General features: G+C 45.3%; 3 protein-coding genes across 10 annotated transcripts; 2 read left to right on the top strand and 1 right to left on the bottom strand.

Annotated features, from left to right (window-relative positions):
* Positions 1-12,891: 12,891 nt before the first annotated feature.
* Positions 12,892-26,464, bottom strand: PIGX (phosphatidylinositol glycan anchor biosynthesis class X). Its single transcript, XM_054040120.1, is given in 8 exon segments — positions 12,892-14,365; positions 19,782-19,882; positions 21,256-21,469; positions 22,744-22,885; positions 23,427-23,490; positions 24,910-25,012; positions 26,268-26,363; positions 26,366-26,464. Coding segments are annotated over 8 exon segments (939 nt in total). The 5' UTR covers positions 26,426-26,464; the 3' UTR covers positions 12,892-14,206.
* Positions 26,465-26,647: 183 nt separating this feature from the next.
* CEP19 (centrosomal protein 19) lies at positions 26,648-40,229 on the top strand. 8 transcript variants are annotated; one of them, XM_054040125.1, is made up of 4 exons: positions 26,734-26,749; positions 38,348-38,434; positions 38,621-38,821; positions 39,199-40,229. In XM_054040125.1, exons 3-4 carry the CDS (start codon positions 38,692-38,694, stop codon positions 39,558-39,560), a joined length of 492 nt encoding a protein of 163 aa, XP_053896100.1. In that variant the 5' UTR covers positions 26,734-26,749; positions 38,348-38,434; positions 38,621-38,691; the 3' UTR covers positions 39,561-40,229. The 8 variants fall into 8 exon arrangements, with proteins under 8 accessions (XP_053896104.1, XP_053896101.1, XP_053896100.1 ...); XM_054040122.1 differs by lacking the exon at positions 26,734-26,749 and adding an exon at positions 26,766-27,117; XM_054040127.1 differs by lacking the exon at positions 26,734-26,749 and adding an exon at positions 26,766-27,117 and having other exon boundaries at positions 38,348-38,439.
* Positions 40,230-58,759: 18,530 nt separating this feature from the next.
* On the top strand, positions 58,760-61,015 carry LOC128843686 (zinc finger and SCAN domain-containing protein 32-like). Its single transcript, XM_054040719.1, has 2 exons — positions 58,760-59,642; positions 60,504-61,015. The coding sequence occupies exons 1-2, from the start codon at positions 59,240-59,242 to the stop codon at positions 60,548-60,550; spliced, it is 450 nt and encodes a 149-aa protein (XP_053896694.1). The 5' UTR covers positions 58,760-59,239; the 3' UTR covers positions 60,551-61,015.
* The last annotated feature ends 40,341 nt before the right edge of the window (positions 61,016-101,356 follow it).

The following is a 101,356-nucleotide window of genomic DNA, read 5'->3' as shown; positions in this document are numbered from 1 at the left end:
CTCCTGGACTACGACGGGGGAAACTGGCTGGATCCCCTGACGCTCGCTCAGCGCATGGGGCTCTCCAGACCTTGTACTCCCCGGCGCGTACTTCAGGAGGTGAGGGCCGCTTTGCCGCCCGCTGCTCGGGACTATCTCGACCGGGTCCTGCGAGAGGGCACGCCCCACCCACCCTCCACTCCGAGCCCTCCAGACTTTTTCATCGGGCCCCTGCCCCGTGGACCCAACCGGCCCCCTCCCCGTCCATTCGCCATGAGCCGGCTGCACCATCTGCAGCCGGTTCTGTTCCAGACCGTGCCAAGGAAACATCTATACACTGTTCATGTTCTTCATGTCCTCACCCTCGCGTCCCGCCCCGATACGAAGTGGCGGGACCTTCTGCCACCTCTGGAGGGTGAGGAGCCCTGGTGGGCCAGCCTTTATTCTGCTCTGATCCCGAAGCCCACCGGGGACATCAGTTGGCGGCTCCTTCACGGAGCCATGAGCACGGGCATGTACTTGGCGCGGTTTACCCCTATCCCAGACACCTGCCCCTTTTGCAGCATGAGGGAGACCCTGGCGCATGTTTACCTGGAGTGCGCCAGGCTGCAGCCCCTATTCCGGCTCCTCACAGATATTTTGTTAAGATTTTGGTTGCACTTTTCTCCTCACCTTTTTATTTATGCACTCCCTATCCGTCGCTCCACAAAGTCACGGAACCTCCTGGTCAACCTCCTTCTGGCCCTAGCGAAACTGGCCATCTATAAAACCAGAGTGAGGAGGTTGGCCAATGGAGTTTCCTGTGACTGTGGGGCGTATTTCAGGTCCTCCGTTCTTTCACGTATCCAGGCAGAGTTCCTCTGGGCGGCGTTCACTGGCTCCCTTGACGCCTTAGAGGAGCAGTGGGCGCTGTCCGGGGTTCTCTGCTCGGTGTCCCCATCTGGTTCGCTTTGTTTGACTCTTTGACCTCACTCCTGTCCCTGTTTTCTTATTAGTTGTCCCCCATAATTTTTTGGTCTCCAGGTCCTGAGGACCCCCCTTAGGCTGGGGGGGATCCTTTAGCAGTGGGCGGGCTTCCTGGATCCCAATAGGTCTGGTCACTCAGGGAACAGAAAACTACTCATCCAGTGACCAGTATATTTGTCCTCTACCAGACTCCCGTATCCCACTGGTCTGGGTCTGTCCCAACTGAGACAAAATATTTGTTTAGGTGTTAGACCATCCCTGGATTATCTTTATACTCCACCCCATCCACAGTGATTAGAGATCCCATTTCTTCTTTCCTTTTTATTTATATGGCTAAAGCAGGCATGGGTAAACCTTTTGGTTTGAGGGCCACATCTGCGTGGGGAAATTGCATGCAGGGCCATGAATGTAGGGCTGGGGTTAGGGGGTTGGGGTGCAGGAGGGAGTGCGGGGTGTGGGAGGGGGTGCAGTGTGCAAGAAGGGGCTCAGGGCAAGGGGTTGGGGACTCCAGGCAGGAGGGGTATGGGGTGCGGCAGGGGGCTCACAGCAGGGGGTTGAAGTGCAGGCAGGGTACAAGGTGCAGCAGGGGGCTCAGGGCAGGGGGTGCAGCAGGGGGCTCAGGGCAAGAGGTTGGGGTGCAGGAGGAGTTCAGGGTGTAGGCTCTGGTTCGGCACCGCTTACCTGGAGTGGCTCTGGGGTGGCAGCGGCTCGCACCAGGGCTAGGGCAGACTCCCTGCCTGCCCTGGCCCTGTGGCGCTGCTGGAAGTGGCCAGCACCACATCCCTGTAGCCCCTGGGGAAGAGGACTCCGCGTGCTGCCCGCACTGGTGGGTACCTCCCCCGAAGCTCTCATTGGCCACAGTTCCCCATTCCCAGCCAATGGGAGCTGCAGGGGGCGGTGCCTTCAGGCAAGGGCAGCATGTGAAGCCCTCTGCCGCCCCCCCCCCCTTTTCCCCAGGGGCCGCAGGGATGTGTTGCAAGCCGCTTCCAGGAGCCGCGTTGGGCCGGGGGTGGCAATATTGCAGGCTGGATCCAAAGCACTGATGGGTCAGATCCGGCCCATGGGCCTTAGTTTGCCACTCCTGGGCTAAAGAATATTTTACTAGTGGGTTTAATTTTCTTTCATCTAGGCTGATCTTCTGTATACCACAGGCTCCCAACACCACTGACTGCACACTAAACTCAATAAACCAAATCAGACCAAAAGTATTGCAGCCCACAGGAGTCTAAACTATTATGTGCCACAAGCAGAGAATAGAAAGGATGAGGTGCACCAGTGGACTAGGGTAGGGAAATGAGAGAGAGAGATCCCAATGATCCTGGCAAATGACCTGCATCCATGCTGCAGAGGAAGGCACATTTAAAAAACAAAAAACACCAAGGCCACTGCCAATCTAACCCAAGGAAAAATTCCTTCACAACCCCACATACGATGATCAATTGGAACTTGAGCCTGTGAGCAAGAACCAGTCAGCCAAGCATCTGAGAAAGAGAATGCTCAGTACCAATTCAGAGTACTGGCCCATCCTGTCGAGTGGTCCATCGTGAGCAATGGCCTCTATAATGCTTCAGAAGAAGGAGATAAGAAAAACCCAGAATACTTTTTTTTGCGGGGAAGAGGGAAAGGGAAATCCCTCTGTGACACTGGCAACCAAGGTCAGATCAGGGCCACAGGCCAGTTCACTTGTAAGTTAGTAGAGATCAAAAGCAATTGTTATACGTAAGAGTGTATTCAGGCTAATTTACTTGCTATTAGGACAGATCAAAGTAATTGTTGAATGTATATGTGCGTATTCAGATGTATAAACTTCATGAAAACGATTGGGTCCTTACTTGTATTGTTCTCGCTTAACTATTCCTGTTGTAATGGAGCAGCAAACATTTACATTTGTTTATAACCCTGTAACTAAATTACCCATAAAAGAAATCTTATGAAATGTTAATCAAGTATTTAAGGACTTTAACAGAAAATGCTACTTTCAAAGTAAGTGATCATTGTGTGTGATATTCGAGGTTAAGGACTCTGAGTGCATTCCTCACTACGTGTAACACTTGTCTACAATTTTTGAGAAGTTGTCTGCTTCAGAGATAAAATGTGCTATTTATTATGTATTTTGATGTGCTGAAGTCAAATATGGCAATTAAAACAACTGGCTACTGTTTCTAAGATATTTAAGTTTTTACATTTTATGTCTATGTATATTGTGTAGATAGTAAAGTTTTAATCATAAATTGTAAACCTAGGTCTTTTCATGTGTTTATGGTTGCTTTACATGATAATATTTCACCTGTCCTGTTTATGTAACACTTTAAAAATCAGCAAAAGGGTTATATAAATAAAATTTATTATGAAACAAAAGGCAAAAAACTATTATGTACATAGTTTAGTCCTATTCAGTGTCTACTCGGCGCTTCTTGGCTTGTCTCTTGTATTCATTAAATGGAGCATCTCTAGTCACTGGCCAGCAATAGTCTGCAAGCATTGATGGGCTCCATTTGCCCTGACAGCGTTTCTCCATTGTTGCAATGTCCTGGTGAAATCGCTCACCCTGCTCGTCGCTCACTGCTCCGCAGTTCGGTGGAAAAAAATCTAGATGAGAGTGCAAAAAATGTATGTTTAGTGACATGTTGCAACCAAGGCTTTTGTATGCCTTGAGGAGGTTTTCCACAAACAACCTGTAGTTATCTGCCTTGTTGTTTCCGAGAAAATTTATTGCCACTAACTGGAAGGCTTTCCATGCCGTCTTTTCCTTGCCACGCAGTGCATGGTCAAATGCATCATCAAGCCAAAGTTCACGATTCTGAGGACCAACAAAGACACCTTCCTTTATCTTAGCTTCACTTAACCTTGGAAATTTTCCACGGAGGTACTTGAAAGCTGCTTGTGTTTTGGTCAATGGCCTTGACAAAGTTCTTCATCAGACCCAGCTTGATGTGTAAGGGTGGTAACAAAATCTTCCTTGATTCAACAAGTGGTGGATGCTGAACACTTTTCCTCCCAGGCACCAATGACTGTCGGAGTGACCAATCTTTCTTGATGTAGTGGGAATCTCTTGCACGACTATCCCATTCACAGAGAAAAGAGCAGTACTTTGTGTATCCAGTCTGCAGACCAAGCAAGAGAGCAACAACCTTCAAATCGCCACAAAGCTGCCACTGATGTTGGTCATAGTTTATGCACCTCAAAAGTTGTTTCATGTTGTCATAGGTTTCCTTCATATGGACTGCATGACCAACTGGAATTGATGGCAAAACATTGCCATTATGCAGTAAAACAGCTTTAAGACTCGTCTTCGATGAATCAATGAACGGTCTCCACTCATCTGGATCGTGAACGATGTTGAGGGCTGCCATCACACCATCCATATTGTTGCAGGCTACAAGATCACCTTCCACGAACAAGAATGGGACAAGATCCTTTTGATGGTCCCAGAACATGGAAACCCTAACATCACCTGCCAGGAGATTCCACTGCTGTAGTCTGGAGCCCAACAGCTCTGCCTTACTCTTGGGTAGTTCCAAATCCCTGACAAGGTCATTCAGTTCACCTTGTGTTATGAGGTGTGGTTCAGAGGAGGAGGAGGAGAGAAAAAAGATCCCATTGATGGTCCAGGACCAGAAGTTACATCCTCTTCCTCTTCCTCGTCTGACTCAAGTGAGAATGATTCTGATGCATCAGGAACCGGCAGTCCTTCTCCGTTGGGTACTGGGCGTATAGCTGATGGAATGTTTGGGTAATGCACAGTCCACTTTTTCTTCTTTGACACACCTTTCCCAACTGGAGGCACCATGCAGAAGTAACAATTGCTGGTATAAAAAGAACACGGCTGCTACTCTGAAACCTGAATTGCTGGTATGATCTGTTGGCTCTCTCCAAATCATTGGCACTGCAAAAGGCATAGATTTACTTTTCCTGTTCAACTACTGGCGAAGATTTGTTGCACAAGTGTTGCAGCACCTCTTGTCCTGATCTCCAATTTTGCAGCCAAAATAAAGGTGATAGGCTTTCTTAACCATAGTGCGCTTTTGTGATGCAAAAGTCACTTCACCACGAACATAGCAGAAGTTATCTGCACTGTGTTCCTTTGCAAAATCAAACACTGACAAATAAGAGAGCACGACACTGTATGATTTCTAGAGCTGATATAGGGCAATTTGTTCAGCAGAGTGATGTAAGCTTTGTTATAATTGCATCATCCATGACTTCTAAGAATAACATGATGCAATTCATATCATGTATGATGCAATACCAGCTTCAGATTGCATCATTCATTGTTTTGCCTAAAAAGCAAGTACTGTCCAAACCCAGTCATAGATTTATTCATGGATCCAGTCAAAGATGTATTTTAGTCATTTCTGGTTTAAATTGAGATTCCTTCCCTTTATAACTCACGTATCCTCCGCCATTCTCAAGTCAAGGGTTGTATATACTGAGACCCAATAGCATATCTTGAAAACTAGAGCCAATCAACAATTTTAAGCATAATTTTCATTCTCAGTGACACAAAATTAGTAAAGTTTGACTACATTTATTTCAGAAGCATTTTGGCTGTAGAACAGTGTAATCAAAAGAAAAGCTCACATGGTTAGAAAGAGTCAGCTTGTCTTTTGTGAGAAGACATAAATATGGATTCAAAGAAAGATCCTGTATTTCTGGACTGTTTGTATTCTAATAACTGAATGAGAAGACTGAGCACCCCAGAATTATTCTGGATAGCCCCAAAGGACTTTTGGGAAACCAGCAGTTCATTACATCACTACCACCATTTGGAGTTACAAACTGTGATTCACCTGTTATATTTTACATGATTTAACTTCTCAATAACTCTCATTGTTTTTTCTTAGCTAATATACCTATAGTTAATTTACTATAGAAGTGGCTGCCAGCATTGTCTTTGATGTAAGATCTGGAGTACCAATTGATTCGGGGTAAGTGACTGGTGTCTTGGGACTAGGAGAAACGAGGTGGTGCGATTTTAGGTTTAAGTAACCTTTTATCATAAAGTTCAGTTTGTCTGGGTGACAAGATAGACCAGGGCTTAGCCTACACTACAGGGTTAGGTCAAATTTAGCCACGTTAGGTCGATTTTATAATGAATGCATCTACACAAGCAACCCTGTTCCATCGACCTAAAGGGCTTTTAAAATCGACTTCTGTACTCCTCCCCGGCAAGGGGAGTAGCGCTAAAATCGACCTTGCTGGGTCGAATTTGGGGTAGTGTGGCACAAATCAACATTATTGGCCTCCGGGAGCTATTCCAGAGTGCTCCAATGTGACCGCTCTGGACAGTACTTTCAACTCTGATGCACTAGCCAGGTACACAGGAAAAGCTGCGGGAACTTTTGATTTTCATTTCCTGTTTGGTCACCGTGGCGAGCTCAGCAGCACAGGTGACCATGCAGTCCCCTCAGAATTGCAAACAAGCTCCAGCATGGAGCAAACAGGAGACACTGGATCTGATTGCTGTATGGGGAGAAGAAGCTGTGCAGGCAGAACTCCAATCAAAAAGAAGAAATGCTAATACACATGCCAAAATCGCCCAGGACATGATGGACAGAGGCTACAACAGGGACACACAGCAGTGCCGCGTGAAAGTCAAGGAGCTCAAGCAAGCCTACCAAAAGACAAAGGAGGCAAACAGTCACTCTGGGTCAGAGCTCCATACATGCTGCTTCTATGATCAGCTGCATGGCATTCTAGGGGGACCCTACTACCCACCTGGACACCTGCAAGGGGGGAAGTCTCATGCAACACAGAGGAGGATTTTGTGGATGAGGAAGAGTAGAATGCGCAGCAGGCAAGCGGTGAATCCGTTCTCCCCAGCAGCCAGGACCTTTTCATCACCCTGGAGCCAATACCCTCCCAAGGCGGGGTCCCCAACCCTGAAGGCTCCTCTGGTGAGTGCACATTTGTAACTACAGTACAGGGTTTACAGTCAATAGTGTTTACTGTTTGATTTGCCCTGAAGACTTGGGATACATTCACAGCCAGTACAGCTACTGGAAAAGTCTGTTAACGTGTCTGGGGATGGAGCAAGAATCCGCCAGGGACATCTCCATGAAGCTCTCTTGGAGGTACTCTGAAAACCTTTACAGAAGGTTTCTGGGGAGGGCTGCCTTATTTTGTCTTCCATGGTAGGACACTTTACCATGCCAAGCCAGTAGCAAGTAGTCTGGAATCATTGCAGCACAAAGCATGGCAGCGAATGGTCCTGGGTTTTGGTCACATTCAAGCAACATTCAGTCTATATCTTTCTGTGTTAGCCTCAGGAGAGTGATATCATTCATGGTCACCTGGTTGAAATAGGGGAATTTTTGTAAGGGAAGAGTAAAAGGACCCCATTCATACTGGGCTGTTTGCGGTTGGCTAAAAGGGATCATCCTTGAGAATAGCCATGCAGTGGGGGGAGGGGTGAAAGGCTCATCCCAAATAGCCACACAAAGGGGTGGGGGGAGGTGTGTGCTGTACATCCACCCGAAAACCGCAGCCCCTCCTTATAAATGGCAAACCCAACCAGCATTGCTTACTATGGGAAAGGAGGGCACTGCAGTTTGAAAACATTCCCACATGTTATGAAGGCATTAAAAGCCAAACCCATGTACCCTTTGGCTTACCATGGCTGCCTGGAAACCGAATTCTGTTGCCCAGCCATGTGTGATGTGTCATCATACCGGCAGACGCTCAATATAAAAGGCAAAATGCGACCTTGTACCTAAAGCACATGTGCTGTCTACTGTGAATTACTTGATTCACTGTGAAAGTGTCTTCCTTTTGTTCTCAGAAATATATCATCTTAAATTTTACTCTCCCTTTTTATCCCCCCGTAGGTGTAAATGTTTCTATCCTCCTCCATCATCTTCGTCCCTGAGGTTATTGCAGATTAGAAGGCGAAAAACTGCACTCGCAAGGACATGTTGTCCAAGCTCATGCAGTCCTCCCTCACTGATACAGCACAGCTTAATGCATGGAGGCAGTCAGTAGCAGAAGTCCAGGAAAGCATTAAGAGAGCATGATGAGAAGAGGCAGGATGCAATGCTGAGGCTAATGGGGGAGCAAACAGACATGCTCAGGCATCTGATGGAGCTGTAGGAAAGCCAACAAGAGCACAGACAGCCGCTGCATGCACTGTACAACCGCTTGCCCTCCTCCCCAAGTTCCGAAGGCTGTCATTCAAACAGTTTTGATTTGCTGTGTGGCAACAATAAGCAATGTGGCCTTATTCTTCCCTCCTCCCCCACCCGAGCTACCTTATCTCCCTTTTTTTAATTAATAAAGAAAGAATGCATGGTTTCAAAACAATAGTGACTTTATTTCCTTTGCCAGTTGTGATCAAAGGGGGGGGGGGGGAGGATGGTTGGCTTACAGGGAATTAAAATCAACAAAGGGGGTGGGGTTGTATCAAGGAGAAACACACACAACTGTCACACCATAGCCTGGCCAGTCACAAAACTGGTTTTCAAAGCTTCTCTGATGCGCAGCGCGCCCTACCTGTGCTCTTCTAATTGCCCTGGTGTCTGGCTGTTCAAAATTGGCAGCCAGGCGATTTGCTTCAGCCTCCCACCCAGCCATAAACATCTCCCCCTTACGCTCACAGACATTATGGAGCACAGAGCAAGCAGTAATAACAATGGGAATATTGGTTGCACTGAGGTCTAACCTAGTCAGCAAACAGCACCAGCAAGCTTTTAAACGTCCAAAGGCACATTCTACCACCATTCTGCACTTGCTCAGCCTACAGTTGAACTGCTTCTTACTACTGTCCAGGCTGCCTGTGTATGGCTTCATGAACCACTGGAGCAAGGGGTAGGCTGGGTCCCCAAGGATAACTATTGGCATTTCAACATCCAACAGTAATTTTCTGGTCTGGGAAGTAGTCCCTTCTTGCAGCTGCTCAAACAGCCCAGAGTTCCTAAATATGCGAGCGTCATGCACCTTTCCCAGCCATCCCACATTGATGTCGGTGAAATGTCCCTTGTGATCCACCAGTGCTTGCAGCACTATTGAGAAGTACCCCTTGTGGTTTATGTACTGTTTGATAACGTGGTCCGGTGCCAGGATAGGGATATGCTTTCCATCTATCACCCCACCACAGTTAGGGAAACCCATTGCAGCAAAGCCATCCACTATGACCTGCACATTTCCCAGAGTCACTACCCTTCATAGCAGAATGTCAGTGATTGCATTGGCTACTTGAATCACAGTAGATTTGCCCACTCCAAATTGATTCCTGACTGACCGGTAGCAGTCAGGAGTTGCAAGCTTCCACAGGGCTATCGCCACTTGATTCTCAACTGTCAGGGCAGCTCTCATCTTGGTATTTCTGCGCTTCAGGGCAGGGGAAAGCAACTCACAGAGTTCCAGGAAAATGGCCTTATGCATGCGAAAGTTTCGCAGCCACTGGGAATCATCCCATACCTGCAACACTATGCGGGCCCACCAGTCTGTGCTTGTTTGCTGGGCCCAGAATCAGCATTCCCCTGTATCAACATGCCCCTCTGCTGCCATGATGTCCCAATTGCCATATCCTGTGCTTTCAGGAACGTCTGTGTCCATGTCATCCTCACAATCATCCTCGTGCTGCCGTCTCTTAGCCAGGTTCTACACATACTGCAGTATAATGCGCAAGGTGTTTACAATGCTCGCAAGAGCAGCAGTGAGCTGAGCGGGCTCCATGCTTGCCGGCTGCACGGGTCACCCAGGAAAAAAGGTGTGAAACGATTGTCTGCAGTTGCTTTCATGGAGGGAGGGAGAAAGGGGAGACTGACGACATGTACCCAAAACCACCCGCAACAATGTTTTTGCCCCATCAGGCATTGGGAGCTTAACCCAGAATTCCAATGGGCAGCAGAGACTGTGGGAACTGTGGGATAGCTTCCCACAGTGCACTGCTCCGTGAGTCCATGCTAGCCATGGTAGTGAAGATGCACCCCGCCGACTTAATGCACTTAGTGGGGACATATACAATCAACTGTATAAAATCGATTTCTAAAAATCGACTTCTATAAAATCGACCTAATTTCGTAATGTACACATACCCTAAGAGGACGGTCTGTGACTCCACTGTAAGGCTGGTATAGTGATCCAGGAGTTCACAGGCGTGGTGAAATCTAATTATAGAACATACCACCAGTCTGGGGTATCTGCCCATAATTTCTGACAGTCTACCCTGAGGTATGCACTCACAGTTGGTGAGCCACTCCAGACAGTGCGATACCCTTCATGACCTCTTCAGTGAGCAGCCTTGAAACAGAGATTTTAGAAGACAAACCAGAAGAGACCCCCAGGGCTGCTGAGCCTTGCCCCTTACAATTACAACCAATTCCCCCATACAATCCCACTCAAATTTGTCAGGCTCTGTCTTAAAACTAGTTAAGTTGTTTGCCCTCACAACTCTTATTAGGAGGCTGTTCCAGACCCTCACCCCACCCCCCCGATGGTTAGAAATCTTCTAATTTCCAGCCTGAATTTGTTCATGACCAGTTTATACCCCTTTGATCATGTGCCAACATTGTCCTATAGTCTCAATAGCTTTTTACCCTTCCGGCTGTTTACCTCCCTGCTGTATTCAGAGAGAGCAATTGTACTCGTAGCCTTCTTTTTGCTAAGCTCTTCCAGTCTCCTCTCATTAAATAGGCCCTCCATTTCCCTGATCATCCTAGGAGCTCTTTTCTTCACCTTTTCCAGTTTGCATTAATCTTTCTTGAACATGGGTGACCACAATTGTACACAATATTCCAAATGAGGTCTTACCAGTGCTTTGTACAATGGCATAATACATTCTAGAATCACATATGCCTTTTTCACAGCTGCATCACACTGGTGACTCAGTCATCCTGTGACTGACCCACACACCCAGGTCCCTCTCCTCCTCTGTCACTGCCAGCTGATAAGCCCCAATTTAATAGCAGAAATTCTTATGTTTAGACCCTAATTGAATGACCTTGCACTTTGTACTATTGAATTTCATCCTATTTCTGTTACCCCAGTCTTCAAGATCATCCAGATCTTCCTCGATAATATTCCGATCCTCCTCTGTATTTAAAATGCCTCTCAGCTTTGCAGCAAATTTCATTAGCATGCTCCTACTTTTGTGCCAAAGTCATTAATAAAAATATTAATAACAGTTCCAAGACCAATCCACCAGTAACCTCCCTCCAGTCTGCCTTTCAACACAACCCACTGCCTTCTTCCCTTAGCCAGTTCCTTACCCACATTGTAATTATTATACTAATCCCCAACTTCTCTACTTTAACTAACAATTTTCCATGTGGTACCATGTCAAATGCTTTACCAAGGTCCAAGTGTGTTAAATCTACTACATTTACCTTATCTAAAAATTAGTTAGCTTCTCAAAAAAGGAAATCAGGTTAGTCTGGCACGATCTATCTCTGGTAAACCAATGTTGCATTACATCCCATTTTTCAATTACCTGCATTAATTTAATTATTCTTTCCTTCACAAGAATTCTCCTCCTCACTTTACACATCCTTATTTTTAATTCAGAAATCAATGAGAGCTCCCACATGTCTCCATACCTTCAGCCTAACCTGTTGGCCTCTCCCCCCCCCCCCCCCCACAACTATTTTTCCTTCTCTCCTTCCTTTCCCTCATCTTTCACCACGTTATCCTCTCAAATTCCTTCTTCTCTGACTACCAATATATCTTTGTGCTCCATCTACTGTAGATAACTTCCCTCAGCCACACCAAAAACTACCACACTGCCCCCTCTTCCCGTCTCCAAAATCCCCGGCAACTCTTTAACAGCAAGCAGCTGCCCCAGTGCCTCTCCATACTCACCACTGAGCCCAAGATATGACCAATACCTAGATATCACAGTGACTGGCACATTAGACCTTAATGAAGGCAGACATTGCATTCAGCAACAACAGGTAAGAACATGAGTGTGTCTACAAAGGGAAAAAAAGGGAACATTTAACTTGGAGTCCAACTGCCACCATTATTAGTTTTGTCCTGGCCATTAAACTCAGTTAAAGCTTCTAAAGATTAAGCCTACTAGTCCCAAATTGCTAATTCTGTAATCAAATTCCTATCTCTACCAGAAATTCAGGAATAGACTCCATTTCAATTTATCAGAACAGAAGATTTTTTTCTCTCAAATTAACTTGAAATAATTAACATTAATGAAGATAAATAAAATGCTAAGCAATTTATCCTACCCTGTTCCACATTTGCACTACAATGACCAGGCACAAATAAAACTAATCAGTGCACTGACGCTGTCCTCACTAGGAGGCACCTAATTTTTAAAGCAAACTATTTGATTAGGAACAACAGCATGCTTGGCTCTGTGCAATTCATAAAGATACAGACCATTTCTCCTACTCCAGTTTATCACTGTGGACTTTGTTTTCCATTTTTACAGTCACCTCTGCACATTTCTCAGCCACTCACTCATTAAGTTTCACCACTAGCAGTATTTTCCTAATTTGTCCCATGGAAATTCAGTTTTCTTGCTCTAGGCAATGATATCTGGTGGCCTAATCACTTTAAATAGTTCACACTGAATTTTATCTAATTGTCTTCGACATTAATATAATCTTGAACAAGGGGAGGAACTTCAAAAGAGAACTATCTGCCAGAGCTGGGGGCCACTTGTGATGGCACAGTTCCAGAAGTCAGCCTGCAGTATAAAGCACGTGTTGGGACATAAGATAGCAAAAAAACAAACTCAAATTTGGAAATTAAAACAAACAAAAAACCCATCCAAGGACAAGTAAAACAATAGATGCTCACAGCTGATCTCATCATGGCACAGCTGCTCAGACATGTTAAATAAGTAACAAATAAAATCTAACTGCAATTTTTTAATGTCTCCCTTCCCCCAAACAGATGCAGAGGAGTCAGAAACTGAAGTAGTGGATGAAGTACTGGTACAGCCATCATCATTCAGCACTTGTCAAGGGAAAACAAGAGACCAGGGTCAAATCACTTTCCAACCTGCGGCCGAAGTCACAAGACAAGCTCTTTATTGAGTTTCAGAAGGAGATGAACAATGCCTAGGAATTCCAGAAGCTACAGCTGTGGAGGAAGAGGAAAGGCCAATTCTGCTGACAGAGGAAGGACTAGGCTGCGCAACTACCGGCCACACAAGAAGGGTATAGGAATAGAATTTGAAAGACAGGACTTTTGCTTTTTATTGTATCTGTAATTTCATAAACAGAATCACTTATATTTAATATCCTCTAGGTATATGGGAAATGAAACAGTCTTCTGCACAAATCTGCCTTATGAGTTATCTTAAACTCATAATGCCCCCTACTGACAAACAACAGAAACACAAGATACATTTGGGGCAGCTCAGCTTTTCCATTAATGAAGCAATTTCCTCTCTGTTTCCTTGTAATTCTTAATAGCTCCGATGATTACCTCCAGTCTTCCAAGTATTCAATTCCAGTTTAGCATCATTTCATAGATTCATAGATTCCAAAACCAGAAGGGACCACTGTGGTCATGTAATCTGTCCTCCTGCATAACACAGACCATAGAACTTCCTCAAAATAATTCCTGTTTGAATGAGGTTCTACTAATCAGAAAAAAAGAGTTATTAGTCCAGCTTCTGATTTACTCAGTAAACACCTGGAAGTTTCTTCCAAATTCTTAAGACCTCTTTAAAAATCACATAAATCTGGCTGCCTCCTGCAGGTCAATGTTAATAAAACTGGGGTCATTGTGTCTTTCCAATGCCTGGAAATACTTTCCTGTTGCAGGTAAATATACAGCCTCACAAAACAAATTAAAATACAACAGAGCTGAATTATGTAACAGTTTAAAATTCAAACGTTTAATGACCAGGGAACTTGTTTCTCTGATAATAATCAATCTACCAAGTCAGTTTGTTTAAAATCTTTGGAAGAAGAATACGTAACAAGAGGCATTGTGGTCCAGCACATAGGGCACACTAGATCAGGAGACCCAGCTCTGCCACGGAACTGGTGCATGACCTTGGGAAATCACCTCATTTTTCTGTGTCTTTGTTCTCCCTCCCATGCTTTGTCTATTTAGAATGCAAGTTCTTCAGTGCAGGGATGGTCTCTTACTAGGGGTTTGTACAGTGCCTGGCACAAGAGGGTCATGATCTCAGATGGGTCCTCTAGGCATTATCGTAATACAGGTGATAGATAATAAACTGCATTCCATTTATGGAACCCTAAATGGAACAGACTAAGTTTGCATTCAGTTAAATTTAATGCATGGTACTCATTGTTTCGTACGGACGCCAGCTATAAAGTCTTGCTCAGTTTCATTCTGAGCAGTGCACCAAGGAGAAGTGTCCATATTTGCATACAGCTGCAAGAACCAGACTGGAGCACAGGACCGTGGTAAGAAGAGTCACTGCACATACCAAGGCACCATGTTGTTTGAGCCCCACTGGAACCTGCAGTATCACTTCCTTATTTACCTACGAAGAGAAAGTTGGATGTTAAACCAGAGTAAAAACATACTCTTGAGCTATTATTCCATTTTCAATAGCTTTGGTTTCTCCTTTAAATATAGTAATTAAGCAAGCTTCACAGCACAAACATCATTTAACGCTCTAGTTGCTCAGGAGCTCGCCATTCATTTACAAGATTTATCCTTTCATACAACATTGGAATTCTAAAGTCAAAGCTGGGGGAGAGACGTTTCCATTTAGTCTGTCTGCCCATCTTGAGAGCTAACTTCTTTAACTTCTGGGGCATTTATCTAGTACACAGTACCTGAGGCGCTGTACTGTGCATTTATTTTCTCTACAGCTTTGCTCTTATATTAGCCTTGACATTAGGGACATTATGCAACTCCTGCACACTGTAGGACTGGAGGAATAAGCTTATGGAATGAATACCCGGATAAATAACTCTCATGTAATAGTGACCTGCAAAGACAAAAAAAGGGGCTTGCGTCCTTTTATGCTCCTTATCGTTCATGAAGTCCTGAAAGATTTTTGTTAAGAACAGTAAACAAGAAGTCCTCCAGCAAAAGCAGGTGACCAGACATGATATTCCTGATATTTCCACGGGGAAAAAAGAAGCAAAAAAAAAGACATATATATAAAAAAAACTGACCAAAAGCTTCCATGCCTTCTTTATATATAAAGAAACAAAAAAGGACACAAAATCCACCTTCTTTAAATCTTTTGCAGGTCACCTTTAGTGTTCTGTAGCCTCCAAAGATTTCCTAGAGGCAGAGTTGCTCAAATTACAGTGCCAGATCACTCTTATTTCAGAATCTCTGCAATACTGCAGCACTGTTGAGTTTCAAAGCCAAGTGCTGACTGTATCAAGGACTTGCATCCAGAACCAGTGTAAATGAAATTTAAAAACTTCATCAGAGACATAATCCATAGGTTAGCATTCAGACTGGCATGAAAGTTCTTTCCCTATATTATTCTTTAAACTTTTCTCTGAAAATAATCACCCAACACAAAATGTATAAAACCAAGATATTCACCTTCCTCCTTTTGTTCTTCAAACCATAGGCTTGGAAGGATTAGATTTTTATTGTTAAATGTCAGTAAGTGGCTATTTCACTACACACACCGGATGAAAAAATATTTCCATCAATAATGATAAAAATTTACAGGTAAGCAAATTAAGTTCTCAAGCAGCATTTTTCTTATTAGAGTAAGGATATTTATTTTGTATATTCTGACATATGATGTTGACAATTTGTATTTCAGTGGTTATAACGCTTTTACTTTTTGAATCTCAACATCTACTATAATTAAATAATTATTGTCTGACCCTCAATTTCCCACAACTGTGAAAATTTAAATTGGTAAAAACTGAAAAAATGCTTAAAAACAAACATCTATATTATCTACTGAAATTATATTAAAAAAATATAATTCTGCCAACCCTAGTTATGAAGATCAATGCATAACATCAGTTATACCTCAGGGCTCCAGGTAAACCACTACAGGAGGGGGAAAGGTCCAGAGACAGCACCAGTCATCAAGGGAAAGGACAGCACAGAATGAGCCACCAGCATAAGGGTACAGAGAGAGCAAAAGTGGAAACTAGGTCAAATTATAAAGGATGACTATTAAAAAACAACACATTTAGGAACAAAATTAGAAAGGCCAAGACACAAAATGAGATAAAACTAGCTATTGACATAAAAGGTAACAAGAAAACATTTTACAAATACTTTAGAAGCAAGAGAAAGACCAAGGACAAGGTAAGCCCATTACTCAATGAGGAGGGAAAGACAATAACAGAAAATGCAGCAATGGCAGAAGTGTCACATGACTTTTTTGTTTCAGTTTTCATCAAAAAAAAGTTCTGTTATTAGACAACGAACATAATGAACATCAGTGCAAAATGGGGAAAGATCTGAGGCTCATATAGGAAAATAAGTTAAGACTAGACAAGTTAGATGTTTTCAAGTCGGCAGGGCTGATGAAATACATTCTAGAATACTCAAGGAACTGGTTGAAGACATCTCTGAGCCATTAGCGATTCTCTTTGAGAACTCATGGAACACAGGAGAGATCCCAGAGGATGGGAAATGGGCAAGTATAGTATCTGTGTATAAAAAGGGGAATAAGGACAACCCAGGGAATTATAGACCAGTCAGTTCTCGTAAGGGGGTATGCAAGAAAAATCCTTTAATGGAAGTAGAGCATGAGTTCAGTTCCACCATTTTTCCCACTCCCCACTGACCCTGTCACCAAATATGCTAGACAATGTTAGAAGTAGTTATGGGCAGATAAAATGAAACAATGTGTCTCAAGTAACTAAGTCTCATTTAAACTGGGGGCTCATCAGTTGAAAACACAGAGGAGAAAGACCTAGGTGCATTAGCTGACCACAGGGTGACTATTAGCCACCAATGTGGTGTGGCCATAAAAAAAAAAGGCAAATACAATCCTAGGATGCATCAGGCAAGATATTTCAAGTAGACATTGGGAAGCATTAATGCCATTGTACAAGGTACTGGTCAGACCTCACTGGGAATACTGTGTACTGTTCTGGTCATCCATGTTCAAGAAACATGGATTCAAACTTGAACGGGAGCAGAAATGATTGGGGAATGTAGAGCCTATCTTACAAGAGGAGACTAAAAAAGCTTGGCTTGTATAGCTTAGCAAAACAAAGGCTGAAAAGGAATGTGACTGCTCTCTATGAATACAACAGGTGGGTAAACACCAGGGAGGGAGAAGAACTATTTAAAGAAAAGAATAAAATTGGCAAAAGAACAAATGGGGACAAACTGGTCAGGAACAAGTTTAGGCTGGAAATTAGAAGGTTTCTAACCATCAGAGGCATGAGGTTTTGGAACAGCCTCCCAATAGGAGTGGTGGGGGCAAACAACCTAACTTGTTTTAAAAATGGAGCTTGACACCATAATAGAGGCTAAACTTAAATGTATATCCCAAATTAAAAAACATAGTAAGAGAACCAAAAAAGTGTGTCTGTGGCTAAACCACAAAGTAAAAGAAACAGTGAGAGGCAAAAAGGCATCCTTTAAAAAGTGGAAGTTAAATTCTAGTGAGGAAAACAGAAAGGAGCATAAACTCTGGCAAGTAAAGTGTAAAAATATAATTAGGAAGGCCAAAAAAGAATTTGAAGAACAGCTAGCCAAAGACTCAAAAAGTAATAGCAACAAAAAATTTTTTAAGTACATCAGAAGCAGGAAGCCTGCTAAATAACCAGTGGGGCTAATGGACGATCGAGATGCTAAAGGAGCGCTCAAGGACGATAAGGCTATTGCGGAGAAACTAAATGAATTCTTTGCATTGGTCTTCACAGCTGAGGATGTGAGGGAGATTCCCAAACCTGAGCCATTCGATTGAGGTGACATTAGAGGAGGTTTTAGAACAAACTGATAAATTAAACAGTAATAAGTCCCCAGGACCAGATGGTATTCACCCAAGAAACTCAAATGTAAAATTGCAGAACTATTAACTGTGGTGTTTAACCTATCATTTAAATCAGCTTCTGTACCAAATGACTGGAGGATAGCTAATGTGACACCAACTTTTAAAAAGGGCTCCAGAGGTGATCCCGGCAATTATAGACCAGTAAGCCTGACTTCAATACCGGGCAAACTGGTTGAAACTATAGTAAAGAACAGAATTGTCAGACACATAGATGAACATCATTTGTTGGGGAAGAGTCAACATGGTTTTTAGTATCAGAGGGGTAGCCGTGTTAGTCTGAATCTGTAAAAAGCAACAGAGGGTCCTGTGGCACCTTTAAGACTAACAGAAGTATTGGGAGCATAAGCTTTCGTGGGTAAGAACCTCACTTCTTCAGATGCAAGTAATGGAAATCTCCAGAGGCAGGTATAAATCAGTATGGCGATAACGAGGTTAGTTCAATCAGGGAGGGTGAGGTGCTCTGCTAGCAGTTGAGGTGTGAACACCAAGGGAGGAGAAACTGCTTCTGTAGTTGGATAGCCATTCACGAAGCCATTTCCCTTTACAAAAACATGGTTTTTGTAAAGGGAAATCATGCCTCACCAATCTACTAGAATTCTTTGAGGGGGTTGGCAAGCATGTGGACAAGGGGGATCCAGTGGATATAGTGTATTTAGATTTTCAGAAAGCCTTTGACAAGGTCCCTCACCAAAGGCTCTTGGGCAAGGTGGGCTGTCATGGGATGGGAGGGAAGGTCCTCTCATGGACTGGTAACTGGTTAAAAGATAGGAAACAAAAGGTAGGAATAATAGTCAGTTTTCAGAATGGAGGGAGGTAAACAGTGGTGTCCCCCAGGGGTCTGTACAGGGACCAGTCCTATTCAACATTTTCATAAATGATCTCGAAAAAGGGGTAAAAAAATTGCAGTGGCAAAATTTGCAGATGATGCAAAACTACTCAAGATAGTTGGGCCCAGGGTGGACTGTGAAGAGTTGCAGAGGGATCTCACAGAACTGGGTGACTGGGCAGATGAAATTCAATGTTGATAAATGCAGAGCAATACACATTGGAAAGCATGATCCAAACTATACATATAAAATGATGGGGTCTAAATCAGCTGTTAACACTCAAGAAAGATCTTGGAGTCATTGTGGATAGTTCTCTGAAAACATCACTCAATGTGCAAGGGCAGTCAAGGAAGCTAGCAGAATGTTGGGAATCATTGGGAGGGGTTAGACAGTGTCATATTGCCTATATATAGATCCATGGTATGCCAACGTCTTGAATACTGCTTGCAGATGTGGTCGCCCCATCTTAAAAATGATATATTGGAAAAGGTTCAGAAAAGGGCAACAAATATGATTAGGGGTATGGAACAGCTTCCATATGAGGAGAGATTAATATGACTGGGACTTTTCCGCTTGGAAAAGAGATGACTAAGGAGGGATATGATAGTGTCTATAAAATCATGACTGGTGTGAAGAAAGTAAATAACACTTCCTTATTTACTCCTTCTCATAATACAAGAACTAGGATTCACCCAATGAAATTAATAGGCCACAGGTTTAAAACAAAGAAAAAGAAGTATTTCTTCACACAACACAGTCAACCCGTGGAAATCCTTGCCAGAGAATGTTGTGAAGGCCAAGACTATAATAGGATTCAAAAAAGAACTAGATAAATTCATGGAGAATAGGTCCATCAATAGCTATTAGCCAGAATGGGCAGGGATGGTCGACAGGAGATGGATCACTCGATGAGTACCTGTTCTGTTCATTCCCTCTGGGGCACCTGGCATTGGCCACTGTCGGAAGACAGGATACTGGGCTAGTTGGACCTTCGGTCTAACCCAGTATGGCTGTTCTTATGTTCTTACAAGTTTATGAATGAGATTATATGACAGGGCTGTCTGCGATAGCAAGGGACTAGGTTAAATGATCTAAGAGGTCCCTTCCCATCTGAAATAGGAACTTACATGTTTGTACTTCACTTTGTTCCAATGACAGGTATGCCTGTTTCTCACTGAACATGGAGCTTCCACTTCAGAATACTTCCAACATTCAACTGACAGGAAACCTAGACAAAGCAGAAATATGTTACATCAAGAATCAGACCAGGATGAGGCAATATATGGAATGCAAAATCCTTTCAAAGGGGATATCTGTCTATCATGCAGCTTAGCAGTCTCTACTCACTAAAAGTTAAGGGGTGAAATAACATCAACACTGGCAGAACTTTGCTGGGAAACCTGCACATTCAAACTAGTGCCGCCAGTCCCTTTCATAAATCCTTAAACTCAACAAATTTTTGGATATACAAGAAAGTCTACACCAGTGGTGAAATCCTAGCCCCACTAAATAGCAAATGGGGGTGAAATACAATTCAAATGGCACCAGGATTTCACCATTGGTCTTTGGGCTGTTTCCAATTTCCAGCCCTGCTTCTATGGCTCCTGCCTCCACCATACCCCATAATAAACTATTTTAACATTTCTCCTTATGGACTCCTGTTGTATCTCTGCAATGCTATTTTTTAAATTTAGTCTATTACTAAGAAATGTGGATTCCCTACAATTAAAGTTTACTATAGGTGACAGGGAGACAAGGGAAGGCAAAAATCCCATTATCAAAGTATATAGAACCCCGCTATAGTCCCAAAGATGTAAGAGTGAAAATAATCCATCAAATAATGCCTGAGTAAAGACAAAGGTGAGAAATGTATTCACATATGTCGTTTGGCAGTGAGCTAGGGAGAGTCTGTCTCTTGAAAAGAAACACATTTGTAGTAGGAGTGGGGACTTGATTGTTTATAAGATTTTAAATTATTCATTATTATGAGATATTGGATTTTTTTTTAATAAAGAGTCTCAGGCTCCTATCATTCCATCCCTCGGAAAGTCAAGAGTCCCTACAAAGATTTTCCTACTTAAACATTGTGAGGGTTGGAAAGCACCAGAATACTTTTGATTGAAACAGTTCAGCTTTCTTTTGTATAGACTAAGCCATGAACTGCATCAATTGCAAGTTAGAATGCTGTGGAAACAGGTGGGCCATGCAAACCTTCATCAGTCCAGCTTCTAAGGAGCAGGCCAACTGTCAACACTCCCATCTTAAAGACCCATATTAGGAGATACAATCCCCCTTCCCCTGGGGTGGGATTACCTAGAGGATAAAATGGGCATATCTGGGATTTCCAAGAAGTTTATAACAACTAGACCTAAATTAGCTCTTTGTCAGGATAAAGTAGCATTGATCCAAATAGATGTAAAAAAGAATTACTTGCCCTTCTTTTGCAGTCACTATTTTCCTCATTTTTAAATGACTATCCACATACCTCTCTCCACCACGATTTTCCCCAAAGTCTGGATTTCACACTCTGTATGGTAATAGTTATTTCTCTAATCCCTCCCTCTTTCATACAACGAAGTAGGAGTTATGTGTATTTCTCACTTTTATGGCAATGAATCAATATTTCTGGACTCTTCAAAAGAGCAAATGCTTCCCCATCTTCCTCTGTTGGCCGGTGATACCGGCAGTGCACAGGCAACATGGCTTTAAAACAGCAAGCACACTGAGGGTCAGGTTTCATGTAAACAACAATGGCAAGGTCTGTGGCTAAGTATTCAGGAGATTCCACATCAACGGTATCTGGAATCATCAGAGCCTGTGGAAAACACAGACACAGTCAATATAGATGAATGAATGTCATGAAAAACACACCAATATTGTTATATAGGGAATACAGGATTAAAATGACTAAAACAGTCAACCTGTCAAAGTAACCTACTATAATGTCATGAGGGAGACAGCAGTTTAATTCCCAGACTAGAGATCTTTTTCCTCAGGATGATTAAAATAAATGAGCCATGTTCATTCTGTGTCTGTTCTAGTCAGATAGTGTCCATCACTGTTATGCTACTGACTTCAGTGGTGTTACGGTAGTTACATGAGGACTACACTTGGGACATACAATGTTTTAAATGTGTATTACAGTACTGCCTAAAGGCTCCAACAGAGTTTGGAGTCCCATTGTGTTTGGCACCATATCTACACATAGTAAGAGACAGGTCTTGCAACCTAAATAGACAAGATAGACAAAGGATGGGATAAAGAGATTATCATCTCCACTTTACAGAGGAAGAACTGAGGCACAGAGATTAAGGGATTTGTCTGCGGTCACACAGATTGATTGTGGCAGAGTCAAGAACCTGAAACAAGTCTCAGTATAGCACCTTAAACACAACACCATCCTTTGTCACAAAATGACTTTCATTCCCAAGGATACCAAAGTGCTCTAACAACTACTTCTCATGCATTTGCTGAAATTTCTTGTTTCCCAGCAGGTCTTGTATGAAGAACCTGGAGCATTTTGAAGAAATGCTTTAGTAGAGCCCCATAAACTTTTTCTAAACTAAATGGATTCCAGGGCCTCTTTCCTACAGTTCCCCAGGTCACTGGTGTCAGCATAAACCATAATACCACCATCCTCCCCTGCACTCTGTACAAGTCTATATTGCTCATGAGAGCCAATATATTCATACCCAATATTCTGAAAAACACACTACCTATATAACTAGTAAGAGAATCCCATAGAAGTACCCTACATGTCTTCCAACTGTACTATAACCACATCTTCTGGGGGAGTTCCTCAGAGCCTCATGATCGTCTCCCCTAACAACTCCTGGACAGTTACTTTAATCTAATGCAAGCTGTTTTCCCTTCATTCTAGTTTCTATCCATGACTATGCCCCTACATAGTAGAAAGCTCTGTCATGAGAGGGAAGGGTCACATCAGAATGGCAGATGAAAGTTCATCTTCACGCTAATGTTTCAAATTATAGACACTGGATATTTACTCAAAAATATTCAAATTATTATATGTTTTTTCTTGTTTGAACCACTTCCAAACAAATCAACATGACCACTTGGACATCGTACCTCAGTTAGGTTGTGCTGTTGCAATGATGCCAACTCATAGGGATCCACATATAGTCCTGTTGGTAGGTGTTCTTTAATTGCCACAGTGCAGCTTCCTATGGCTTCATCCCCTGCACCAAGTTCTACCTTTGTTAGCAAGTCTCTTAAAAAGGAAACAAAATGTTAGCACAAATTTCAAATAACTGCACAAAAATTTAAACAGTTCATCTCAAATATTAGATGCGGCTCTCTAATATTTGTAGTATGCTCTGAGAATATAGACAACAACATTTATCTATCTAGACTCTGACCTTTTCCTTTTAGGAAACACAATATTTTATTGTATTTCCATATCCGTGATAACCAACATGCCTCTTTTGTTAATTCCCCACTTATGCACCTGTATTACTGAAAGTATTCAGAAATACATTTTCATGTTGGCATCATGTTCTTGCCTTGATATAACTGATTGGTGGCCACTAAATATTTAAGCACTCATCCTGCCAACACCAACATATATGCTTACCTTTACTCATGAGTAATCCCATTGAATACAGTGAAGTGCATTTGTTCAATTATGCATGAGTTCAAAGGAGCTACTGATGTGCATACAGTTAAGTACATGCATGTTTGCAGAACAGGGGCCCTGAGTGGCACATTAGTAACTGATGCATTGCTCAAGTACATGGCTGTCATCAACTCACCTGTGAAATCCCTCTTTCAGAAGCTGTTGAGTCACAGTGATATCAGGACAAGTGGCCTGTGCGCCTGAAAACACCACAAAATAAATTTTTACAGTGTTTATAGCATTGCCTACATTGTTAGGACTAACAATGATGAGCTACTTTAACAAGCTACAGCAAATTCTGAATTTACTACCTGTCTGGAAGAAGTGACTGTAGAATCAGTGATGGTAAAGAAGAGACAGGCCTCAGTTGTGGTCAGTATAAAGGGGATTTTAAGTCACCGGCCACAGCCAGAACCCTGTCATTTTCTTTGGCTCTCCTGCTCTGACTTAAAACCCAGACCTACAAACAAATACGTGCTTAAAGTTAAGCATGTGTGTAAGTGTTTGCAGGACTGGGTCCTAACTAAACACAGATTTTATTCTTAATGTCACCACCACCAGATGTTTCCAGCCTAGACTAAGCAGTTGTTGCAAGGACAGCTGAATACACTGTAAGCAATCAAAAAATACAAAAACACTTGACCAATTACAATATTTCTGTGTACATAAATCTAGTTAATTCTAATCATCTAATGACATTTGATACCTGGTCCCACACGGAGTCAGTTTTTAACTGAGCAAAATACATTTGCTCTCTGCACAAGATAATATAACTTTTCTGGACCTCAGAAAAGTTCAATTGATTTAATCTTGTCTTGATTTCTGTAATCATTTGCAGTAGTGAGCACAGAAAAAGATTCAAGGAATCATGCATATGACACATTGCTTTTGGTTATACTAACATTTCAAAGATTCCTAACAACAATTTATTATGACTGATGTTGTTTCATAAAACCTACAAAACTTTTCAGTGAGAAGGGTGGGAAATATTCAGAACACCAGAAAAAAATGAATATTTACAAAACTGAAAATTATTGCTTCTTTTTCAGACATTTTAGCATTTTGGAGGCTTTATTCCAATGTAAAATTTTAAAACTGCAAATACACAGTGGGTTTGTTTTGTGTCTTCTCCTATCATAGGTGATAGCTTTTGAAGGTATAATCTTAGAAATTTTATCTTTTCTTTCAACACTGCCCAATACATAAACAGCATTCTATGATTAAGTAGTAAAACCACAAGCATCTATATATTTCCACATTGTTTATCAAACTATAGATCAAATTCACTGCTAATACAAGCAGGAGTAACTCCAATAACTGTAATGAAGTTGCACCTGCTTACACCAACAATTATTTTGGTCCCACGTGTGTTCATTGTTCCCTGAAATAAAATGTTTGATTAGTACAGTATTACTTGAAACTAATCTCAGCAATTTATGGACATTCTACAATGGAAAGTTTAATAACCTCTCCCACACTTATTTCACATCCCTTCTCATTTCATAGTATGCGAGGGACTCACAAATTATCTCTTAGCAGTTTCAATTACCAGTTGCTTAGAAAGTTTATTTGGCAGCTTGCTAAGTGAAAGCTTAAATATTTTAATTTATTTAACTTACACAAATTTCCTGCTGTGCAAACAAGCAAGGATACTCTAAAGGTGAGAATACTTTTCCAAAGAAACACTCTCTCCATCCACTGCCACTGCATTTCCAAATCCAACTGCAAAAAAAAAAAAAAAAAAATCACCGCTCCTATGAACATGGGGTATTTCATCAACAGATTTTCAATTCAAATCAGATCTTCAAAAACCCTGTCTGTATCATAGTAATTATGCACACCAATGACACTTCCCATGTCACAAAGCCTGTCAGTGTCCTTGTCCTTATCTGTCCATGTGGGCTGGAATCAATGTCTGTGTTAGCATCAAGACCTGTGTGTGGGCACATCTACACTGCAGCTGGGAGGCATGTGGGGCTCATGTAGACATACGCATGCTAGCTCTGATTGCTACTCTAAAAATAGCAATGTGGTCATGGTGGTGGCTCGGGCTACCCATCTAAGTATGTATTTAGTATTTCGGACTGTACTCGCGTGGCTAGCCAAAGCCGTCACCCATTACATCATGCCATTGTAGTACCATTACAATAGTATTTCTAGTGTACTAGCTCACTCCGAACTAGCACATGTGCATCTACCCAACCTGGGAATTACCCAGATGTGTCTCTGTCACGTTCACTGATACACAGGCTATGATACATGGATAATAGTAAAGACAGAAAATGTGTACACCACACACACAAAAAATGGTGTGCTCTTAACACAGTTAGCTAACCTGGATTAGTTGATTTGATTAAAATTGCAGCAAAGACATATCAACTCAGAGTTTAACATGGGTTAATAGCTTGAGTTCAACCCCAAGCTCTGCTACAGGCTTTGATTTGAGCTGCTAACCCAAGGTCCGGTGTCTTCAGTGGTACGTTCACCAGAGCTAGCCTAGAACCTACCTTATTTTTGCAGTGTACACATACCCTCAAAGTATAGGGGGGAGAGAGAGAGAGTGTGTGTGTGGGGGGGGGGTGCACGCATGCCTCAGGGTCACTGTCAGGATCCCACTACACGTGTCTCTGTTAGGGCCCCCGTATGTGTCTCGGGGTCCCCATCTTTCCCAGGCATGGGTGCCAGAAAGACTGCCAATGTGTGGGGACCAAGTAACCGTAAAGGGACCGGGAACACCCGATTTGGCCCAGCCGCCAGGCGTGTGGAGATAAATTTGGGGACCTGGTACCTCATGTTGGCTGAGGCCCCACTCCCTCCCAATTTACTTTATGTACACAGACATCACAGACGCCTTGGGGGGCTCCTGAGTTTGTCCCTCCATCCCCCGTCAGGGCTGCGGCCGCCCCTCCGCCATGCCAGCACGGAAGGGGCTCTGCAGTTACGCCCGCAACTCGGGGCAGGCGACTGGGCCCCCCACCGAGCTCAGGCTCTGAGAAGTGACGGGGGAGCAGGACCCGCAGACCCACGGCAAGGCGCCGCCACCCTCCGCACGAGTCTGCGTCCCTGTCCCGCACGCAGCCGGACCGCCCCACGGACTGCAGGCGCTGGGTCCCGGTCCCCGCCCGGGCGGGCCATAGCTTGGGGGCGGGGGATGGACAACCAGCTCCCACACCACGCTCACCGCCGCTCCTGTCTCGCACTGTCTCCCGCACAGGGCCCGGCCCCCACAGAGGCGACCGGCGCGCCTGCCTGACTTCGAAGGAACAGGCTCTAAGCCCCGCCACCGACAACCGAACGCGAGCCGCGGTTTCGTTTTCTATGGTTCAGGCAACGTGTTGGGCAGCCCCGCTGGGGGCCCCTACAGCCGGTCCTGCAGTGGGTGGGGCGCGGGGCGGTTGTCATGGTAACCGAGAGGCCAGGGATGATTATTGGCCGCTGGACGTCTACGCCGAGGTTAGGGTATGTGAGGTGGGGCTCGGGGCCCTGCATACCCCGGGCCCGCCTGTAGCCAGGCCGCTGTCCCAGTCTGTCTGGCTACTCCCCCGCCCCTGGGGCTATAGCTACCTCCCCTCCCTCTGCCTGACCCCACCTCCCTGGGGCTATAGCTACCTCCCCTCTCTCCGCCTGCCCCCCTAGGGAGGGGTGCCGGGCAGGGGTACGGCAGCCCCACCTGGCCTGAAGTGGTTTCTTATAATTTAGAACAGTGATTCCGTGGATAGTTCCCTCTAAGGTGCACACCTGGGTGACTGCACACCTAATTAGCGGAGCTGCACAGGTGTGGCTACACTAAATAGGTGCCTGGACCCTGGAGAAGACGCACATGTAAGGTGAGGTGGTGGTGGGCGGGAGAATAGGGGGTAGGTGGGAGGAGGCAGTGGGGTGAAAAGAGGGGATGGGGAGGAATTTGGGACATGCAGGGCTGTGTTGGTCAGAGAAAGTGGTGACTTTCCCCAGCTCCAGGGCTGCAGCTGCCTTGGAGAGACAGCCTTCCTTTCCAGCCTCAGCTCTGTAGTGAGGGAGAGACACCTCCCTCCCCTCCTTCCCAGCCCCAACTCAGGGGCTCCCACAGCAGGGGCGAGAGGGCATATCTATCACATTAGAAAGGTAAGACTACTGATATTAAAATGAGTTGTGTGCTTTTATTTGTAGAACAAAAAAATTAATTATCCAAAGTGCTTTACAATAGTTCGCTAACAGTACAAACAACATTTGGAAAGATCATTAAGTGGTCCGCCGAGACCCTCGGCAGTTTTCAAGTGGTCTGGAAAAAAGTTTGAGAACCACTCATTTACAGGGATTACAGTTTTGTTTAATTGCTTTCAGCACCCCCACTATAAAAAAAAAATTGTTCCAGCACCTATGACCTGCCCCCCACCTCACTGGGGTTATAGTTACCCCCACTCCCTGCTTTCCCCCTGCAGCTCTACCTGCCCCCGCGTGCCCTCATCTCACTGGGGTCCATTGTTAGCCACACACACACACTGGCTGCACCCTAGGATTGCCAACTCTGACTGAAGCTATTCCAGGAGTTGTTGCTTCTCCCCCCCCCCCCCCCAATGATGTAATATAATTTTCTTAAAATATCCTATTAAAATCTCCCAGATTGCTTTCAGTAGTCACCAGGAGTTCAATGCCAGTTCTAGGAGACTCCAGGCCAATCCTGGAGGGCTGGCAACCCTGCTGCACCCCCACACAAGCACTTGCTGCACACAGGCTTCTCTCAGGGGAGGATCTAGTCCTGAAAACAATTAAAGATCTCCAATTTTTAACAGTGACCCTGAGGACAGCAACTCCCATCCTCTGGGTGGGAGGTGCTGTCCGACTCCATTGGGACACTCAGCTGGGCAATGCTCTGCAGGTTTTATTCAGAGGTAAAGTAAGAGGGGCTGAGGGAGCAGACCTCTCTCCTGTTTCTGGCTCTCATACAGCTCCTCCTCCTCGGCTTTTGCAGAGAGTTCCTCTCCTATTTTAGGTTACTTTAACTGCCAAACCAGGAGCTGGCAATAGGGTACTGCTGCTGCTTCCCAAACTTGGCTACTGCTCTAGAGTAGAGGTTGGCAAACTACGGCCCATGGGCCATATCCAGCACGTGGAACCCTCCAGCCCGGCCCCTGAGCTCCTGGCTATTCCCCCCTCCCCCGCAGCCTCAGCTCACTGCACCACGGGCGCAATGCTCTGGGCTGTGGGGCTGCAAGCTCCCGGGGCAGCGCAGCTGCAGAGCCCAGCCTTACCCAGTGCTCTGTGCTGCGCGGTGGCGTGGCTGGCTCCTGCCGCATGATGCGGCTGCCTGTCCTGCTGCTCTGGGCGGCGCGGCTGTAGTGCCACCAGCCACTGGTGCTCCAGGCAGCGTGATAAGGGGGCAAGGAGGGTTGGATAGAGGGCAGGGGAGTTCGGGGTGGTGGTGGGCAGGGGTGTGGATAGAGGTCCTGGGGGGGCAGTCAGGAAGGACGGGGTCGATCATTCTGCATACCTGCACCACCACCCTCTTATCTGGCCACTTACACTTGGTGCATACCACTATGGTGCTCTTAAAGGCATAGTCCATTACAAGAGTCTTGATTGCCTATTCACGTCCACATTTCTCAGGCTTTTTATTTGCACATGAAAAACTGGTAGAAAGTTAGAATTTCACATTTTTTATTTAAATTCTGTGCAATTCAGCTAACTTCACATTTCATGTAATAACTATGAAAATATTGCAGGTTTAGCTATAGTTTTATATTGATGCCATCAATTAAAAATATTTACATCTTGAAATCTTTTTACCTATTCTATAGTTACAATTACAAGTAAACCTAAGATTATTATAATTGAAAGAAAATAGAGAAAAAAAGATTTGTCTATTTTTCAGCTTGTTTCCTTTTTAGAATCCAGTTGAGTGATCAGTTTCATTGTTTCCCTATTTAGGCCCTGATTCTGCAGAAGGATGTTCATGGGCATATCTGATTGTAGGATTAGGACTATAGTTAGGGAGCAATCTTGCAAACAAATACTTACATATGCGCTTAACCATAAGCATGTGAGTAGTCCCATTTATTCAGTTGGAAGTAATCATATGGTTAAAATTAAGCACATGCATAAGAGTTTGCAGAATCAGATCCTTAGTCAACATCCCTGGCTGTTGTTGTAGGTCTTCCATAAAGCAACAAGTAAGAAAAATTTTTAAATTGGAAAATGTTTGTAAAACCACAAAATGGCAGGAGGACTCAGACAGGTAGTAACTCAGACTACATTTGTTAAATTAGACCTGATTTCAGGTTTACAATGCCCCTTTAAGAGTGGCCAGAGCTTCTGTTTTAGCTCCAGTGGCAGAGGACTATAGTATCTGAGTTTTATCTTTGCTCTTGCCATGAAGATCTGAATGGCCATGGATTTGTTACAATACTTTCATTTGCTTTTTAAAATGTATTTCTCTGCCCTCTTAAAGACAGCCATGCGTTCTGTTGGTGATTTCAGTTCTCAGAAAGCTTGTAATAGTCATTTATACTTTGAAAAAGCATTTCAGTTCACTTATAAGCAACAGACTGTGAAATAATGAAAGAAGTTTGTCCAAAGAAATGTGCTGACTAACTTTTCTGTCCAGCACAAAATTATTATTAAAAAATATGGTAGGTAATTCCTGTGGCAAATTTTGAAAATATTGCAGTAATTGGAAATCTTCCCATGTGATTTTTGTTAGAGAGCTTATTCCTTCACCCTCTCACTTCCCTGGCCCGTCTTGCAAGTACAGAGAGCAGCAATACCCAAAGTCTGAAGGTGCAAACAATTAAATGTTTATTGGGGTGAACTTTCAGCCATAGGAGCCAACTTTCCCCCCGGCCCTGCCCCGACTCCATCCTTTCCCCGCCCCCGACCTGCTGTTTTGCGGCGCAAGCGCTGGAAGCTAGGGGGGAAAAGCAGGTATGCAGCACACTCTGGGAGGAGATGGAGGTGAGCTGGGGTGGGGAGCTGCCGGTAGGTGCTGAGCACCCACCAATTTTTCCCAGCCCCAGAGCACCCACGGAGTCAGCGCCTATGCTTTCAGCAAGCACTGATTTCAATTTCCTTCCTCAGTGTCTCCTTCCGAGCTCTGATGCCACAGAGCCTTGCCTGTGTCCCTGTGCCCATTCCCTGTTCCAATTACCCCCACCCTTAGCAAAACAATTCCAATTCCTCCCTTCCCCCCCCCCCACTTCCTGATTGACTGCAGACTATATAGTAAAACTTGAGTTCTGCTTGGCTATACCTTAACCAATCATTTTACTGAAATTTAACTAACCAATCCTAACATATTGTAATATGATTATCTAACCAATTATATCCCACCACCTTAATTGGTTTACACCCAACAAAATTAATTATACAGCAGACAGAAACAATCACAGAACCAGACAGATTATACAGATAAACAATAGGGAAGTGGGGACTACAGTGATAGAACAAAGAAATGAGGATTTCACACTCCAGCTATTTGATAAGTGAGTTCTTATCGTGAGCATCAGACAGGATGCTATCAAACTAAGTTTTTTTTTTTTTTTTTTTTTTTAAATCTTCTAGGCTTTTCCCTTTCTCTGGAGGTGATAGATTGGATCACCTTTTTAACAACCCAAAATTGCCTTATTTCAATGTAACTGGTGAGGATGTGACTGTACACTTCCCAGCTTATGGTTGCCCCTGCTGTTTAGCCAAAGGCCTTAGCCTAAGAACAAGGTCTTTGACCATCATAGTGAAAAAAGACTATAAACAGGCAGACTGATTTTGATTCTTGTTTTGTACCTCTATAACTAGCTAAGTGATAAGAATACACCTGAATTCTTAAAGTATAGGCCTTTACAGACAGGCCTAAATATCTATATCCTAGCAGTTTTCATAAAGAATAATGGTTCACCTTTAAACTCAGCCTTCTTCAGAGTGGAATTTAAATGGTAGGGGTAGTCTGGTGGGTTTTTTTGTTTTTGTTTTTCCTCCTCTTACTCTATTGGTATTTTTGAATCCACCTTGATTTTATTACATTTCTTGTGTTGACTTTCTGTAATCTACAGGGATAGCTAGGGAAGGAGGTAAGCCAGGGGACTGGCATTTTTTCACATTTTTAAAAATGAGGGCTGGTCTGTACTACTGCAGTAAATTGATCTAACTCAGTGGTTCTCAAACTGTGGTCCACGAGCTCCATTCAGGTGGTCTGCAGATAGTTCCCTCTAAGGTGTGCGCCTGGGCTGCCGCACACAAGAGAATGAAGGGCCACCCACCTAATTAGTGGAGCTGCGCAGGCATGGCTCCACTAATTAGGTGCCTGGACCCTGGAGATGACGCACATGTACGGTAAGGTGGTGGCCTTGGGGGGAGGCAGGAGGAGGCAGTGGGGTGAAAACAGGGGGTGTAGGGAATTTGGGACGTGCAGAGTTGTATCGGCCAGAGAAAGAGGTGACTTTCCCCAGCTCCAGGGCTGCGGCTGCCGGGAAGAGATGGCCCTCCTTCCCAGCCCCAGCTCGGCGGCTGCCACGGTGGGGGAGAGTGGGCACATCCATTGCATTAGAAAGGCAAGACTACTGATATTAAAATATGAGTTGTGTGCTTTTATTTATAGAACAAAAAAAGTTAATTTTTTTGTAAATATAGTGCTTTTATCCAAAGTGCTTTACATTAGTTAGGTAACAGTACAAACAGCATTTGGAACGATCATTAAGTGGTCTGCCGAGACACTTGGCATTTTTCAAGTGGTCCGGGAAAAAAGAAGTTTGAGAACCACTGACCTAACTTACGCAACTTCAGTTACGTGAATAACGTAATTGAAGTTGATGTAGTTAGATCCACTTACCACGGTGGCTATACTGCACTGTGTTGATGGGAGAGTGTCTCCCATCGACTTCTCTTACACTTCTCGGGGAAGTAGACTACACAAATCAATGGGTGAGTGCTCTCCCATCGATTTAGTGTGTCGTCACCAGACCCACTAAATTAGCACTCGCTGCATTGATTGCAGCAGTTCTGATCTACCTGTAAGCGTAGATAAGCCCTCAAAGGGAAGTAGGATCTGCGTCCACTATATTGTATTCTATGATGGGAGTGGTGATCTGCAGCAAAGGTGTTCTTTATTTTTGATTCTCCATTAGTATTCCGGTCTACTCAATAGAAATGGTAATTGTGAACATAGTTAGATACCCAGACATGGGAAAGTATTTGGAAGAGTGTATCATCAGCCTATAAGGTAGTTAAAGGACAGAGGAATTGCCATATCTGACTGGCGAACCATCTAGTCTGGTAGCCTGCCTTTGACAATAGCTGATAGCAAATGCTTCAGAGGAGAAACAAGAAATGTGTATTTCAGAGCACTTAAACTGAGAACAGAGAGGCAAAGTGACTTAAAAAGAAATGTAGTGGATAATTATGGAATAACCTGCTTATAAGAGATGTTTCTTCCTAACCTCACTCAGTTAGTGACTCTTATGCCATGAAGTATGAGAGTTTATATCCCTTTTGACTTGAAAATGTAAATGTGGATGTTCTTGTTTTTCATATAAATGTCTACTAATTTTTAAGTCCTACTAAGATCTTGGCCTCGGTGAATATCTCGTGGCAATACGCTCCAAAGGTGTAAAACAGTGGTTCTCAAACATTTGTACTGGTTACCCTTTTCACATAGCATGCCTCTGAGTGTGACCCCCCCCTTATAAATTAAAAACACTTTTTATATATTTAACACCATTATAAATGCTGAAGGCAAAGCGGGGTTTGGGGTGGAGGCTGACAGCTCACGACCCCCCACGTAATAACTTTGTGACTCCGAGGGGTCCCAACCCCCAGTTTGAGAACCCCTGGTGTAAAAGAAGCATTTCCATTTTTTCCCTTTTAAATTTCCTACTATTCAATTAAATTGAGTGTATCATTGTTCTTGTATTATGAGAAAAGGTAAATAGGTGGGCCCAATTTATTTTCTCTATCTAGCATCGATTATTTTTATACTTCAGTCGGTGTGCAGGAGGTGCTGGGAGGGAGGGAGAGGAGTTGATCAGCGGGGCCGCTGGCGGGCGGGAGGCGCTGGGGGGAGGAGGAGAGCTTGGCTGCCGGGGATGAGTCAGCGCCTATGCCAGTCTTTTCAGTCTCTTCTCATATGGAATCTTTTGGTGCCTCTATTTAATTTTTGTCCCCCATCTCTGACTCTTCATCTCCCCTGTGAGTTATTAACAATCTGCTATATAGATATGACTCGCAAAATGTTGGCAGGTTTCTTAAGAGGAGGATCTAATCTATTCTGCAATTTAGGGCTGTCGATTAATCACAATTTTTTAAACTGCGATTAATCTCAGTTTTAATTGAACTGAGAAGCAATAGAATACCAATTGAAATTTCTTAAATATTTTTGGATGTTTTTCTACATTTTCAAATATATTGATTTCAATTACAACACAGAATACAAAGTGTACAGTGCTCACTTTATATTATTTATTACAAATATTTGCACTCTAAAAATGATAAGAAATGGTATTTTTCAGTTCACTCATACAAGTACTGTTGTGCAATCTCTATCGTGAAAGTGCAATTTACAAATGTAAATTTTTTTTGTTACATAACTGCACTCAAAAACAAAACAGTGTAAAACTTTAGCGCCTACAAATCCACTCAGTCCTACTTCTTGTTCAGCCAATCACGAAGATAAACAAGTTTGTTTAAATTTATGGGACATCATGCTGCCCACTTCTTATTTACAGTGCTACCTGAAAATGAGAACGTGTTCACATGGCACTTTTGTAGCCGGCATTGCAAGGTATTTATGTGTCAAATATGCTAAACATTCGTATGCCCCTTCATGCTTCGGCCACCATTCCAGGGGACATGCTTCCATGCTGATGACCCTCGTTTAAAAAAAAAAAATGCATTAGTTAAATGTGTGACTGAACTCCTTGGGGGAAAATTGTATGTCTCCTGCTCTGTTTTACCCACATGCTGCCATATATTTCATGTTATAGCAGTCTCCGATGATGACCCAGCACATGTAGTTTGTTTTGGGGGGGAGGGATAGCTCAGTGGTTTGAGCATTGGCCTGCTAAACCCAGGGTTGTGAGTTCAATCCTTGAGGGGGGCCACTCGGGGATCTGGGGCAAAATCAGTACTTGGTCCTGCTAGTGAAGGCAGGGGGCTCGACTTGATGACCTTTCAAGGTCCCTTCCAGTTCTAGGAGATGGGATATCTCCATTTTAAGAACACTTTCACTGCAAATTTCACAAAACGTAAAGAAGGTACCAATGTGAGATTTCGAAAGATAGCTATAGCACTCGACCCAAGGTTTAAGGATCTGAAGTGCCTTCCAAAATCTGAGAGGGACTTGGTGTGGAGCATGCTTTCAGAAATATTAAAAGAGCAACACTCCGGTGTGGAAACTATAGAACCTGAACCACCAAAAAAGAAAATCAACCTTTTGTTGGTGGCATCTGACTCAGATGATGAAAATGAACATGTCAGTCTGCATTGCTTTGGATCGTTATCAAGCAGAATTCGTCATCAGGTGTTGGTCCTGCTTTGAGCAGGGGATTTGACTAGATGACCTCCTGAGGTCTCTCCAACCCTAATATCCTATGATTCTATGATCAGCATGGATGCATGCCCTCTGGAATGGTGGTTTTAGCATGAAGGGACATATGAATCTGTAGGGCATTTGGCGCGTAAATATCTTGTGATGCCGGCTACAACAGTGCCATGCAAATGCCTGTTCTCACTTTCAGGTGACATTAGAAACAAGAAGCAGGCAGCATTACCTCCGGCAAATGTAAACAAACTTGTTTGTCTGGGCGATTGGCTGAACAAAAAATAGGACTGAGTGGACTTGGAGTCTCTAAAGTTTTACATAGTTTTATTTTTGAATGCAGTTTTTTTTACATAATTCTACATTTGTAAATTCAACTTTCATGATAGAGATTGCACTACAGTACTTGCATTAGGGTGAATACTATTTCTTGTTTTTTACAGTGCAAATATTTGTAATAAAAAAATATAAACTAAGCACTGTACACTTTGTATTTTGTGTTGTAACTGAAATCAGTATTTGAAAATGTAAAAAAATCCAAAAATATTTAAATAAGTGGTATTTGATTGTTTAACTGCACGATTCATCACTATTTTTTTAATTGCACGATTGTACAAGAGTTTGCCAGGGCTCAACCCTCTCCGGGGTGGTGGGGAGCCACACCGTCTCACTACACACTGGTGAGCTGGGGAAATTTGTCCGGCCATGGGTCTCCCTCGGCAGCTCTTGCTGTAGCTGGAAGAACACGGTAAGCCTGGCCCTGCTCAGGGCGGGCAATAAGACTGTGTCCAGAGCTCAGGCCCTCAGTCAGAGCTAAGCAGCAAGCAAGTGTGTTTAGCCCAGGTCCTAGGTCAGGGCGGGACAACAAACGCAGAGTCAGGAGCTCAGGCCCTCAGTCAGGGCTGAGCAACAATATTAGGCCCAAGCCTCAAAAGGCCTGGGAGAGAGGGAGACTGCCACCCACGGGTTGGGTGGCAGGGGGGACACAAGCCCTCCCACTCCACTGCCTCCCAGCCTGGGGCCCTAGCAGCAGCAGAAGACCCGCTGCTGTCAGTGGGGATCCTGGCCGCAACACACTGACATAGGCTCTGGCAGTGCTGCAGCCCAACTGAGATCAGCTGCCCCCAGGCTACTTCCACACTCCCCCTTGGGGCCTACCTGGGTCCTGGTGTCGGTCTCTGGGGAATCCAGGATCATGGGTTCATTAGGGCAGGGATTGATCAGCAGGCCCAGCGGCTCCTCCGGATAGCAGGCGCAGGGCAGGCCCGGCCAGTCCTGGCAGCCGCCTTGGGCCACAGGGTCTTCCCAGCCACGAGCTAGGCTGGAGACATCTGGTCTCTCCAGCAGCTAAGGCCTGTCTGAGCTGTGAGGGCGAGCTTTTATACTTCCAGGTTGCCGCCTGACCCTCTGAGGGGCGGGCTCAGAGCTCCCTAGCTTCACCCAGTCTGGCCTCCGGATGGGCTTTTCCCCCTCCGGGGCAGCAGGGAGCCACACCGGCTCACTACAGCGATTAATCACGATTTATTTTTTATTCGCTTGACAGCCCTACTGGAAATATAAAAGAAAAAAACCCTGGGATCTCAATTTCATACATGTTGGAGTTTTGTGTTCAAAACTCTCTCTAAATATGTGAAATAGAGAATACTGGTGTCCTTGAGTCTGGGACAGAGAGGAAGACAAAAGAATTGATTGAACAACTAGGGTAATCAAAGCTATGTTTATCAGTTTTAATTTTTTTTCACAATAAAATATATACCTTAAAATCCTCCTTTGGCTGGTTGATTTTACAGATGCTGTTCATGTTGCTTTAATTTTGCAGGAAGTGTTTCACTGTAATTTCACAGTTTTCTACATTTATTTTCCACAGATTTATTTTCAAATCTGCACAAATAAACCTAGAGCAAAAATTATAATTTTAGTCCCTATGCAGATGTAACCCTTCTGCCAGGTGGAGCCAGCAGCAACATGGACTGGGTTCAGTATCTAGGGGATCCTTTTCAACAATATAACACAAAACTGGCTTGAGCCCCCACCCAGTGCCCTGTGATAATTACACACCACCCCCTGGGTGCCTCTAAGAGGCAATACTTCCCCTATTGCAAGCTGAGAGTCTGAGTGTAGCAAAACTTAATAAAAGGACAACAAGGAGTCTGGTGGCACCTTAAAGACTAACAGATTTATTTGGGCTTAAGCTTTCGTGGGTAAAAACCTCACTTCTTCAGCTGTATATGTACCCACGAAAGCTTATGTCCAAATAAATCTATTAGTCTTTAAGGTGCCACCAGACTCCTTGTTGTTTTTTTAGATACAGACTAACCCGGCTACCCCCTGATACTTAATAAAAGGAGGGAATTAACTCAGCATTAATTTGGGAAAACACTACAACTGGGGTTCATAAACACAAACCATGACCAAAAGACCCACCCCCCCAGTAAGTTGGGCAGTTTCCTTTTCCGCTCAGGGTCTTAAGTACAGCAACCCAAAAGTCCCCTTAACGTGCGCGTCCCTTCTCTTTACCCTGCTCACAGTTGCTGTCCTTGGCCAGTGCAGCCTCAGAGTTCACCTCCCACCCTGTGTGGAAGGTGGGGGGGGAGGGGCGGGTAAGGAGGCACCTTACACGCTGCACTGCTCAGGCACTTGCTTGTCACCCCAATGGCCGATTGCCACATCTCTGCAGGGCTCTGCCCTTTCTACCAGCTTCTTTGCTGGCTGCTTGCTATGCCTCTCCACCAGCTGCCCCACTAGCCAAGATGTCTTCAGGGCCCTTCCACACTTAACACAGCTCTCAATGATTTCAGCTGTTAGTGGGGGAGCCTCACTGCTGGTGTACACTAGGCAGTCTCTTACAATAGAGACATTGTCCTAAGGTAGGTATCTGTGATTTCAGCTCTGTAGTGTGCAACAAGACTCTCAATGAGCTCTTTTATTATACCAGATCAAGAAAAAGGGTCAAATAGTGTCTAGAACCCACACCATCAAATACAGGTACCTGTCCCCACCCCCTCTTAAGTCATTGAGCTTTGGAACCCATGTCCCCTGCCTAGCGAGTGCTGTTCAATTGAGGGTGAGTCCCTCCATTGGGGTTATGCCACATACAGTTCTGCTGCCATCGGTTCACAAAACAAGGATAACAACCCTGTATTACTCCTGCCCCAATAACAAGGAGACTGGGGATCCAACATTAGCCACAAGTAATCTTTTGGGCAAGCAGTCCCATCATGCTGAGCACCTATGCAGGGTGGGTGTGTCCATGCAAACGAGATCAGCAGCTGAAGTCTTTTTCCACAGCTCACCACTGGATGTCAGGGGAGAGCTCATTCACACTCTGCTCACAGAGTCAAGTTGTCTCCTCTCTTTAATTCAAACCTTGTGCCTTGGTTTTAATCCAACCTGTCATAAATAGCAAGAAATTAAAATAGTTGGTGAAAAAAAGGTTTTTAAATGGTTAAATAACTATGAGCTTTTCCAGATCAGTGGCTGTAATTTGCAGTGGAGTATTGTTTATGAAAAAGTCTCTAATGCACTGATGCGTTGTATGATATTTTCCATTTTTTTAGTAAAAAGAAATCTTTGGGCCTCCATTTGGCTATGTGGTACCCTCAACCCAGACTCAGATGTAGAGCTGACAAATCTGGAAATCAACAGTTGGGTATTATTGTACACCCCCCCCCCCCCCGGGCTGATTGAGCAAAGGATTTAAGCACATATTCAGAATTATACAGAGGGTTAAGTGCTTTTCTGAGTCAGGACTGCTATAACCCTGATCAGAAACCACCCTTAAAATAAAGAGCAGCATCAGTTTAATTCATGTTTTCCTTTTTCTTTTGCAGTGAACATTGAAGCACGCACCTAGTAGAGCTCTGTAAGGTTTCATTTTGTTCAGCCAGTAGCATGAGCTGGGATGACTTATGTTGCAAAGAAGTGTGGCATTCGCTTTCAGCCTCCATCCATTATCCTGATCTATGAAGATGAAAACAAGAATAGAGCACGCCAGCGCATCATGCCTATCCGAAATTTCTCCAAGTTCTCAGGTACAGTATGTTTAATTTTGGCATCCCACAGCCTCCTTCTAAAAAATAGCAAAGGGGCAGGAGTGGGGAGAGATGGCAACTGGGCACCTCTTCAGGGACTGGTAGGTTTCTTCTCACCAGCTCTGCATGGGAGGTTGAGTAGTAGGACTACTCTCTGGAGGTGGAATACCCAGTGTTCCCCAGGCTTGGAGATCAAGCCAGGAAGCTTCCCAATCTGAGCTGTCTAGTTTAAAAATGAGTACTGGCACTCCTAGGGCAACAACTTACCCCAGAGAATCTTTGGATAAAGAGCATTTATTTATTTATTTTATTTATTTAAGAATTGTGTGCTTGAGGCAGTAATTCTTGGGGGGTGTGGGGGGGAGCTTTTTTTCCAGATTGCAGCAGGGCTGCAGAACAGCTGAAGAATAACCCTCGGCACAAGGCTTACCTACAAGGGGTCTCACTGCAGCAGCTGCAGAAATTATACAGTTTGCTAAGAGGCCACTTGCAGGGAAAGAGTTTGGCCCAGAGCTTGGAGCAGATTCAGCAGGAAGAGACCATTGACCCAGAGGAGGACCTGAACAAACTAGATGACAAGGAACTGGCGAAAAGGAAGAGTATCATGGATGAGCTGTTTGAAAAGAACAGGAAGAAGAAGGATGACCCAGATTTCACCTACAATGTTGAGGTTGAATTCCCACAAGTTGAGCAGCTGGAATCCTGTGGCTGGGATGCAGAGTCGGACAATGAGTTCTGATAATGGACAAGGCCTCCTAATCAGTATGGAGACAGAGAGAGAAAACCCATATTCTCATTACACAGAGAGCACAGTTACTGTGTCCATCATATCGCATCAGTCTACAGAGCTTGACTGACACTGTTTACAAGCCATACAACTGATGCATTTTACATTGGTAAATAAGAGATCAATGCCTGTGGTGTTTTAGCAGTTTGGAGAATAGACAGACAATTTTAAAAGTCTTATGTGAAGCCTGATAAAAAGGGACATGGGGATATTGAAAATTATTTGTAAATGGTTAGATTTGTAGCTGTTAAGTAACTGAAATAATTTTAAATCTCCATCTTTCAGCATTTGTTTGTTTATACTTCATTCATCTTTGGCAAGGAAACTAGACTGGTTATTTTTGTTTCTATTCAATTTTATTTTAGTCCTTAAAATACAGTGTTAAAGTTGCAAATCTTTACATCTAACTCAGAAGAAACATTCAGATTCTTATTGCAAATATGTAGTATTTTGTTATTAGTAGGCTTTTATAAGTGTTTTAATCTATACTCTGTATAGACAAATCAATTTTGCAGTGAAAATCTTACCTTTAGATTTCTTGAGTTGTGTTTAAATCCTCAATCTGAGTATTCCATGGATGTATGTTTTCATATTTAAGAAATAAAATATTTAGAAAACAGATTAACCTTGGAGATATCATTGACATTTGGGGAGGAGGAATAGCTCAGTGATTTGAGCATTGGCCTGCTAAACCCAGGGTTGTGAGCTCAATCCTTGAGGAGGCATTTAGGGAGCGGGGGCAAAAATCTGTCTGGGATTGGTCCTGCTTTGAGCAGGAAGTTGGACTAGATGACCTCCTGAGGTCCCTTCTAACCCTGAGATTCTATGACAATTCAGTGATCTAGAATTCATAAGACAACAGTGATTTGTCTCCCTAACCTGTCCAGTGCAGCACTCTAAGTAAATGGTCAGATTTGGGGAAGTTTGCTTTAAAATGGCTGAGCAGCAATTTGGGAGAAAGTCACAAGAGTTTATGAGACTTTTGGAGTTAAACAAGTTCTTTAGCTGTGCTGCCTTATCAGACTGCTAGTCCAGAATTGTTCTGAGCACTACTAGATGGCAGCTCCTTGCAATAGCTTTTATGTGAAGCATGGCATCTAAGATTCTCCAAACAGCAATTTGTTCTCAGAAGAGGGCTAAAAGGCCTCCTTTATGCCTTTTCCCCCCTCAGCCACTAAGTGTAGAGATGGTAAAGAAGATAGTGAAGGAACAAGCCACAGTGATTATAAATTACCTTATTAATTCTCAGACCTTAGTTCCCAGACCTGTTTTAAATGTTACTGGAACATCCCCTCAAATCTCAACACACACACAAAATGTAGTGCAACAGGGACCTATCCTGAATTAAAATCTAGTGTTGGCTAACCAGTCAGCTGGGAAGCTGAGAGGAAAGAATTGCAGTCACTCATTCTAAGGCAATAAACATCCTCCTAGCAAATTGGAGGAAATTCACAAATGCTCTCTATGCTCCACTTGAAGTTTCAATGTTGCTGTTACAAGGGACACGCATCATGGCAAAGTCAGCTGAAGCTAAAGACATTCTAGTGTTTTTACAAGATAGCCTAACCATGGGGCCAAAGGCCAACATTTCTTGGAAAGACAAGTCAACAGCTACAGGCATATTGCACTGTAAGGAAGCCATGAGGTCTCTCTCATCACTGTCATATACCAGATTTCTGGGGAACATCACTCTTATAATAATATTTAATGGTACCGTCACTCTTTACAGAGCATGGTGTATGCGCTGATGAGTTCTTTGATGGCTGCTGAGTCTGACGAGCAAATGACAGTCCCATCCACAGGTAGGGCACAACCAAGCACTAGCAATACTCTGAATCCAAGCAGCAGATTCTTTCCTTCTCTGACATTGGTCATCATAAAGTTTGATCCAGTCCACCTCGCAACACGTCACTCCATCTACAAGCTGACTCCGCCAACCAGAGCAGCATTTTGCACTCCTTTCTCAATCATCCACAGAGATTCCAGAGGATATTAAGTCATCGCAAGCATTCCGAAATCTGTGCAGTAGTCTGCCTCTCTTTCTAGATCACAAAACTGCTCTGCAACCTTTTTAATGTTAAGTGCCAGCAGTCTGGTTCCACTTTGGGTTAGGTGGAGCCCATCCCTCCTGTATAGGCTCCCCCATCCCAAAAGTTTCCCCAGTTCCTAATAAATCTAAACCCCTCCTCTCTACACCATCGTCTCATCCACACATTGAGACTCTGAAGCTCTGCCTGCCTACCTGGCCCTGCGCGTGGAACTGGAAGCATTTCTGAGAATGCTACCATAGATGTCATGGATTTCAGTCTCTTCCCTGGCAGCCTAAATTTGGCCGCCAGGACATCTCTCCTACCCTTCCCTATGTCATTGGTACCTACATGTACCATGACCACCGGCTCCTCCCCAGCACTACATATAAGTGTATCTAGATGCCTCGAGAGATCCGCAACTTTCGCACCAGGCAGGCAAGTCACCATACGGTTCTCCCGGTCATCGCAAACCCAGCTATCTATGTTTCTAATGATCGAATCTCCCATTACTAATACCTGCGGAAGAGGCTTTTGTTCCATTCTGCTATTTCACCACAAAGGCAGAGCGAAGCCAGGTTGTACAGCCAGGCTCAGGGAAGGTACAGTTCAGAAAGCACTGCAGTGTGGTAATGGAGCCCTAAATAGCTCCAGCTGACCTACAGCTAAGCTACAACTAATCAGGAAAGAGATCTTGGAGTCATCATGGATAGTTCTCTGAAGACGTCCACGCAGTGTGCAGCAGCAGTCAAAAAAGCAAACAGGATGTTAGGAATTATTAAAAAGAGATAGAGACTAAGACAGTGAATATCTTCTTCCCCTTATATAAATCCATGGTACGCCCACATCTTGAATACTGTATACAGATGTCATCTCCTCATCTCAAAAAAGATATACTGGCATTAGAAAAAGTTCAGAAAAGGGCAACTAATATGATTAGGGGTTTGGAATGGGTCCCATATGAGGAGAGATTAAAGAGGCTAGGACTTTTCATCTTGGAAAAGAGGAAACTAAGGGGGGATATGATAGAAGTATATAAAAGCATGAGTGGTGTGGAGAAAGTGAATAAGGAAAAGTTATTTACTTGTTCCCATAATATAAGAACTAGGGGCCACCAAATGAAAGTAATGGGCAGCAGGTTTAAAACAAATATAAGGAAGTTCTTCTTCACATAGCGCACAGTCAACTTGTGGAAATCCTTGCCTGAGGAGGTGTGATGATGCGGTTCTGGTGGAACCCAACTGAGAGTGCCAACTCAGGACAAATTGCTCAAACAGGGCAGTTATAGCCCCCCAAGGCTGTGGTTTTTTCCACCTCTAAGGCAAACCAAACCAGCCAGACTAAGAGGACTTCGGTCTCACCCCACTGGCTAACCGCAAGTCTCACAAGCAATCTCCTTAGACACTCCAGTTTCCCAGTATCACCACCAGTGCCACTTGTTATGGGGACAAATGGTTATGAAAACCAATACCCAAGTAAAAGAAAAAGGTTCTCCCGATCCCAAAGGACCAAGCCCCAGACCCAGGTCAATATACAAATCAGATCTTACCCACAAATGACGCTGTTGCCAATCCTTTAGAATCTAAAATCTAAAGGTTTATTCATAAAAGGAAAAAGATAGAGATGAGAGTTAGAATTGGTTAAATGGAATCAATTACATACAGTAATGGCAAAGTTCTTGGTTCAGGCTTGCAGCAGCGATAGAATAAACTGCAGGTTCAAATCAAGTCTCTGGAATACATCCCCCGCTGGGATGGGTCCTCAGTCCTTTGTTCAAAGCTTCAGCTTGTAGCAAAGTTCCTCCAGAGGTATGAAGCAGGATTGAAGACAAAATGGAGATGAGGCATCAGCCTTATATAGTCTTTTCCAGGTGTAAGAACACCTCTTTGTTCTTACTGTGGAAAATTACAGCAAAATGGAGCCTGGAGTCACATGGGCCAGTCCCTGCATACTTTGCTGAGTCTGAAGGCATATTTGCCTTCTCTCAATGAGTCCATTGTATAGCTGATGGTCCTTAATGGGCCATCAAGCAGGCTAGGCAGAGCTAATCTCAGCTTGTCTGGGATGTCACCCAGAAGCATAGCATAAGTTTGCCATACAGACAGTATAGAGCCAATATTCATAACTTCAACTACAAAACTGATACACACATATAGACAGCATAATCATAGCCAGTAAACTATATCCTTGTCTTGGACACCCCATATGACCCCCTTTATACAAGATTTGGGTGCCGCTACAGGACCTTGGTTGCAACAATGATCTATATGGTCCCAGTTTATGTCAATAACGTCACAGGAGGTTGTGAAGGCTAGAACTATAACAGGGTTTAAAAGAAAACTGGATAAATTCATGGAGTTTAAGTCCATTAATGGCTATTAGCCTGGATGGGTAAGGGATGGTGTCCCTAGCCTCTGTTTGTCAGAGGGTGGTGATGGACGGGAGGAGAGAGATCACTTGATCATTACATGTTAGGTTCACTCCCTCTGGGGCACATGGCATTGGCCACTGTCGGTAGACAGGATACTGGGCTGGATGGACCTTTGGTCTGACCCAGTACGGCCATTCTTATGTTCTTGAGCTTCAGAGTACAGCACACTCTTTGGGATCCTATAATCTGGCATTCACTTTACATGTGCAAGCCACCTGAGTCTTTTCTTACTAGTCAGCATTCCCATGAATGACAAACCAGCATGATTTAACACTTCCACATTTGTCACCCTGCCTTGCTACTTTATTCAAAGAATTTTACACAAGCATCTGATATGAAAGCTTTTTAGTCTTTTGGTACGTTTGACATAAGTTGTCCATGTTTCTGAGCCAAATAGAAGAGTGGATAAAACACATCTCATAAATACAGATTTTCACTCTAATTAACAATTTGTTGTTGTTCATGGCTCTGTCTTGCAAAAAACCAAAGTTCCTGGCTGCTTTGCTGATTCTACTAGTGAGCTCAGCATCAAGATTTACATTGCTGATAACAGTAGAGCCAAGTTAGCCAAATTGGTCAACAACATCCAAAAAAATGCCATCTACGTTGGAACTGGTTCTGAAGAGCCTTGCTGCATGATAACAATCTTCTTCAAGCTTTTTGCTACCCCATGATTTTGCATGAATCAGAGTACTTGGTAATAAGATGTTGCAGAGCATCAACACTGTGAGCCACAAGGACTGCATCATCTGCAAACAACAGGTCCCTTATGATGATCTTCACTTTTGTCTTAGCTCTTAACTCTTATCAGTCTTCTGGCAATATGCAGATTCCTGTCATGATCTTGATCTGTCATCTAAAAATCCTAATAAAACCACCTTTCAGCTTCACATTTGTTAGATCTCTTCCTCTTTTCACTGAAAGTATTTTGCCTACTTGCCACCTCTATGTCCAAGGGGATTTCAGAGGTTAGCATGCTCTCAGTGACATCTCAATTACATGTTTATCACAAATGGTAGTTCTGTGAACTAACCAGCCTTCACTCCTAAGGTCACTATAATCTTCCTCAGATAATAGGAAGTAGTAGTATTCTCCTTCTATATGAATGCAAACATCGTAAGGAAGTAAAATATATAAGTTAGATATGGACAGAGCCTTCAGGGGCAGAAAGGTACACAGCAGAGCCATCAGAGCTTCAGGTGCAACTCCTCTCATTACTATGCACTCTGTGAAAAGAACAGCGATTTTTGTGGACAAACAGATCACACACATCTTATGAGGAGAACCGTAGGCTACTTACAGGGCCTTCCATTCACACTTTCTCAAGCACTATAGAGTCAAGTATCAGAGGGGTAGCCGTGTTAGTCTGGATCTGTAAAAAGCAACAGAGAGTCCTGTGGCACCTTTAAGACTAACAGATGTATTGGAGCATAAGCTTTCGTGGGTGAATGCCCAACGAAGTGGGCATTCACCCACGAAAGCTTATGCTCCAATACATCTGTTAGTCTTAAAGGTGCCACAGGACTCTCTGTCACTATAGAGTCAACATCCTAACCCCTGCTGATGCAGCATTTGGTTAGAAGGATGTTATGGAACAGGGTGTCCCAGTAACCCGTGAGTTCCTTTTCAATTCTGCCTGGGCGAGTAGAATCACCCCAACCTCTCTAGGGATGGTTTACTGCTTTCTACATCCCACTGAGAAGAGTGTCTGACATGGAGGGACCTTAGAAAGGGAAAATTCTGCTGAGACTAATCACTCATTCTCTTGATAACCCCTTCTAAGTGTTCTGTGAGTGTAGTTCTTAGTATTTTTATAACTCACTGCTCAGTGGGGTCCTTTGAAGGGAGAGCAGTGCAGCTTGTGATTGGATAGGCCAGTGATTACAGGCAGCTGAGTCAGAGGGGGCTCAGTCACACATTCCAGTTGTGCGTGGGGTGCAGGCTTTAAAAAGCACACAGGCTGCTGGTGGCTGTTAAGACACGTGGCTGGCGAGGCAAAGGCAGCTGGGAAATTAAGGGAGTTAGCCAGCCAAGGGAGAGCAGAGAGGTAGGGCTGGGTGTTGTTTTTTCTTTCCTTAACTTGTAGGTACTGTACATCGTGGAAGGAAAATGGCATGTCTACAACATCAATGCTAATTCTTCCTCCACCTATCGTGTCCCCCACCAGGCAGGCATACTGACTCTGGAAGCTTCCACCCAGCGCCGGTCTTGACTTGCTGAAAATGTGGCTTGCATATCCCCACCAACAAAAGCCAGCCAGGAGAATCACAAGCTGTGAGAGGTGTCTGTTGGTGGAGTCCCTCCAGATAAGAGAGCTGCAGGAGGCATAGCATCTGGGAGCACAAGGACCGCATCGACAGGATGCACATGGAGACATCTGGGATGGAGCATGCTAGTCGACTACAGATGACTGCAGCAGCACCAGAGGAGGAAGGAGAACTGGCTGATCTGTGAGAAGGAAATTGGCTGCTGGCCATGTCAGGCTACTAGTAGACAGTACTCCACCCGGGTCTCTTGTCCATCAGGGTGAAGAACTGGCATGTTATGCTGGCACCTGGAGGGGAGGAGCCACACCCCAATGGCTGAGGGGGAGGAGCTATTTGCTTTCATGTCTGGGAGGCTCACAGCCACTGCAGGAGGAGGTGTAGAGTGCTGGTGATTGGGGACTCTCTTCTGAGGAAAATAGAGGCATCCATTTGCCAACCTAATATAATGTCCCAAGATGGGTGCTGCCTGCCTGGAGCCCATCTCAGACACTACAGAAAGGCTGCTGAGGCTGCTGAGGTCACTACCCTATACTGCTTATCCACATGGGCACTAATGATACTGCTAAGTCTGACCCTGAGCAGATCAGCAGTGACTACAGGGCTCTGGGAGCTAGGGTGAAGAGGTCAGGAGTAGGAAGGTGAAACAGAACACAACTTGCAGTTGAAGGTAAGGGCCCAAGCAGGGACATGCACATCCTGGAGATGAATGCATGGCTGTGCAGATGGGGTCAATGGGAGGGCTTTGGCTTCCTAAATTATTGGATGTTCTGGGAAGATGGGTCTGCTGAGAAAAGATGGATTCCACCTGACCAAGAAAGGGAAGAGCATCTTCTTGCATCGACTTGCCACCTAGTGAGGATGGCTTTCAGCTAGGTTTGAAGGGGGCAGGTGACAAAAGTCCACAGCTAAGTATAAAAAAGGCAACCTTAACAGAGGGTTAGACATTGGAGGGGACATGGAAAATTACAATAGGGTCATAGGAACAACAAAAGGGAAATCAGTGGGGGAATCTGCTCAACATCTTAGATGTCTATACCCAAATGCAAGGAATATGGGGAATAAACAGGAAGAACTAGATATATTAGTACATAAGGCAAATTATGACTTAATTGGCATCACAGAGACTTGGGGAGATAAGTCTCCTGATGCAAAGGAAAGATAGGAAGAATAACAAGAGGCCAATATGGCTCCACCAGGAGCTCTTTATTAATGACCTGAACATCAAAAAGGAATCCTACAAAAGGTGGAAACATGGATGAATCACTAAGGAGGAGTACAAAAGAATAACGCAAGCATGTAGAAACAAAATCAGAAAGGCTAAGGCACAGAATGAGTTAAACCTAGCAAGGGACATAAAAGGCAGCGAGAAGAGGTTCTTTCAATACATTAGGAGTAACAGAAAGATGAAGGAAAGTGTCGGTCCTCTATGGGCAAGGAGAGCTAATAACTGATGACATCAAGAAAGCTGAGGTGTTAATGACTATTTTGCTTTAGTCTTCCCAAAAAGAGTTAATTGTGACCAGATATTCAATACAATTAATATTAACAATAAGGAAGAAGGAATGCAGGCCAAAATAGGGACAGAACAGGTTAAAGAATATTTAGATAAGGTAGATGTATTCAAGTCAGTGGGACTGTGAAATTCATCCTAGGTTACTTAAAGAACTAGTTGAAACAATCTCATAACTGTTAGCACTTATCTTTGAGAACTCCTGGAAGACAGGTGAGGGCCCAGAGGACTGGAGAAGGGAAAACATAGTACCTAGCTTTAAAAAGGGGAACAAAGAGGATCCAGGGAATTATAGACCAGTTAGCCTAACTAATACCTAGAAAGATACTGGAACAAATTATTAAACAATCAGTTTGCAAGCACCCAGAGAATAATAGGGTTATAAGGAATAGCCAGCATGGATTTGTCAATAACAAAACAGGCCAAACCAACCTAATTTCCATCTTTAAATAGTTACTGACTTAGTGGATGGGGGGAAGAAGTAGATATATCTCTTGATTTTAGTAGAGGTTTTGACACAGGTCCACACGGCATTCTCATAAGCAAACTAAGGATCTGTGCTTTAGATGAAATTACTATAAGGTGGGTGCACAACTGGTTGAAAGACCATGCTCAAAGATTAATTATCACAGATTCACTGTCATATTGGGAACATGTATCTAGTAGGGAGTCCCTCAGGGATCAATCCTGGGTCTGGTACTAGTCAACATTTTCATTAATGACTTGGATAATAGAGTGGAAAGTACACTTATAACATTTGGAAATGACACTGTGATGTTGTGCATTCTATATGGTTTTATAAAAACATGATAATAAGTGAATATAATGTAACTGGAATATGATTCATGCAAAAGGTCTCTTGTAAGGTATCATTACAAAGCTTATAATCTATATCTAAAACTAGAAATATGAAATATAACTCTGAGGGCCTATTGTAATTATGCAAAGTGTGGGCCATTAATGGTGGTTTGGAATCTTGATGACTCCCATTAACGAGGACCATTGTCTGCAGATGGCTGTGTTTACCTGTGAGTCTTCCTGTATATGTGTGTGCAGGCAAGTGGGTAATGAAGTCTTGCAGACATGTGATCATGTCACCTGAACTGGAATCCATCTTTAACCTGGTGTTTTTCCAGTGAGGGGGGGTGGAAACCCAGAGGGACAAAGGGTTCCCGCCTTATGCAAAAGATATAAAAAGGGGTGGAACAGAACAAAGAGGAGAGAGAAGAGCCACCATGAAGAATCCCCTAGCTATCACCTGAGCTGGGACAAGAGCTGTACCAGGGGAAAGAATTGTGCCCAGGCCTGGAAGGTGTCCAGTCTGAGAAAAAACTTACTGAAGCATCTCTGAGGGTGAGATTATCTGTATTCAGTTTGATTAGACATAGATTTGCGCATTTTATTTTATTTTGCTTGGTGACTTACTTTGTTCTGTCTGTTACTACTTGGAACCACTTAAATCTTACTTCCTGTATTTAATAAAATCACTTTTCCTTATTAATTAACTCAGAGTATGTATTAATACCTGGGGGAGCAAACAACTGTGCATATCTCTCTATCAGTGTTATAGAGGGTGAACAATTTATGAGTTTGCCCTGCATAAGCTTTATACAGGGTAAAAAGGATTTATTTGGGTTTAGACCCCATTGGGAGTTGGGCATCTGAGTGCTAAAGACAAGCACACTTCTGTGAGCTGTTTTCAGGTAAACCTGCAGCTTTGGGGCAAGTAATTCAGACCCTGGGTCTTTGTTGGAGCAGACTGGAGTGTCTGGCTCAGCAAGACAGGGTGCTGGAGTCCTGAGCTGGCAGGGAATATAGGAATAGAAGTAGTCTTGGCACATCGAGTGGCAGCTCCCAAGGGGGTTTCTATGATCCAACCCATCACAGACACCAAGCTTGGAGGTGTTGCAAGCACTTTGGAGGATAGAATTAGAATTCAAAACGACCATGGCAAATTGGGGAATTAGTCAGAATTCAACAAGATGAAATTCAATAAAAACAAGTACAAAGTACTTCACAGATGTACAACTACAAAATAGGGAATAACTGGCTAGGTGGTAGTACTGCTCAAAAAGACGGGGGGTTAAGTGGATCACAAATTGAATATGAGGCAACAATGTGATGCAGTTGCAAAAAAGGCAAATATCATTCATGAGTGTATTAACCGGAGTGTTGTATGTAAGACACGGGACCACTTTGGAAAAGATGTGGACAAACAGGAGAGAGTCCAGAGGACAGCAACAAAATGAGAAAAGGTTTAGAAAACCTGACCTATGAGGAAAGGTTTAAAAACCTGGGGATGTTCAATCTTGAGAAAACAAGACTGAGTGGATACCTGATAACAGTCTTCAAATATGTTAAGGACTGTTATAAAGAAGATTGTGATCAATTGTTCTCCGTGTCCACTGAAGGTAGGACAAGTAATGGGCTTAATATGCAGCAAGGAAGATTTAGGTTAGATACTAGGAAAAACTTTCTAACTATAAGGCTCTGGAATAGGTTTACAAGGGAGGTTGTGGAACGCCCAGCATTGGAGGTTTTTAAGAACAGGTTGGATAAACACCTGTTAGGAATGGTCTAGGTTTACTTGGTTCTGCCACAGTACAGAGGACTGGACATGATGACTTCTCGAGGTCCCTTACAGCCCTAAATTTCTATGATTCTATGTTCCCCTTTGTGCCCAAACCACAGATAATGAGTGTTACAGCCTCAGTAACAGAACTGGGCTTTGTAGCTCAAACTGTAGAGACTCATGCTTTGAGCTCTGTCGGGCTGCACCCCTGTTCAACGTCTGGTGTGCCAACCAAGATGGTGGCCATCACACTTTGATAAAAGTTGTACCAAAGTCACAGTCACGTACAGTGGCAGAATCGAAATCTCTAAGGCAACTACTTTCTGAAAGCAAACATGGCCAGGTGTCAGGGGGGTGAGCTGAGTTCCCTCAGCTAAGCCTGGGGCTAGCCAGTTCTGCTTTCAAGCAGGTTAAAGAGCCCAGCTGGGCTGCAGCAGAATTGTCTGATTGGCCATCCCGGCCAATTGGCTGAAAGGAGCCAACAGGTCTACATTTAAGTACAGCAGCAGCAGAACTGTGTTGCTGACGGCTCAGTGCTTCCACCCACAGCTGTGATCACTCCTGTTTCAGCCTTGCTCCAGTCTGCTGCAGTCCCCAGCCCTGTTCCCTTGCCTGGCTTCTGACTCCAGTTCTGACTTCTTGGCTCCAGTTATTGACTCCTGGCTCTGGAATGACTAATTCTGCAAAGAATTGTGCCCATAGTAGAGCAGGATCTGGAAGACCAGTCAGGCTTTATACCTAATAGGGGCACTTGTGACCAAGTTCTTGCTCTTACCAATTATATAGAAAATTGTTTCCAACAGATGGAGAAGACAGCAGCATATAATACTGTCTGGCACACTGGCCTGCTGGTTAAGATGTCAAAGATGTTACCTTGATGGGTTGTTATGGCTACAGAAATGATGCTTTGAAACAGACAGTTCCAAGCAATGCTAGACAAATAAACTGCGCACATGGAGGAACCAGAAGAATGGACTCCACTCGGGGATGTACTCCTCCTCCAACTTTTTTCAGCATATTTACGAATAACTTGCCTCAGTCAACTTCAAGGCCATTTAAGTATACAATTGACATTTGCCTAGCTTCAAGAGACAGAGACTTCAAAAAGATTGAGGACAACAGGAACCAAGACATGTCAGCCATTTGTGGCGATTGTACAAAATGGAGACTTAAGCCCAGTTCCCCATTCCCGGCCAATAAGATCTGTGTGTGTGTGGTGCCGGGGGGGGGGAAAGGGGGGCGGTGTGCCTGCAGACGAGGGCAGCAGGTGGAGCCCTCTGCCCACCCACCTCCCCCAGGGGCCACAGGGACATGGTGCCGACTGCTTCCAGGAGCAGCGTGGGGCCAGGGCAGGCATTAGCCCTGCGGCACCACGGTGATGGCAATCCTGCAGGCCGGATCCAAAGCCCTGACGGGCTGAATTTGGCCCACGGGCCATAGTTCGCCCATCCCTGATCTAGGAGTAACTCTAATCACACCTTTATCTACAAGGATCACCTCATCAAACAGCTCAGAAGAATAAGAGCAGAAATGGCCTCTTAAATTGCTTGTGGGCTCAACGTAGAGAGTTAATGTGCAAACATTGCACAGCTCAGCACTAGCTCTCTGTTACTCAGTTGGATAATACTGTGTTCCTGTGTGATTCAATTCTACCCACACAAACCTACTTGATGTATGACTGAAACAAATTATGAAAATAATAACTGGGTCTTTGAGACAAATGAACACTGAGTGGCTACCAGTTCTCTGGCATATCCCAGCTCCTAACACCAGGAGTCAGATTGCAGCAAAGAATCTCCTGGACAAAATCCAGGTGATGCCACAACTGCCACTTTTCAAAGCTATATGGGAGGCGCCTTGCCGCCGACTCATCAACAGAAAATCAACCTGGACTATGTTATCAACCAGCTCCACAGCGGATGCTGCTGCGTTGTGGCAAGCAGAATGGGGACAAGCTGCTCCTTCTGTAAGAAACTCCTTCCTCATCACTGAGCCTGAGGGGAGACTGCCTGGCTTCAAGCTGCCATGCTATCTCCGGCGAAAATGTAGCCATTCCAGATGAGGGGTGTGGGAAATTACCACACCTGGGGACTCAGAAACAACGCTCTTTGTTGAGGATGCTGCACACCTACTGGATGGCTGCTCATCTCCTGCTGCTGTAACAGGAGGGCTTTGCAGACTCCACACTGTTGACCCCGAGACTGAGGAATGGGTAAAACGTGGGATGCCTCCCTAAGCCCTTTTTGACACTTCTGACGTTTTGAACTTATTCTGTCTTTATTATACCATTTGTGCATCCACTAATAATAGTGTCTTGTGAAATGAAACCTCTGCTGTACGTCCAAGTCTTGTGTCAAACACACTTGGCTAATTGTGGGTGGTAAGCTGTGCTCATTGGCCTCAAGGCAGAAGCGGAAAAGGCTCCTGCCTTTTGTATCAGTGTAATAATCTTCTAGCATGGCATTTGTAAAGAACAGTTTGTCTGTAGTAACAATAGTTGTAGCCACAATCAAACATGACTATTGTGTTGATCACAATCAAAAAGTTGTCAGTGATGAGCCCTAGATACATCGCCGCAGGATCTCTGTATTCTGCTGCCCATGTGCTTATAAGGGTTTGCCAAGTCCTCTATTGGTCCCAGATGCAGACAGCTGAACCCTGCTGCTGTAACAGAGAAGGCTCTGAAGTCACCCTTTGCTATTAGTATTTATCGAGTGCTGTCCGAGTGCCAGATGAGAGACAAACTCAGCAGAGCTTGCCCCTTCCTCACGTCCCTCACAGCTTAATGGTTTGGTGTACAGGTATTTCTGTATGTTGGAAGAGGGAGTATGTTGAAAGATGGAATCCTACCAGAGATGGAGACAATAAAGGGACCAAGGACAGAGCCTGGAGGACCCAGAGGAAGAGCCACCTCAGGGGGAAATGCTGGAGGAGAAATCGGAGTCAGGGGAGGAGACCCAAGCACAAAACAGAGCCATGAAAGCTCCACCAGGGAGGGATTGACTATGTCAGAGGCAGTGGAAATATGAAGGAAAAGGAGAAGAGGGCCTCAGTCTTGGCCGGCAGTAATCCTGATTGGTGGTAATAATTAAAATAAATACTATGTTAGCTCTTGTACAGCACTTCTCATCCCTGGATCTCAAAGCGCTTTACCAGGAGGATGAGAATCATGAGCTCCTAGTAGAGAAACAGCCCTAGCAAGATTCTACTCACAATAGACATTCATCCCAGCACCAGCACCAGAATTTGAGGTTCTAGAAAAGGTATAACATATTCTGTGCCCCACAGAGAAAATAAAGTCAGAAGTAAATTTGCTGCCCCATGCATGGCTACTGTATTAACGTAGACACAAGAGCTCTTCCACATAAAGGATTTGTGAGGCACAACAGCATCTATACTCTTTACCACTCATTCCTGCAGAGGTCACCAAAGCAGCGACAGAACCTCAGGCAGGCTGCCTACAATGCCAGGAGAAGCCAGGCACCCACAGCAGGAGTCAGGTGTCATGCTTAGGAAAATTTTGACCTAGAGCTGTCTGGCTGTTGAGCAGCTAGTCCCTGCCCCCTATCCAAGGGTGCTGATGCTGATGAGGCACCATATCCTGTGTAGAGCTGGTCAGGAAATTTTCAACTATACATTTTTTTCATCAGAAAATGCAGGTTTGTTGAAACTGGAAGGTTCATGGGAAAGGGTTGGTGTTCATGATTTTTTTTTTTCTACTCAAAAATGTTTTGAGAAAGTTTAGAAATTGTTGTAATGTTTTGTCCTGGCACTTTCTAAATGAAAAATTCTGGGTCTCTGGTTCAAATCAACTTTTGGTTCAGAAATTTAAGCAAATTATAATTTAAAAAAATAAGTAAAATAAATAAAAAAGGGTTGAATTGAAAATGAAACATTTAGATTGACCCAAACAAAAGTTATTTTGGATTTTGTTTGTGAAAATTTTCTAGACTTTGACTTTTTGTCCCATTATGGGATAGGAAAACCAATTGCTACCCAGCTCCAGTCCTGGAGGCAGCAGAGGAGCTGGAGTTCCTTCTGGAGACTTGCCAATTGCTCCCTCTAGTTTTAATGCACACAGAAGACACCTCCTCTTCCTATACATGTACTGGTGTGTCCCTCTCTTGCTCCTCCCATGTTCAGACCCCACAACTAACCTTTTGTCCCAAGGATTTTCCAGGTGAACCTTAAAAAAGAAGAGCTCAACTCAAAGCCCAAATTTCCCTAACTACAGCATAGCTCAGCGGTGACCTCCCTAGCAAGCAGTGACTCCACCTCTTATTTACATGGACGGAGGGAACCAGAGATCAGGAAGTCTCCTGTTCGGTCAGGCCTGCAGGGTTGGGACCTGCAAGTTACAGAACAAGAACAAACAAAACCAAAATAGAACTTTCCAAATGCCAAATAGGAGGAAAGGATCAAACCAGTTGTCAAAGGTTGTCCATGCAAACATTTATCGGATGACCTCAAGGAATAAACCAACCCCAAAATCGGCCTAAGGATGAAACCTGACTTCAAGGTGAGGGGTCAAAATCTATGATGTGCAGCCCATTGTGATTCTAGGGGTGGGTGCAGATGGCACTGTTTACTCAAGAGCCTCATCTACACTACAGCATAACGTATAGCAGTGCAATTGCAGTGGTGCATAGTATCCATGCTAGCCATCCTGTGCCCTACTGGCCCACTCGCACTCCTTACAATTGTTGCCTGGCCTGTATAGTATTGCACCTTTCCCACTTTACCTGGTGCAGCTCCCTGGAGCTTCCCCGCAGAAGATGGATAATGTCAGCGGTACAGAATGTGAAGCTGCCATTGCACCGTTTATGTTTGTGGCTTATTCCATTGCCTGCTCCAGGGGCATGTGAGATATGGGGCAAGAGCTACTGTTCCACTGCCAGTGTAGATGCTAAGAATAAATAAATAGAGATATACCTATCTCCTAGAACTGGAAGGGACCTTGAAAGGTCATCAAGTCCAGCCCCCTGCCTTCACTAGCAGGACCAAGTACTGATTTTGCCTGAGATCCCTAAGTGGCCCTCTGAAGGATTGAACTCACAACCCGGGTTTATTAGGCTAATGCTCAAACCACTGAGCTATCCCTTTCCCTAGGTTGAGAGTCACCAGCTAGCTCCTTGATCCAGACGCGCTCTGGGCTTGAAACTGTGTGCACTGCTGCCTTTGGAAGTAGCCCAGGTCTAGGTCTGGTACAATTGAATGAGATACTACTCAGTGTCTATAGGTGTAATGGGCCTGTCTTGTCTTGTGTAGCACTGCAACTAGGTTCTGCTACTGTCTATTCTGTGGATGAACCAGGGTCACATTTCACCAACTTTCAGTGACGTTTTGCAGTGTTGGTTAGAAGTGATCAGGGGCCAAAGCGCCAGCTGAGTCACTCATAGCTTCAGAAAGACCGATGAAGGCCTAAAGTCATTAGTGCCAGGGGTGATTATTTCTCAGACACACCTACCAGATACAATTCCATTAATTGGCTTGACTCTTATGTTGATCCCTCACTTCCCTAGGTTGATAATTCACAAGGGGTGAAAAGCTAACAACTGGTGTTGTTCTGGAGGGCATAGGAGAGACAAAGTGAGATGATCCAAAGTGAATGATTTCAGCCCTCTGTCATGAACCAGTGAGCTGCATGGGAGAGTTTCTGGGCACTATCCCAGGGTCTGCAAGCACACAAAGCAACAGAGCATTTTGCAAATGAGATCTTGGCTATCTCTGCAGAGTGTTGGACACACTATAGGAGAAGCTCTAGCCATGATGTTTGATCAAGGACTGTGCAAACAGCACTAAACACTGGGGTTTCAGCCTACCATATGCAGCAGGTCAGCAGTTTAAAGGGAAACAGGATTAAGGTCCAAGGTGCATGCACTATGGGAACAGTAACTAACTTAGGGTTGCCAACCCTCTGGGATTGGCCTGGAGTCTCCAGGAATTAAAGATAAATCTTTAATTAAAGATTCTGTCATGTGATTAAATCTCCAGGAACACGTCCAATCAAAATTGGCAATCCTAAACTAACCATCTATTAAAGGGGTGCACAGTGTGACTGACGGCAGGCACCTTGACCTGGGAACAAAAGGTGTGTCTACACTGCAGTTAGACACCTGCAGCTGGCCTGGACCAGCAGACGCAGACTCAGGCTCATGGGGCTTAGGTTAAGGAGCTGTTTAATTGCAGTGTAGACGTTCAGGGCTCAGGCTGCTGCCCCAACTCTGGGATTCTCCCTCCCGCAGCTGGGGAGCAAGGAAGAAAAGCAAACCTCCCACTCTTTATGAGAGAGGTCTGGCTGGGGTGGACTACTGTCAAGGTTTGCTACCAGTATTTTGTTTGTTGTGGGTGAGACTGATGGAGGTGAAGAGGGTGACAGCCAGACAAAGACCCTTTGGCTGAGGGGACCCAGCCATGGTTGGCTGTGTGTCATGGGGTAATCATGTCACATGTGATGGGGAACATGGGCACAATCTAGCCCCTGTAGGAGGGAGAGGCCATAGCGACTGTAGCCATCAGCTGCCCCAGAGCTTGATGGGGGACTTGGCTGTGCTGGGGCCAGAGGGACCTAGAGTGAATATTAAGGTGGATGGCTGAGAAACAACAGCAGCAACAGAGTCCGTAGCTAGCTGAGAATCAGTGGCCAGTTCCTAGCACTAGTACCCCCACCTTTTCCTCCAACTCCTTAAACATTTTACCTACAACTTCTCTGCAACTCTGTTCCAGAAACCTCAGCATCTGGACCACATAGTTTCTGCTGATTGGGTTCCAGAGTCTCAAATAACAGGATCTCAGGCTGTCCTTGAGTCCACATTCACAATTGGTTACCATGGTTGCACGGCTTTCATGGCATGATTCAGAGGTCTCAAACAGCACTTACGCCAACCATTTTGTTGTTTCTTCGTTTTCCACAATCTCACTCATGTAATATCTCTTTATGAGCCACTTGACTGTGGGTGGTGGCAGGGATAGATTCAATGGTGTCTCCTTTAATCAACAGGCCATTTCAAATGACACCTCTTCTGCTAGCTGCTGATTGTACAATACCTACCTAGCTAATAACTCTAGGACAACTCTTCAAAAGTCTGTTGGCTTCCCTAACTAGATAGAAAGTCATAAGAGGGTGGTGTTGATGGAGAAGGGAGCTGGGTTAAGACATTTGCACATTTAGTTTTGTATTTTATACTTTATACAGTGTAATGAGGTGCATTTTATCCAAAACTAAGGTTAAGGTCTGCTCCTCTCACAAAGGCCACATGTGTTTGTGTATAGGTAAGTATAAAGTGATGGTGCGGATGGAACAGTGTGAAATGGTGCTGGATACCATCAGTTTGCCCTTTGAAGGGGAAGTACAAGTCATCAGTAAAAACTTCTGTGACACTCTATACCTTGGGGGAGCACTCTATAACCCCCATATTCATCACATAAGTGCCAAGAGTTTCCACACTAAAAAATTTCCCGGGTGTGCCCTCACACTGCCTACCCTTTCAGGTGTACATACCAGGCCTGCCTACAAACCGAAATCTGCTGCCCAAAACTCTGTCATGTGTTGTACCTCACTGGTAGACTCTTCTTTTAAAACATAAAATTTGGCCGAGTACCTCAGGGAATGTATTTACTTCTGTGAATTGTTTTATTCGTTGCAACAGTTAACTTTTTGTTTTCAACAATGTATGTTTTTCCTTGCAGCTGCAACATTTTCTCTGGGTACTTCCTCCACTCCAGCACAAAGGCTGTCCCAGATTAGAAGATGAAAAAAATGGACAGGAGAAGACAGGTTCTGTGATTTGATGCGTTCCTCCGAGGCTGACAGGGCCCAGCTGCATGTATGGAGGCTCACACTCTCAGAGAGCACGCGCATCGACCAAGAGGGCAGGAAAGCAAGCAGGGAACAAGAGCATAACACGCAAGAGGAGATGTTGCGGCTTTTGATACGGTCTCCCACAGTATTCTTGACAGCAAGTTAAAGAAGTATGGATTGGATGAATGGACTGTAAGGTGGATAGAAAGCTGGCTAGATTGTCGGGCTCAACAAGTAGCGATCAACGGCTCGATGTCTAGTTGGCAGCCAGTATCAAGCGGAGTGCCCCAGGGGTCGGTCCTGGGGCCAGTTTTGTTCAACATCTTTATTAACGATCTGGATGATGGGATTAATTGCACCTTCAGAAAGTTCACAGATGACACTAAACTGGGGGGGAGAGGTAGGGTCCAAAGTGACCTAGACAAATTGGAGGATAGGGCCAAAAGAAATCTGATGAGGTTCAACAAGTACAAGTGCAGAGTCCTGCACTTAGGCCTGGTCTACACTATGATTTTAGGTCGAATTTAGCAGCGTTACCTCGATTTAAGCCTGGACCCGTCCACATGACGAAGCTCTTTTTTTCGACTTAAAGGGTTCTTTAAATCGATTTCTTTACTCCACCTCCGACTAGGGGATTAGTGCTGAAATCAGCCTTGCCAGGATGAATTTGGGGTAGTGTGGACGCAATTCGACGGTATTGGCCTCCTGGAGCTATCCCAGAGTGCTCCATTGTGACCGCTCTGGACAGCGCTCTCAACTCAGATGCACTGGCCAGGTAGACAGGAAAAGGCCCGTGAACTTTTGAATCTCATTTCCTGTTTAGCCAGCATGGCAAGGTGCAGGTGAGTGCAGATTTCATCAGCAGAGGTGACCATGATGGAGTCCCAGGATCACAAAAGAGCTCCAGCATGGACCGAATGGGAGGTATGGGATCTGCTCACCATATGGGGAGACGAATCCATGCTAGCTGAACTCCATTCCAGTAAATGAAATGCCAAAACATTTGAAAAAGTCTCAAAGGGCATGAAGGACAGAGGCCATAACAGGGACGCAAAGCAGTGCCACGTGAAAATTAAGGAGCTAAGGCAAGCCTACCAAAAAAACAGAGAGGCAAAGGGCCACTCCAGATCAGAGCCCCAAACATGCCGCTTCTATGATGAGCTGCATGCCATGTTAGGGGGTGCAGCCACCAGTACCCCAACCCTGTGCTTTGACTCCATCAATGGAGAATCACGCAACACAGAAGCGGGTTTTGGGGACGAGGAAGATGATGATGAAGACAATGAAGAGAGCTCACAGCAAGGAAGCGGAGAAACCAGTTTCCCCAACAGCCAAGATATGTTTTTCACCCTGGACCTGGAGCCAGTAACCCCCGAACCCACCCAAGGTGTGCTCCTGGACTCTGAAGGCAGAGAAGGGACCTCTGGTGAGTGTACCTTTGTAAATATTACACATGGTTTAAAAGCAAGCGTGTTTAATGATTAATTTGCCCTGGCATTCGCGGCCAGTACAGCTACTGCAAAAGTCTGTTAATGTGTATGGGGATGGAGCAGAAATCTTCCAGGGACATCTCCATAAAGCTCTCCTGGATGTATTCCCAAAGCCTTTGCAAAAGGTTTCTGGGGAGGGCAGCCTTATTCTGTCCTCCATGGTAGGACACTTTACCATGCCAGGCCAGTAGCATGTAGTCTGGAATCATTGCATAACAAAGCATGGCAGCGTATGGTCCCGGTGTTTGCTGGCATTCAAACAATATCTGTTCCTTATCTCTCTCAGAGGTGCCCGTTCCTGCTCGGCTGTTTGGCTATGGCTGAACAGAAATGTTCCCTGCTGTTAGCCATGCGGTGGGGGGAGGGGAATTCCCAGAGAATTGTGTGTGTGGGGGGGAGGGGTGGGTTATTTGGGTTTGTGCTGCACACTAACCCGCAAACCGCAGCCCCTCATTTTAAATTGCCAACCCATTTTAAATGGCCAACCCAACGGCCGCTTGGTATGGGAAATGAGGGCGCTGCTATTTGAAACCATTCCCACCTGTTATGAAGGTTAAAGAAGCCAAAAGACTGTGGCTTCCCATGGCTGCCTGCAAGCCAAATTCTGTTGCCTGCTACTGCGTGAGTGATCTCTCACACCAAACCGGCAGGCCCTCAATATAAGAGGCAAAATGCGACCTTGTAACGAAAGCACATGTGCTGTGCAATGTGAACAGCAAGGTTTAACATGAAAGAGTGTACCAATTGTTCTCTAAAATGAGTCTTTTTAACTACCACTCTCCCTTTTCCCCCACCAGCTGCAAATGTTTCTCCTTCGCAGAGGCTAGCAAAGATTAGAAGGTGAAAAAAACGCACTCGGGATGAAATGTTCTCTGAGCTCCTGCTGTCCTCCCACATTGACAGAGCACAGAAGAATGCGTGGAGGCAGACAATATCAGAGTGCAGGAAAGCACAATATGAACGCAAGAAGAGATTGTGGGCTGAAGAGAGTAAGTGGCGGGCTGAAGATGATAGGTGGCATCAGCTTGCTGACAGAAGGCAAGAGTCGATGCTCAGACTGCTGGAAGATCAAACTCATATGCTCCAGCGTATGGTTGAGCTGCAGGAAAGGCAGCAGGAGCACAGACTGCCACTACAGCCCCTGTGTAACCAATAGCCCTCCTCCCCAAGTTCCATAGCCTCCTCACCCAGATGCCCAAGAACGCGGTGGGGAGGCCTCTGGCCACCCAGCCACTCCACCCCAGAGGATTTCCCAAGCAACAGAAGGCTGGCCTTCAATAAGTTTTTAAGTTTTAAAGTGAAGTGTGGCCTTGTCCTTCCCTCCTCCCCCACCCTTCTCGGGCAGTTGTCCCCCTAGTTGTATGATGAATTAATAAAGAATGCATGAATGTGAAGTAAAAATGACTTTATTGCCTCTGCAAGCGGTGATCGAAGGGGGGAGGAGAGGGTGGCTAGCTTACAGGGAAGTAGAGTGAACCAAAGGGCAGGGGATTTCATCAAGGAGAAACAAACAGAACTTTCACACCGTAGCCTAGCCAGTCATGAAACTTGTTTCAAAGCTTCTCTGATGTGCACCACGCCCTCCTGCACTCTTCTAACCACCCTGGTGTCTGGAGGCATGTAATCAGTGGCCAGGCGATTTGCCTCAACCTCCCACCCCACCATAAATGTCTCCCCCTTACTCTCACAGATATTGTGGAGCGCACAGCAAGCAGTAATAACAATGGGAATTTTGGTTTCGCTGAGGTCTATCCGAGTCAGTAAACTGCACCAGCACGCTTTTAAACATCCAAATGCACATTCTACCACCATTCTGCACTTGCTCAGCCTATAGTTGAACAGCTCCTGACTGCTGTCCAGGCTGCCTGTGTATGGCTTCATGAGCCATGGCATTGAGGGGTAGGCTGGGTCCCTAAGGATAACTATAGGCATTTCAACATCCCCAACAGTTATTTTCTGGTCTGGGAAGAAAGTCCCTTCCTCCAGCTTTTGAAACAGACCAGAGTTCCTGAAGACGCGAGCATCATATACCTTTCCCGGCCATCCCACGTTGATGTTGGTGAAACGTCCCTTGTGATCCACCAGAGCTTGCAGCAGCATTGAAAAGTATCCCTTTCAGTTTATGTACTCGCTGGCTTGGTGCTCCAGTGCCAATATAGGGATATGGATACCGTCTATTGCTCCACCACAGTTAGGGAATCCCATTGCAGCAAAGCCATCCACTATCACCTGCACGTTTCCCAGAGTCACTACCCTTGATATCAGCAGCTCTTTGATTGCGTTGGCTACTTGGATCACAGCAGCCCCCACAGTAGATTTGCCCACTCCAAATTGATGCCCGACTGACCGGTAGCTGTCTGGCGTTGCAAGCTTCCACAGGGCTATCCCTACTCGCTTCTCAACTGCGAGGGCTGCTCTCATCTTGGTATTCTGGTGCTTCTGGGCAGGGGAAAGCAAGTCACAAAGTTTCATGAAAGTGCCCTTACGCATGCGAAAGTTTCGCAGCCACTGGGAATTGTCCCACACCTGCAACACTATGTGGTCCCACCAGTCTGTGCTTGTTTCCCGGGCCCAGAATCGGCATTCCACGACATGAACCTGCCCCATTAACACCATGATGTGCACATTGCCGGGGCCCATACTTTGTGAGAAGTCTATGTCCATATCTATGTCCTCATCGCTCTCGTCACTGCGCTGCCGTCGCCTCCTAGCCTGGTTTTGCTTTGGCAGGTTCTGGTTCTGCATATACTCCAGGATAATGTGCATGGTGCTTATAGTGCTCATAATTGCTGCGGTGATCTGAGCGGGCTCCATGATCCCAGTGCTATGGCGTCTGGGCTGAAAAAAGACATGAAACAATTGTCTGCTGTTGCTCTGACAGAGGGAAGGGAGACTGACGACATGGCTTACAGGGAATTAAAAATCAACAAAGGGGGTGGCTTTGCATCAAGGAGAAACACAAACAACTGTCACACAGAATGGCCCCCTCAAGGATTGAACTCAAAACCCTGGGTTTAGCAAGCTGTTGATTTCACGGAGGGAGGGTGGAAGGAAACAAATGAATACAAAATAAATTGGGTCTATTTCTTGTTTTGATCCACTCCATCTATCTTTTACATCTTTCAGCTGGCAGCAGATGGTGCAGTTCTACTGCTAGCCATCATCATCTCCTGGCTGCTCCCCAGAAGACGGTGCAGTAGGACTGCTAGCCATCGTCATCTCCTGGGTGCTCGGCAGAAGATGGGAATGACCTGGCTGAGACACTCCCATGTCTGTCCAGGTGCCCCTGACCAACCTCACCGAGGTTGGCTAAAAGAGCACCCAGGAATACAACGACGATGGCTACCAGTCGCAATGCATCGTCTGCTGCCAAAAGGCAATGAGCTGCTGCTGTGTAGCAATGCGGTCCCATATCTGCCAGCACCCAGGAGACGTACGGTGATGGTGAGGTGAGCGGGTTCCATGTTTGCCATGGTGTGGAGTCTGCACAGGTAACCCAGGAAAAAAGGTGTGAAATGATTGTCTGCCGTTGCTTTCATGGAGGGAAGGGGGGGGAGCATGTACCCAGAATCACCCGCGACACTGTTTTTGCCCCATCAGGCATTGGGATCTCAACCCAAAATTCCAATGGGCGGCAGAGACTGCGGGAACTGTGGGATAGCTACCCACAGTGCAACGCTCCGGAAGTCGATGCTGGACGAAGTCCGCCGACTTAATGCACTTAGAGCATTTTGTGTGGGGACACAAACAATCAACTGTATAAAAACGATTTCTAAAAAACGGACTTCTATACATTCGACCTAATTTCGTAGTGTAGACGTACCTTTAGAACAGAAGAATCCCATGCACTGCTACAGGCTGGGGACCGACTGGCTAAGCAGCAGTTCTGTAGAAAAGGACCTAGGGATTACAGTGGATGAGAAGCTGGATATGAGTCAGCAGTGTGCCCTTGTTGCCAAGAAGGCCAGTGGCATATTGGGCTGTATTAGTAGGAACATTGCCAGCAGATTGAGGGAAGTGATTATTCCCCTCTATTCAGCACTGGTGAGGTCACACCTGTAGTATTGCATCCAGTTTTGGTCCCCCCACTACAGAAAGGATGTGGACAAATTGGAGAGAGTCCAGCGGAGGGCAATTAAAATGATCAGGGGGCTGGGGCACATGATTTACGAGGAGAGGCTGAGGGACCTGGGCTTGTTTAGTCTGCAAAAGAGAATAGTGAGGGGGGATTTGATAGCAGCCTTCAACTACCTGAAGGGGGGTTCCAAAGAGGATGGAGATCAGCTGTTCTCAGTGGTGGCAGATAACAGAACAAGAAGCAATGGTCTCAAGCTGCAGTGGGGGCGGTCTCGGCTGGATAGTAGAAAAAACTATTTCACTAAGAGGGTGGTGAAGCACTGGAATGCGTTACCTAGGGAGGTGGTGGAATCTCCATCCTTAGAAATTTGTAAGGCCCGGCTTGACAAAGCCCTGGCTGGGATGATTTAGTTGGTGTTGGTCCTGCTTTGAGCAGGTTATTGGACTAGATGACCTCCTGAGGTCTCTTCCAACCCTAATATTCTATGATTATGGGGGAGCAAACAGACGTGTTGAGGCGTCTGGTTGAGTTGCAGGAAAGGCAGCTAGACCTTAGAGTCCCGCTGCACCCAATGATAAACCAGCTGCCCTTCTCACCAAGTTCCATATCATCCTCTCCCAGACTTCCTAGAATGCGGGGGCCAGAGGGGGAGAAGCTCTGTTATCCCTTGAACTCAACTCCAGGGGATGGTTTATGGAGCAGAAAGCTCTCATTCCCACAGCTTTGATTGACAGACAGTGCAATTTTAATAAGCTATGTGTCCTTGCCCCTCCTCCCTGTGTTATCAGGCCCTTACCTGGTTATCATTGCTATTCATTGCTGTCTCTGTTCAGTGTTTGTTAGCATAATAAAAATGCATGAATTGAGTACAAGAGGCTCTTTATTCACTGTGCACATTGTGTTTGGTGTGGGTTTAGTTTACAGGGCAGTACATGTGAAAAAGGGGGCAGGTTGGTAAGGAACAACACACAGAACTGTCACATCAATGTTGGATCATTCATGAAACTGGTTTTCAAAGCCTCTCCGAGATGCAATGCGCCTCAATGTGCTCTTCTTATTGCCCTGGTGTCTGGCTACTCATAATTGGCAGCCAGGCGATCTGTCTCAACCCCCCACCCCACCAGAAACGTTTCCCCCTTACTTTCACAGATATTATGTAGAACACAGCAAGCAGCAACAACATAGGAATATTGCTTTCGCTGAGGTCTAACCTAGTGAATAAGCTGCGCCAGCACCCCTTTAGATGTCCAAAGGCACATTCTACCACCATTCTGCACTTGCTCAGCCTATGGTTGAACTGCTCCTTACTACTGTCCAGGCTGCCTGTGTACAGCTTCATGAGCCACGGGAGCAAGAGGTAGGCTGGGTCTCCAAGGATAACTATTGGCATTTTAACATCACCAATGGTAATTTTCTGGTCTGGGAAGAAAGTTCCTTCTTGCAGCTTCCTAAAGATGTGCATGTCATGTACCTTTCTCAACCATCCCACATTGATGTCGGTGAAATAGCCCCTGTGATCCACTAGCACTTGCAACACCATTGAGAAGTAGCCCTTCCGGTTTATGTACTCTTTGGCAAGGTGGTCTGGTGGCAAGATAGGGATATGCGTTCCGTCTATCGCCCCACCACAGTTAAGGAACCCCATCGCAGCAAACCCATCCACTATGTCTTGCACGTTTCCCAGAGTCACTACCCTTCTTAGCAGAAGTGAATTGATTGCCCTGGCTACTTGGATCACAGCAGCCCCCACGGTAGATTTACCCACTCCAAAGTGATTCCCGACTGACTGGTAGCAATCTGGTGTTGCAAGCTTCCACCGGGCTAACACCACTCGCTTCTCAACTGTCAGAGCAGGTCTCATTTTGGTATTTCTGTGCTTCAGGGCTGGGGAAAGCAACTCACAAAGTTCTATGAAAGTGGCCTTACATATTTGATAGTTATGCATCCCATACCTGCATCACGATGCGGTCCCACCAGTCTGTGCCCGTTTCCCTGGCCCAGAAGCAGCGTTCCACTGTGTCAACAAGCCTGGCTGCTGCCAGCATGTGCGAATTGCTCCATTCCATGGCTTCCAGCACAGCTATTTGTGTGGCATCACATTCTTCCATGCGGCTGCTCCTGGCTATGCTCTGCAAATACCGCAGGATGATGCACGAGGTGTTTAGGATGCTCACAACAGTGTACAGCTGAGCGGGGTCCATGTTTGCCATGCTATGGCGTCTGCATGAGTAACCCAGGCTTAGGCGTGAAAATGATTGTTTGCCATTTTTTTCACTGAGGGAAGGAGGGAGGAAGGGTGGAGCCAAGTGCATCATGGGAGGCTGATGATATGTACCAAAAACACCTCATGAAAATGTTTTTGTCCCAGCAGGCATTGGGAGCCTAACTCAGAATTCCAATCAGGGATAGCTGCCCACAGTGCATTGCTCTGTGAGTCGATGCTACCCACGGTAGTGGGGATGTGCTCTGCCGATGGAATGTGCATAGTGGGGACATGCACCATCGATTTGTAAAATCCGAGGCTATAAGTCAACTTTAATAAATTTGACCTAATTTCATAGTGTAAACAAGCCCATGGTTATTACACAAGGTTTGCTAACAACTCCAGAGAGCCACAGTGAGGACTCCTGGGAATAATGGGGGAGTGGAGAAAGTATACCACACCATTGGTTCTATGCTTAGTCAGTGAGGACCAACAACACTGATATACGAAGACATCTTTTGTCATCGTTATATAGAACACCAGCCAATACTCAACTATCCAGTACTCTCCCTTTGAGATTATTTGTGCACTCTGCAAACCCATGCTTCCCTGTGGCTTGCTATTCAGGCAGCAAGAACCAGAAAGGCCCCTGCACCTGTACAGGTGGATGACGCAGTGGAGTGCCCCAAAGACAGCATTCCAGAAGGTAGAGGAACAGATGAGCTGGGAGCAACAGAAGCAGGTATTCCAGGCACGAGATGCCAAGAAAAAGAATTATGCGTCCCTCCAGGAAGGAGAGAAGGTGTGGCTATGCAACTGGAAAAAGTAGCCTGGAAAAAATCCAAGCTTTACCTTCTCTGGAAGGGACCTTGCACAGGAAATAAACTAAACCACTTATTTTTGCTGATGCAAAAATCAAGAGCTTGCCCCTTTGTAGTGGTGCACAGATTCACTGAAAGAAAACACAGGACAAATACTGAGGCTACTCAACAACCATCCTAGAGGAATGGAGAGGAGGATTTGGAAGAACCCCAACAGGTTCCTATATGAGACTGGTTGTGGAGGAAGAAGAGATATCCTCAGGATCTCAACACATGGCAGTCTTCAGTGCACAACAGATAAGCCTAAACTGGAGATACGAACATGTACTCACTGATAATTTAGAGCCAACTACAAGTTGTGTCTCCATGACTGAATACAAGACTTGAACTTCGCATAACATGAGTTTTGGCATAATATAAGAAACAGTTCCAACTGGCTCATGTCTGAGCCTCTTGAAGATACAGTTCCCCACAAGACCAACAACATAACCTCAGTTGATTGCAGACTACCTCCTAGGAGTTAAAATGATAATAAAACATTCGGTTACTATTTTGAAATTTGTATTAAACTAAAAGGGGGGGAGGTTGTAATGATTAGTGTAAACAACACCTCCACCAATAGGTAGTGCTCTGTCTTTATCTTAGTGCCAAGTAGTCTTGTTTGTGGGGTCAGGGGGAGCACTAGGAGAAAGTTAAGTTCTGCCTGCACGTCCTGGCATTGCTGCATTGTCCCAGTAAATCCTTTGGTTTCTGTAAATGAGTATTATAATACCAGCTGAGACAACTGGAACTAGGGTTGCCAACATTCAGGGTGGATAAAAATAGATTTAAAAAAAAAATAAATAAAAAAGAATGTTTTTTTTATTTAAATCGGATTTTTTTATAAAATACTTTTTGAGGAAAAAAACCTATCTAAAGATAGTTTTAATTAAGATACATTATAGCTCAAAGATATCTTATCATGTAATAGGGATTATAAATTCTAATTCTATAGTATGAGACAATATTTTCATGTATATTTAAGAAAAGTTTTGTAAATGAGTTCCAATAGTTCATGGATTAGGGACCCAATCTTGTGGGGCTCCAGGGGCTTCTGTATAGATTATTTAGATTAATCTTTCTATCTACCTAATGGGACTCAATGTTCAGTCTAGAAGGTACCATCAGAGATGCTTAGTTTTGCAGTTCTCAAACTGTGGATTTGTGTCTCCAGAAATAACATGCTGGTTAACAGCAAAAATGTTTTAAAATAAATAAATAAATAATATATAGAGGTGAGAAATAACAGATCTCAACCCTATTGACCCTCTGCAAATTTGTGTACACGGAGTCAATCCCTTACCTCTCTCTAAAAGTGCCATGGAAGCAGAGAAAGAATTGACAGGAAGGGGATTGCAATGCATGACAGTTTGTTAGCAAGAGTCAGGCTAACTGTAACCCTAATAACGCGAGATTTGTAGAAGCGAGGATTGTGTGAGGCGAGTGGGAAAGAACTGTGTGAAAAGTTGTTGCGACCTTGTGTAGATAATGTGCAGACAATATGGAATGTAGACTAAGAGTCTACATAAGTGAGAAAAACAAGATATCAGAATGACCTATGTATACACAAAATGCAGCTGTTGCTTTTCATTGTCTGTAACAAAAGGTATAAATGCTTGCTGTAATTGTTTACCTGTTCAGAGACCTACCTAGGAGGGGGAGACCCTGTGTCCTAGTGCACTCTCTCCCTCTATGCAATTGATAGAGAGAGAATAAAGTATCTGACTTTGCTGTACCCAAACAAAGAGTGAGAACTGTGTTATTCTCCAACAGTGCAAAGTTTCAAAAAGTCCAATGAATAGAAGATTGTTGGGGGCAGAATAGATCTGGACAAGGAGAAGAAGTCTGGAGATAAATGTGAGAAGGGAGGGTCAGGCAGTAGAAACAAAAGTGAAACTGTTTGAGCAGCATATTCCAGAAATCTTGAGGTCTTTCTGAGTGTAGCCTTCATTGATTTGAGATCTACCATACCATTCTCTCACTAGAAGGGAAAACCTATAATGGCAGCAGGCCGTAAAAGAGACCCAGTTTGGGAATAAGAACCATTCAATAAATATATGTTTGCTGATGATGTTTTAAAGAAAGTCGCACCAGTGAACTGGTGGAAATCACTTAAGCATTTGGATTCAGAGACTGTCAGGGGTGAAAGTAAGTTAGGCCACTTACCAGTACGGGCTGGGGGGGGTAGCGGGGAGCTCCAGCCCCCAGAAGGGGCAGGGCCTCGGGCAGAATGGGCGGGGCTGGGGGTCAGCATCCCCCAACCAGCCCTTTCAGACCGTCTGACCCGTGCTGCCCGGGGCTCCCATGTTGCCCAGGGCTCCTGTGTTGATTTAAAGGGCCTGGAGCTCCGGATGCTGCTGCTGCACTAGCGGCAAGATTTAAATCAAATCAACCCTGCCAATATTGTATTTCAAAAATAAGGGACTGTTTTCTTAGCACCCCTGCCATACTCACCTACATTCACCTGGGGTATTTCTTGCTGCTATTGCCAGCACTCAGCATTTCCTGATCTTGTTGTACAGAGATGAAAAAATAAGGGACATACCATATAATATGGGACTGTAGTAAGCTAAATGGAAACCAAATAGACAAGTTGCTCCTCACATCCCAGGTCTGGTACATTCCTGTCAACTTACTGCAATGGCCTCTATGCTGTCCAGTGAACATGTTTTCTTCACACAGCCGAACAGAGGGAGCCGAACTTTCATGGCATCCTTTGGTTTAACACATTTCCTCTGCTCTGCATCTGATATTGTGCACAATCTAATGCTTTGATGGGCTGCAAGACATAGTGCTGTGGGGAGAACAAAAGAGGATTAAGGGGTTGTTTCATTAACCTCTGACAGAGATGCAGTTACCCACCTGAACGAAAGAGCGTCCCTCCCTTCAGACATACCCCATGGGGCTCTCACTCCCTACCTGCTCTCAAAGGTGTTTGTTCTTCGGGGACTGTCATTCCTCTTCCAAGGAAAATGGAGAAAGTCTGTTGTACTTAAAGTACTGCACAGGATCTTTTCAGGGGGAATAAGGCAAAACGCCACATTTATTAGTAATACATGTATTCATTAACACTGTATCATATGCATATAATATATTACACTTACACTCACACACACACACAAACACACTCCGTCTTGTTGTTACCAATTAGTTGCTCCCCTTAACTTCACTGGCCAGGTGAGTTAGATGGGGGACGGGGTGGAGCCGGGCTTCTGCCGATCCGGATCGATGCTCCCATGTTGACAAGACGAGACCCGGGGTCCTCTGCAAGACACCTCACTTTTATAGCAGCTTTCCTCTTATGCAAATCTATACCAGATTCAAACTCTGTGTTTGTGTTCATTGGTCCTTTGTGCTGCTTTTTTTTGAGTGTTGTCCCAATGCTGCAAAGAGGGTGTTTCCAAAAGAAGGTGCTTGCTTCTAACCCCCGAGGCCATCAGTATGTCTGCTTGTCTTTAATGAGCCCACTTGACACGTTTTATTGTCCTTGGGTCTGGCTCCCAGCCCCTCTCCAACAGTTGAGGCTGTCTGGAGGTGCTGCCTTCCATGCCTTGCTCATCCACACCTCATTCATTCAACAGGGTAATTGATTAAGAGTGGGGGGGGGGGGGGAAGAGCTCTTGTTCTACTGCTAGCAAACAGAAATTTTTCTTCTATCTTATTCTATCCTTAGGGGCTATAATATTATACCAAGGGCAATGCAAAGTTTCTAAATGAGGCTTTGATACAAAGTTCCATGAAAACAGAGGTCACACGTGGGTAGACCCACCACAAGGTTATATGAAGAGGCACAATGTAAAGTCATATGAAAATTATCAGAGATTGATCTACAAGTCTAGACTTGCAGGCATTAAGAGTCCGTAGTGGCAGAACTTCTGTGCACATGCTAGGTCCCGAGGATGGGAAGTTCTCTCATTACTGTAGTATACTCCTTAAGAGATGTGCAGCTGTGAAGCACCTACCATGCAGACAGAAAAGTGTACAGCAGGGCAGCTTCATGGCCATGGATCCTGTCAGGTCCCTGTGCACCTTAGGAAATAGTCAGGACAGGGGCGGCCCGAGACTAGCTGCCAGCAACTGGCGCCCTAGGTGAATCATACAATCAGTGCCTCCCACCCCCAAACCCGAAGGGCAGATTTTTTGGTAAACTGAGATTTTTGGTTTTTGGTAAACTGGGAAACATTTAGCCCCTTTTTCCCTTTTAATGTTTTTTAAGCTTTTTTTTTTTTTAACAGAGGCTTAATTATTCAGTTTGTCCATCCTTCTGTCTGTCCAACCAATGTTTCTGAGATCAGATAAAATAGAGATACAAAATTTTCAGAATAGATTTGTATATGACAGCTAAATGATATTTCAGTCCAATTTCAAATAAAAATACATTAAAAAATGTTCATTATAATTTTTATTATTACAAATCCAAAATCATCCATTACGCTATCCTGCTTTAACCGTCATTAGCACCACATTCAATATAGAAAGAAATAAGAAAACTCTTCAATGACCTTTAACCTGTATTTACAAAACACTCCGAATAAAAAACACTTTGTGCTCTTAAAAAAATGACTTTTCTTGCTTTAAGTTTTGAAAATTCTGTCACTAGTTCTTTTAGATCCAGTTTTCCAGCTATTTCATGCTCTATTGACATTGTGGCAAGTCCAACAAGTTTCTCTTGTACCATTGTGGAATCCAAATATGTTTTTATCAATTTTAACTTTGAGAAGCTACGTTCCCCACTAGCAATGGAAACTGGCAAAGTTAAAAGAATGCGTAGAGCTCTAAAAATGTTTGGAAAACTGTCTGTGAGTTTCTTTTCACAACCAAACTTCAATACTTCTTCAGGAGTGGAATGTTTCTTAAGTCGTCTTGAAAAAGCCTGACGCTCACTACACAAATCTGTAGCATCCATATCTTTTGAATTTTCATGAGTCAATGCCAACTCCAGTTTTATACAAAATTCTCTTACCTGTTTTGCTGTTTTCTTTTGCAAGCTGTGGATATCATATAGAAAGCCAAATACTGACTCTAGCTGCTGCATCTGTTGAAATCTTTCATCAACCGAGTGAATAGCAGTATCAAGGAATGCGAAGTAGAAATTCACTTCGAACCTTTATTTTGGGTTCTGTATGGGTGTGTCTCGTCCTTCATACGAAAACTGCTGTTTCTTTTGCCGAATGCGAACTGGCTCTGGTTCAAATTCTGTCAGAAAGTCTATTTCTTCAGCAAGCTCGAGAGAATCTACCAGTGTTCTTTCGAACCCTTCATCACTTCTGAATTCCTCCAGAATATTTTTAGTTTGCTGCAGTTTTTGAATAGCAGAATGTATGTTCAAGTTCTTTTCCTGAAGCTGCTTACTAGTGAGATTAATCTCAAAAAGGATATTATACCACAAAATGAGTGAAGTCACAAATTTGAACTTGGAAAGGCCATTTGCAAGAGCTTCTGCATCTGAATATGCCGTATTGCCAGATGATCCAGTAAAGGTAGTATCATCAGAAATTTCAATTAGGGCATCATAAATGTTTCCAAGTTCATAGTGAAGAGGCTTCAAAGCATCAATGCGACTCTCCCATCTTGTCTGACTAAGTGGTTTCACAGTTAGAGAATTCATATGGCGAGTCAGAACCTCCCAACGGCATGTTGAGCCTGAGAAAAACACATAAACATGTTGTACCAGGTCAAAGAAACTGCTTGCCTCCAAACAGCAGCCATCCCAACACGTATTTGCATGCTTAAAGGTTCAATGATTAGTAACATACACTCACTTACCTATTAAAACAGTAGTTACCGCATTTACACAGAAACAAAATGACCTTTTTTGACACTATAATCAGGGCCCACAACATTTTGGCACCTGAGGCGGGGAGCTCAAATGACGCTCCCATCCCCCCTCACTTGGGCCAAAACTTTGAAAGGTCTCAATTCTGCCTTCTTCCTGTTCTACTCCTCTCATGGTACTGCTCTGCTACCTACCCCAACAAAGGAGAACTAACAACTTAAAATGCCTTGTTAAAAAATTTTAAATAACATTTAACTTTCAAATGCCTGAACAGCAAATGTAACTTTTCTTGTCTGTGTCATGGACTCACAGATCATGCCCACTCTTGGCCCTGTGCGGTCCGTGGGGGGTGCCCCTTTCAGTGAGACAGCCCTTCTCCCAGGGGTCCACTCTCTCTCAGGGTTAAGCCCCTCCACCTCCTGGAGTCACACCTCTTTGAGCCTTAGCACACCTGTTTCTCACTGTGGGCCCCCTGAGGGAGTCCACTTGCTCTGGACCCCCAGGGCCTCCACCCCCCAAAGGGGATGACACAAACCTGTTCTCTAGATCAGAGTGACTCTTGGCCAGCGTAAAACAGGAGGGTTTATTGAGTGTTGAACACAGCACAGGATACTCTCAGCGCCTCGGGCCTGGCCTCCCTCAGTACAGCACATTCAAGTCTCCCCTGCATCCAGGCAGGCTCTGCCTGCTCCCCCTCTCCAGCTGTGAGCCCCCCTGCTTCCCAGCTTGGCATCTGATATCACCAGCCCCAAGCCCCGCCTCTGTCCATTGTCTTCTCTTCAGGTAAACAGGGTCATAAACAGGGTCACCTGGACCTCCTCTCCTCTCTTTGCAGCCCATTGTCCTCCCACTGGCCAGAACTGGCTGTGACTCCTGAGCTGGGCCTCCGGCTCACCAGGTCACCAGTCACTGGGGTCACCGTTCTCCACGCCAGTGGTTGGGTCCCAAGTTCCCTCGCCAGTCCTCTGTAACAACAAACTCCCTCTCCCATCACCTCGTTAAACCCATAGCACCTAGGGAAACTGAGTCCCACTCCCTCTGCATGCAAACAATAGGAAAACCAAGAAAATCCCCCATAGGAAATAAGGAAAAACAAGAAATTCCCCCACTTCGTCACAGTCTGCATAGTAAACACTGGCATTTTTATTTGTTTGAATAATCAAAGTGGTGCTTTCCGTGCCTTCTTGGTTGCAAAGATTTGAACTGCTTCCTGAAGGTCCACAGTCTGGGCCAACTCATGCTCTATTGAGATGGTGCAAGGCCGACCAGTCTCTCCTGTGTCATTGTGGAGCGTAGATGTGTTTTTATTAACTTCAGCTTGGAGAAGCTGAGTTCTCCACTGGCAACTGTTACAGGAAGTGGTAGAAGTATGTGCAGAGCAACAAAAGCATTTGGAAAGAGGATGGTCATCTTATTTGTGCACATATATTCCAGAACAGCCTTTGGAGTTGATCCTGCTGAAATGTATCTTGAAAGGGCTTTCAGTTCCTCACCTAAATCACTCGCATCAATAGCGCGCATGTCATCATGTGTCAACACTGTCTCTAGTGCCCTGCATTGCTGGTGTAGGTTTTCTTCAGGTATAGTGAGGAATTTTGGACTATCATACAACATCCCAAATATACTGCTGTGTTCCTGGAGCTGTATGAAACATTCTTCAGCTGACTGTATTGCACAATCTAGCACCTGGTTAAAGAATTCAACTTTGAATTTTGTTTGGGGTCTGTGGCAAATTGCCGGCACTATTATGATGGGTCCCGTGCTTTCTCCTCTTGTGGGGGGTTTCAAGGCGCCGTTTCTCGCCCCTGATCTGGGTATCAACTGTCCCACTAGTGTCCCAGAGAAGGGGAGTGGAGAGGGAGGGACCCAGGTCTGCCCTCTACTCCGGGTCCCAGCCCAGAGGCCCTAGGGATAGCAGCAGACCACTTGAACTAGCGATTCTTTCCTCTGGGCCACTTCCCTCTACGGCCCTCTAGCTTGTGGGGGCTTCCTGCCCTCTCTCCCCTTAGGCCAAGTTTCGCCCAACCCCTTATCTTTGTGGAGTCCCTCTGCTCTGCACAAACCGGGTTTTCCTTTACCTAGGGTCTTGGTCTTCTGGCCCACCACAGCACTTCTCCAAACTGCTCCCTTCCACACTGCTGTCTGCTCCAGCACCAAACCACTCTGCTTCAATTCCTCCAAACCGCTCTCCTCCAAACTGCTCTCTGCTCCAATACTAAACCACTCTGCTTCAACTCCTTTTCTCCCTGTCTGATTGAAGCAGTGTTTTTTTATCAGGTGACTGGCTTCAGGTGCTCTAATTGGCTTCAGGTGCTCTAATTAATCTATAACAACCTCTCTTCCCTCTACAAGGAATAAGGCTATCATCATCCTGGGCTTACATATCTCCCATCTATCACTCTCCTGCTGCCCTCTGGCCATGCTGTATCACAGATCTCTTATGGGATTATCCCGTGCCTCGTAATCAAAATATCTTCTTCTTTGGTGACTCTTGTATTCTTGAATGGGTGGGAAAATAGCTTCAGTGTGAAGTTCCTCTGCCAACTTCTGTGCACTCTTCAGAACGTTTTGAAATCCCTCATCTGACTGGTAAGACTGCTTTGTCCAGTTGTTCCATTGCTCCAGATATATCAAGGTCAACACCTTGGAGTCTCTTGCTTACATTTATTTCAAATAGTATGTCATGCCACAACATTAAGCCACACAGAAATTTGAAGTTATGTATGTTTCTGGTGATTCCATTTCCTTCTGCCACTGTTCTTCCAGAAACTGTTCCTGTCATAGCATTATCCTCCATAATGGCAACTATGGCATCATCTATCTTCTCAATTTGGTGTTTGATAGGCTTTATCACCTCCACTCGACTTTCCCATCGTGTGGCACTCAGTGGTTTCAGTGTCAGAGAGGATGTTCCCAGATGTTGCTTCAAAATTTGCCATCGATGAGTTGATACAGAGAAAAATACATCGATGCTTTGAATTACATTTAAAAATTCAGCAGCCTCACTAGAAGCTGAGGCTGCATCACTGACCACCAAGTTCAATGAATGAGAACTGCATGGGACAAAAAAAGCTCGAGGGTTTAACTCTCGGATCCGTGTCTGCACTCCTCTGTTCTTTCCTCTCACGTTGGCACCATTATCGTAGCCCTAACCTCTCATGTCAGCTACCGCCATTCCCGTATCTTCCAGTTTTTTAAGAAGCACTTTTGTCATACCAACTCCTGTAGTATCATCAATGTCAATAAATTCTAGAAAATGCTTTGACAGTCACTATTGCAGGGACATTTTCACTAGGTTTTGTTGTTGTTACAAAACGTACCATTAAAGTCATTTGTTCCGTATGGCTGATGTCAGATGTGCAGTCCAGAATAACAGAGTAATATCTTGCTGACTTCAGATCTGCCACAATCTTCTGTTTGACTTTTGTTGCCAGTAACTCTATGATCTCATTTTGAATTGTTTTTCCAAGGTAGTGGTGTATGTACATTTCTTGGGTGGTGAGTCTTCTTAGATGCTCCTGGAGTACAGCATCAAACTCAGTCATCAGCTCCACAATTTTAAGGAAGTTTCCATTGTTTGGCACATACAGCTGATCTGAAGTGCCACGCAGTGCTAGGCTTTGGGTAGCAAGGATTCTCGCAATGGCAATGAGCCTTTTCAGAACATTTTGCCAGTAAAGAGACTCTGATGCAATCTTTTCTTGATGCTGATCATCTATGGAGGCCTTTAACCTTAGTCTCATCTCAAGTTCTTTCCACCTATGGAATGCTCTCTGGTGATTTGCTGCCTTCTCATGGCATGCCAGATTTCTAGCCAGATTTTTCCAGTCCTTTGTTCCCGTAGAACCCAATGTGGCTGGAACATTAGACTGGAAGAGTTTGCAACAAAAACAGTATGCAGCATTCTGGATTTTTGCGTACATAAGCCATGGCCTCTCCACTTTGTCACCATTGGGGATTTCACACCAGTAATGTGTTGGATGGAAACTTCTATTTCATTGTCTGTGGGGAACATGAAGTTTTTCACTTGCTGTGGCTCATACAGTACAAGGAAGTCCCTCAGGCTACTGCTCAAGTGGGTCCACACTCCTGGATCATCTAGACTTAAGGAACTAAAGCACTAAAGGAACTAAAGGAACTCAGCAGCAGCTGTTTCTTGTACCTCCACCACACTCTTCTCTGATCTACACTTTTCTTCAGGAATGTGAATGGTTACATCCATTTGAGATGGAGATATGGATGCTGCAGTAGCTGCCAGGTCACCTGCACTCTGACTAACTGGAAGATCAGGCATCTCCTCACCATTCACATCCTCACTGGGGCCGGAAGGCTCACCGTGAACATTTGTGTCTATGCATCTCAGGAGAGCTCCTTTCTGCTTAGATAGAAAAGCTTCCTTTGCTTTCTTTCTTTTTCTGAATGCTGCCCCAGAGGGGCATTTTCTTCTTTCACTCATGACTGCTGTTCTGTGCCTATGGTTGACTGCCTGTTCTCCTCAAGTGGGTTCAAGGAAGCAGCAGGAAACAGGAAGTTCCCTGAGAAGCTGGTGTTAATCAGTCCAGGCTCCTGGAGGTGCTAGAGAGGTACATAAGAGGCTCCTCCTCCTCTCTCTCCCTGCAGTTCCTGCTGCTTTCTGTTATTCCCTCTCACCTTTTCTCCTGCCTGCCTGTTATGTCTCTTGTGCCCTCCTTCCTCCAGCACAGCACTCCACCATCTCTGTGCATCTAGAGCAGAGAGAATACATATGTACCAGCAGCAGACACAATTTTCTACACTCTGGGTTCTAGTGGCACCCCCCTCACAGTTTGGCGCCAGAGGTGGCCGCCTCAGTTCACCTCATGGGGTATGTCTACACTATGAAATTAGGTTGAATTTGTAGAAGTCTTTTTTTAGAAATCATTTTTATACAGTCGATTGTGTGTGTCCCCACACAAAATGCTCTAAGTGCATTAAGTTGGTGGACTGCATCCACAGTACCGAGGCTATCGTTGACTTCCGGAGCGTTGCACTGTGGGTAGCTATCCCACAGTTCCCACAGTCACCGACAACCATTGGAATTCTGGGTTGAGATCCCAATGCCTGATGGGGCAAAAACAGTGTCGCAGGTGGTTCTGGGTACATGTCGTCAGGCCCCCCATCCCTCCATGAAAGCAATGGCAGACAATCATTTCGCGCCTTTTTAGCTGGGTTACCTGTGCAGACGCCATACCACGGAAGCATGGAGCCCGCTCAGCTCACCATCACCGTATGTCTCCTGGGTGCTGGCAGACGTGGGACTGCATTGCTACACAGCAGCAGCTCATTGCCTTTTGGCAGCAAACGGTGCATTACAACTGGTAGCCATCATCATCGTACTCCTGGGTGCTCTTTTAGCTGACCTTGGTGAGGTCGGTCAGGGGCACCTGGATAGACATGGGAGTGACTCAGCCAGGTCATTCCCATCTTCTGCAGAGCACCCAGGAGATGATGATGGCTAGCAGTCATACTGCACTGTCTGCTGCCAGCATAAGATGTAAAAGATAGACGGAGTGGATCAAAACAAAAATAGACACAATTTGTTTTGTATTCATTTGCTGCCCCCTCCTTCCCTCTCTCCCTCTGTGAAATCAATGGCCTGCTAAACCCAGGGTTTTGAGTTCAATCCTTGAGGGGGCCATTCTGTGTGACAGTTGTTTGTGTTTCTCCTTGCTGCAAAGCCACCCCCTTTGTTGATTTTAATTCCCTGTAAGCCATGTCATCAGTCACCCCTCCCTCCGTCAGAGCAATGGCAGACAATCGTTTCGCACCTTATTTCAGCGCAGACGCCATAGCACTGGGATCATGTAGTCTGCTCAGATCACTGCGGCAATTATGAGCACTGTAAACACCACACGCATTATCCTGGAGTATATGCAGAACCAGAACCTGCCAAAGCAAAACCAGGCGAGGAGGCGATGGCAGTGCAGTGACGAGAGCGAAGAGGACTGTCGGAGAAAAACAGAGTTCTCACTATTTGTTTGGGTACAGCAAGTCAGATGCTTTATTAACTCTCACAACTGCGCAGAGGGAGAGAGCTAAGCAGGTCTCTCAACAGGTAAACAATTACAGCAAGCATTTATACCTTTTGTTACAGACAATAATAAGCAACAGCTGCATTTTGTTTATACATAGGTCATTCTGATATCTTGTTTTGCTCACTAATGTAGACTCTTAGTCTACATTCCATATTATCTACACAAGGTCGCAGCAACTTCTCACACAGTTCTTTCCCACTTGCCTCACACATTCCTCGCTTCTACAAATCTCGCGTTATTAGGGTTACAGTTAGCCTACCTCTTGCTAACGAACTGTCATGCATTGCATCCCCTTCCTGTCAGTTCTTTCTCTGCTTCCACAGGACATAGACATGGACATAGACTTCTCACAAAGTACAGGCCCCGGCAATGTGCACATCATGGTGTTAATGGGGCAGGTTCATGCCATGGAATGCCGATTCTGGGCCCAGGAAACAAGCACAGACTGGTGGGACCGCATAGTGTTACAGGTGTGGGACGTTTCCCAGTGGCTATGAAACTTTCACATGCGTAAGGGCACTTTCATGGAACTTTGTGACTTGCTTTCCCCTGCCCTGAAGCACCAGAATACCAAGATGAGAGCAGTCCTCACAGTTGAGAAGCGAGTGGCGATAGCCCGGTGGAAGCTTGCAACACCAGACAGCTACCGGTCAGTCGGGAATCAATTTGGAGTGGGCAAATCTACTGTGGGGGCTGCTGTGATCCAAGTAGCCAATGCAATCAAAGAGCTGCTGGTCTCAAGGGTAGTGACTCTGGGAAACGTGCAGGTCATAGTGGATGGCTTTGCTGAAATGGGATTCCCTAACTGTGGTGAGGCGATAGAGGGAACCCATATCCTTATCTTGGCACCAGAGCACCAAGCCAAGCACCACATAAACTGAAAGGGATACTTTTCAATGGTGCTGCAAGCACTGGTGGATCACAAGGGACATTTCACCAACATCAACGTGGGATGGCCAGAAAAGGTACATGACACTCACATCTTCAGGAACTCTGGTCTGTTTCAAAAACTGCAGGAAGGGACTTTCTTCCCAGACCAGAAAATAACCGTTGGGGATGTTGAAATGCCTATAGATATCCTTGGGGACCCACCCTACCCTCAATGCCATAGCTCATGAAGCAATACACAGGCAGCCTGGACAGTAGTCAGGAGCTGTTCAACTATAGGCTGAACAAGTGCAGAATGGTGGTAGAATGTGCATTTGGACGTTTGAAGGTGCGCTGGCACAGTTTACTGACTCGGAAAGACTTCAGCAAAACCAATATTCCCATTGTTATTACTGCTTCCTGTGCGCTCCACAATATCTGTGAGTAAGGGGGAGACGTTTATGGCGGGCTTGGAGGTTGAGGCAAATCGCCTGGCTGCTGATTACATGCAGCCAGACACCAGGGTGGTTAGAAGAGTACAGGAGGGCGTGGTGCGCATCAGAGAAGCTTTGAAAACAAGTTTCATGACTGGCCAGGCTATGGTGTAAAAGTTCTATTTGTTTCTCCTTGATGACCCCCCCCCCCCCGTTGGTTCACTCCACTTCCCTGTAAGCTAGCCACCCTCTCCTTCCCCCTTCGATCACCGCTTGCAGAGGCTTCACATTCATGCATTCTTTATTAATTCATCACACAAATAGGGGGATAACTGCCAAGGTAGCCCGGGACGTGTGGGGGAGGAGGGAAGCACTGGGTCTGGTGTGGGAGGGGGGCAGGATAAGGCCACACTTCACTTTAAAACTTATTGAATGCCAGCCTTCTTTTGCTTGGGCAATCCTCTGGGGTGGAGTGGCTGGGTGGCCGGAGGCCCCCCCACCACATTCTTGGGAGTCTGGGTGAGGAGGCTATGGAACTTAGGGAGGAGGGCTGTTGATTACACAGGGGCTGTAGTGGTAGTCTGTGCTCCTGCTGCCTTTCCTGGAACTCAACCATATGCTGGAGCATATGAGTTTGATCCTCCAGCAGCCTGAGTATTGACTCCTGCCTTATGTCAGCAAGCTGACGCCACCTATCATCTTCAGCCCGCCACTTACTCTCTTCAGCCCACAATCTCTTCTTGCGTTCATATTGTGCTTTCCTGCACTCTGATATTGTCTGCCTCCACGCATTCTGCTGTGCTCTGTCAGTGTGGGAGGACAGCATGAGCTCAGAGAACATTTCATCCCGAGTGCGTTTTTTTCACCTTCTAATCTTCGCTTGCCTCTGGGAAGGAGAAACATATGCAGCTGGTGAGGGAAAAAAAGGGAGAGTGGTAGTTAAAAAGACTCATTTTATAGAACAATGGGTACACTCTTTCACGGTAAACCTTGCTGTTAACATTATACAGCACATGTGCTTTCGTGACAAGGTCGCATTTTGCCTCTTAGGCCCGTTGGTTTGGTGTGAGAGATCACTCACACAGGGCCAGGCAACGGAATTCGGCTTGCAGGCAGTCATGGTAAGCCACAGTCTTTTGGCTTCTTTAACCTTCATAACATGTGGGAATGGTTTCAAACAGCAGCGCCCTCATTTCCCATACCAAGCAGCCATTGGGTTGGCCATTTAACATGTGTTGGCAATTTAAAAGGAGGGACTGTGGTTTGCGGGTTAGCGTGCAGCATAAACCCAACTAACCCCCCCCCCACACACACAGACACACAATTCTCTGGGATGATCACTTCACCCCTCCCCCCACTGCATGGCTAACAGCGGGGAACATTTCTGTTCAGCTACAGGCAAACAGCCCATCAGGAACAGGCATCTTTGAATGTCCCCTTAATAAAATCACCCTATTTCAATGAGGTGACCATGGATGATATCACTCTCCTGAGGATAACACAGAGAGACAAGGAACGGATGTTGTTTGAATGCCAGCAAACACCGGGACCATACGCTGTGTTATGCAATGATTCCAGACTACGTGCTATTGGCCTGGCGTGGTAAAGTGTCCTACCATGGAGGACGGAATAAGGCTGCCCTCCCCAGAAACCTTTTGCAAAGGCTTTGAGAATACATCCAGGAGAGCTTCACTGAGATGTCCCTGGAGGATTTCCGCTCCATCCCCAGACACGTTAACAGACTTTTCCAGTACCTGTACTGGCTGCGATTGCCAGGGAAAACTAATCATTAAACATGCTTGCTTTTAAACCAAGTCTAATATTTACAAAGGTACACTCACCAGAGGTCCCTTCTCCACCTTCAGGGTCCGGGGGCCTGCCTTGGGTGGGTTCGGGGGTTACTGGCTCCAGGTCCAGGGTGAGAAACAGTTCCTGGCTGTTAGGGAAACCGGTTTCTCTGCTTCCTTGCTGTGAGCTATCTTCAACCTCCTCATCATCATCTTCCTCGTCCCCAAAACCCACTTCCGTGTTGCGTCCTACTCCTTTGATGCAGTCAAAGCACAGGTTTGGGGTACTGGTGGCTGCACCCCCTAGAATGGCATGCAGCTCATCATAGAAGTGGCATGTTTGGGGTTGTGATCCGGAGCGGCCGTTTGGCTCTCTGGTTTTTTGGTAGGCTTGCCTTAGCTCCTTAATTTTCACGCGGCACTGCTGCAAGTCCCTGTTATAGCCTCTGTCCTTCGTGTCTTTGGAGATTTTTTCAAATGTTTTGGCATTTTGTTTACTGGAACGGAGTTCAACTAGCACAGATTCATCTCCCCATACAGCGATCAGATCCTGTACCTGTAGTTCGGTCTATGCTGGAGCTCTTTTGCGATTCTGGCACTCCATGGTCACCTCTGCTGATGAGCTCTGCATGGTCACCTGTGCTGATCAGCTCGCAATGCTGGCTAAACAGGAAATGAGATTCAAAAGTTCACGGGCCTTTTCCTGTCTACTTGGCCAGTGCATCTGAGTTGAGAGCGCTGTCCAGAGCGGTCACAATGGAGCACTCTGGGACAGCTCCAGGAGGCCAATACCATCGAATTGCATCCACACTACCCTAAATTCAGCCCAGCAAGGCTGATTTCAGCGCTATCCCCCTCGTCGGAGGTGGAGTAAAGAAATCAATTTTAAGAGCCCTTTAAGTCGAAAAAAAGGGCTTCGTCGTGTGGACGTGTCCAGGGTTAAATTGAGGTAACGCTGCTAAATTCGACCTAAAATCGTAGTGTAGACCAGGCCATGGTAAGGCCAGCCCTGCATTTTATTCACTCTGGCTGAAATTCATTCCATTCAGAGGGCCAATACACAAGGCCTGCACAGCACTCAAGTCTTATTTGGGTTCCTTAAATGAGACATAAGTGACATAAAGGGTTTGGGCTGGCCCTCTGCACAGGAATGAATTCCATCCACTAGGCACTAGTTTATATGTTTCCTTTACCATATTTGAATATGAATCTTTCTGCCTATACTCCCCACATCTTTTGCTGAGTGGCTTATGAGATATTCACATTTAAAAATATATCCTGCACTGGGAAGTTTTGAGTGTTAATTAGCTATGCCAGCTGGACAGTAATGGACTAGTGTTATAAATATGGCTGCCTTTGTATGGCATCTCCAAAGACTTTCTGTAAGCATAGTCATTGTATTAGGATTGTGAGTGCAAAAATTGGAATTCTTGCCCAGTCACTTCATGGCATTATTATGCTACCACCTGCAGAACCTTTTTTCCAGCTCTTGTACTGTTCAACTGTCTGAACTAATTGCACTCAAGTGAAGAATCTTTCCCGACAACCAGCTTTATTGCATTTTCCCCCTTGTATTTCAGTGGGCTTATTGGTCAACAGGTGTTTCTCAGTTTTGTCACACGTTTCCATTACAACATCTATATGAATAGCATCTGTACTTTTTGCTTTTATTTGTATGTGTTCTATAAATGTCCAATGAGCCTCCTCCAGAAACAAACGCTCATAGTATGGAAGTGTACTGAGTACATCCCCAGTAGATACGTTAAGATTTAGGTTATCGACAAGTTGTGCATTGGAAGAATTTATGGTTTTTCTGTACGTTTTTCCATAAATAGGGCACCATTTAACCTTTGTGTGTGTGACATTACAAGCAGCTGGTGCTGAAATGCAAAGGTCTGATCGATGGAAAGACTCCTACTTTGAATCAGGTCCTGTAGCTCTAATGCTTTCTATTGCCCAGGCAATCCTCCCAATTCCCCACCCAACTTCATTGTGTATAAATGCTTTTTTCCTTCTCTACGACTCAAGTCACGATCATGACTTAATTTGCAAAACTCCTCTCCCCTGAATAACTTAGGGATCATGACATTGGTACTGTTATCAAAGAGAAAAACTGTGCTGCTTTTCTATCTCAGGGTTCCAACCACCAATACACTTTATTTTATTTTTTTAAAATAGCTTTTCAGCTTCCATTTAAAAAAATAGAATGATATCTAGGGTACCTGGGAGGCATTTGGAATGGCTCAATGGCTATCAGTGTAACCTCTCAACCTTGACAGTGGTCCCTTGAAAAAAACAGAAATGTGACCACAATAAAAAGCTATAATCCTGTGGTGAAAACAAAATGCAGCACTAGAATGAGGCAGAAAGGAAAAACCACTGAAAAACAGCACAAAGAACCTTTGAGGGAAAAGGCAGTCAGACTCAGCCCACTGAGGTTAGCCAGATGCAAAAGGCTTTGCTGATTAAAGATGAGATCCACAAGGCCTAAGCAAAGCATCACCCCATTATTCAGACAACTGCTCTGGCTAAAGCCATAAATACCTGAGGAGCCAGAAATTAGAGTCATGTTCAGGAGCTTGGCTTTGAGGTACAGGCCACTTAAACTCATGCATGCACACACAAAAACACAAACAAAGGTAGAAAGCCTCTGGTTTCAATTCTGCCAGAATTTCAGCTCAGCAGGAAACACCCCCACAAGCTGAAGGTTTTTGCGGCTGCCAACACAGAGTAGATTGATGCAGTTCTAACCCGTTCAGCTATGGCAAGGGAGGAAGATTGAACCCAATGATGAATCCGGGCACACATTTAAATCCAGGGGGATCTAACCCAAACACCTCTGCTGATTGCAGCTGTGGCAGCACGGCATGGAGAGAGAGTTCCCAAGGCATTTAGGTCAAAGCCAACACCTTAAAATCAGTACTGTTCCAGCTTGCCCAACCCTCCCTCCCCATTATGAATCAACATGCAGTCCCCAAAACACACAAGCTCCTTCCCCTCACCACCACTCCCTGCTAAAGTAACCAACCCAGTTGCCCCATCTAACAATGCTGACCCAACCACCCCATCCATTCCAGCTGGGGAAAATCCACTCAGTTCCTTCCCAACTAACAACCCTCCTCCCCCACTACAGAAACCAATCCACTTCCTCTTAACAGCCCAGTCATGCACCAGCCCAAGTCCTGACCCCCTTCTAGAGGTGGAAAGTCCCTTCATTGTCTACCCAACTCCCCACCCTTTCCGCCTGCCAGCCACCCAACCAAGAAAACACCTCACTGACCTCCCTATGAACAGCAGAATCCCACCTGACCTCAGGGAACCAGAGCCCACCTCAACCCAAACCTTCCAAATTCTGTCAGCTCTAGACCCAAATACAAAGCCAAATGCTAGTCAAAGTGCAATGCCACTTCAGCCCCCATCTCCTCCGGCTGGGGTGACTGCAGGCAAAGTTGTGGACGTGCCAGCTATGGGAACAGAAGACAAGACAAGCTGAACACAGCAAGGCAGCTAGTTGCCTTCATAAAGCTTCCTTCACTTCTCAGTCTTTAACTCATGCACGTTTTCTTCTATCCTGGTCTCGCTTGATCCAATAAATCTTGAGCTTGTTCCCATTCCATTCCACCCATTTCCTGCTGGGTACTGCCAGATGCCCATCCTCCTGCCCACACGCTGAGCTGAGGCTGCCTCCCCACTCAACCCCCCCCAAAAAGGAGAAGCGACATCAACTTCTCTGCTGCTCAGCAGCACGGTAGAGGAAGCAAACACATCCGCCCTGTGAGGCGGAATCTGCACACTCATTTCTCAGTTCTCACAATAGCACTAAAGGCAACTGCTCCCAGCACATAAAAAACAGGCTTCCTGCCCCACCCCGACTGCAGAGGGGCCAGCAGAAGGGACATGAGGATAAGGGACTGGTCGGCCCCCACGCATGGTACCTGTCATAGCAGACGAAGCAAGCTGGGAGCTGGGGTCTGTTCATGAAGTGCAAGGCCAGTAGCAAAGCCTAAGGGAAGGGTACAAAGGAGGCTTTACACCACCTTTGCACCCTCCAGATTCTGGGCTGATGTGGGGGCCAAAATCCACCCTTTCCACACTCCCCCAGTGTAAGTTAGAGCAGCCCCTAGCAGCCTCTCCTGCCATGATGGGCTGCACAGCAACCAAGAATCCCTGCAGTGCTCAAAACTAGGGATAACACCCAGCTTGATCAGCCTCCTCCCAAACTGAGCCCTCTGATTCTGGGGCCTGGGAGTGGGGCAGCATAGTGCCACTGATGTCAGCCTCATGCTGCTCCTCCCCTAGGGGGATTGTTCCTCTATCTCTGACAGTAAATCACCCGAGTAGCCAGTGGGCTGGAGCGGGGGCCAGAATCTGCCCCCTCTGAGCAGGTATGCTCTCATGGCGAAAGCACATTCCTGGGAGTTAGGAGAGCTAGGTTCTATTCCTGCAAACTTGCGGTGTGGCACTGGGTACGACAATCAGGCCACACACCTACATGGGGTTAAAGTTAGTCACTGTCAGGGTTTCCTCCCCACTCTGAACTCTGGGTACAGATGTGGGGACCCACATAAAAGACCCCCTAAGCTTATTTCTACCAGCTTAGGTTAAAAACTTCCCCAAGACACAAATTCTTCCTTGCCCTTGGACGGTATCGCTGCCATCACCAAGTGAGTTAGACAAAGATTCAGGAAAAGGACCACTTGGAGTTCCTGTTTCCCCAAAATATCCCCCAAGCCCCTTCACCCCCTTTCCTGGGGAGGCTTGAGAATAATATACCCACTGAATAGATAACCAAGGTAAGCACAGACCAGACCCTGCGGTTTTTAGGACACTAAAACCCAATCAGATTCTTAAGAACAGAACTTTATTATAAAGAAAAAAGTAAAAGAAGCACCTCTGTAAAATCAGGATGGAAGGTAATTTTACAGAGTAATAAGATTTATAACACAGAGGATTCCCTTCTAGGCAAAACTTTAAAGTTACAAAAAAACAGGAATAAACCTCCCTCTTAGCATAGGGAAAATTCACAAGGTAAAATAAAAGATAATCTAATGCATTTCCTTCCTATTACTTACAATTTGTAATCTTAGATGCTTAGTTCAGGTATGGCTTTAGGAGATGTATTTTTCCTGCCCTGGTTCCTCGCTGACCTGGAGAGAACAACAAAGAGAGACAAAACAAAAACTTTTCCCCCACAGATTTGAAAGTATCTTCTCCCCTCATTGGTCCTTTTGGTCAGGTGCCAACCAGGTTATTTGAGCGTCTTAACCCTTTACAGGTAAAGGAGGGATTTTATGCTACCCTTAGCTGTATGTTTATGACATGCCCCCCAAATCATAGACAGTGCTGGACAGCCTGCTCCACACTGGCTGTGATTTCTTCCTGGAGCTCTAGGAGAAAACAGAATGAATAAACAACATGCACCTCTAGATATGCTACTGATTATATGAAAACTAACAATATTTTCCACATTTCAAGGACGATTTTAACTAGTTGATTCTGGGAAACTTTCACGGGAGAGTGCATCAGCCACTTTATTAGAAGCTCCTGAAATGTGTTGTATTTCAAAATCAAAATCTTGGAGAGCTAAACTCCACCAAAGAAGTTTTTTGTTATTGTCTTTGATGGTATGACAGCATGGTCGGTTTGCAGGTGGAAATGCCGTCCCCAAACGTAGGGCGTAGCTTTTCCAGAGCGTACACAATGGCGTAACATTCCTTTTCGGTGCTTGACCAGTGGCTTTCCCTCTCAGACATTTTTTTGCTGAGAAACACGACAGAATGGAATTCTTGATCCATTCCTTCCTGCATTAAAACGGCTCCCACGCCACACTCGGATGCATCTGTGGTTACTAGGAAAGGTTTGTCAAATTCTGGGGCCCTTAGCAGAGGGTCAGACATGAGTGTCGCTTTAAGCTGGTTAAAGGCCTTCTGACACTCTTCCGTCCACTGAACTGCATTTGGCTGTTGCTTTTTGGTTAGGTCTGTCAGTGGAGTGGCGATTTGGCTGTAGTATGGTACAAATCACCTGTAATATCCGGCAAAGCCTAAGAAGGATTGGACCTGTTTCTTTGACTTTGGGACAGGCCACTTTTGGATAGCATCCACTTTGGCCTGTAGGGGGTTGATAGTTCCTTAACCTACCTGGTGTCCAAGGTAAGTCACTCTGTTTAGGCCTATTTGACACTTTTTAGCCTTAACAGTTAGTCCTGCCTCCCTTATGCGCTCGAAGACTTTTTGTAGATGCTCCAGGTGTTCTGCCCATGAATCAGAAAAGATGGCCACATCATCAAGGTAGGCCACTGCAGAGTCTCCCAATCCCGCTAGGAGACTAGCTACAAGTTTTTGAAAAGTGGCGAGTGCATTTCACAGCCCGAAAGGGAGCACATTAAATTCATACAGCCGTACGTGGGTGATGAAGGCTGACCTTTCCTTGGCAGATTCATCCAGCGGTACTTGCCAGTACCCCTTGGTTAAGTCTAAGGTAGAGATGAACTGGGTACGTCCCAGTTTCTCCAATAGCTCATCTTTGCGTGGCATTGGATAGTTGTCTGGGCGAGTTACAGCATTTAGCTTACGGTAGTCCACACAAAAGTGTATCTCCCCATCTGGTTTGGGAACTAGAACCACTGGAGATGCCCATGCACTGTTAGAGGGGCAGATTACACCCATCTGTAGCATGTCCTGGATCTCCCATTCTATAGCAGTTTTGTCTCGAGGAGACACCTGTTAAGGTTGGGCTCTAATTGGGCGAGCATTACCTGTGTCAATGGAGTGGTATGCCCGTTCGGTCCGTACTGGGGTGGCTGAGAACATCAGCGCGAAGCTAGTGGACAGCTCCTTGATCTGCTGTCGCTGCATATGTCCAAGGGTCTTGGAGAGATTCACCTCTTCCATGCCACCATCACTTTTTCCTTCATAGTAGACACCTTCAGGCCACTCAGCGTCATCTCCTCCCTGGGCTGTAAACTGACAAACCTTTAATTCTCTGGAATAAAAGGGCTTTAAAGAATGACCATGGTACACTTTAGGCTTTAGGGTTGAGGTTGGGGATGCTATGAGATAGTTAACAGCTCCCAGGCACTCCTGGACTGTGAATGGCCCTTCCCACAATGCTTCCATCTTATGGGCCTGGAGCACCTTCAAGACCATGACCTGGTCCCCTACTTTGAAGGAACGCTCGCTGGATGGTTATCATACCAGGTCTTTTGCTCTTCCTGAGCATCTTTTAGGTTTTCTCTAGCAAGGGCTAAAGAGTCTCGGAGGGTGTTTTGTAGATTGTTTACAAAGTCTAGAATGTTAGTTCCTGGAGAAGGCATAAACCCCACCCATTGCTGCTTCACGAACTGTAATGGCCCCTTAACCTCGCGGCCATACGCAAGTTCAAATGGTGAAAACCCTAAACTGGGATGTGGTACAGCTCTGTAGGCAAAGAGCAACTGCTGCAACACTAGGTTCCAATCATTTGAGTGCTCATTTATGAATTTACGTATCATGGCCCCCAAAGTTCCATTAAACTTCTCCACCAGGCCATTTGTTTGATGGTGGTAAGGGGTGGCAACAAAGTGGTTCACCCCATGAGCTTCCCAAAGGCTTTTCATGGTTCCTGCCAGGAAATTAGTTCCTGAATCCGTAAGGATGTCGGAGGGCCAACCTACCCTGGCAAAAATGTCTGTTAATGCCTGGCACATACTTTTAACCCTAGTGTTGCTTAGAGCTACTGGTTCCAGCCATCGGGTGGCAAAATCCATGAAAGTCAGTATGTACTGCTTTCCTCTGGGTGTCTTTTTTGGAAAAGGACCCAGAATATCCACAGCTACTCGCTGAAATGGAACTTCAATTATGGGTAGTGGCTGGAGAGGGGCTTTGACCTGGTCTTGGGGTTTTCCCACTCTTTGGCACACCTCACAAGACCGGACATAAGTAGAAACGTCCTTGCCCATTCCCTCCCAGTGGAAGGACTTCCCCAAACGGTCTTCAATCCTGCTTCATACCTCTGGAGAGACGTTGCTACAAACGGATTCTGTACACAAAGGACTGATGACCCATCCCAGCGGGGGATGTACTCCAGAGTCTTGATTTGAACCTGCAGTTTATTCCATCACTGATACAAGCCTGAACCAAGAACGTTGCCATTACTGTATGTAATTGATTCCATTTAACCAATTCTAGCTCTCATCTATATCTTTTCCCTTTTATGAATAAACCTTTAGGTTTTAGATTCTAAAGGATTGGCAACAGCATGACTTGTGAGTAAGGTCTGATTTGTATATTGACCTGGGTCTGGGGCTTGGTCCTTTGGGATCGGAAGAACCTTTTTCTTTTACTGGGTCATTGGTTTTCATCACCATTCATCCCCATAATGAGAGGCACTGGTGGTGATACTGGGAAACTGGAGTGTCTAAGGGAATTGCTTGTGTGACTTGTGGTTAGCCAGTGGGGTAAAACCAAAGTCCTCTCTGTCTGTCTGGTTTGGTTTACCTTAGAGGTGGAAAAACCCCAGCCTTGGTCTGTAACTGCCTTGCTTTAAGCAATTTGTCCTGAATTGGCACTCTCAATTGGGTCCCACCAGAACCAGCATCGTTACAGTGGTGTAGTTGTGCTAGGATCCACAGAACCAGGTCAATTAAGCTTTGGGTCAGAACCCCATGCTATCCAAATCTGAATTTTGGTAGTGAGAGTTTGGTTGGTTAAAGAACAATTGCAATGGGTGAGCAAAGAGCATATGAGGGCCTTGACAAAAAAGCCCTGAAAGATTTGTGTTCAGAAAAGGGGATAAGCTTTAGAAAGAAAGTTACAGATCAAGAACTGAGAGATTTGTTAATGGCCGGTGATCAGAAGGCACAGCCCTTACCTGATGCTACAGAAGCTGCAGAAGCAATTGGAATGCAAAAGGCAGCAAATAAACTGTAAATTGAGCATGAACAAAAACTGGCAGAAATTCGAATGAGAGAGAAGCAAGCCTTGGCCCAGCTGAAGAAGAAGGCTGATGAAAGAAAGAAAGAAGCTGCTAAAAGAGAGGAAAGGATACACCAAATGAACAGGACACGGCCAGACTTCAGCTCCAAGTGAAAAAAGCAAGGGAAGAACAACTGAAATTGTATCCTCTTGAAAGTCCAGTTTCTAACAATACTGGTATGTTGTATAACTCTGAGCAGTTGTCTGGATGTAACCAAATGTATCCCACCTTTACCACCATCTCAGGGTTCCCTCCCCACTCTGAACTCTGGGGTACAGATGTGGGGACCCGCATGAAAGACCCCCTAAGCTTATTCCACCAGCTTAGGTTAAAAACTTCCCCAAGGCACAAATTCTTCCTTGCCCTTGGACGGTATCGCTGCCACCACCAAGTGAGTTAGACAAAGATTCAGGAAAAGGACCACTTGGAGTTCCTGTTTCCCCAAAATATCCCCCAAGCCCCTTCACCCCCTTTCCTGGGGAGGCTTGAGAATAATATACCAACCGAATAGGTAACCAAGGTGAGCACAGACCAGACCCTTGGGATTTTAGGAACTAAAACCCAATCAGATTCTTAAGAACAGAACTTTATTATAAAGAAAAAAGTAAAAGAAGCACCTCTGTAAAATCAGGATGGAAGGTAATTTTACAGGCTAATAAGTTTTATAACACAAAGGATTCCCCACTAGGCAAAACTTTAAAGTTACAAAAAAAAAACAGGAATAAACCTCCCTCTTAGCATAGGGAAAATTCACAAGGTAAAATAAAAGATAATCTAATGCATTTCCTTCCTATTACTTACAATTTGTAATCTTAGATGCTTAGTTCAGGTATGGCTTTAGGAGATGTATTTTTCCTGCCCTGGTTCCTCGCTGACCCAGAGAGAACAACAAAGAGAGACAAAACAAAAACTTCCCCCCACAGATTTGAAAGTATCTTCTCCCTTCATTGGTCCTTTTGGTCAGGTGCCAACCAGGTTATTTGAGCGTCTTAACTCTTTACTGGTAAAGGAGGGATTTTATGCTACCGTTAGCTGTATGTTTATGACAGTCACCTAAATCCATCTTCAGACACCTGAATAAAGGTGGGCTTATTCTCAGAGCTTGTGAACCTCCACATCTCAGCTTGCTTTTATTGAGGCAGCTGACTCCGGATTTAGGTGACTAACTTTAAGGACCTAGGTTTGAAATGTTTGCCAAAATTACTTACTGCCCGAACTTGCCCATCTGTGAAATAGGGGTAATAATTCCAACCTACCTCATGGAGGCATTGAAAGACATACACAATGGCCCAGATCCTCCAGTGGTGTTGATCCACTGAAGCCAAAGGAACTGCGTTTAGACCTAGTTTAGCATTTGTAAAGCTACTTGAAATCCTCAGACAGAAGGTGCTGCAAAGCACTCGGTGTAAGAGATACCATCTCACTGATGTTAATCCCTTGAGACATGCTTTAAGAGTGTCCTGGAGACAGTAGCTTAGAGCTAATAGATCAGTCATGTGACTAATATGAAATAACTGCATGCAATTAGCATGTTTCCATTGCTAAAAACACACAGAGAGCCATAATTCGACAACACACTGGCCAAGCTCAAGTACATTTTTCCACCGCTGTACAAAATGTCCGAGTGTTCTGACTTATCTGGGACAGAGGCACTGGAACAATGTGCATAGTGGGGGTGCTGAGAGCCACTGAACCAAACTGTAAACCCTGCATATGATGGAAACCACTTCAAGCACCCCTGGTTTCAGCACCTATGCCCTGGGGACATTGCACACTGCGACTCAACCCCCCACTGGCACTGCGTGTTCGTCATGCAGAGTCGGGGACTTGGCCCATGGTGTCAGCACCAGCAGAAGGCTAAGACACAAGGTAGAAGAGTGGGGGCATGGGTGCATATACCAGAGAACAGAGAACTGGGCCCAGCCCTGCGCGTGTGGTTTTCCTGTCTATAAACCTCCACCACAGGGAGGCCTCAAGTAGTAAGAAAAGCTCAGTGTGCACTCCAGGATAACGGTCTGGACGGGCGCCATTAGGCTCCCAAATTCTGTGCTTGTAACACTGCTCGCAGGGCCTGATCCTGCATCACTGAAACCAACAGGAGCTTTGCCACTCACTCAGCAGATTTAGGATTAAGCCCCTAATGGGTTAAATCTAAATCGGTGATTCCTAATTACATTCTTCTGCGAATAAATCCATAACAGAGGGCAGATGTTAATGGACACAATTCTTATCCCCTATGAAGGCTAGCAGTGATGTCTTCTATCCCTTTGTAGCCAGCCTTCCATTGCAAGGCACTGCCCTACAAGTCCCTGACCCTAGCCTCAGTCCGCTAGCCCATTGTAAACACCCCCCTTGCCTTGGAGCAGTGGCAGTTTGTCCCAGGCACTCTAACCTCCTTGGAGACCTGCCCCGAGTGGCTCTTTGTATCTTATTTGATCTTGTCAATTAAATTGTCCATCATTACTTCCCACTGACATCGGTAACCATCTCATTCCCATGGCTCAGTAGCTGCGCTGCAGATACAGCCCCTAAGTGACTGCTATTTCCACCTGCCAAAGACACCGGAATAAAGGAATGGAAAAAATACAGGAATTAAAAACAAACAAGATCCAGGTAGCACCAGCTACCACTGGGGATGGTACTCATGTAGCAACACATCATCTGCAGATGTGTGTATATTTATAGCCTATCACCATCTCACTTCTATCCTGGTGTTCTGGATTTGTGTCATTAGAGAACTGTTTACGGGCAAAAGAATAACTGAAATTGCTCAAGGGTTTCCCCAGCCTGGGACTTACCTTGGTCTCAGTTATTTCTGTCTATAATATAAATAGAAACAAGCTTTTTTCCAAGTACTTGTTTCCCCTGTATGAAGAGCGTCTCCCGGCTCCGGCACTAGCACAGCTCAGACACACATGGAAATGGAGTGGTTCATGTTCTACTCAGAGGATGGCCCACCCTCCCACACCAGAGAGAGAGGAAAGAAAAGATGTGCACTAGGAGGAGCTGAGCAGCTGATGTGACACCTCGTCCCAGATCACCACCTGGCCATGTGGGGCTCTAGCTCATCAATACTGCTGGACTTCCTGCCACAGGGCCGGACCCCCAGAGGTGCTGAACCATGGGAACTGCAGATGCTGAGCACCTCACAGGATCAGGTCCATAAATAACATGAGGGACATCAAAATCTTTTTACAATTACTTTGTATGTCAATAGCTCCTTTAAACAGAAGATGTCAAAGCATTTTCCAGCTGATGAATTCAGCCCCCTGGAAGGTAGGCAAGTATTATTATCCCCTTTGTACAACAAGGTAAATTGAGGTACAAGTGGGTAAGTGACTTTTCCAAAGTGTCATAGAGACTCAGTGGCAAAGACAGGAATAGAATCCAGGAGTCCTGACTCCCTGTTCCCTCTTCCAGAGATGCAGTGGAAGGGCACAGACTGGTCCCTCCTCTTATGGACCCCAATCCAGCAAATCAATTAAGAATGGGAGTAGTCCCATTGACCTCAATAAGACTCGTCACAAGCTTAAGTGCTTTGCTGGATCAGCGTCATGCCTCTTTAGGAATGAACCAACCCCCTCACATCAAGGTGTTATTCCGCCCACTTTTACAATAAAAAGCAAGTGCTCTGGGCCCCATTTCTTTCCCCTTGCCCTCTTTCATTCCAAGGTCAGTGGTTTGAATAGGAGGTGCCAAATAATCTTTCACCATCTCAGGGTATGTCTACACTACGAAATTAGGTCAAATTTATAGAAACCGGTTTTATAGAAATCGGTTTTATACAGTCAATTGTGTGTGTCCCCGCATAAAATGCTCTAAGTGCATTAAGTTGGTGGACTGCGTCCACAGTACTGAGGCTACCGTTGACTTCCGGAGTGTTGCACTGTGGGTAGCTATCCCACAGTTCCCACAGTCTCCGCCGCCCATTGGAATTCTGGGTTGAGATCCCAATGCCCGATGATGCAAAAACAGTGTCGCGGGGGGTTCTGGGTACATGTCGTCAGGCCTCTCCCCCTCCGTCAGAGCAACAGCAGACAATCGATTTGTGCCCTTTTTTCCTGGGTTACCTGTGCAAACGACATACCACGACAAGCATGGAGCCCGCTCAGCTCAGCTCACCGTCACCATATGTCATCTGGGTGCCGGCAGACATGGGGCTGCATTGCTATACAGCAGCAGCTCCTTGCCTTTTGGCAGTAGATGGTGTATTATGACTGATATCATCGTATTCCTCAGTGAGTTCAGGCAGAGGCACCTGGGCAGACATGTTTTGTCTCCTGGAGACTCAGTCCTGCCGGCAGTCCTATTGAACCGTCTTGACGATGGTGGCTAGCAGTTGTAATACAGCATCTTCTGCCAAGCACCCAGAAGATGCCGATGGCTATCAGTCATGCTGCACTGTCTGCTGCCAGCCTAAGATAGATGGACCAAATTTGTTCTGTATTCTTTTGCTTCCCCCTCTCTCCCTGAAATCAATGGCCTGCTAAACCCAGGGTTTTGAGTTCAATCTTTGGGGGGCCATTCTGTATGACAGTTGTTTGTGTGTCTCCCTGATGCACAGCCAACTTTGTTGATTTTAATTCCCTGTAAGCCATGTTGTCACTCGCCCCTCCCTCCCCTTCTTCCCTCCCTCAGACAATAGTTTCATGCCTTTTTTCAGCCCAGACGCCATAGCACTGGGATGATGGAACCCGCTCAGATCACCGCGGCAATTATGAGCACTATGAACACCACGCGCACTGTCCTGGAGTATATGCAGAGCCAGAACATGCCAAAGCAAAACCAGGTGAGGAGGCGATTACAGCGATTGCTGCGCGGCGATGAGAGTGATGAGGAAATTGACATGGACATAGACCTCTCACAAAGTACAGGCCCCAGCAATGTGCAAATCATGGTGTTACTGGGGGAGGTTCATGGGGTGGAATGCCGATTCTGGGCCCGGGAAACAAGCACAGACTGGTGGGACCGCATCGTGTTGCAGGTGTGGGACGATTCCCAGTCTCTGCGAAACTTTCACATGCGTAAGGGCACTTTCATGGAACTTTGTGACTTGCTTTCCCCTGCCCTGAAGTGCCAGAATACCAGGATGAGAGCAGCCCTCACAGTTGAGAAGCGAGTGGCAATAACCCTGTGGAAGCTTGCAACGCCAGACAGCTACCGGTCAGTCGGGAATCAATTTGGAGTGGGCAAATCTACTGTGGGGGCTGCTGTGATCCAAGTAGCCAACGCAATCAAAGAGCTGCTGATATCAAGGGTAGTGACTCTGGGAAACGTGCAGGTGATAGTGGATGGCTTTGCTGCAATGGGATTCCCAAACTGTGGTGGGGCGATAGATGGAACCCATATCCCTATATTGGCACCGGAGCACCAAGCCACCGAGTACATAAACCGCAAGGGGTACTTTTCAATGCTGCTGTAAGCCCTGGTGGATCACAAGGGACATTTCACTAACATCAGCATGGGATGGCCGGGAAAGGTACATGATGCTCGCGTCTTCAGGAACTCTGGTCTGTTTCAAAAGCTGGAGGAAGGGACTTTCTTCCCAGACCAGAAAATAACCGTTGGGGATGTTGAAATGCCTATAGTTATCCTTGGGGACCCAGCCTACCCCTTAATGCCATGGCTCATGAAGCCATACACAGGCAGCCTGGACAGTAATCAGGAGCTGTTCAACTATAGGCTGAGCAAGTGCAGAATGGTGGTAGAATGTGCATTTGGACATTTAAAAGCACGCTGGCGCAGTTTACTGACTCGGAGAGACCTCAGCGAAGCCAATATTCCAATTGTTATTGCTGCTTGCTGTGCGCTCCACAATATCTGTGAGAGTAAGGGGGAGACATTTATGGCGGGGTTGGAGGTTGAGGCAAATCGCCTAGCCGCTGATTACGCGCAGCCAGACACCAGGGCGGTTAGAAGAGTACAGCAGGGTGCGGTGTGCATTAGAGAAGCTTTGAAAACCAGTTTTGTGACTGGCCAGGCTACGGTGTGAAACTTCTGTTTGTTTCTCCTTAATGAACCCTCCCCCGCCCCCGGTTCACTCTACTTCCCTGTAAACTAACCACCCTCCCCTCCCCCCTTCGAGCACCGCTTGCAGAGGCAATAAAGTCATTGTTACTTCTCATTCATGCATTCTTTATTAATTCCTCACATAACTAGGGGGATAATTGCCAAGGTAGCCCGGGATGCGTGGGGGAGGAGGGAAGGAAAAGGACACACTGCAGTTTAAAACTTTAAAACTTTAACACTTATTGAAGGCCAGCCTTCTGATGCTTGGGCAATCCTCTGGGGTGGAGTGACTGGGTGGCCGGAGGCCTCTCCACCGTGTTCTTGGGCATCTGGGTGAGGAGGCAATGGGACTTGGGGAGGAGGGCTGTTGGTTACACAGGGGCTGTAGCAGCAATCTCTGCTCCTGCTGCATTTCTTGCAGCTCAGCCATACGCTGGAGCATATCAGTTTGATGCTCCAGCAGCCGGAGCATCGACTCTTGCCTTCTGTCAGCAAGCTGACGCCACCTATCCTCTTCAGCCCGCCACTTGCTCTCTTCAGCCCGCGATTCAACCCATCACCTCTCCTCTCGTTCATATTGTGCTTTTTTGCACTCTGACATTGACTGCCTCCATGCATTCTGCTGTGCTCTGTCAGCGTGGAAGGACATCTGGAGCTCTGAGAACATATCATCCCGAGTCAGCCATTTTCTCCTTCTAATTTTCACTAGCCGCTGCTGGTGGAGGAGAAGGGAGAGGTGGTTAAAAAAGACACATTTTAGAGAACAATGGGTACACTCTTTCACATTAAATTTTGCTGTTCACATTACACAGCACATGTGCTTTCATTACAAGGTCGCATTTTTCCTCTTATATTGAGGGCCTGCCGGTTTGGTGTGAGAGATCACTCCCGCAGTGCCAGGCAACAGAATTTGGCTTGCAGGCAGCCATGGTAAGCCACAGTCTTTTGGCTTTTTTAACCTTCATAACATGTGGGAATGGTTTCAAATAGCAGTGCCCTCATTTCCCATACCAAGCATCCGTTGAGTTGGCCATTTAAAATGGGTTGCAATGTAAAAGGAGGGGCTGCGGTTTCCGGGTTAACATGCAGCAAAATCCCAACTAACCCCCCACACACACACCCAATTCTCTGGGATGATCACTTCACCCCTCCCCCGCACCACGTGGCTAACAGCGGGGAACATTTATGTTCAGCCGAGCAGGAACGGGCACCTCTGAATGTCCCCTTAATAAAATCACCCCATTTCAACCAAGTGACCGTAAATGATATCAGTCTCCTGAGGATAACAAAGAGAGATAAGGAATGGATGTTGTCTGCATGCCAGCAAACACCAGGACCATACGCTACCATGCTTTGGTATGCAATGATTCCAGACCACGTGCTACTGGCCTGGCGTGGTAAAGTGTCCTACCATGGCGGACGGGATAAGGAAGCCCTCCCCAGAAACCTTTTGCAAAGGCTTTGGGAGTACATGAAGGAGAGCTTTCTGGAGATGTCCCTGGAAGATTTCTGCTCCATCCCCATACATGTTAACAGACTTTTCCAGTAGCTGTACTGGCCACGATTGCCAGGGCAAATTAATCATTAATCATTAAACAAGCTTGCTTTTAAACCATGTGTAATATTTACAAAGGTACACTCACCAGAGGTCCCTTGTGTGCCCTCAGGATCTGGGAGCACTCCTTGGGTGAGTTCGGGGGTTACTGGTTCCAGGTCCAGGGTGATAAACATATCCTGACTGTTGGGGAAACCGGTTTCTCCGCTTCCTTGCTGTGAGCTATCTTCATTGTCTTCATCATCATCTTCCTCGTACCCCCGAACCCACTTCCCTGTTGCGTGATTCTCCATTGATGGAGTCAAAGCACATGGTTGGGGTAGTGGTGGCTGCACCCGCTAGCATGGCATGCAGCTCCGCGTAGAAGCAGCATGTTTGCGGCTCTGTCCCGGACCTTCCGTTTGCCTCTCTGGCTTTGTGGTAGGCTTGCCTTAGCTCCTTAATTTTCATGCAGCACTGCTGTGTGTCCCTGTTATGGCCTCTGTCCTTCATGGCCTTTGAGACCTTTTCTAATATTTTGCCATTTTGTTTACTGCTAAGGAGTTCAGCTAGCACTGATTCGTCTCCCCATATGGTGAGCAGATCCCGTACCTCCCGTTCAGTCCATGATGGAGCTCTTTTGCGATCCTGGGACTCCATCATGGTTACCTGTGCTGATGAGCTCTGCTTGGTCACCTGTGCTCTCCACGCTGGGCAAACAGGAAATGAAATTCAAAAGTTCACAGGGCTTTTCCTGTCTACCTGATCAGTGCATCTGAGTTGAGAGTGCTGTCCAGAGCGGTCACAATGAAGCACTGTGGGATAGCTCCCGGAGGCCAATAACGTCGAATTCCGTCCACACTACCCCAAGTCCGACCCGCAAAAGCCGATTTCAGTGCTAATCCCCTCGTTGGAGGTGGAGTAAAGAAACCGATTTAAAGGGCCCTTTAAGTCGAAAAAAAGGGCTTCATCGTGTGGACGTGTCCAGGCTTAATTCGATTTAACGCTGCTAAATTTGACCTAAACTTGTAGTGTAGACCAGGCCTCAGTGGCTAGTCCCGTTCACAGCAGCTTCTCAGTGCACAGGCTCCGGCTTGTGCAGAGCATGACTGCCTACCTCCTCATAGGGCGGCCACTGTGACCACACCTGCCATCTGCCCTTGTCCCTCTACTTGGTCCCGTACTAGGACATGGTCCTATCTAATATTCAAAACCATTAGTGGGCATGGCCCAGCTACATCATCAACTGCATCTCCATTCACCATCTTTTGGTACAATCCAACTTACAAAATCAAGGACAAAGTACATGAGAGCTAGAAATAAAGTTCTCAGTCCTCAGCTGTGGGTGATCTCCTCTCAGCACAGCCGAGGTGGGAGGGCAGGGAAAAATGGTGGCTCTAAGCACTAGGGCCAAATGGGTTCTTTTCTAGCCCCCAGAACCACACAGAACAGTCTCAGGACTGCTCAGTTTTCTCGGTGTTGACCTGGCAGATATTCGACTGCCAGGTCAACACCACGTTCCATGGTAAGAGCCAATTATTTTGGAATGTCAGTAAATCTCAGACCAACATTCAACGAGAGAAATCCAAGCAGCATTAGAGAAATAAAGTCTGAAGAAAGAGAAAATATGCTAGGGTCATAAGAGATTTCTCAGCCACAAAACCCAGAGCAGCATCAGTTTTCATAGTTTATGGATGCTTCTTCCAACAGGGTCAGTTTTGACCTCAAAAGTGCCTATTTCAATCTCTCTGGCAAAGAAGACTTAAGGTCAGAAGAACCCCTATAGATTCTTCTTATTCTGCAGACTTGCACAAGATCTAGTCACCAGTCTACCTACCTACCTGTCTTATCCATCTAATGGTTTTATTAGAGTCCCCATCTAAGTACTTCCTAGGCAACTTAGATTTGCAAGGAATATTCTGGTGGAAGGGAATTATCTTCTTCAGCCCCTTCCCTACTCTCTTTCCCACCCCCCGTCACCCCTTACTGGTTACAGAGGGAAAGATTTATGGAAGAGAAGAGTCTTGGAATGAGCATGAATGTGATGAGGCCCTGGATTAGTCTAATCTCAGGAAGTTCATTTCACAGACAAATCTCTTGACCAAGAATGCTTTAGGTCAGATCCTGACTCCCACTATGGTCCTTGTATGGCTCCAGCACAGCTAAGTGGCTTCAGAACCAACTTAGTGAGCTGAGACCATCCTAGTGTAGGGGACGAGTACAATGCCACTCTTCACACAGCTCCCTGACCAGGAAATGTGGCCTGAGGGGAACAGGTAGGTGCTCAGATACTATGGTGATGAGCACTTAATAGCTAGTATGAATTACAATAAATGCCCAGATAAACATGATCATTTCCACCCTGTGGCACTGTGTACCTCAAAACAGCACCCTGGAACCCCCATATTCACCCTTGTCAGGGCCAGCTCCAGGCACCAGCAAAGGAAGCAGGTGCTTGGGGCGGCCAATGGAAAGGGGTGGCACGTCCGGATTTTCAGTGGCAATTTGGCAGCAGGTCCCTCAGTCCCTCTCGGAGCGAAGGACCCACTGCTGAATTGCCGCCAAAGAATGAAGCAGCGTGGTAGAGCTGCCGCCGAAGTGCCGCCGATCGCGGCTTTATCTTTTTTTTTTTTAATTTTTCTGCTTCGCCGCTTGGGGTGGCAAAAAAGCTGGAGTGGCCCTGACCCCTGTCATATAGTTATGATATATTTCATACAAAGCATGCCATGAAAGTTATATGAAAAGTCATGATCTGCTGAAACCCATTGTTCTGTCCAAATATGTATATCATTAGTGTGTATGAAGTTATGAGATTTTGCTGGATGGCTATTACTGAAATATGTTATAAGTTTGAGAATCTCTAATGGTAGTTCTCCAGTGACAATGACAAAGGAAGTGACCAACATCTGAGCGGGTGTTGAACAATCATCACCAGCCATTGATCAGCAAGGGAACAGTAAACAAGGGATTTACAATTCAAAAATAGTTGCGTAAGCACCACACAATGGGGACTGCTCAACTCTATGACTCAGTTGCACAAGACCACACCAGGGTTGCTCAACCCTGTGACTCAGCAAGTCCAGGCATGCCTGGT

The sequence above is a fragment of the Malaclemys terrapin genome, chromosome 9 (assembly GCF_027887155.1).
Source record: "Malaclemys terrapin pileata isolate rMalTer1 chromosome 9, rMalTer1.hap1, whole genome shotgun sequence".
Taxonomy (NCBI): Eukaryota; Metazoa; Chordata; order Testudines; family Emydidae; genus Malaclemys; species Malaclemys terrapin.
Note: the sequence above shows the minus strand (reverse complement) of the source record. Positions and strands in the feature narration are given on the sequence as shown.

What these genes read in the sequence shown, in the direction of transcription:
- CEP19 (XM_054040129.1), top strand. Translation starts at nt 38,692, where the DNA reads ATGACTTATGTTGCAAAGAAGTGTGGCATTCGCTTTCAGCCTCCATCC. An exon ending in AAATTTCTCCAAGTTCTCAG is followed by an intron (nt 38,822 to 39,198) that starts GTACAGTATGTT and finishes CTTTTTTTCCAG; the next exon opens with ATTGCAGCAGGGCTGCAGAA.
- LOC128843686 (XM_054040719.1), top strand. Translation starts at nt 59,240, where the DNA reads ATGAAGGACAGAGGCCATAACAGGGACGCAAAGCAGTGCCACGTGAAA. An exon ending in AGGCAGAGAAGGGACCTCTG is followed by an intron (nt 59,643 to 60,503) that starts GTGAGTGTACCT and finishes TTCCCCCACCAG; the next exon opens with CTGCAAATGTTTCTCCTTCG.